Source organism: Budorcas taxicolor, chromosome 15 (genome assembly GCF_023091745.1).
Source record: "Budorcas taxicolor isolate Tak-1 chromosome 15, Takin1.1, whole genome shotgun sequence".
Classification (NCBI taxonomy): domain Eukaryota; kingdom Metazoa; phylum Chordata; class Mammalia; order Artiodactyla; family Bovidae; genus Budorcas; species Budorcas taxicolor.
Genome location: NC_068924.1, coordinates 52,879,938 through 52,990,625, shown reverse-complemented (window position 1 = coordinate 52,990,625; position 110,688 = coordinate 52,879,938). Strand labels below are relative to the sequence as shown.

Genomic DNA, 110,688 nt, shown 5'->3' with positions numbered 1-110,688 from the left:
TTTCCTCCATGTGCATTTTTAAGTTAATAAATAATTTAGGTTAATAAATGAATCAATGTCTCTCTTCCTCACAAACAAATAAGGATTTTGGAATACTTTAACTCTGATCATCCTCTCCCATCGTACATGTATCTTAGTTTCACACTGTTTTCATGTACCTCATATTAGTTCAAGCATGACCAGATCCACATGCTCAAATGACTAAAAAGCTAAACAGAGACCCCAGAGCAGTGGCTCAGACAAAATAAAGTGTATTTCCTACTCACATGACAGGGCAGAAGCAGGCAGGTGGCCCAAGGTTGCTGAGAGAGCTCAGTTCCAGGAGATCACCCAAGACAAGTTTCCTCTATTTTGCTCTCTATCCTCCCAGACCCAGGGCTAAATCCTGGCACCAGAACTTTCTTATCCTTTAATGCCCAGGTGATAATTTACATCTGCCATGCCCGCATTCTATGCTATGGGAAGGAGAAAGATGAAGTTAAACCCAAACAACTACCTTAAGGAAGTGGCCTGGATGTACACACAATTGCTCTTTGCTGTAGAGAATTCGGAAAATGTCTCTGGTTGGGTAAACAAGAGCCCAACTAAAACGTGGAGGTTTCTGCTACTAGAGGGAATATAAGGAGAGAATGAGTGCAGGGGGGATATTGCAGTTTTTCGCTGACATCATCAGAATCCTGCATCCTCTTCTGATTTTCTCTGTTTGCTTCAGCTTTAGGCAGGCAGCCTCCCCCAGTGATGGCAAAGATGGTCAGTAGCCTCATGGTCTCCCATGTAGCAACTCAGTGAAAAAGAGAGCAGCTCTTTATAGGTGATTTCAGCTAATGTCTAGAATTTCCTCCAGTTGGTCTAATATGGATCATGTGTCAGTCACTAAATAGTCCCTTTGGCCAGAATGATGCAGGGACTAGTAAACGGGTGTGCGTCACAGAGTCACCTCTGGAAGGTGGACTGAGTAAGGCTAACCCCACCCAAATCATATGGACTGAAATTAGAAAAGAGGCATATCCAAAGTCAACCAATGAGATGTTGTTATCATCAGAATTGATGCTAAACAATCCATGTAACAGATAACCATTAGACTTGATTAGCCCATTGGGCCATTAGATGGTTCAAGGAGATTGTACAATTGAACATATTTTAAAAATCTAAATGAATGAGTGTGGAAGGTGATACTGATGATGAAGATGCCTGAAGTGAAAAGTGAAAGTCGCTTAGTTGTGTCTGACTCTTTGCAACACCATGGACTGTAGCCCACCAGGCTCCTTTGTCCATGGAATTTTCCAGGCAAGAATACTGGAGTGGATTGCCATTCCCTTCTCCAGGGTATCTTCCCAACCCAGGGATCGAACCTGGGTCTCCTGCATTGCAGGCAAATTCTGTACCGTCTGAGTCACTAGGGAAGCCCCTTAAAGAAGTGGCCTGGAGCATTCTCATTAATGCTTACACCTTGACTAGGAGAGTTCCTGTTCAGCCATCATTAGTCATTCATTCAGTACCTTGTGAATGAACCTCTGTTATGCTGACCATACTATTTGCTAATTATTTATGTATGTCTCCCAGTCCTTTCATAATACACCCCTGTAATCGAGGGCTGCCCTAGAGCTAGAACCCATCTGTGTTCCATAGTGCCCAAGGCACAGAGTGGGCATCTAAATTAAGGAAGGGTAAATTCTCAATGACTCTTAATGACTTCCAACTCTGATTGCTAGTCCATCTTTTGTCTTTGGAAATTGTTATTGGAAAGACATAAACCAAATCCCAGGGAGTTCCAGAACTGGGGAGAGGAAGGGCAAGACCAGATTATTTTGTTTATAGAAAAGTATCTCCTAATAACTGGAAAACAGTGCCAGGCATCATTTTATTTGTGGAAATCAAATCAAGTTACCAATAGGCAAAGACCCACATAGGAGGAAGTTCAGCATTTAATTGACTAGTCAGAGCTGTCTTCTCATTGTGTTTGATTCTAAGGTTTAAAAAGAGCTATATTTTGAAATCAATTCCCAATCTAAACACATAAATGACTTTTCCCCCATAGATATCAATCCCCCCACCCCCAACTTAACTGATGCTGAAAACTCTGGCGTATTGGAGAGAAACAGAGCTATAGGCCAGTGAATGTAGCTAGGAGTCAGAAGTGGAAGACAGTGCAAGGAGATACCAAAAGGAGACACTTGGAAGAACAAGAAGTCTTACTGGAGAAGGTGTCCAAGAGGCTGGCCTGCTTGGGAAGCTCCACCTCTGGGTTTCCCTGGGTGGGTTCTGTGAATACAAATAGCTACCATTTATTGAACCATTGCTATATTCCAGATGTTGTGGCAAGGGTTTTTAGTGATTATCATTTTAATTCTCAGAGCAACCTTGTGAGTTGAGAACTGGCACCCTCATTCATGGATGAAACTAAAGGTCAGAAATTTGCAGTAATGTGCCCATGGCCATGAGCTAAGACATGCAAAAGCCAGGATTTGAATCCTCTGGGATTTGATTTGACTCTGAGCCCTTAACTATCTTCACAAAACCACTATGAGGTAGCTATAATTTCCTCCAGGTGAGGAGACGACAGTCTGGGATGACTCAACTTGTCCAAGTGACACAGGTAGTAAGCGTCTGAGCAAAAGCAGGAACATCTGACTCCAAAATTTTTCTGCCTCCCAGATAGAAGAAGAGCAAAGGCCAGGGGTCAGGAACATGGCAGAAAGCCACTGCATGTCAGGCCCTACCCTTTCCCAGGATAGTATCTGGCTGTTTCCCACCCACCCCAACCTCCCCACTGAGGCCCCTTTGGAGAATTTTCTTCTCACTTCATCTCTTCCTGTGTAGCCCCCTGGGCTGAACAGGGACTTGGTAGTTGTTGGGACGTTCTAAGACATCCCTCTCTGCAAAGGGTCCCCCGGAAAAAGAACAGCTAAGGTACCATCAGCCTGCAGTTTCCTGACTCCACATATGAGCAAAGCCTATGCATAAGACTGGCAAGTGCTTAGGTCAGAAGCCAGCCAAAGGGGTTCAAATCCAGGCCATAGAGTTTGGCCAATAACAGGAGCTCCTTTAAATATATATATATATTCTGGGACAGACATTTCACTAGGGGTTTCCTCCGTATTTTTAAAGTGAATCTCCCTCCTTCCCCCATGTTTAACCCTTATTTCACAAAAGAGGAGCCTGAGGCTCCCAGTACGGAGGCAACCAAAGTAAAGACTGCAAGTCATAAGGAGCCTGGGACTTGAACCCACCTAGGCCCCAGATTCTGTGGTTGCCTAGGAGCTGAAGAGGGAGGAGCTGGCAGATCAGAGGGAGGGGAAAGAGAGAAGGCGAGCTCCCAGCAGCGCTCGCTGACGACAGCAGGTGATTTTTTTTTTTTTCCTGCAGCGCTCTTTCTCTCAGCATCTTTCCTGGATTTTTCCCCCCTCCGCTGAACGGCAGAAAAGGGTGGGGCCGCTTCCCTGCAGCAGAGACGGCGGCGGCGGCGACGGCAGCGGCTGCAGCATCCTCGGGAGAGGCGGCGGCGGCAGCAGTGCTCGATCTCCTCGAATGGTGATCTCCTCCGAGCTGAGACTGGACGCCGGCGGGGAGAAGAGAGAGCTTTGTCCGCGACCCTGCGACCGCACTGCCCGGCCCTTCCTCTGCGCCATGGCTTAAGCCTGCAGCCACCTCGCCTCGCGTCGCCTCGCTTGGCCGGGGTCTGCGCGCCGCCGCAGCCGAAGGGAGGGGCGCGTCCCAGACGCCCTCGCCGGCGACCCGGGTCGCCGTGTCTCCCGCTGCGGTGCCCGCAGCAGAACGCGCTCCCGAGACCTGTGCGGCGGCTCCAGGAGGCGTTTATAGCAAGGTATCGAAGGACTTTACCGACTTTTATCTCAGTGTTAGCTCTGCCAGCCCGACATTCCCGGGTGCTCTCTGAGACAGGAGGGCGCGGTAGCTCAGGACACCAAGGAAAACAAGGTGGGAACCAGACTGGCCGGTCGAGGGGACTGAGGAAGATTAGGGACTTGCTTTAGAATCCAGCAAGAAGGAGGGCGAGTTCTGCAGCGAGCACCATGGCGTGGCCGTGCATCACGCGCGCCTGCTGCATCGCCCGCTTCTGGAACCAGCTAGACAAGGCGGATATCGCCGTGCCGCTGGTTTTCACCAAGTACTCGGAGGCCACCGAGCACCCGGGTGCCCCGCCGTCGCACCAGCAGCCGGCGCCCGCGCCCCCCTCGGCGCGCACGGTCGCCATAGAAACACAGCCGGCCCAGGGCGACGGGGATGCGGTTGCCCGGGCAACAGGGCCGGCGCCGGGGCCTAGCGGAGAAAGAGAGGCTGGGGCCTCCTCTGGCCGGAGCGGACCCGGCCCAACCTCTGGCTCCGGCTCCACCTCCAGCGCAGGTCCCGCGGACTCGGTGATGCGGCAGGACTACCGCGCCTGGAAGGTGCAGCGGCCCGAGCCGAGCTGCCGGCCGCGCAGCGAATACCAGCCTTCGGACGCGCCCTTTGAGCGCGAGACCCAGTACCAGAAGGACTTCCGCGCCTGGCCGCTGCCGCGCCGCGGGGACCACCCGTGGATCCCCAAGCCCGTGCAGATCGCCACTTCTTCCCAGGCGGCAGCGCCGGCGCTCCGTGCCCCCCAGCGCCGACCGCAGAGCCAGGAGCGCTGGCCTGTTCCGGCCGCCGAGGCCTCGGAGCAGGAGGCGGCCCCTGGAGGAGCAAGTGTCCTTGCGGCTGGAAAAGCGTCCGGCGCAGATGAGCGTGACACACGCAAGAAACCTGGGCCCGCCTGGATGGTGCGGCGCGCCGAGGTGTCGCAGAGCCAGGAGCGCTGGGTAGTGCAGGCCGCTGAAGCCCCGGAGCAGGAGGCGGCTCCTAGCGGAGCAGGCGTCCTTGCGGCTGGAAAAGCGTCCGGTGCAGATGAGCGCGACACTCGCAAGAAACCCGGGCCCGCCTGGATGGTGCGGCGCGCCGAGGTGCCTCAGAGCCAGGAGCACTGGCTGGGGCAGGCCGCTGAAGCCCCGGAGCAGGAGGCGGCTCCTAGCGGAACAGGTGTCCTTGCGGCCGGAAAAGCGTCCGGTGCAGATGAGCGCGACACTCGCAAGAAACCCGGGCCCGCCTGGATGGTGCGGCGCGCCGAGGTGTCGCAGAGCCAGGAGCGCTGGCTGGTGCAGGCCGCCGAGGCCCCGGAGCAGGAGGCGGTTTCTGGCGGAGCAGGTGTCCTTGCGGCTGGAAAAGCGTCCGGTGCAGATGAGCGCGACACTCGCAAGAAGCCCGGGCCGGCCTGGATGGTGCGGCGCGCCGAGGCGCTGGGGCAGGAGCAGACGCCGCTGCCCGCGGCCCAGGACCAGGTCCAGGCCACTGGCCCCGAGGCGGGCAGAGGGCGTGCGGTGGCCGACGCGCTCAACAGGCAAATCCGCGAGGAGGTGGCGAGTGCAGTGAGCAGCTCCTACAGGTGAGACGCGGTCCACAGCTCAGGCCTCGGGGCTGGTCATCCTTACCCTCTCATAGATTCTCCGCATCGCCGGCATTCCTGGCCTCCACCTCCCATTCCAGAACACACCCCCTCCTTCCCCCAACTCCTGGCCGACTGCTCTTAGACTCTTTTGTGAAAGCTTGCTACTAACCACTTCAGCCATCTTTTCCCCATCCCCGCCCCACCCCAAGTCCCTGCCTGCCCAACAGAAACCGTTGCAGTCTCTTCACAGGCTTTGCGTCCATTCTGCCCCACCCAAGCCACCGGCTTTATTAGCCTGGGTGCTGCCCTTTGCTGGCTCAGCTGACGCCAAAGAGTCTTGGTGCCTTCCTGCCGGGCAGATCCTCCCCCAAATAGAGTGATCTCTACCCCTTCCCCACCTCCCTAGCCTGGTTCAACCACCCCTTCCTTCTTCCCTTCTCCATCACAGTCCTTGGCAGACACCCAAGCACCACACCCTTTTCAAGATTCCCTGCCAGCCAGACGCTTATAGAGCACCCTCCTCCTCCAGTCCCCTAGGTTTTGAAGGCAGATTGCTTATGCTTCTATTTGTGACACACTGGGCAAGTTTCTTAACCCTTCTTGGCCTCGGGTTCTTATCTGTAAGATGTGATGGATAACAGATTCTTCTTTTAGATTGTCTGCTCATGTACTGATTTAATATTAAATACTCAACTTATTTTTGAGCACCTATTATATGCTGAACACTGTGCTAGACATTCTGAAGATTAAATGAGATGATTCAGAAGAATTATGCCTGGCACATGGTAGGTAATTAGTCCATCTTGGTTCCTTTCTGACCTTCTCATTATTTTGATTTCTATGTCCAAGACACTTCCAGCCTTCTCCCTTATTCCTTTCTTATTCATCAGATGTGGTTCTCATCCTGTGACCATCAAGAACCCCCTCTTCAGCACATTTAAATTCCCTTTAAATGAATGTCTTCAAACCCGAGCATATTCATTCACTCTCTTTCTTTCTAGAATTCTCCCTCTGCTGCAGCCTCAGCCCTTCCAGGCTGCTTTCTCACCGTTTCTCCCTGTAATATATATTTCTGAAGGCTTAGCTTTCAGTCCTGCCCTTATGCTTCTATCCAAAACAATTAGCTAACAGATTACTGTTGACTCTGAATACGTGGCATTGGGCTTGGGGTTTCCGGGGAAGTAGATGTTCCTGATGAGTGATTGAGCTAGAAGTGTGCAAAATGTGACTTATGGGGTCCTTCATGAATGCCACAGCCAGCGGCCTCCTTCCTGCAAAAGGGTGTGGATAGGAGGACTGCAGAGTTAGTGTCTTTTGCCAGGACCTTATATGTGGCCTCATCACACTGATGTCCCTCTCCAGTAAATATGACAGACAATCCCTCTTATGCTGAGGAGAGAACAGCATTGATAGACAAGGTCTTTTGTTAAGACTCCTCCCAGGTTTTGCCTCTGGAAAGCATTTCACAGTTAAAAGGGGCAGCTTATCAATTGGCCCCTATTCCTTTCTCTTGAATTCTACCTCCCACCTGGCATTTCTTTCTTCGTTTACCAGTATCATGATCATACTGGTCACCCAGGAGTACACCACTTCCTTTTAAAGCTCTGGGTCAGGGAAGGACACAGATCTTTTCCCTTGGCTCTAGCTAAGAGAAAGTGGAATGTTCACAAAATCTTTATGCTGTTACCAAGGAGGATCTAAAAGAAAAGAAAGGAAACGAATAAGCAAGGGGACTACAAAAGCAAAGTCAAGATACAGTTTTGTGACTCTGTCACAGCTTTCTTCTATAAGGCAAGAACCCTAAGGCTGGCCTAACATCAGTTTTCTGGACTGACCTCTTCATCAGCATACTCCCAATCTACCACCCTGAGGCAGGTGGAAACTTACCACCTACCAGACAGAACCAACCTCTCCTCACCTCAATACTGGAATAGGAAACAGAAACCCACTCCTGTACTCTTGCCTGGAAAGTTCCATGGACAGAGGAGCCTGGCAGGCTACAATCCATGGGATCGCAAAGAGTGGGACACGACTGAGCAACTGAGCATGAACGCCTCAATATAGTCAGTACCAATCAAGGGAGATCCAGACTCTCAAATTTCATTTGACGATCCTACTCAGTTTATGTTTCCAGGTTGGTAGGACTTGCTTTGTCCATCAGCGATTGGCCAGACAGTCAGGGTATAAACCACCCTTCATAGGATAGTGGGGGGAGGCTCAAGAGGAAAGGGATATTTGTATACTTACGCTGATTCATGTTGTTGTACAGAAGAAGCCAACTCAACATTGTAAAGCAATTATCCTCCAATTAAACATAAATTTTTTTTAAAAAACCACCCTTCAGACAATTCACTCCAAATATTTTGGGATGTACCTTTGTTCTGTATAGCCTCTTGCTCCTAGACAATACCTTAACTGTGCAGTAAGCTGTCATACTGCTAGGTAGAATTACAAACATCCTGCAAGTGATTGGACTGAATAGGGGAACTATACTCTTGCAGCTGTTAAGAATGATTTTTCATAGCTATCAGAATTTCATCAACCTGTCCAGAAAAATCTCTGCATACCTTAAAAAAATTTTTTTCTAATTTGAATCTTCTGTAAAATTTAATTATGCATATGACTTTGGGGTCAGTAGTTCCATTTTGCTGTGCAATCAGAAGGGTTTGAAAGCATTAAGAGAATAAGCGTTGCTAAGAGACATCAATTTCTCTAATGGACAATTTAAGTGCATGACAAATTTGATGTGAAATTTAATATTATTTTTGTTCCAGAAGAAAAATTAATAATAGGGAAATGCACTTTGGGTAAAAGCAGATATGAAGAAATAAGATAATTAATTAAATGTACAATAAAGAAAAAAATGCCTGGAAATTATAGGCTTATCTGTAAACTTGATTTTTTTCCCTCTTTATTCTCTCACATCCTTTTGCTTGCTAGGATTTCGAGTATCTCTTGAATTTAAGTATGCTGTGTGTCTTACATCACCTTAGAAGCCAAACTGGGCTCCATTTTACCAATAATTTGATTGACAAATCCATTTCTTCTGTCACTCTACATAAATAATGGTAGTTTATACCATGGTGACTGGTTCATCTTATGGACTTTACAAATGACATCAGTCATATAGCATCAGTGTGAGTAGTTTGCCTAACTAGAGAAAGGATACACAATCCATCAGCTTAATATATTGGTATGTAATATAAAATATATATTCATCCAGAGTCATATATTAATACATGCTATTTGGTTTTCCCCTGCAGTATACAATCAGTAGTTAACATCAAATGTCCTTTGATGCTATGGTTTTGAGAAATTGTCCCTGTTTGACAGTTCTAATTCATAGCTTATCCAGACTAGCCAGGTATTTTTGCATTCAAATGGTATCTGAGGTATCTTTAGAATTATTTGTAATCATGAAATTGATTTTCACTACATTCATATTACATAAATGATATTATAAAAATTGAGAAACATGTCTTTATTTTCATTTTAATGTTAAGGATGATCTCACTGGGCAGCTATCTGTGACTTTAGACCTAGCATTCTCAATCAGAAAATAGATAAGTCATAGGAGGGGATTAAAATTCCTCTCTCAGCCAACCCCATTGTTCCAGCCATTAGTTAAGAGTGATAGATGGGGTGGCAGGTGCTCCCCATAGAAATGTTAATAAGCAACTTTTCCTGGAAGAAATCAGCTGGAGCACCAGGAGGTAGAATTAATAAACCAGAGGCAAAATAGTACTTGAAAAATGAGAGGGGTAACAAGGAAATCAGAAAGAAAAGGAGTCTTTACTATCCCTACAGTTTTCCATAAATGTTAGAGAAAGGTCCATCTGACATGGCTATGCTATTCAGAACTGCCCTGGGCTTCCCAGGTGGCTCATTGGTAAAGAATCCGCCTGCAATTCAGGAGATGAAGGTTCCATCCCTGGGTCGGGAAGATCCCCTGCCGAAGAACACAGCAACCCACTCCAGTATTCTTGCCTGGGAAATCCCAGGGACAGAGGAGCCTCGTGGGCTACAGTCCATGGGGTCGTAAGAGAGTTGGACACAACTAAGCGACTAAGCAGCAACGACACAGAACTGCCCTATACCTACAGGCAACTGCCTATTTCTCTAGTATCTTCCTGACTGAATCCCAGCAACTCTTCAAGGCCAGTCTCAGATACTAGCTTTCAACAATGCCCTCCAGGTCCTGCCACAAGGGACTATTTTTTCTCTCATTGCCTTTTCCTATTCTGTGCATTTCTCATTGTCTGCTTGATTGGAGGATACTTTTGTCTCTATCTGCCTCCCCTACCAGACAGGAACACTTAAAGAGAAGGGCTATATTTTGTTCATCTCTGTATCTCTCACAGCTTAACATTGTGCCTAACTACCATATAGGTTTGTTGACTCTAGTGAACTTTTTAGAGTTTGGTGAAGAATTTATTCACTTACATATTGATTCATTTCACTCTGTTTCATTTAGCTGAATTAATTTTGGAAAATGACCACCAAGTCCCTGCTATGTATCAGACAGGAATCTCAGGACACCAAAAGGTGATAACCCTTATGTAAAGAAATTGTGTTTTCCTTAGTCAAAATAAAGTGGGATTCCTACTTGGTTAGCACTAGAAGAAATGTTCAAGTGGGGAAGAGCAGCAAACCTTACAGACCTGATTCTAGGTGTACCTTCAGCAGGACAGCTGTGGCCCTCGATCGGAGCTCTACAATGGAGTCATTAAGGTGAAGTCACTCAGTCTTGTCCGACTCTTTGCGACCCCACGGACTGTAGCCTACCAGGCTCTTCCATCCATGGGATTTTCCAGGCAAGAGTACTGGAGTGGGTTGCCATTTCCTTCTCCAGAGGATCTTCCCGACCCAGGAATCGAACCCAGATCTCCCACATTGTGGGCAGATGCTTTACCATCTGAGCCACCAGTCACCGGTGAACTATAAACGTGCTGTTGCAAGGTCTTCCCTGGCAGTCCAGCGGTTAAGACTCCGTGCTTCCACTGTAGGGGAAGCAGGGTGAGGGTTCGATCCCTGGTTGGCAACTAAGGTGCCTCATCCCCTGCAGCACAGCCAAAAAAAAAAAATGCTGTTACATAACTGCCTTGCCAGATATTCTGATTTAATGGGTCTGGGGTATGACCTGTGCATGTGAGTCTTTTAAAACTGCCCCCAGATAATTCTCATGTGCAATTCAGGTTATACCCTCTTCCCTTAAGGCAAAGTTTCTCAAAATTTCGTTCACAAGAGAATCATCTGGAGAGCTTCCTAAAATGCAGATTCCTGGCCTTAGCCTCAGACACGCTGATTCAGCAGGTTTAAAATGGAGCCTAAGAATCTATATTTTAACCAGCACTCTAGGTAATTTTTAAAATATTTACTTATTTGGCTGTGTGGGGTCTTAGCTACAGCATGCAGGATCTTCATTGCAGTGCACAGGCATGTAGGATTTTAATTCTCTGCCCAGGGATCGAACCCACTTCTCCTACATTCCAAGGTGGATTCTTAACCATTGGATCACCAGGGAAGTCCTGCACTCTAGGTAATTTTGATGCAAGTGAACTTCAGGCTTTACTTGGGAAAACACTGCTTGGGGAGATTTTCTGTCTTTAAGGTACTGTATTTTCCCATACACAAATATGGTATTTTTGCCATTTATTTGTCTTTTTGTCCTTCACTTACATTTTGTAATTTTCTCTGCAAAAGTCACACATGTACACACATACGGCTTCCCTGTTGGCTCAATAGTAAAGAATCCGCTTGCCAAGCAGTAAACTCAGATTTGATCCCTGGATCAGGAAGATCCCCTAGAGAAGGAAATGGCAACCCACTCCAGTATTCTTGCCTGGAAAATCCCATGGACAGAGGAGCCTGGCAGGCTACAGTCCATGGGGTCACAAAAAAGTCGAACACGACTTAGCAACTAGACAACATATACACATACAAAATAGTTTTTAAGTAATAACATATTTATGCATGGAATGTAGTAGGGATCTAATTTTCCTTTTCCCATATGGAAAGTCATTTATTTCAATACACTTCTTAAAAGTTCGTTTCTGCATTAATATCCCCACTGATATCTCTTTATCACATAGGTTGCATATGCTTGAGTATTTCTGAGATCTCTGTTCTATTCCATTCATCTGAGCTAATACCATACTATCATTTTTTTCTGAGCTATTTAAAATTAGCTTTCTTGCTTTCAACATATATCTTATTACATTTTCTAATTTGTTGTTGCTCATATGTATTAATTTTTATATGTTTATATTATATTCAGCAACTTTTTATCACTAATTTTGTTTTCAGATTCTCTTGGGCCATCTGTGGAGATAATGTATACTTTTAGTAAATGTCAATTTATCATCTTCATTCTGATATTCGTGCATTTTTGTGTGTATGTATATTGCTACATTGGTGGGGATATCCAGTATAATTCTGATGGTAGGTGATAACGGGCATCTTTGTCTGAGACAAATGGAAATGCTCCTAAAGTTTTTTCATTAAGTATGAGGTTTGCTCTGTGTCTTTAGGAGACAGCATTGTATCAGGCTAAGAAACTTGCCTTTATATTAATTTCTAGGGGTTTTAAAAACTATGGATTTGTATTGAATTTTATTAAATGACTTTTGGGGCCATCAACTGAGAAAATTATATGGTTTTCACTTTTAGTCTGTTTATAGATTTTTCTGATATTGAGCCATCTTTTCATTCCTAGGATAAATCTTACTTAGATAAAAATGTATTTTGTGATGCTGAATTCTTTAGCTACTTTTTATTTGAAATGTTTGCACATGTATTCATAGGTAAAATTATTCTAAAACTTTTTTCTTTTTTATATCACTCTGGTGTAATATTGGGATCATGGTTATAGCTATACAATTAGATAGGCAGATTTTCTCCTTTTCAGTTATTGGAACAATGCTTATAACAAGTGTTCCTCCTTAAATAGCTGATAAGAATCGCCTGTAAAGCTCTCTGTAATCACGTCTTTTTTAGTGAATAGACTATTTTTTTTACTACCAATTTGATTTATTCAGCTTTTGTATTTCTTCTTGAGCCAATTTTAGTAATTTATATTTTTCAAGGTAATGTGATCACTTTCTTTATAATTTTTAAATTTATTGACCTGAGTCCTCAGCGTTGTCTTATGGATTTTATATTCAACTCTACTTATCTGCAGTTAAATCCTCTTTCACACTTAATATTAATTGGTGCCTTCTCTCTTTTTTCATAATTGTTTTATTAAGGTTTGTTTACTTTTTTTCAGGGTCACATTTTGGTTTTGTAAATCATCTCCCTTTTTAGTAAGCTTTCCTCTTATTTTTACTATTTCTTTACTTTTTATGCTGTGAGAGGTCATACTAGGAACAGTTTTATATCCCTGGCTAAGGAGTTTGGATTTTCTTTTTTAAAGAAATGAGTCACTGAAAGAATCTAGGCTCAGGAACTACATGATAGTTGAATATGATTTAAAGTTTATAAATGTCCCACTGGCTGGTGACCTGGGGAGGTGAGAGAAAGGGTGGCAAGTAACAGGCTATTGGAATAATCCAGAGAGAATGATAAAGCCTGGACTGTGGCTTTGGGATCTGAAATTTAAAGCATAGTACATATAGTTACTGAAAAACAGGTCTCAGTGATCAGTTGAGATGCAAGGAAGAGGATAAATTCAAAATAAATTTTTCTGGTTTGCATTTTTCTGGTAACAGTCCTAGTCACTGGAACAGACTTTTACTTCTATGATGAATGTAGAGAAGAAAAAGTCAGGAGTGGAAGTTGAGCTTATTTTTAGTATCTAGAATTTGAATTGTCTATGAGATATCTGACAAAAAGTTTCAAGGGGCAGCTGAATAAATGGATCTGAAGTGTAGTGCAAGTTCAGGGCTGTGATTTGAAACATCCTGTGGAAATGATTAAAGACATGGAAGGAGGTGAAATCAACCCTAGAGACGAAGTAGAGAGAATTAGCCATCAGAGAATGGAGCCCTGAGGGATACATTCATTGAGGGTACTGACAGCAGAAGGAATAACCATGAAAAAGACAACCCATTGATCAGAAGGGAGGGAAGAGAAGTAGGAGAGAAATTAACCATGGAAACCACATTGGGCCCCTATCTCAGAAAAACCTTATGCCACCCTGGAAAATTTTACTGAGGTTTACTGTGTGCAAAGCATTTTTCTGGATCAGTGGTTGACCTTGCATAGTTAGATATAATGTTACTGAGACTAACCCACAAAGATGAGAGGAGAGGAGATAAGATACACACACTAATAGTTGGTTGCTCTCCTAGGGGGAAAAAAAAGGCATCTAATGCATCTGTGAGCTTTCAAAAAAGCAGTCAAGGCAGTGACAGTTCTAAATCTATAATCACAAAGAACCACTCGGTGTCCCAGATATAAAACTCAAATAATCCAAGTGTCCACTAAAGCTAGAGAGAGCCATCTCTGTGATCAATGCAGCTTTGGTTTTTCAGATTGTCAGCTGTAGACACATAGACAAGTGAGCTGCTAATTCTCTGCCAAATGAAGAAAACTGAAAATGGACCTTGACCAGCAAACTAAAAATTCTCTTGATGTTCACTAAAAATGCTCATTTTCACCATTAGAAATAATAATAATAGTTAATCAAGTGCCTCCCATGTGCCTGGCAGGCTGCTAGAAACTTTGGATGCATTTTCTGCTGTAATCTATGTAGCAGCTCTGCAGAAATGGTTCTGTTACTTCCCTGTTAGAGCTCAGGACCCCCAAGTCCTCTTGTGTATCTTTAAGTGATACAACTTGAAGGCACAGACTTTGTCCAACACTTTGTCTACACACAGCATGTCTACTGCACAGTCATATTAACTTGTATTGTCTCAAATCCTCTTCAGTCCAGCGAATATTGATTAGTGTCTTCTCTATATCTGGGTAATTCCTAGGAAGACAAAGTAGGCCTTGCTCTTGGAAGGCTTATGTTTGTTAGGCAGATACAGGTGTGCTGAAAAGTTATCAGCGCCCTAACAAAAGTCTATGGAGGGTTTGGTGGGGCACAGAGGAGACAGGGTTAAATCTACTTGATTTGAGGGTTATCAGGAAAGGGTTCAGTAGAGAAGCGACTGGTAAGCCGAATCTTCAGATGACTAGGCATTCAATGGGAAAGGGATCCATCTGAGTAAAAGTACAGAAGAGAAATTGTCAGCCAATAGAGCTTAGAGGTCTCATTGGATGAGAATAGAATGGTGAGAAATAGACCAGGTAGGCAAGCTGGACCAGCTCCTTTGTCCTATGAGCAAATGAAGAAGCAGGACTGGGTTTTGGACATTAGCAAAGGTGACTTTGGTAGCAGTGGGAAGGATGGATTGGAGGGAATTAGACCAGGAGCATAGAGTCCAGAAAGGAAGCTGGAGTCTAGGTAAGAGATGAAGAAGACCTCCAGCCAGGAAAGGCTGTAAACAAGCACTGATGGTACAGAAAAACCCGAGACAATGGCTAAGTGAAAGTCGACAGAAAGTTAAAGGGAAGAGTCTGGGATGTTTCCTTTGGATGCCTTGGATGTCTGGGGAAACAGTCGTGTACTCAGCTAGATAGCATAGTTTTGGATAAGTCAAATTTGAGATGTCTTTGGAAGGATTGCATGGAGGTATTCAATAGAAAACGAAAATGGAAACCCACACTGCTGGAAAGGGGTGTAAACTGCTACAGTCACCTTATAAAACTCTTAAGCATTATCTATTCAAATCAAACATATGTTTGCTGTATGACCCAGCAATTGCACAGTATGTACCTGACAGAAATAAGTGCAGAAGACTTGCTTGTACAAGAATGTGTATAGCAGCTTTTAAAATAATAGCTAAAAAGTAAAACTAACCCAAATGTCCATCCAGAATAGCATAGATACTTTGTGGTGTATTTTTACAATGGATTATCACCTGGCAGGATGAGATAGGTAGGCAGAATCATGGTCCCCTTCCGCCACCCCAAAATGTCTGCATCCTAATTCCTGGAACCTGTGAATATGTTACCCAAACATAACATAGTCCTTACAGCAAAAGGGACTTTGCAAATGTCATTAAGACTCTTGAGGTGGAATGAGTATCCTGGATTATCCAGACAAGCCCACTGTAATCACAGGGATTCTTCTAAGCGAAAGAAATCTCACACCAGAACTTGTCACTGTAATCACAGTACACGGTGATGCAGTGTGATAAAGATTGGCTGGCCATTGTTGGCTTTGAAGACAGAAAAGGGACATGCATCAAGGAATGTGCAGCCTTGCAGAAGCTGGAAAAGGCAAGGAAGTGGAATCTTCCTAGAGCCTTCAGAAGGAAACCATGCTTCTGCTGACAGCATGATTCTAGCCAGTGAGACCCATTTCTGACTTTTAACTACAGAACTATAAGATAATACATCCATGTGGTTTTAAGCCATTCAGTTTGTGGTAATTTGTTACAGCAGTATTAGGAAATTAATACACAGGGTTTCTCAATCTCAGCACTACTGACATTCTGGACTAGCTACTCCGTTGTTGTGGGGAGCTGTCCTGTGCACTGTAGGACGTTTGGCATATCCCTGGCAACTCCTTACCTTGCACATCTCTCTTTCTACTCCTTACTAGTAACATTCCACACCACGTTACTCAGCTCTGAGTTGTGCAGTCAAAAACCTTTCTAGACATTGCCAAAAGCCCTCTGTGTATGCCAGAATTGATTTTGGTGGAAAGCCACTTGAAAAGAAAATTACCACAATACTCAATAATATGGATAGATCTCAAAGACATAATGATGAGTGAAAGAAACCAGATAGAAGTGTACTTACTGAATGATTCCATTTGTATAAAATTACAAAGCAGGCAAAGGTAACTGAAGATGATGAATGCCAGAACAGTGACAGTCTCTGGGGGTGGGGTCGATAATTGGCCGAGATATTGGAAATGCTCTGTCTTGCTCTGGGTGGTGGTTGTATGGGTCCATACACGTGAACTAGGGTTTCTCTGGCAGCTCAGTGGTAACGAATCCACCTGCTATTGCAGGAGATGAGGGTTTGATCCCTGGGTCGGGAAGATCCCCTGAAGAAGGAAATGGCACCCCACTCCAGTGATCTTGACTGGGAAATTTCATGGACAGAGGAGCCTTGTAGGCAAGAGTTCATGGAGTCGCAAAAGAGTCAGATACTGAGCGACTAAACAACAACAACATGCATCTGAACCATTAAGATTTATGGACTTTCTTTATTTGCTTGTTATACCTCAATAAAAATAAGAAACAAATTATAAACTAAGTTTATGGAAATACAAATTTGATGCTCAGGAGAAAAGGCATAACAGAAAAGAACTATCTGGATATCAAGCTGTCAGTGAGGATCAAGCATGTGGGGGTCAGAGTGGGTAGGAAGAAAGGGGGTGAGAAGAAGAACGTGCTGCAGCCAGAGCCCAGCAACCCTGACAATCTCAGGGATGAGCAGAAGAGTCAGCCAAGGGAGGAGCGCACATATCTGCGTCATTCTCTTCTGAGACTGAGAGCATGGGGCCGCCATAGTCCTACCAAAGCTTATGCACACATTTATAGCATCGTAGTGTTCTTGTCCATCCTTCTGATCCCATCCCAGTCCATTGTCAGTGTGTATTTCTTTTCAAACTGAATGAAGAGGCTTTGTAGGAATGAGCCTGATATAATTCTTTCAGTGGGAAAATAGGGCCCAAGCCCCAAACCACAAAACCCATCCTGAGTGCCTTTCACTGTGTTGTTGCCTGTGGTCACTGTTTATTTCCTGCAGTGACTTCAAAAAGCTGGCCCATGTTGTGGAATATCTTAGAGTGGCCCTTAAGAATTGTTCCTCGTTAAACCATAGTAGTGGGAGAAAAACAGTCAGTGGCAGAAAGCAAAAAGAGCAGGTTGTTCAAGACATAACTGAGTCTCAACCTCATTTACTGAGCACACAATGCCTTACTGATTTAACATACCTTTTAATTTAGACTTTATCATGACCTTTTAAGGTAAACCTTTCTCTCTTAAAAGATGAAGGATAGAGTCAAGGCCGTCTAGGGGCTGAGGTCACTGACCGCCAGTCAGTAGCTGAGCTGGTTCAGGAGCCTCGCTCTCCTCATTCCAGCCTCCAGCTATATCTTTCTTGTGCAGCCTAAGCAGCCCTCTCCCTTGTTCCCACAGTTCGATACGCCATTCCTGGGAGGGCAGCTGTCTGTCCCCCAATTTCCACTCTCTTAAGCCCATACTCTCTTCCTTCACCATCTTCTGCAGTGGCAGAAGGACGAGTGGTTTCACTTCTCCTTGTCCTGGGCTCCCCATGGATGCTCTTCCCTTCCAGAGCAAGGTCTTAGCAGCTTAGCTTCTGATCAAGGCTTCCCAGGCTCTGATGTATCTGAAGCAGTCAGCACTTTTTCCCTCTGCTCCCTTCGTACACCTGATGCTTTTTCCTGCAGATTCTCAGTACTGGTTGAACATGAAAATCTCAGGAACCCCAGGGAGTGATATAGCCAGATCACCGGCTGAGCTGACCCTTGACAAGCTCCACACATAAACCGCTGCTGGATTTTGCTCACAATTTTCCATCCCATCCACCTTCCGTCTTCTTTCTAAATCCTTCTATCCTTCAGGGCTTTTAGTTCATGGTGAAAGAGGCTTATATTATAAAAGCAGGGAATTAGGTTGGATTTATTTGATCATAATATCATCATTATAATAATATAGTGGGCTTAATGTCATTTTTATTCCAAGTTCAATGCAGCATCTTAAGAACATGCAAGGGCTGGGGCTATGGACTATGAGGATTCAAGGTGCAAAGCACATGGAAATGGATGCCCACCGCCCCCACCCCTCTCCCCTCCACCGCCCTGTACAGGAGCTTGCTGTCTTAAGTGGAAGGCAACATGCATGCAAGGATCTAAAGTACCAGGCATGGCCTGCTGAGGTTTAATCAGGACCCGAGTTCTCAAGGGCTGCAGTTAGGGCTGGTTAATTCTGTTGGAAGATTCATGGAGGGATGATTGTATGAGTCCTGGGTGATTTCCTGGAGCCCTGTAAAGCAGCAATCCCCACCCTTTTTGGCACCAGGGACCAGCGTCATGGAAGATAATTTTTCTACAGACCAGGGAGCAGGGATGGTTTGAGGATGATTCAAGCTCATTACATTTATTGTGCACTTTATTTCTAATCTAACACTACTGCTGATCTGACAGGAGGTACCATGTGGCCCAGGACCTTGGGATCCCTGCTGTAAAGGATTTGGTGACCAGTAAAACTAGGGTTTGTATCATCTCTCTCTAACTAAAAATCGATGACCCTGAGAAACCCTTTATATTTCTCATCAATAAAGTGAAGTGAAAGTGTAAGTCACTCAGTCATGTTCGACTATTTGCAACTCCATGGACTATAGCCCCCCAGCCTTTCTGTCCATAGAACTCTCCAGGCAAGAATACTGGAGTGGGTAGCTATTCCCTTATCCAGGGAATCTTCCAGACCCAGGGATCGAACCCAGGTCTCTTGCATTGTGCGTAGATTCTTTACCATCTGAGCTACCAGGGAAACCATCAATAAAATGGAGATTAATTTTGCAGTAGTGACCTCACAGAGTCATGATGAAGGTGAAGGGAGATAATGCTTTTATGAGTGTATGCCCATCAGTAACTGTTGCCCACTTTTGTTGTTATCATTGAGAGAATGAAACAGAGCAGGTTACCAATAAGACTTTCATCAGTTCATTTATTTAACATCTACCACATCTGGTATCAGGCACTATGCTAGAACCTGGGGATATAGAAATAAATTGCACAGAATCTGTCCTACAAGGGTTCCCGGTCTGAAATGAAACATAATAAGAAAATTATAGTAGTGATAGTAAGTGCAATAATAGAAATAAGCAGAAGGCAAAACCACAAACACAGGACACTAATGAAACCAATTGCATGGACCACAGCCTTGTCTAACTCAATGAACCTATGAGCCACGCCATGTAGAGCCACCCAAGATGGACAGGTCATAGTGCAGAGCTCTGACAAAACATGGCCCACTAGAGAAGGGAATGGCAAGCCACTTCAGTATTCTTGCCTTAAGAACCCCGTGGACAGTGTGAAAAGGCAAAAAGACAGGACACTGAAAGATGAACTCCTCAGGTAGGCAGGTGCCCAGTGCGCTACTGGAGAAAAGTGGAGAAGTAAGAACTGACTCATTGGGAAAGACTCTGATGCTAGGAAAGATTGAAGGCAAGAGGAGAAGGGGAAGACAGAGGATGAGATGGTTGGATGGCATCACCGACTCAATGGACATAGGTTTGAGTAAACTCTGGGCATTGGTCATGGACAGGGAGGCCTGGCATGCTACAGTCCATGGGGTCGCAAAGAGTCAGACATGACTGTACTGATCTGAACTGAGAGGAAAGTGGGATCTGACTCAGTCTGAATTAGGGACCACTTCCTGAGCAAGTGGACCTGTGCAGTGTGTTAAGAGCAGAGTTAGTTCCACCAGGAAAGCAAAAAATAGGAACTAAGTAGTCCTCCCTAGAGGTTTTTCCCAATGAGATAAGAACAAAGAAGGCCTTTTAAGACTACAATACTTAATAGGAATTCCAGCTCCTCCCAGATATCTAGCTTTATTTGGAGATTTGCGTTCAAATCCTGCTTACCATTTATTAACTGTGTGTCTTTTGTCAAGTTACTTAACCTATCGTCTCTGATTTTGTTTCCCAGTTGGTGAAATAGAACCAATAATACCTATCTTGCAAGGTTTTCAAATGACTTAATGTTTCATGAAATCTGTGACTCTCTCACCTGTCATATTTACCATTGCCCTCCCAGAACCAAGCTTAGTGCATGGTTTTTGCTGCTGCTGCTGCTAAGTCGCTTCAGTTGTGTCCAACTCTGTGCAACCCCATAGACAGCAGCCCACCAGGCTCACCCATCCCTGGGATTCTCCAGGCAAGAACACTGGAGTGGGTTGCCATTTCCTTCTCCAATGCATGAAAGTGAAAAGTGAAAGTGCAGTCACTCAGTCGTGTCCAACTCTTAGTGACCCCATGGACTGCAGCCTACCAGGCTCCTCCATCCATGGGATTTTCCAGGTAAGAGTACTGGAGTGGGGTGCCATTGCCTTCTCCGACACTAAATAGATTTTAATTGAACAAATGCATGAATGATGTATGTTTGGCACTTAGCACAGTGCTTAGCCCATAGAAAGCACTAAATAAAGGGCAACTCTCCTCATCACTCTCAGTAGGTTTGAGAACCACTTGGCTAATATAAAGAGGTAGTTTTGCCCTTCTGTGTGCACACATTCTGAATTTCTGGGAACAGATCCATGAAATACTCAGATAAAAGATTTTCCGTGTTTGTAGTCTGATATGAAGAATCAAGGAAGACCTCAGGATGGAGGGTATCACCTAAGCTGAACTTTGAAGGCTCAGTCCGATTTCAGTAGAAACACACTGTCAGGTGGGCAGAGAGGTGACACACTGCAGGCAGAAGGGACAGCGGGAGAAGTGACAGCAGGAACAGGTGTAGCAAGGAGTGTATTTGGGGAACCACAGCTATTCAGATATGACAGATGTCCAAGTGTGAGGGATGACACGGCAGGTGGCAAGTCTGAAAAGCTCTTGACCAGTGATCAGCATCTGTTCTGTAGAGGGAAAAATAGTAAATATTTTAGACTTTGCTAGCCCTTATATACGGAGAAGGCAACGGCACCCCACTCCAGTACTCTTGCCTGGAAAATCCGATGGACGGAGGAGCCTGGTAGGCTGCAGTCCATGGGGTCGCTGAGAGTTGGACACAACTCAGTGACTTCACTTTGACTTTTCACTTTCATGCATTGGAGAAGGCAATGGCAACCCACTCCAGTGTTCTTGCCTGGAGATTCCCAGGGACGGCGGAGCCTGGTGGGCTGCCGTTTATGGGGTCGCACAGAGTCGGACATGACTAAAGCGACTTAGCAGCAGCAGCAGCAGCCCTTATATAACCAGAAATAATAAATTTCCAAAAAGTTTCATTGATGAAATTCAAAGTATAATGATAATAGGTCTACTAATGAGAAGACTGGATTCTTTAAGGGGATAACATTTGCTGAAAATGGATCCAAAATTAGTGCTCTTTTTCTTCATATTGATTGCAAACATGTATCTTCAGAAACCATTCCCAGCTCCTGGCCGAACAAAAGCAGCTTGAGGGCTGGATTTGATTCATGGATCATGGTTTGCCAATCTCTGATCTATATCACTGAGGACAGAACACTGCTACCAAGGTTCAGACTCTGAATTTAAGTAGCAAATCACCTCCTGAACAGACTGCCTGAGAATACTTGGTTTGACCATGCCTGATTTAGCACATCGTCTCTTCTTCCCAAGTGACATAGTCCCTCTCTTGTTTCCTTACAACTGAAAAGCAACAGGGCACTGATGTACGTGAGAGTCTCTTTGTCTTCATAGATAATGGGTAACCAGCCCATCTCTCATAGCAACAAGGATACAAGGTACAGGAGTCGCCACTGTGAAATATATCAGTCTCTGGCTGCTATGATCATCTGTTTGGAGTTCCCCAGGAGTGGAACGTGTGCTTGTTTTTTTGTTTTGAACAGCCAAGGAAAAAGTGGTGTTAAAAAGTGCATTGAGACTTAACCCACTTGCCTAGGACTCAGCACCTAAGTAAAGTATGGAAGAAATCTCTCATAAGAGTTTTATGTGACTCCTCAAAGAAGCCCCTGATCCAGCATCCCTCCAGAGTTAGCCTAAGACTGGCTGAAGACTTGGAGACTTGGTGATTCTAGCTGCTAATAATCTAATCTAATACCATTCTCTGGGGAGCCTTTGTAGCACATCCGAGTAGTCCCACCTCAAACAACATTTGTATGAAGGTGGTATTTTAAAAGCGCTACCTTAATCTCTATCTAGATGGAAGAATTTTGGTAGAGAGAATTATTTTATGAATGAGTAGATTCAGTTCATATTCAATTCATTCATTCAATTTAATTCACTTCCTATTTATCAAGTACTTCCTATGTATAAGACACTGAGCTTGCCTCTGGGGAAATGATTGTGAGGTCCCCAGTTCAGAACATCCTAATTTACTCATTGTCTGTTCCTACTTCAATAACAGGGAGATAGATGAGGAGGAAGAAGATGGTGATGATGATGATGGAAAAGGAGAAAAAGCAAAAGATCGTGCCTTGGCAGAAGCATGAATGCTTTTAACCAGAAAGGTGTTTTGGACTGGGGGCAAAAGGAGGGAGGCGAGCTCTGAGGAAACTAGTGAGGAATATAAGGGAAATTAATAGTCACTGAGAAGGCAATGGCAACCCACTCCAGTACTCTTGCCTGGAAAATCCCATGGATGGAGGAACCTGGGTGGCTGCAGTCCACGGGGTCGCACAGAGTCGGACACGACTAAAGTGACTTAGCAGCAGTAGCAATAGTCACTGATACTGATCTGGTGGCCACAGTGCAGTAGATCAACCAAATGTCTTGGCATCAGATAAAACTCAGTTCAAATTCCAGCCTTCCTGTTTACCATTTATGTAACCTTGGTGTCGTTATTTCAAGTCTAAGAACTTCAATTTCCTCCTCCAGAAAATGGGCAATATTATATATCATAGGTTGCGTGGATGTGGATGTGTTCTGTAAACCATTAGGTCTTGCAATTGTAGAATATTAATACTCAGAAAGAGCATGGAATCCAAATGCACAGAAGCCTAGAGGCCAGGAGTGCAGTCACTCAGGGATTCGGCTCTGCACTTGAGTCGCTGGACTAGTGCTATGAGCAAGACAGGTGCGATTCACCATGGGTAAGCAGTACAACAATAGATAACGGTGTTAAACATGCATTCCCCTAACTAATATTAAACACAGCTGTGAGGAATTCTAGGCAGGGGACGTACAAGGCACTAACAGCACTTAATGAGAGCTTACAGGCCTCACCTAGACCAGGAGTTGGAGCTGCCAGCTGAGGAAGCAGCATTTGAGCTGAGCCCGGAAGGATGAAGGTGAGCCTTGATGACTGCCTCCTGGGTGACCCTGAACAAGCCTCTCCTCCACTGACTTCATTCTCCTCACCTGTCACTAGAGGGCTGGCCCAGCTCCCCTCATCCCCCAAAGTCCTTCCCAGTGCTGAAGGACCAAACTCAAAGACCGCCGTGCATGATGCCAAAGCACCCTTGTCCTTGGCTTGCAATAGACAACCCCATGTAGAGGAGAGAGCATGACCGTGATGGGGAAACTCCGTGACATTGAAGAGGGAGCTTGTGGCCCGGGATTTGGTTTCATCCATTTGATACTGCTCTCATTCCCTTCTAAATAGCTGATGCCATCTTGTCTGAGAAATCTTCAAAGCACTTTTAATTTTTTTTCTTTTTTAGAACTTTAAAAAATACTCCACAAAGAATAGTATAACACCCATATTGCTGCTACCCAGAACTGTAAGAATTATTTTATTATATTTACTTTTATTCATTTTTGCATTAAAACGTCTTTTAGCCCACCTGGTCCAGACCCATTCTGCCCCTCCCTCCGACACCCAGGAGGTCACCACCATCAGCCTTGGTGTGCACACCTCTTTATTCATAAACTATGTAAGACATTGCTTAATTAATGTGTGTGTGTGTTTTCTTAAATGAACTCCAATGCTATGTATCATTTCGTGACTTTATTTTTTTCACTCAACATTATATATCTTGAAAGAAATACAAATATGTACATGTAAATATCCACTCATATACAGTTCCTTCTTCTTAACGGCTGTATAATCTGCCAGCAAATGAATATATCACATATTAGTATTTATCTTTATTTACATTTTGGTTTTCCTGAACTTTAATTATCACAAATAATGCTGCAATGAATCTTCTTGTATTTGTCTCTCTGTGAATATATTTAAGAGCTAAGTATGAAATGATTGGATCTTGGGTTATATGAACTTTACTAAATATTGGAAATTTGCTGAATAATTTTTATTTTAACTAATAGTGTATAAAAGTATCCCTTTTTCTTCTAATGTCAGAATTTAAAGTTTAAATTTTTGCCAGTTTCATAGTGTGGAAATGGTATGTTGTTTAATTCACATTTCCCTAATTTTCAGTGAAATTAAGATGCTTTTCGTGTTTTTATTGGCAATGTGCATTCCTCTCCTGTGGATTGTATATTCATTGTGGCTATTGTATTATGAGGAGGTTATCTTTTTTTCTGTTCATCTACATTGATTCTGATTATTAATCCTTCTTTTTCCTGTGGCTTGTCTTTTACCTTTATTTATAGTGTCTTTTGTCACACAGAAAATTTTTGTTTTAATGTATTTACTGTGTTTATTCCTTGCCTTTATGGTTTATGTTTTTACTCCTAATTGAAGAAATACTTCACTATCCCAAAGAGGGACAGATTATTTTATGTTTTCTCCTGACAGTTTCAAGGTTTATTTTTACATATTGAGGGCTGTGATATTTACACCAGGAATTAGTTTTCCTGTTTAGTGTGAGATAGGGACACATTTTCATGTTCTTCTCTGTAGAAGACCAGTGACCCAAATCCACTTGTTTGAAGGGTCATTTTCTCCCCAATTTAAAAAGTTCCCTCTATCTCATAGCAAGTTGCCTCATGGACTTATATTTTTGCTTAAGGCTTATTGTTTTCCTGAGTTTGAAGATGCATTGCTTCTTCAGTTCCATAAATTTCTTGACCTGTGTCTCTGAATAATGCTTCTCCCCATTTTCTCTGTTCTTTTCCCTGGAACTTACATACACTATTTCTTCTCATATATGGTCTTTGTCTTTGAAAATTCTTCATATTTTCATATATCTTATCTCCTTGTGCTTAATTCTGGATAATGTCCTCAATATGTCACTAATTTTAACGCATATGATTTTACTTCATTCCCTGAGTTTTTTGTTTCTATAGTATTTCATTTCTAGAAGTTCTATTTGATTTTTTCAAATATGCTGTTCTTTTTTTCATAGTCTTACTATGATTTTTTTTCCTTGTGTCTTTCAACATTTATTAAATAGTCTCTTTCAGGTCTTAATGTTATTTCAGGTTCTTAGGATACTAATCATTATGGCAAGCCATTTCTCACATGGTTTTAAAGTTTTTATTGTGGGTTGTAAAAGTGGCCCCCTAGAGCACTTATGCACAATTAGGGATTCCACCCCCACACTTAGGGTATTGATGGACTGTGACACCCCTACCTGGACCCTTAGCAGAAAGGGACTTCCTTGTTACTACTCTAGGTCAGCGACACCCTTACACAGCAGGGGTGCCTTTGTGGCCCTGTTCCATGCAGGAGTTTCAGTTTCTACTGCCTAGACTCCAGAGGCCGGGTCTCCCTACCATCAGAGCCAGTACTGGGATCCAAAGTCCCCCCTTGGCCTTAGTGGAGTCACTTCTCAGGCTTACTGCTCTGATGTGGAGGTGCCTTTGTTTTTGGCATCTGAGGTTTCTCATTTATTTCTTTTGGGCTCATCTCTCAATGTGGTGGCTCAGACGGTAAAGTGTCTGTCTACAATGCGGGAGACCCAGGTTCAAGCCCTGGGTTGGGAAGATCCCCTGGAGAAGTGGCAATCCACTCCAGTACTATTGCCTGGAAAATCCCATGGACAGAGAAGCCTGGTAGGCTACAGTCTATGGGGTTGCAAAGAGTCAGACATGACTGACCGACTTCACTTCACTCAATGTAAAAAGATTTTTATTATATTTTATTATAATTTATCCTGATTTCTATGTGTTTTAATGGGAAGAGCTTAGCTTACTCAACCAAATTTCCATTCTTGGATTTTTCTATGTAAAGATCATATTATTTGCTATTAATGACAATATTTTCTCTGCCTTTATAACTTCCCTCCCTCTAATTTATTCAGTTTTGTCTCAATTCACTGTCTTGGAATACCAGTACAACATTGCAAAGCTTCTCCATAGACTAGTATAGCAGGGAAGGAGGCAGAATATAGTGGCTCATTTTGGTATCTAGCAAACCTGGATGGAATTCAAGCTCTGTGACTTAATACTTCTGGTTTTGTGCAGATTGTTTACTTATTTAAACCTGGCTTTCTCATTTATAAACTGGGATAATAGTATTTACCTTGAAGAATTATTCTTAGAATTAAATTAGTTACTATGGGTAAACCACTTGGATTAGTCCCTGACCTATAATTCAATACAAGTATCATAAATATTAATTATCAGCATTAATGTTGGGTTGGCCAAAAAGTTCATTCAGGTTTTTCTATAATACTGCACAGAAAAAACCAAATGAACTTCTTGGCCAACCCAATAGTTGCTAGTATACATTATAACTAGTCTTCCCAAATTAATTGTAGAAGTTTGTTGTCTGAGGCTCAGAGAGGTTGAACACCTTTCCTAATGTCTCCTAGCTAATAACAGGAAGCATAAGTTATAGCCCTGAACAGGTCCTCTGAGACTGTATCTTCCCCTTCCTAGATCATGCTCCCCCTGACTGGAGCAGTAGTTTGCACGCTGTTGCAGAATCAGGTCCTGGGCAGAGAACTTGGCAGGCCATCAGTGGGAACCTGGAGGACAAAGGTCCTGGTACCTTGCTCAGCACTTCCAGAACAAACTTGGAGAAAATCTCAGGGCAAGGCAAGATTCTTGAGAGGGACCTCAAAGAAAGAAATAAGCTTATAGCCTTTCACCTCTAAGAATAAGAATTCCTGTTTTCCAGGGTGTTGAAAACATCATCTATAATATAGAGAACAAGAAGCCACATAGGAGAGAAGCTGCTTTGCAAATCGTCCATCTATGCATACACCTATTCATCCCTGGATGCCTAAAGCTAGATGACATGGGTTCTAATCCTAGCTCTGCTCCTTAACCTTAGCCATGCTTTTCGACTTCACTAAACCTCACATTCTTCATCTATAAAATGAAAATAAATCATAACAGCACCTACCTTATTGGGGTGGGGATCAAATGAGTTAATGCATGTAAAACACTTAGAGAAGCACCCGGCACATAACATATGCAGGAAATGTCAGCTTTTATTATCATTACTTGTTTCTGCATATAATCAAGGGCCTGCTCTGAGTTCCATCTCTGGGACCGCCGGGAAGGATATGTGAGACATGTGGAAACTGCTGTTGTTGCTTAGTCACTCGGTCATGTCCAACTCTTCGCCACCCCATGGACTGTAGCCCACCAGGTTCTCTGTCCATAGGCTTTCCCAGGCAAGAATACTGGAGTGAGTTGCCACTTCTTTCTCCAGGTGGGAATTGCTGTAGGTGTACAGAACTAGCTGGTTCTACCAACTGTGAATTTCAAGAAAGACATGATAGATGAAGTCAGATCTGCCTTCAACACCTACCAGTGTCCTCCTTTGTGCCAAGAACCTTGTTAATTAGCAGGGTTATAAGGTAGAAAGTTCTAGTCTCTGCTATCAAGAAGTCTGCATTCTGGATGAAGAAGAAACTATGTGTTTATAGATGACAGACTCATAGTTATTTTTTTAAAAAGGCAAGATTGGGCTGCTGTAAGAAAACAAAGGAGGAACATCTTCAGTGTTGTGCTGAAAAATGGTTAACAACCAGCTCCCGATATAGCTTATTGACAAAAAGGATGTGAACACACACTTGACAAATAATAAAATACATAATATTATTTACTGTAAGTTTCGAACACCTATAACTTCTGTATGACTTTATATTTCTAACACATCCACCATCAGTTTTTACAATTCCACCACCAGCAAAGTGATCACAAACCAGACTGACTATGTGCTTCATCACTATTTGACTCTGCAAAGATATTGATGTTAAGGCACACAAGTGTGGTTCTGACTAATGTCAGCCACTACCTTTGTTTTTATTAAAGAAGAGATTAAAAGGAAGCAATGAAGATGCAAAGATATGTCAGAACTTCACTCTTCAGTCAGTGCTGTGAGCTTCTTTGCTCAGATAATAGTTTTGAATGCTGGAAAAATATTTCCTCAATTTTTTGTGCTGTTCACAATGAAAAAGCCTCAGATATAGCACACTTTTAAGTTTAACCTGCTTTATAAACATTTACCCTATCACTTGCTTAAGTCTGAACAATCAGCAAAACAAGAAAGCACGTGCTGGTTTGTATTAATAGCATTTGCTGATTTCCATGGTGTCAACATCCCAGCACATCCCACCATGGCAACGACTGCCCACCTTACATCACCTCCTATATGGTGGTCAGGAGCACACCAGTATGTAACCTTTTCATCCAATGCATACAATAGATCTAAATCACTCCCAAAGCACAGATTACAGTAACATATGGTAAAATAGAAAGTGGTGTGTTTTAAGCATTCACTACCGTTATTTTTAATGTAACTTAATCAATGTTTGTATTATGTAGTTACATTTCTATAAATGCTGTGCTTAAAACAACTGGCTCAGAACATCCAGCAGCTGGCTCTCTCAAGGTAGTATGAGCTGGATGCAGCACATCACTGACCTTTGAAACAGACATGAAAATCAGAGAAAGCTTCTGAAGGACTGGTGTTAGAGCAGGGTTCTGAGGGTTGAGTAGAAGTCTACTGGGTAAGGTAGAGGGAGGCATCTCAGGCAGAGGGGACAGAGTGAGGGAAAATACATCCCCAGGCCTCTGAGGACCAGGGTGGGAAGTAGGAGAAGGCCAGAGAAGATGGGCAGAGTTTGTAATCTTGAAGGTTCTTGTGAACTCCTTATTCCCGAATTCTAGGGAACCATGGACGGATATTAAATAAGAAAGTGAGTGATTGGATTTGCATTCTCAAGAGACCTGTCTGGAAGCTGTGTGGTGAGAGGTTTGGAGAGGGCCAAGGCTGGAAGCGGAGCATGCCACGGTGCTGTGGTGCAGTCAGTAAGGTGCCAGGTTAGGGAGGTCACGTGGTGGGGGAAGTGCACCCAAACAGCATGAGCAAAGACTTGAGGCATGAGAAGCCAAGCACAGGAAGCAGGGATGGCATGGGAAGCCTGGGCATAGACGTCCTGCCGGAGAACAGCAGAGATGTGGCTGGACATCCGGGCCCTGCTAACACAGTAAAGGGGAGCCTTGTGCCAGTGGATGTGTTGGAGATAGTCCTGTGCTTGGACTGCACTGGCCGGAAGTGGGGTCAGTGTTCTGCATTCTCTCTGAACCATGCTACGGAATAATTGCTGAATCCTATGGCTTGAGATCTCCCTGGTGGCTCAGTTGGTAAAGAATCTGCCTGCAATGCAAGAGACCAGGGTTCAGTCTCTGAGTCAGGAAGATCCCCTGGAGAAGGAAATGACAAGCTACTCCAGTATTCTTGCCTGGGAAATCCCATAGACAAAGGAACCTGGCAAGCTGTAGTCCGTGGGGTCACAGACTGGGCTGTTGGCGGCTAAGTTCTGCATGAACCAGCCTCTGGGAGACTGACCGTTTAGGTTTTTGTTACTCAAAGTGTGTTCCAATGACCTGCAGCATCAGCTGCATCTGGGAGCTAATCAGAAATGCAGAATCTCAGGGACCACCTTTGGTATCCTGGGTCAGACTGCATTTTAACAGACTCCATGGGTACTCTAAAGTCTGGGCATCCCTGAGCTAGGACAGGCTTTCTCTCAAGTGGTCCAGACCAACTGCGTTGGAATCACCTGGCCCCCCGTGCAGAATCCTGGGTCCAATGTCAGATCTCCTGAATCTGCATTTTTAAGTTTGGACCCAGGAACTTGAAATTTCAGTATGCTTCTGAGATTATACATAGGAACATCAAGAATCACATTAATCACAAAAAGACTTGGTCCAAATAATCATGTTTGAATTGGGTCAGAAAAACTGAACTCAGACTGTTTAGGTAAGGTATTTCCTTCCTTTCGTATGTAAAGTGCTTCATAGGTCAATGGCTGGCAGATGGTTGGTACTCAATTAATGTTAGCATTGTTGCTGTAGCATTTGTGATATTTGAAATGTCGTGAGTTCTTTGTCAAGGCCAAAACTAAGCAGGATCTAGGGAAAAACGTTTCTGTGTGTATGCATGTGTGTGTGTGTGTGTGTGTGTGTGTGTGTTCAGTGTGTTGGGAGGAGGGGGAAAGGAGGCTGCAGAGTGCTAGGCAACTCCCATGTCCCCCAGCCTGTGCCTCACCCAGAGCCAGCGACCATCTGCTCTGAGCAGCCGCCTGTCTGAGAGTTGAGGGTATCCATGGGAACCAGGGTGGAGGTTGCCAGGAGGGCTTCGGGGCCACCAGCCAGAGGGGAGAGTGGAAATCAAGTGGAACCAGAAGTGGCAGACTCGTGCGTTCAGTGGAGTGGGAGGCATCAGCTGTGAGAGCAAGGGTGAGGCAAGAGCGCAGCCAGCCCAGCGTCTGGCCCCGGGAGGACAGCTCCAGACCGCAGTGTGACTCACACAGCTGCGCCCACAAGGATCTCTTGAGGCTGTTTAAATGGTAGCATTTCTCTCCCTCTCTCTTCCTCCCTCCCTCTTTCCTTCTCTCTCTCCCTCCTTACTTTAATAGGCTTTTTTTTTTTTAAGTACAACTTAGCAGAAAAGTTAAACATGAAATTTCTAATTACCTCATATCCCACCACTCAATAATTGGCTGCTTTAATTTTGGTGTGTGTTTGTCTTTTTCTCTATGCATATTTTTGTAAGGTTGAAATCATGCATTTTCAGTTCTGTATCCTGCTTTCTAAAAGGTTCTTTTGAGTCAGGCATTTAGCTTTGAGGGAAAAAAACCACTGGAATTGTAATGAAATGCCCCCCTCCCCTGCTTGCATCAATGATCTGCCTGGTTGAAAATGAATGGTTAAGGACAAAATGACAAACTGATCTGAAGTGGATATTCCTAAGTGATGGCTTATTGTGCCATCTGAGCCAGCGGTGTCCATTTCAGTCATTTCACCAGTTTTTGAATCGAGCATTTCTTGTGCATTTAAGCTACTTTGGTGAAGCCTAGGCATAACGAAAAGCAACTTCCAAAGGAAGAAGAGAAAGGAGATTGTTTTGCGGAGATATTTCTAGGAAGAGCACTGACACTGAATTGATGTATTGGATATAGAACGTGACATAGTGAGCAAGAACTGTATATCTAGATCACTTCTCCGGATTTTCCTGATACAGCCAAGCCCAATCATTCCTGTCACCCCAAGAGTACTTATGCCACACAGCAGGTGCAGCATCCTCGAGTGACCAGTCAAATTTGAGGAAAAGTGGCTCCACACACTGAAATGTGCAAAGTACTGGTGAGACCAAGATGCCATTTCAAACAGAGTGTTTCTCAGATTTGTTCATTGTTGACACCAACTCTTTTCTGATGGGTTCACTCAGTTGTGTGTGACCTAGAACAAAACACTCCACAGAGGTGGTAACAGAAGAGCTGTAATAAGGGCTACTGGTGATGAGTGAGGAAAGTGTGAGCAAATGGGACTCAATAAAGGGTACTCTAGGAGCCTCAAAATTTCCTGAGGCATTAAACTCCTTATTTTTTAAAAGAATTTATTTATTTACAGCTGTGCTGGGCCTTTGGTGCAGTGCGTGAGCTTCTCGTTGCAGTGGCTTCTCTTGTCGCGGAGCATGGGTTCTAGGCATGGGGGATTTCAGTAGCTGCAGCATGGGAGCTCAGTAGTTGCAGCGCACAGACTTAGTTGCCCCATGGCATTTGAGATCTTCCCAAACCAGGGATTGAACCCATGTCCCCTGCATTAGCAGGCAGTTTCTTTACCACTGGTCCACCAGGGAAGCCCCAAGTCCAGTTTTAGACAGGCCCGTCTAATGAGCACTGGACCAGAGCACTCTTCTCTCATCAAGCAGCCTTCAGCTCCATCTTCTTGTTTGGCCTGCTCACATATTTCACATCCTTTTCACAGGAATGCTCCCAGCTTAGTCTGTTTGAGACTCTATATAAATAGCTGAGCAAAACCAATACAATATTGTAAAGTAATTAACCTCCAATTAAATTGATATTTTTTGAAATAAATAAATAGCTGAGCTTATTTGATTGGATGCGCTTCTGCCTTTTAAATATTTCTGTCCTTTTACAAGTTTATTAATGAGTCAAAACTGTTTTCCTGGCAAACTGGAAAGCAGGAAATGTGTCTTTTTCAACTTAGTGTCAGTAAATACTGTCCTTGAATGACTGAGGGGAGCCTGTGATCCTGTTACCAAACCAGGTTCATTTTCCCCTGTGCTCAGCAAGTCAAAACACAGACGTCAAAGTTTGCTGCCAAGAGAGGGTTTATTCACAAGGAGGTCAAGGGAAGAGACAGAAGAAAAAGTCTCAGACCTGCCTCCCAAAGGCAAGTGGCTCAGGGTATTTAGAAGGTAAAGAATAAAGAAGCAAGGTGGTCTGAGGCTCAGGGAGCAGGGAAAAGTGATTAGGAAAAGGTGTGACAACTGTTGTTCTGCACACGAGAGACTGCACATTCAAAAGGGCACTGAATGGAGGGTGGACACTCACACATGCCCAGCTGAGTGGTCGGTGGTCCTATCCAGCCTTCATCAGCTCAGCTCGAAAAAGACACAGCCGACTCCATGTTCCTGGACAACAGCTCAGGCCAACATCACATTGTTTAGGCTAAGCGCTGCTTGGAGGACGTGCAGGTCTTAAAAGGACCTTGATTAATGAAGGCAGGCGAAGTAGATTTGACCCACAGTTTCAATAACTCAACCACCATATGACCATATGCTGTTTAGCTGCACACGTCTGCTTAAAAAAAAAAAAAAAAAACAGTTTCGGGGCAGCTTCAAATTTCACTCAAAATTCAAATCCCCCAAAGTGAACAAAGTCACAGATAGAAGGCTCCTTGATTAAATTTTTGAATCAATTCAACAAATATATTCAAACACCCATAGTGAACAAGACAGAGTTAAGCCAATAGCTGTTCAGAGAGAGACAGTTTGCCCTTAGGTTGCTTCTGGTTTACTCTGGGAGGCTGCTAGAAAGTATAGGCTTTATTATTATTCAGGTGTGATAAGCCAACACATCAGGAGAGGAGCGCCATTACACATCAGGAAAAGACAGTTTGTTCTCAAGAAGAGGGACAGGCTGCACAGGCACTGCAGGGCTCCTTAGGGGAGGCACCAGGGCTGGTCAAGAGGCAGAAGGAAAACCTTGGCAGAGGGCTTTGTTGCAGGTTTCACAGAAAGGAATGGGTGAGGCAGAATAAGCAGGCTGAGCAGGGTCAGGATTGACTAGTTTGAACAAGTCCAGTGGGCTCTGGGGCATAGAGGGTGTCCACAGTTGACTGGAGTGGTTAGAGCAGGAGGGTGGGGGCCAAGAATGAAAGCACAATAAAGGAGGTGATGGGGGTGGGCACTGGATTTGGATGGTTTGCATGTGAAAGGTCTGTTTGCTGTCTAGGAATGGCTAGCCCAGCAGTAGGGGTAGGAACAGTCTCCCCAAGGTCAGTAAAGCCCCAGAGGCCAAAACACCAGATTAAAACACATGCTTACTGCAGAGACGGCAGATGCCTATTCTAGCACTGTACAAGGAGAAAAACTGTAAGTAAAAAAGAAAAAAAGGAAGCACGCTTGGAGTATTAAGAGGGGAGGAAAGGATTATCTCAAGAATACTCGTCCTGACAGCGGCTAATGGAAGAAATGGCTTTTCAAATTCCCTGGCTGTCCAGTGGTTAGGCTCTGTACTTCCACTGCAGGGGGCATAGGTTTGGCCCCTGGTCCCTGGAGGGGTGGAGGGGAACTAGGGTCCCTCATGCCATGCGACATAGCCAAAAAAAAATAAAAAATGGCTTTTCAGCAAGACAGGGCAAAGGGAGGGAGCCCTAACTCCCCACTCACTGGCAAGTTGCCCACCTTGGGCAAATCACTTAAACCCTCTGACCAAAGTTTATTCTGTTTATATCTTGCGTATATGTGCATCTATTCAGTTTATATCAAAGTTATTATGCAGAACAAATGAATACCTCAGTGTTTCTCTCCCTGTGACAGTCCATAGATTTGTGTCAGAACCACACAGAAGGTCTGTTTAAAATGCAGCTTCCTGGGACCCAGAATCAAACTGTGAGGGTGGAGCCCAGGATCTGCATGTTATAAATCCACTCACTTCCACCCTAGCTGAACCTCAAGGACACTGAAGTTGGAGATCAGTCTAAGGAAAGTAAGCTAGGTGCATTCTAGAATCTACAGGGTAAAATACATACGTAAAGAGATTTTAGGTACTTATCCCAACCATTACCCTCACTAGCCTTCAGCATCTTCTACAGTCAGCTCTTAAAACAAGAAACGTGTTTGGGTGGTCTGCCTCACATAGCATCTGCTGAGCTCGGTATTAAACACAGGACAGCAGAGATGCCGCCCTGGCCCTGCCTCCTCTGCCCCGGCTGTCTGCAGCTAACTGCTGGGGGAGGCTGATGGTACAGATTCTCTGATGGCCTGAGGAAGGACACAGCCAAGGAGCCAAGTCCCCCTCAGATGGACAGTAGGTTCGACACACAACTTGGCCTCCAGCGTAGCTGTTTGGTCTTTCAAATTCCATGTTTACCCACAGAGTTTGTATTTTTAGCTCAGATTTTTAAAAATAAGATCTGACAGACTAACTGAGAGTGATTTGGGCACTTTTAAGGGAAAATATGTAAGAATTATGAATAATGCTGGGTCCTCTGGCCTTGCCTAACTGGGGTCTTGGCAACTGGCACTATAGGAACTGGTGGTGACTGGGAGAGGAAGACTTAGTGAGCAGTGTTGCCTGGCCTTGGCATTGCTGTGTTAATCCTCCTAGAAGGCCTCCGAGGTGTGTTTGCCCACCACATTGTTGCGTCTCCAATTCAGTGAGGCTCATGTAGATTTCACGGAAGGAAGGGATAAGGAGGGATTCCAGGCAGCTGTTGGATTTCAGGGGCCCCTTGCTTTCCCAGCCAGTCTGCCTCAAGAAGATGCTGGATCCCCGGTTCTTGCTATTGTTCAGTCGCTTAGTCGTGTACCACTCTTTCTGACCCCATGGACTGCTGCACGCCAGCCTTCTCTGTTCTTCACCATCTCCTGGAGTTTGCTCAAACTCATGTCTACTGAGTTGGTGATGCCATCCAACCATCTCATCCTCTGTCACCTCCTTCTCCTCCTGCCATCAGTCTTTCCCAGCATCAGGGTCTTTTGCGATGAGTCAGTGCTTTCCATCAGGTGGCCAAAGTATTGGAGCTTCAGCTTCAACATCAGTCCTTCCAATGAATATTCAGGGTTGATTTCCTTTAGGATTGACTGGTTTTGATCTCCTTGCTGTCTAGGGGACTCTCAAGAGTCTATTCCAGCACCACAGTTCAAAAGCATGAGTTCTTTGGCACTCAGCCTTCTTTATGGTCCAATTCTCACATCCGTATTTGACTTCTGGAAAAACCGTAGCTTTGACTATACAGACCTTTGTCGCCAAAGTGATGGCTCTACTTTTTAATACTCTGTCTAGGTTTGTCATAGCTGACTCCCAGGGCTGGGGCTAAAAGGCATGATTCTAACTAATTACTTTATAAAACCCTGGATGTAGCTCTTGGTTTATGAACTGAAAAACTTTCAGTTACTGCCTTTCCTAGAGACCATTCTTACTGAATCTCTGATGAAACAACCCAGACCCTGGCTGCTGCTTCTGTTCTGCATTTCCCTTGCACTCCCCTAGTAATCATGCAGTAATTATCATGTTGATAATTACCTCATTAGTAATTTGGTGTGAGAAAGCCCTGCGAAAGAATAATAAAAGGGGCGTCTCTATAGCAAAGAAATTACAAATGACAAATGCAGTTTTCACAGTCCTTGAAGCCTCACTAGAAGGAAAGGGAGAATTTTTTCCTGCATGATATTTTGAAAAGTGTTGGCATAACTCTTAATCAACACATGTCTAAGTTTTTCTTGTGGTCAGAAGAGCCCATTCCTAAGTGAGCCCCCTAAAAGTTCTAGAAACGAAGAGCAGCAACAACAATGATGAGCAGCCTCACATGCCCCTCTGCCCCTCATCCCGGCCATGGTAGTGGCAGGGGGAGGGGTGGAATGTGGGGGGAGGCCTCATAAAACTGGAAAAGACACGCCCAGTAAGGGAACTAGCATCCGGGTCATTGGTCCCCGGTGCCAGCACCTCAAAGTCCTTTTGCTGAAACCAGGTCAGAAGCCCCTGCAGGCCAAGCCTTTGTCCTGCCCAGACCTTCCCAGCCTGACTCTTGGCCTGGAGAATGGAGGAATGAGAAGGGGCTGCTCAGCACAGCTTCTCTGGCTCCCCACCGTCTGGCCATTGACTGCCGTACACCCCCTTGTTCTCTTCCCCCAGGACACAGACCACATGGGTCTTTGTGAATTTATTTTTACCGTTTTAGCCATGAAAACCATATGTTCCCCATCTTTGGTGCATTCTTAAGCATCAAGATGGAACTCATCACCTCTTTGACATTTCTGCCCCCTTTCCCATAAAGTGAAATAAGTTTTCTCCTGTATTTGCCTTTAGCACTGTTCACATAGATGCCATATAAGATGACTCATTCATTCAGCACCCATCTCCACTCAGAGCCTCATCTGCCTGGCCTGGGATGGGGACACAGCCACTGCAGCCCACTCACCTATGATCTCTCATGGAGACTGCTGACATAGCCTCTCCCCCGCCTCCCTGATTCCTCCTTGCATATGTAGTGTCTGTTCTTCGCCTCCTAAAATGACCACTGAATTGTGATGCTCAGCACCAGGTGAGGTCTTTTCAAATCCTGCAGTGGCTCCCAGCTCTCACAGAATGAAACCAGATCCCTCACTCACATGTACAAGGCCCACCTGATCTGCCTGTTCTTTCCTGCTCCTGTCTCCCATGGCCCCCTCCCTGCCATCTTACTCCAGTCCATGGACGCTGGCCTTGGTTCCTCATATCTCAGGACCCTGTCTGGAGTAATCACTCATTCACAACGGTCACTTCATCAGGTCTCTGCCAGGTGTCCCTTCATCGGAGACGCTGTCCTGGCACTTGCTAGCACAGCACACACAGACACAGGCACCTGTGACTCTCCGTCACTTTTATTAGTCTTGTTAGAACTCTCCACCATTTATTATACAACTGCTTATTGATCTATTGCCCATCTCCCTGCACCATAATATATGCCACGCTGTCCAAGGCAGCAGGGACTTGATCTGTTCTGGCCTCTGTTGTATCCCAATCTCCTGTCCACAGAATCTAGGTTAATAATACACATCAAATAAACGAATGAGTTAATTACTGAGCATCACTCAGCCATCCCTCAGTACTTACTGATGGAAAATCCTGTTTGCTCAGTGTATCTGCCAAAAGAGAGAGATTTAATTTCAAGTCATGGGAGGATTAACCTAAAGAACAATACCCAGGTGGATCTGTTGAAAGGATCATTTGCCTTCACACATCCTGTGGGATGGGGATTTATGAGCAAACGCCAGGGAACTTGGAGGACACAATGCGATGATTTCTAATGCCCTCTAAATGGTGACTCAAGTGAAATATTTCTGTAACCTACATTGCAACCTGTTTGTTAGCTTTTGTGCAAGTATTATTTCTTGTTTTTAACAGCATATATTAGCAACTTTAAAATGATCAGTCTATTCTGAAACTGTCACTACATTGCTAATCAGCTGTACTCCAATGTAAAATAAAAAGTTAAATAATAATAATAATCAGTCTATTCTGGTTCAAGGAAAAAAAAAGAAAAAACAACCTGGACTAGGAGTTGAGAGGCTTGAATGCTGGTTCCATCTCTGCCACTAGTTTGCATGTGACTCCATGGAGTTACTCTCCTTCTCACCACTTCATTTTCCCAATCTGTATAACTAATATATTGGGTTGAATCATCTCCACGATCTACCAGCTCTAAAATCCCCCCACATTTCCACAGTATTACCTCTCCTGGTAGGTTCTAGTTTCTTCTTTCCACCTTTTCCTGGTCCAGAAGATTTCTACTCGTTACCTGAAATTTTGTTATGTATACTCGTGAGGTCACTCTGTCTTTTTTGAATAACAGACGGTCAGAAAACAGTAGATTGTAGATTGGCAAAAAAAGCAGAAATGGTGGTAACCGAAGTATATTTATTCTGTGAGAAAAGAAGAAAGAAGAGGAATAAACATATTGACTTACATCTAAGAATTGGGGGAGAAGATCAAGTTCATGGAGCCGGCTTTACTTGTTACTGTCCGTTTTTGAGAGGCATTTCTTTACACACCTTTGCACAAAAAAATTCTGGCAAATTATAATCCCAGATGGTTGGATATGGAAAGACCCAGGAAAAAAACTTAAAGGAGACCTTGCCCACCTGACTTGGTACCCTTGGGCAAATGCCCAGAGATGGCGTAAGTGAGAACACGGAGAAGCCTGTCCAGTCTCTGTGTGCCACTTACTTGCTTTCTAGGTGACCTTGGGTAAAGTACCCCCTATACCTCATTTCCCTGAAGAATATAGTTAATAGAATTGAAGTGAGAATTAAATAAAAGGTTCAATGAGGTAAAGTAACTTGCCTTCAAGGTCGCAGAACTAATCTTTCAACCCCAAAGCTCTAGTAGGAAGTGGGTATAAAAGGAATCAAAAAGAGACTCATAATTTCAGAGTATCTGTTGATTAGCTGATTTAAAGTAAAAATGCCTATACGATTCCTGCAGAAGTAATTTCACCATTCCTAGACATTTACTCACTCACACACTTGGTGTCCATTGCAGCAAAATACGCCAGAAATGCCTCAGCAGGTAGTATTTACGGGATGGAATTGTATGATTCCATCTAAGTAGCATAATTGGATACTCAGTGCCTCTCTCCTGGGGTGGCAGAAATGATCACTTCTCATTGATCTCCTTTTAGATCTGACCTTGGTATTCCTTCCTGTCTCCCTCTAAATATATCAAAGCACCCATGATTTAAGTGTTTTCTCCTTCACTTGAGTTTCACTGCTCTCATGCTGAGGTTTGTGTTCAGAAGTAAGCCTGTGATCTTCTAGTCACCAGCCTTTTAATCTGCCTCTTTTTTGCCCCTTTTCATGTTTGAGTTTTCTCAGCTGAGAGAGCCACCCGACTGCTAACCATTGTCAGAGTTGTGAAAGTGCATCTGTGCTGTGTCCTGACAGCCCTGTGCTAAATGTTCCCGTCTGGGGGAGGGGCAGGAAAGGGGGTTAGCAAAGGGCAAAGGCAGGTAAGAAAATACTGTTGCTGAATTCCGTTAAATCATCACACTATGAGAACAAGGTAGATTGTATTACCACTGTTTTACAGATGAGGAAACTGAGGCTTAGAAAAGGCAGGTGTCTTTCTTGGGTACACAGCTAATGAATGGCATGTTTGGGATTCAGATCCAGGCTCTTTCTGATAGGCCAGGCCTTGCTATTGTTGAGAATGAATGGAGATTGTGTAAGAGTGACCGAAAATACCTGGATATGGTCTACAAGCCTATAACAATTAACTTTCCACCCAAGTGCAACCCTCTTTGAGGTCATTCAGGTTATACTTAAACTAGTCATACTGGCTCCAGCATGTGCCTTGAGCCTGGGCTGTGTGAGGCCCTTCCCAGACACTGTTTCTTTACTCATTACTTGCCATCCATACAATCATGGTAACTTTCAAGTGATGTTTCTCAGATTGAAAACTGTACTAGACCTACTGTGTTAGAATACCGTTGACCAGCTCTGTATTAGATCTCTGACCAACTGTATCCGAATCACCCCAAGGAGCCTGGTAAAATACAGATTCCAAGACTTTACCCCAAGGAAAGAAGCAGTGGAATTTTCACTAATAACAGATTCGCTGGTGATGTTTGCCAGTCAAATTTGGAGGACAGCTGTTCTTGAAAGGTGATAAATTCTCTTAATTAATGCAACACTGAAAATCACCACCTTTTTTGAAGACTTTCTAAGCTAAGCATTTTGTATTAGAAGTGCATTTATGGATTCTTCCAGTGAACAGGGAATGAGTTTAGAAAAGGAGGAAGCTGGAACTCAGTACAGGCTGAATCAAGTGAATATTTCTGGGCAGCCAGAGGAATTTGAGGGAATTTATTTTTAGGAGTGATTGTAGGTCACAACTATAAAAATTCAAGTTCTGGTATAAATAGTTGGGAAAGTGGCCTCCGTTCTGGACTTCTGTAATATTCTATGATATAGCAAGTAGCCTCTCCCATGTTTAAGTAAAATATTTATAATAAGTTTTATCAGATAAGACACAAAATTATAGAAACAGATTTGTTTCCTCAATATCCATTTTTAAGTTAAAAAAAGTTTTCATAGAGCTGTAATAGTATATGTAGGCTTCCCTGGTGGCTCTGCTGCTGCTAAGTCACTTCAGTCGTGTCCGACTCTGCGCGACCCCATAGACGGCAGCCCACCAGGCTCCCCCGTCCCTGGGATTCTCCCGGCAAGAACACTGGAGTGGGTTGCCATTTCCTTCTCCAATGCATGCAAGTGAAAGGTGAAAGTGAAGTCGTTCAGTCGTATCCAACTCTTAGCGACCCCATGGACTGCAGCCTTCCAGGCTCCTCCATCCATAGGATTTTCCAGGCAAGAGTACTGGAGTGGGGTGCCATTGCCTTCTCCACCTGGTGGCTCAGCGGTAAAGAATCCACCTGCCCCTGCCAATGCAGGAGAGCCGGGTTTGATGCCCGGGTCGGGAAGATCCCCTGGAGAAGGAAATGGCAATCCACTCCAGTATTCTTGCCTGGGAAATCCCATGAACAGAGGAGACTGGCAGGGCTACAGTCCACTGAGTTGCAAAAGAGTCAGACATTGCTTAGCAACTAAATAGCAACAATATTAATATTATATGTACAATGTTATATGTTCCAGGTGTACAATGTAGTGAGACTGGATTTTTAAAGACTACACTCCATTCATAGTTATTGTAAATTATTGGCTGTATCCCTTGTGCTGTACAGTATAAGCTTGTAGCTTCCTTCCATTATACATAGTAGCTTGTGCCTTTTAATCCTCTGCCCCAGTTTGGCCCCTCCCTCCTCCCTCTCCCCACTAGTTTTTCCTCTGTATCTCAGTATCCTTTAATGAATATCAATTCTGTGCTAAGTGCAATGGGTTTCCCAAAAATAAATCAATACATACACTAGTGAATTCTACCAAATACTCAAGAAGAATTAATACCAATCCTCCACAAACTCATCCACAAAATAGCAGAGGAAGGAGCACTTCACAACTCATTCTATAAAGCCAGTGTTCCCTGCTACCAACATCAGGTAAAGGCATGAGATTCACTGAGGAAGGTGGGAGGTGTGAGCCCGAGTCACCTGCTCGTCCTCTGACTCTGGCAAGCGGATTTCAGGGAGCAGATGAGACAGACATCAGTTGCAATGAAGACAATGACGGCGACTGCTGGTGATTATTATCACAGCCGAGTGTGCACACATGCACAGAGACAGAGACCGGAATCCAGCCCTGTGTTTCTGTCAAGCATCTTTCTAAGCTAGATCCTGGTCTTTCCCTTTCTCTAGAAAGCTCCTTTCTGTGGATAATTATAATGTATTAACAGAAGATATTAAAATAAAATGTTTATCTTATGAGCAAGAATCAGAATTCTTGCTCCTGTGTCAGCCAGACTTACTCTCCCTGACATCTCTTCTCCCCGCTCAGCCGTCACTCCCCTGCTACCCCCTCCTGCCCTGTAATTAGAGCTTGCTCTATAGAACACCAGCACACCCCTGCCAGTAAGAGCTAAGCCTTGTTTCCCAACTTGATTTCAGATCCAGATCCAGGCTCTTTCGTTGTTTCATTTAGTTATGGCTCCTGCCGCTTGTGGTAGTCCTTTGACTGTCAGTCAAGCGACGGCATCTTCAGAATGAACAGTTTCCTTTCCAATCCCTTTGACTCCCTTTGAGTCACTTAGTATTTGGACCAACACCTTTTTACAATTTTTTTTAAATGTTGTATTGGGCTATAGCTGATTGACAAGGTTGTGATAGTTTCAGGTGAACAGAGAAGGGGCTTAGCCATACATATACATGTATCCATTCTCCTCCAAACTCCCCTCCCATCCAGGCTGCCACATAACAATGAGCAGAGTTCCATGTGCTATCCAGCATGGACCAAAGCCTTTTATCCTTTGTAGTGAAGTCCTTATTGAGTGAGAGCAAAATTAATGGAGAATAAATGTACTGGTGATTGAGAACGTCAAAGAAGCACCCATCCCAATTTTCCTCTGCTCAGTTTGATCTGACAGCATCTGGATACAGGAGAAAGATCCCGGTGTGGAGTCCCTGTGAGTCTGAGTCACTCTGCCAGCTCTGTGACTTTGGACTTTTCTTTTCTGAGCCTCACGTTCTAATGTGTGAAATAGGAAATAGTAACTTCTATCTTGAAGGATTGGTTTGAGATTCAACTAGATCAAGTATGTGAATCAACTATGAAAGCTTCCAGCACACGGTAGGTTTTCGCTAATTGTAACTTGTAAGATAGGACAGAATAGTAAGATGATTTTATTTTTGCCTCCACTATCTCTTTAAATTTTTTCTGTGAGATGTTTTTCCCCTACCCTGCCACAAAATTCTGGGCAAGTTCCATCACTTGTACAGCAGATTTCAGTGAATGAAAAGCCCTCCAGTCAATAAGTCCAGTCCCACATTGTAGTCAAATATCATCTATTTCAAGTTAAGACTTTTCCCCTCCTGCAGCTCTGCCTGCTGCAGAACAAAGGTCTGTGTTGGAGCTTGTATCCCCACTCTGCCCTGCCTGTCCTCTTCCCCTCCTGCAGCATTTACCCTGCTGGGGGTCAGTATTCAGGGAGTAAGAGCCAAGAGACAGAACCAGGAGAGTGCTAGTCTGGACAGGCACGGTCGTGGTGATCGGTGCTCTCTGGACCAGCAGGTGTCAGGGGTGGACTCTCCTGTGGGCACTGTGTGGGGTTCCCTTGAGGCCCCCACTTATCACGACAGATCTCAGCCTAGAAGTCGCTTGATAGATTACCTCCAGCAACTCCTCTTATTGCCATCCAAGGTCACAGTACTTAACACCCTCAGCTCCTGTTTCCTCATCTGTGAAATGAGAATGATAACGGTGCGATCTTCGTAAGTCCTCCACGAGGCTTAAAGGAGAGCATGCACAGAATGGACTCAACAGCCCCTGGCACCGAGAAGTTTCTCTGTAAAGTGAGCCACCTTCACTGCGATCACCATCATGGTGATTAATCTCTAAGCAAATCGGTCTCCAAGTGGGAAGATCACTCGTTTTCATTTTCTTTTTGTTGCCAATCCTTCCTCCTCTTACTGCTTGGCCAGAGCTCACGCACACACACACTGATGCATATGAACACACAGGGGGCATACGGCCATGGCTGCTTGCAGAGAGTAGTTGCTATTTGGGGGTGTCTCAGTCCCTGACCCCTTTTGATGTTGGCTCTCACGCAACAGCACGCTAGGTGCCCTCTCCCCCACCACCCCTAATTCATGTATCTCTTACACTGTCCCTCACAGCACCCTAATTGAGTGGTGGGCCATGTCAAGCCATCTGCTGCTGGATTATCAACCATCTTTCTCCCAGAGTCCCTGAGACTGTGCTAATGGCCCCAGAGTTTCCTGAAGCAGAAAGACATTCTTATCCCATTGTTAGGAAATCACGCGCAGGAGCTTCTGTGTTAAATGATTATAAGCCTGAAAATGGTTTTAGAATCTCATGCAGTGATGCTCTTCATACTTTTCCTTCTGCTTTTTGTTGTTCCTTTTTAGGTTCTGCATGGTCTGGTTTCACTCCAAAAAAAAAAAAGAAAAGAATAGTAATGCATCTCTCCAATCACCTGTCACAGTGAGACTGTCCATCATCCTCTAAGAACAGTTAGAGCCCTGCTCTGGTCTCCCCTGTGTTTGTCGATTACAGCACCTCCCACACCACAGGTCTCAAGGCTGCCTATCTTTCTCCTCTGCCCTCACAGACAGGGAGTGCCTTAGCCTCTCTCCCTGGTGCCTGGCGCCCAGGCTCTCTGAGGCCTTAGACAGTCACTTCACTCTTCTGAGCTTCCTGTCCTCACCCTTAAAATGGAAAGGAATCATGTCCATCTGGAAAGGTAGTGCTGAGGATTAAATGATTAAATAATGAGTGCAAAGCACCTGGCACAGCACAGGCCCTCAACGGAGGAAAACCATCTTATAACTGCTGCAGGTACTCAGTGTGGAAGTCAATGGTTTGTTAGCAGAGCTGACACTAAATTTGTGATTCTATCATCATTTACTAAAACATACGTGAGTGTGCAGTCTTCAGTCTCTCCATCTCCCCCATCTCTAATTGGCCCCAAGTCACCCAAGCAAAGTACCTCGCGACCACATCATCACATCACCCCCTGCTCGGAAGTCTCGAGTGTCTTCTGCCGCCTCTCCCTTGTTGCTCCACCGCGCTGTATATGAGCCTCTGAGAGTCTCAGCGTGGCTGTCCAGGGCTGCTCCTCTGTGATTCTTCTGCAGTCGGGTTCACCTGACAAGCCTCTTCTGAATGTCTGCTCTGTGCCTGGCCCTGGACTTGCTCTGGGAACACAGCCCCTTCCCTCAAGAACCTCCAATGAGAGAAAGATGCCAGCTTGTCAGGAGACAAAGACAGCAGAGAGGATGTGCTATGGGGCTGAGGTGGGGATTTACGTGAGAGTGGGACTTCCCAGGTGATACTGGTGGTAAAGAACCTACCTGCCAATGCAGAAGACATAAGAGGTGCAGGTTCGATCCCCAGGTCAGGAAGATCCCCTGGAGGAGGGCATGGCAACCCACTCCAGTGTTCTTGCCTGGAGAATCCCATGGACAGAGGAGCCGGTGGGCTACAGTCCATGGGGTTACAAAGAGTCGGATATGACTTAGCACGCGCATAGCACCTGTTTTTGTGAAACACATGGCTCACTGTTGGCCCAACACATTCCTTCTCTTCTCTCCCCCTCAGTCACCCCTGTGATGACCTGCCCAGTGTGTTAGATGAAGAAGGCAGGTCACTGATCTGAAAGAAGTTACCTATGAAATATTAATTGCTTCCCCCGAAGGGCTTTGTTTGCCCAGCTGAAAGCTCATGACCTTCCCAGCTAGAACCTGCCATTCCAAGCTGCTTCTGGGGATGTTTCTGAGATAGCTCCAAGTACGGGCTGTGTTCCTGAGTTTATGGATGGGATCTTCTTCCTCTCAACAGCCCTGGAGAGCTCAAAGAGGGAAAGAAATTCCCATGCTGCTTCCAAAAATGTCAGTGCCTCCCCTTCTCTATAAACCCCCACTCACCTTCTGAATCCCCTCAGATTCCTTGGGGTGGGAGGCCTCCAACTCTGGAGCACTGGCCCTCCTCAGGCCCTGCCATTCGCCTGTGCTTTCCAGTATTGGTGGGGCTCCTGCCCTAAGAAAGTTCCTGTAAGTCAAGTTCATACTTCATGCTACTCGTTGAGACTGCACAGGTGCCTGTTGAACAAAAGAGCTAGCAGAGGTTCAGAGGCGTGAAACAGGACTCGAAATATTGTTTGGGTGCCTGCTGTGTGTGATGTGCTGGGTTCAATCCTGTTTGCTCAATCGAGATGAGGCCAGGGGTCAGGCAGGATCTAGTCACAGCCCAACATTTGCCTGCGTCAGAAACACAGACCTTTTCCTAACAGCCCCTGTGTTATACAGGCTCATGTCTAACCTCATTAGGGGCCTGTATTTGAATTGCATCTTGACATAGCAGTTTTTCCAGCCAAAAAAAGGGGAAGAATAATATATCCCAGGTAAGGACAGGCATGTACAACACACAAAGTAATGGGAGTGTTTCAGGTTTCACAGGGCAGCCTGTGGGGTTGAAACGTGGAATTGCACAGACCTGGGCTCAGATCTGGCTCTGCCGGACAGACGTAGCCCAGGTAAGTTCTTGCCCCAGTCTTGGACTTGGGGGACCTCCAGCCATAAAGACTACACAGAAGGTTGAAAAGTGAACAAGTCAATTCCTCCCACGCTGGAATAGAGAGCAAGAAAGACAGACGCAGTGCAGCCCTAGATTTTCTCCATCCCCCTAGCAACCGGCCTCTAAAGGCGTTGGCCACAGCAAATCATTGTTATGCTGGCCTCTGACCCAGGCAAGCGACACACTCTACACGGTGGCTTCAGGAAGAGATTCTGGACCCCATTTTTGAAGAAGCCCCTCCAGACTGTGTGGCCTGAACATGGGCTCACGTTCTCTCAGCCTCTGATGCCTCTGAGGATGGTCTCTTGCTTCCTCAGACATGCAGGTTGCTGAAAGACTTCCTGGAAGTAAACTTACAACATAAAGAGAAAGAATGGTATTGAAGCCATACAAGGTTAGTCTGCCTGAGTAAACGAAGTCCTTTATTCACTCATCAGACCACCCACCCATTTCCTGCCAGGCTGCCCTCTCACTGCTGCATCTCAGGGCTCCTCTGACCTCAGATGGGTGGAGCGTGGGCAGTCGAAGGGAGAATTTAAGTGGCATCATTTCCAATGAATCATTAGCAGCAAGAAACGAACGCATTAAATGCACAAAAAAAATGGCATCATGGGGATCATCTGTTTAATACTGTTATGCTCAATATCATTTAATAATTTCTGGAGCCATGCTCCACTGTCAGACTAAGAATGTATTCCTGTTTCCAAACAGAGCAATGATCTGCAGCCTTCACACATGATGATAACCAAGTGTGTTATGATACATGAAAAAAAAAGTTTCTTGTCCAGTTATTTCTTTAAGGCAAGCTCCTAGAAATGGAATTGTGAGATCAAAGGATTGCAATTTTAAAGCTTCATTCACTTCATTCACTAAATTCACAAATTCAGCAAATATGCAGTGATCACATGTGATGTTCCAGACCCTCTGCTGGGCCCTGGGATTACAGAGAAGCCCTGTTGTGCTGGACAAGGCTACAGTTTCCCCACATCCTTGCCAATAGTGGGTACTGTGACACTCTGTCTGTTTTGGCAGTCTATGTAAAAATAGTAATATATTCCCAATGGCTCAGGATTTAAAGAAAAATAAATACATAAATGTACAAAGGCAAAGTTATAAATATTTATATGATTTTGACATAGAGGACTTTTAAAGCATAACCTCAAGAGTAAAAGGATAAAGGAAAAAATTTATAGATTAGGCCCTGTGCAAATTTAAAGCTTATGTATGGATGTAACCACAAGCGAGGAAGCCACACTGACTCTTGTCCTTTCTCAGGCCTTATGTATACAGCTTTCCAGTGATGCTCAGGAGACTGCTGTAGAACACTGGGGTCTCTCATGGACTCATCCAAACACCCTGAGGCCCCAAGCAGGAGGGCTCTAGTCCCAACAGGAGGCCATGGCAGGCCACTGGGATTTGCATAGACATAGATAGAGCCTTAGAGATGTAGGCAAAAGACAAACTGGGGAACACAGTGGCAGAGAAATATTATGTCATATTTTTATTTCTAACACTTACAGAGATTCTTACCAATTAATGGGAAAAAGGAAAATGGACAACTACATGTTACTTTTACAATCAAAAAAGTAAAGACAAGGGACCTCCCTGGCTGTCCAATGGTTAAGACGCCATGCTTCCACTGCAGGGTCACATGTGCAACCCCTGATCAGGGAACTAAGATCCCACATGCTGTGCAACCAAAACAGCAACAAAAAAATCAAAGATGAGAGTACATGACTACTTGTTCAGCAGCACTGGTTGAGGGCATGATGAAAGGTTCCAGCCTCCAAACCAAGCACCTGGGTCACAGAAAGGGCTTAGAAGTCCCCATCGTCCTCCCAAGCCTCCCAGATGGTCTTGGAAACAACCAAGAGCCCGCTGTGAGCAATCAGATACAGAAGCTGGCACAGAGAAGTCCCAGGGCACCAAAGGAGGCAGGAATCAGCTCTGCAAGATGAGCGGGGATGTGAAGAAAGAGGATGATCCAGCTGGATGTTTTAACAGCTTTATTGAAGTATGGTTTACATGACAAATAATTTACCCCGTTTAAGAGTCCAGTTTGATGAGATTTAATGAGTTTATGCATTAGGGCAAGCAAACAGTGTTAGAATATCATCAGCCCTCCTGCTAGCCAACCATTGATCTTTCTGTTTCTACAGTTTGTCTTTTCTAGTAATTTTATACAAACAAAATCAAACAATGCATTGTGTCTCCTGTCTGGCCATTTCATTTAGCATGATATTTTTTGAGATTTCATTCATATTGGTTCATTCCTTATTGTTGCTGAGTATTGTTCCCTGGTGTGGATTTACCATTTTCTTTATTCATTTATTAGTTGTTCAATATTTATGTGGGTTGTTTCCAGCTTTTTTGGCTCCCATGAGTAATACTGTTATTAACACTTCTGTGTCTGTTGTTTGCAGTGTATTTCTCTTTGGAACTTAGAATTGCTAGGCCATATGCTGTGTGGCTTCCCTGGTGGCTCAGCGGTCAAGAACCTGCTTGCAAGGCAGGAGCCACAGGAGATATAGGTTTGATCCCTAGGTCAGGAGGATAACACGGAGGAAGCTATGGCAACCCACTCCAGTATTCTTGCCTGGGAAATCCCATGGACAGAGGAGCCTGGCAGGCTACGTCCCATAGGGTTGCAAAGAGATGGACACGACTAAAGTGAATGAGCACAATGGTGTGTGGCTAACTTAAAAACAAATTTTTTCCAAAATAGCTGTACCATTTTACATTCTCATCAGCAATGTATGAAAGATCCAGTTGCTCCTCATTCTTGCCAAAATTTAATGTTGTCAGTGATCTTTATTTTAGCCAGTGTGTAGTGGCTTTTCACTGTGGCTTTAATTTGTATTTCTCTACAAATTGTGGTGTTGAACAAATTTTCATGTACTTATTTGCCATTTGTATGTCTTCTTTAGTAAAGTGTCTATCAGTAGGTTTCCCATTTTAAAATTGGGTTGTCTGTCTTTTTACTATTAAGTTTTAAGAGATCTTTATATATTCTAGATACAGATTTTTTTAATCAGATACATGTTTGCAATATTTTCTCTCAGACTCTGATTTGTCTTTTGAAGAGTAAAAATGTTTAATTTTGATGAACTGCATTTATCATTTTTATATTTTATTGTTTTTTGGTTTTTGTATCATATCTAAGAAATCTTGGTCTACTCCAAAGTCACAAGATTTTCTTCCATGTTTACTTTATGAAGTTGTATCATTTTAGAGTTTACCTTTAGTTTAGGTCTGTGGCATCCTAGAAACTGATCTAGAATTTCATCTAGCTCCATTTTAATTAATTTTTGTATGTAGTATAAGGCAATGACTGAGGTTAATTTTCTTTCCATATGGACACCCAGTTTTCCTGGAACCATTTATCTTCTCCTCCATTGATTTATCTTAGCACCTTTGTCAAAAACAAATTTATGAATAGTAGTATGATGATAAATGTTTAACAACTAACTCCCTGGGGAAAAGAAAGGGCTTAATTTGTAGTACTGGCCAATTTCCTAGTGTGAATACATTCACATAGCTAATGTCAAGCTACCAAAAATTTAAGTCAGGTCACCAAATTTCTGAAAATTTGATCGTCAGCTCTGTAAGTTAAGATAGGTCAACTTCAACACATTACTGTATACAAAGATCAATTTCTGAACTCTATTTTGTTCATGGATCTATGTGTCCATCTTTATGCCAGAAGCACACTTGATTACTGTTGCTTCATACTAAGTTTTAAAATAAGGAAATAGCAATACTCACTTTGTTTCTCTTTCTCAAAAATTTATATAAATTCTAGGTCTCCAGTATTTTTACATCAATTTTAAAATCAGATTGTCATTTTCCACAAAAAGTCTTGCTGGGATCTTAATAAGATTTGCTTTGAATTTATAGATCAATTTCTAGAATGCCATCTTAGCCATATTGAATCTTCCAATTTAAGAATGTTGTGTAGGTCTTCGTTTGTTTAGGTCTTCAATTTCTCTCGGCAATATTATGTAGTGTTCAGTGTTCAGGCATTGCACTTCTTTTGTTGAATTTGTTCCAGAGTATTTTATTCTTTCTGATGTTGCTGCGGATGAAGTTTTAAAATTTTTTATTTTCTTATGTCTGTGACGAGTCTGTAGGAAGTAGTTAATTTTTGTATATTGAGTGTGTATCCAGTAACCCTGCTACACTCATTCATTTGTTCTGGAACTTTTTCTGGTTTTCTGGGGATTTTCTAAATGCAAGTTAATGTTATGTGCAAATAGTGATAGTTTTACTTCTTTTCTAATCTGTATGCCTTTAATTTCTTTATCTTTTTTATTATTCTGGCTATTGACTCCACTGTAATGTTGAATAAAAATAATGGCAGTGGACAGCCTTATCTTACTCTAGATCTTAGGGGGAAAGCATTAAGTCTTTCACCGTTGAGTACGATGGTAGTTGTAGTGTGTCTGTAGATGTCCTTTATTAGGCTGAGGAAATTTCCTTCTAGTCCTAGTTTACCGAGTTTTTTAATCATGAAAAGGTGTTAGATTTTGTCTAGTGTTTTCTCTGTATCTATTAAAAATGATCGTATGATTTCTGTTCTTTATTCTATGAAAATGCGTATTACATAATTTTTTTTTGTATGTTAAACCAAACTTGCATTCCTGGGATAAATCTCGCTTGTTAATGCTGCTTTAACTTTTTTTTATATATTACTGGGTTTGATTTGATAATCTTTTGTTAAGGTTTTAATATCTATATTCAAGAGTAATGTTAGCCTGTAGTTTTCTTATAATGTGTTTCACTGGGTTGGTATCAGGGTAATACCTGATTTCACCCATCTTAAAATGAGTTGGGAAGTGTTCTCTCTTCCTCTATTTTTAAAAAAGATTGTTAGGATGGGTATTTATTTTTTCCTTAATGTTTGATAGAATTCAACAATGTGAATTTTAATTCTAATGTTTGATAGAAAAATCATCAGGCATTTGGATTTTCTTTGTGGAAAGATTTAAAATTACCAATTCAGTTTCTTTACTTGAAATACATTTATTTAGATTTACTATTTCTTTTTGAGTCAGTTTTTGTGATTTGCATCTTTCTCAGAACTTGTCCATTCCATCTATATTGTCAAGTTTATTGACATAAAGTTGTCCTTAGTATTTCCTTATAATGGAGCTATACTTTAAAGAGTAAATAGCATAGATCTCAAAAAGTCATAAAATGATATCTTCAGCATCAGCTTTATTTATTTAAAAAGATTTACAAATCCCTCCTATACACAAAACAAAGAATGAGGAAACATATTTATTAGGCACTTCAGTAGGTATATCGTACAATGTGTATCAACTACTTTTTATAGATCATCTCATGGGAATGTTCTCCCAGAATTCTAGGTTTACCCAGAAGGAGGCAGCACTCTTTCCCCCGCTTTGGGTCAACTCTAAGGGTTCCCATTTCCTGTCCTAGGAACCATCTTTCTGCTAGGAATAGACATGGGTCCTTGGGGACACAACCATCCAGAAGAGAGCAGCCTCAACCGGACAACTGTGATCTTGCAGCACAACTACCCCTGCATTTCTGCAACCAATGAATCAGGATAATAATGCAAACATGGGACTGAGGGATCGAGGAGGGAGTTAACTGTGATTTTCTCACAGCCTCTCATCTAGCTCTTATTCTTTTTTGCATGAGGCGTATTTGTGTGTGTACTTACCTTCACCACCAAGCTTTCTCACTCTGCCAACTGTAAGTTTCTAATTTTGCACCCTTTTTCTTCCCTACAGTTCCTAGCATAGATACTGCAATCTGAATTTGTATAGAAACAAATGTTTGACTCCTAGTTCGAGCAGTTTTCACTTTTATCTATCTGTATTCTAAATTATGGGCTTCCCTGGTAGCTCAGCGGTAAGGAATCCACCTGCCAATGCAGGAGACGCGGGCTTGATCCCTGGGTTGGGAGGATCCCCTGGAGAAGGAAATGGCAACCCATTCTAGTATTCTTGCCTGGGAAATTTCTGTGGGGAGAGAAGACTGGCGGTCTACAGTCCATGGGATTGCAAGAGAGTCAGACAGGACTTAGCGACTGAACAACTCGTGATTATATACAGTTCATGCACGTGTCTTTCTCTATGTGAGGCACTGTTTCCCAGGCGCACAGGGGCCTGTGAGCCCCACTCAGCCCATGACAGACCGAGATGGCAGTGACCTGCAGAATGAGCCATTTACCTATCGAGGGGACGCACGTCCCGACACTTGTCTTTGCCAACTGATGTCCATGACAGATATTTCCATGTAAGAGAAAGGAGGATTCTTTTCCTTTCATTCTTTGTTCACATTAGATTAGCTTCCAACTTTACATACTGACAATTTATTTTTTGCCCAGTGTGTGCTTTCCTTGCTTTAGAAAGCCATCGTACACAGTGTTGCACATGCATACCAGATCTTAATGGGTAAGAAGAGCAGTCTTAAATGATTAGAATGTTGGCATTCTCCATAAGAGTCCCTTTTCTTCCTTTCACACAAAAGAAATGGAAAGATGCATGAAGCACATATACCTGCATAGATCATGACACTCCTCTCTTGACCCAGACATCTCTGACTGGAAGAAGCAACCATCCACTCCCCTCTGGAAGAAGAGAACTTCTAAGCCTCCTGCCACCCTCTAGGCTCAGGGATGTTCATTTCTTTTTATCTACAAATCCTGCGTTCTTTAACCAACTCCTGACAATAGCTTGGCAACTGACATCACTCTCTGCCTCTGTCAGAGTTCAAGAAGGAGCCCGCTTCCCTTCTAGAACACTTTAATATAACAAGCGTAGCCGTGATTTTTGAACGAAGACAGTGTTTCCATGACAACACAAATCACTGATGCGCATCCACAAGAAGATTTGAAACCATTAAGATTGTAAAGTGTGGTTTTCTTTCCTCATAAAGCAGTCGAGGAATGTTGTTGAGAATTCCGTTGTCAAGAGAATGGAGAAAGAATTCTCTTTCCCAAGGACTTAGGACACATAATAAATAAATCTGAGCTTATGGGCAGAGAAGTAGAATTTATATCTGATTGTAGTTGGCAATAATCTATTATTCTGCCTTCACTTCTGCTAAGAAGTGGTTTATACCGATTAATGCATGTAGATATTCTTCGCAGCTATAAAACTGTCCTTCTATAATTCTCTTCCATTGTTTCTTGTAAACGTCAGGCTTTTCCACATGAGAAACGAAGGGCTAGCCTCTATTCTCTTCTTGTACAATGTCTCCGCAAGGCCAGATCCTCCCTGCATTCCCCAGACGCCTTCCCTCCCCCTTCCTCATTTGGGACCTGGCTTCATCAATCACCCAGCTCCCGCCTGTCTTCCATCTCTCCCTCTGTAATTGCTCTTTCAATATCTCCCCTTGAATCACTGCAGGAAAATGTGCTTAAGTGGGACAAGGCCTAAAGAAGTGAACATCTGCTTATAGTGGATCCTCAGTATTGGAGATTCAATTAATCAGGCATTCGTTGAATGCCACTTTGTTTGAGTTTAACATGAAATGCATTCAGAATGAATCATTTGAAACAAAACGAAATCGCCACTGGGAGCTTCTGTCCACATTTTGTGCATTTCGGGCACTGGAACGTTGACTGCAGTGGTCAGAAGAAAACAATAGCCTTGACGGATGTTTGATGTCTGTGTAATTGTTTAGACCTCCCCACTGACTGCAAGGTCAGTGAGGCAGAAGCAGCATCTGGCTTTCACACTGTGTTTCCAGCTCCGTGACTGGAATGGAGAAGACGTGCCATCATTTTTCTTGAACACGTGACTGTCTAATGAAAACCAAATACATTAATATATAATTATCCACCATAGATTTGGTAATTCTGATGTTCAGGCCTTCTACAACTAAGGCATTCTCATATAAACCCTCATCAACCCTGTGAAACAGGCCCTGTCCAAGAGTTTCCAGATGAGCTCACTAAGCTGCAGAGCAGATGAGAGACTGATGGAGAGTGCCGAGATGGCACCCCAGTTTATTTAATTCTAGAGCCTGCACTCTTGCCACGGAACCACCATCTCTGTTCTCCTCTGGTTTCTGCGCTTGTTCCCACCTCCCTGACCTCCCTACCTGTGCTTCCCTGAGCCCTGCATGTGCTGTGTGCACTGAGGCATCATTTTCTCCCGCGAGTGCCTGAGTTTCTTTATTTCTGCTTGTGACCATGCCCCGAGGCACGTCATTTCTTAACCAACTTTGCTGCATCGGAGGCTTTCCTACCTCTAGTGAAGGCTGCAAAATGTTCTCCTTCAGGTTCTCACAACCCAAGCAATGCAGGAACCCTGGGTTCGATCCCTGGGTTGGGAAGAGCCCCTGGAGAAGGGACTGGCAACCCACTCCAGTATTCTTGCCTGGAGAATTCCATGGACAGAGGAGTCTACAGTCCATAGGGTCACCAAGAGTTGGACATGACTGAACGACTGATACTAACACTGATACTAACTAAGAGTGTGGAGGAATTTGTGGACATACTGTGAGAAGTGGTATAGAGGCCATGAGATGCTTGTGTAGCAACTTTATCTCCCCTCCCTAGCGGGGGCAACCCAGGGACTTCGTGTTCAGCTGTTCACAGGGGTGAGATGGGGGTGGCATTCTGAATCCCTTTCCAGGGCACAGTGAGGGTTACACACAGATGGGGAGACAGTCCTGACGTTCAGCAGAGGCACAGTCTGGGAGGGAAGGAAGATGTCTCCACAGGGAGCCTAGGACAAGCTGGAGCACAGTGAGCGCTACCAAGAGGTGAAGGTCAGAGGAGGCAGGCTGGATTCGGCAGTGAACCTGGGAACTCCCTAGAGGGGAGCACACTGGAGCCTGGCACGGAAGGTCATGCGGTGCTTCAGCGACTGGAGGTGTGGAGGGAATAGTGTGCCAGGAAGGGGAACAGCATGGCAGAAGAGCACAGTCTGTGTCTGGGGATATGGGGCCATGGCGTCCTCCCAGGCACAGGGTCCCTATGAGGACTGCATAGGACAGCGCAGTCTAAGGGCATTACAAGGTGCCTGGCATGCAGAAAACGCTCACTCAGTGATGGAGCAGATGAAGATAAAGGAAGCTGGAAGGGTCACCTCAGCCACATCATAGGGCCCTGCATATCATCCTGAGAAATCATGACGTGTGGCAGTCAGAAGGGCCCTCAGCTGGGAACTTGGTCCTTCAGGACCCTGGGGACAGCTAAGGTGTTTCCAGAGGGGAGCAGTGTGCCCACAGCTGAGCTGGAGTCAGGTTTACCCTGCAGCATGTCTCATGTGGGTCAGAATGAGGAGACAGGGACCAGGATGCCGATGCTAGGTCCAGGGAGAGAGAAGAGGTGCTGAGGGCCCAGATGAGGTGGGCAGAGGGGCTGGACAGAAGAAGGTGAAGGTAGGGTGTCTGGTGACCCCTTTAAAAACTTCACCTGGTTCAGTTCAGTTCCGTTCATTTCAGTCGCTCAGTCGTGTCCAACTCTTTGTGACCCCATGAATCGCAGCATGCCAGGCCTCCCTGTCCATCACCAACTCCCAGAGTTCACTCAGACTCGCATCCATCGAGTCAGTGATGCCATCCAGCCATCTCATCGTTAGCACGATCTAAAAGCCCTGCTTCAGCAGCCACTCTGGACATGACCGGGCTGGGATTTAAAGGTCATGAGGGAGCAAGTCAGGAAAATCTTGTCCACTGAGTCCCCCTGAGACAGCACACATCCCTGGCTAGAGCCTGGGGACCAGCCAAGGCTTTCTCCATAGGTTTTCCTAGCACATGGAGCCATCAGCAGAGTCCTTTAAGGAGTCCTTAAGCCCAGATCTGAACACAGAAGTGGAGCCACTTCTCTGTGCAGCTGACCCACCACAGAGACATCACAGTCCCAAACCCTCTCTGCCCCTTCAAGGATTATTAGCACATCAGGCATGCACTGACCCTCCTGTAATGGGGTCCATCTGGGGGTCTGCTATGGCAGGCACAGGGGGCCCTTGGCAACGCGGTTGGATCATCCTGTCCCCGTGACTTCCTTAATCCTGATACAGGAAACACTGTGGATGAGGAACAACTCCAGGAGGCCAGGGCAGCAGCCTGCAGATGGGGGGGAACGCCCTCCAAGTTTACCCAGAGCCTTGCTGCAGTGCGCACCAGATGGCCTGAAGAGCAGTGCTCTCTTGTGTTTACTGCCAGGAGCTAGAAGTGGGTTACACACCCATCCCCAAGTGCAGGGAAGCAGACACAAGAAGGCCTTTGAGTCAGGCAGACTGCGGTCCAGTAACTGCCTCACCGCACACCAGCTTCTACTGACTTGGCGTTCCTTCCCTTTGTTGTGTGCTCAGTTCCTCATATTCGGCATGGGGTGAATAACAGTGACTGCTCAGGGTGTTCACAAGCTAAAGCAGGATTAGATGCTTAAAGGGCTCAGCCTTCTAACAAGTAGGTGTTGGGCAAGTGTTTGTTAAGCCTTCTCCTTACCTGCCTTGAGTCTCGGCTGCTCCCGCTGCCCCCAGTCAGCCCCTTTCCTATCAGGGCACTCAGCAGGGTGCTGGGTGCCTCCCATCCATCTAGGGAGGATGGAGTCTATGCAAGCTGGGTGACTTCACATGTTCACCCTAGGAAGGGAAACTTCCCAACAAGGACTTAAGACCTGCAGTTCATGGGTTTTAGGGGAGGTGGTTTAAGCAATAATCTGCCTGCAATGCGGGAGACCCAGGTTCATTCCCTGGGTTGGGAAGATCCCCTGGGGAAGGAAATGGCAACCTACTCCAGTATTCTTGCCTGGAAAATCCGACGGACAGAGGATCCTGGCAGGATACAATCCATGGGATCACAAAGTCCGACACAACCGAGCAACTAACGCTTTAAGTAATAATAGAAGCCCTACATATAAGCAGCCTTCACAAGTCTCTGCAGTAGAACAGAACACTTGATTTTCTTTGATCCTCCAAATACTTCTTGGATGTTTTGCTGTGCTTTGCAGGGCAGCAGGGAAACACAGGTAACAGAGCTTGGTACCTGGTACAAAGGGCCTCTGGTGAGGGCAGGAGCCACGCTGGTGAGGCCATCATCATTTCAGCATGATGGACACTAGATCGAAGTCTCCGATGTTCTCTTGTCTCCAAGGAGCAAGCACTGCCCCATTTGGGTGGACAGGAGGGGCTCAGAGGAGGGCCAGGAGCTGACCAGAAAGGAACTCCACTAACAGCTGTTTCTAGTAAATGCCTACTGAATGCCAAACCCTTCAGTCTTAATGAAGAATATAGGAAAGACATGGAGTATGGCTCTGAATGATGGCCCAGGGTGAGGGAAGGGCCCTGGCAGGGAGGTGGGGACTGGGGTCCTCACGCAGCCAGACCGCTAACCTGCAGTCTGCCATAGGAAAAGGTAAAGAATATGGCTCTACAGCCATGCAAATGGGACCGGACTTGAAGGAGAGTTCTGTTCTGAGTTTTCTCTTAAGTATCTTATCTCCCAAGAGAGACAAATAGAATCATGAAAGAATTAAAGCATCATGAGAGTCAGACAGTACAGTAGAGGGCCCAGGAGCCAAGAACTGGGAGACTTTGGACTGAGAAATCCAGGAGGGGGTTCCCGGAAGAGGAGAGCCCTGAACTGGGCCTTGAAGAATAAAACTGGGACGGTCCACAAGGAGGTGATACTATCAGTGGAGGAATAGGAACCATGAGTCAGCTCACTCAGCAGTGTTCAGTGGCTCCCCAGGCCTCGAACAAGCATCCTGATGTGGCATTCCAGGCTCTGGAGCCTGCTCCCAGCTCCTGCCCACTCAATCACCTTGCCGTCCCTCCAAGAGCCCCAGCCGCCCACTCCCTGAGCGTGTCACCTGCCCTCTGAACCTGTCCCACACACCTCACTGCTGCCCGATTCCCCCCACCCACTTCTCCATCCGCATCTTTCAGTGCCCCTTCCCCACCTGACCCCTTAGAACAGAGCATCTTTTCCCCTCTCTCCTTCTGGACTCTGTCCCATTTGCTTCATTCTGATTTTTCTTGGGATCCCACATGGACAAACCCTGACTCACTAACTGTAGAGACCTCTACCTTGGCTTCCTCCTCTCTGTGGGCCGCGTGCCAAGTCATGGCTGGAGTCTGGCAAATGCCAAACGAATGACTGAATGAACACGCGGGAATCTAGCTGCACAGAAAGGGGAATTGATGTTGACAGGGGACCATGAAACTCACGGCCAGAGACACTAGATGTGACTGACCTGGGAGTGTGGCCCACACTGCTCTGGGTGGAGCATCTGAGGGCCAGAGGAGCACAGGTATTCTCTGTCCAGTCTGCATCATATAAAGCCTCCAGGGCGTTGCAGACAGCAGGCCCAACCCTACCCAGGCAGGGGCCTCGGGCACACTGCAGCTCCAGCACATTCTCCAAGTACAGTGGGAAGGAGGTGGGCTGTGGGGCCCAACTGACCTGGCCTGAGAATCAACTCTGCTGTTTGCCAGCTGTGTGGCCTTATGCAAGCCACTTAACCTCTCTGAGCCTTGGTGACCCTCTTTCATAAAAGGAAAAATAATACTACCTCCTTTCAAAGTCATTGTAAGGATTATAGAAAATATACAAAAACAATCTTCCAGCTTATAAGAGGTAACAAATGAATGGTACGTAATTCTTTTTTTATGACATATGATTAGTTATTCCATGTGGCTGGGGAAGGCTTTGTGAAGCATTCGAAGAAAGTTCTAGGTAATAAAATTTGGGTTTAAACCTAACAGCCTGTCGTAACTGTGGTGAACTTATTATGAGACTCATTAACACATCCCACATAGAGATGATGCACCGAAGTTGTTCAAGACCAGGGTTACTGAGCTGTCCGCTCAAGGACACGTCCCATTGATAATGCTCACAGTGAGACCTTTGCCAGCCACTGCAGAGAGAAAGCTGTGAAGCCCGGCCTAGGAGAGATGACCCAGAAACAGTGCATAGGGCCGGTGTATACCTACCTCAACCCTCATTCTGTAGCAAGCAGGCAGAGATGGGAGCAGAGAACCCAGGTTTCTGCCATCATATTTCAGGAGCCAGGTTCTTATTGCTTTGGCTACTGGGAGACCTGGGCCAAGTATCAGGGCTTTGGAACTGAGGGTGGAAGGAAGGAGGGAGGGCCTGGCACCTGAGGCAGGTAATAGTGATCAGAGACCCAGCTACAACCCGAGCCAGAGCTGGGCCTGTTGTGGAGGCAGAATGGCTCAGAAGTCAGGTTGTGGTAATGGGTTGAGTCTACAGAGGTGTAGGGAAGAGGAGTGGAGAAGGAAATGGCAACCCACTCCAGTGTTCTTGCCTGGAGAATCCCAGGGACGGGGGAGCCTGGTAGGCTGCCGTCTATGGGGTCGCACAGAGTTGGACACGACTGAAGCGACTTAGCAGCAGTAGCAGCTGCAGGGAAGAGGAGAGAACCAAAAAGCTCTCTAGAAGCTAAGTAGGTGTTGTCGTTAACAGAATCAGGAGGGTCTCAACCCTCCTCCTAAATCCCCTCTCTTCCAAGGTTCCCTGGCTCATAGGTAATATCTCCTCATCCCATCCCACAAACCCCCAAATCTCTCTCTGAGCCTGGCCTCCCCCAGCTCAATGGAGTTCAAGTCCTGCCCATCCCCTCGGCGCTGTGTTCCGAGCCTATCCCCCACCTTCCCAATTCAGGCCTCTGCTTTCCTCCCAGCTCCCTGCACAGCTCTCTTGGCCTCCAGCCCCACCCCTCCACTCTGTCCCCATTCACACCGCTTCCAAAGTTCTCTTCCCCAAAAGGAATCTGGCCACATTCACCTTGAACTCGTTTGGCATCTCCCTGTTACAGTCCAGACCATCCCCTCGGCCAGACTGGCAGGAACTTCATGACCTACCAGCCTCTCATGTCCCCACCAGGTTTCAGCCCTGTCACCTCAGCTTCCCACGCATCCCCCTGGGGGGCTGCGCCTCTTTGTGTGCTCCTCATCCTACCTGGAACCCACCCCTTCTCTTGGTCAGCTCCCACCAACCTCTGTGATGCCCTCCAGAACCTGTCCTTCAATTCCCAACCTGGCCCAGGAGCTCCTCCCCTGTGCTCCCAGACCCTTCTCCTACACGAAGCCTCCCTTATTGTCCTCCCATCCCTCCCACTCCCACGCCTTGAGCTCAGCATCCTAAGCAGACCTAAGCACTCAGTACATGTTTAATGAATGAATGAATGAATGGTGGGTGAGTGAGTGAGAAGGAGCAGCGAGGGAATCCAAGAAGAAAAGATGACTTGGCAGGGGAGACAGAATGATTTGCTTTGAGGGACACTGAGTTTGAGTTGGTGGGGGCATCTAGGTGGAGGTCCCAGCTGCACTGGAAAGGTGAGCCTGAAGCTTGGGGAAGGTCTCTTAAGAAACTGTAGTCTCTCTGTTCACACGTGAGCCTGTGCCCCTCGGGAGCTCAAATGACCAGCTCAGTGTTGCCAAACCAGCTGTATCAACTCAGAGAGCCTCAGAGCCTGAAGGATACTATAAAGAAATCATCTGGTCAGCCTTTTTTTTCAGACAAATGAGGAAACTAAGACTCAGGGAGGGGAGAAACCTGCTCCGCAGCTACCTAGAGGTAGAGTGAGGGATAGAATTCGTGTGTCTCCATCGCAGTCTGAGCACTCTCTCTACTGTCCCCTGGGGCCTCTTGTTGGTGGCACTCATGTCTGAGCCCCGAAGGAGGGAGTTACCATGAGGATGAGAGAGGGCACTGGAGAACCTAACTCGACAGATAGTCGTACACTGGCTCTTCCTCTCCCCCAGCTTCTCACACCCCCAGATGAAGGGAAACCTGATAAAAACCTCAGAGCCACAGAGCTTAGGCACTCGATGTCTTGCACTCAACAAACAGGACAGACCCGGTGGCCTCCATCAGCAGTGATATTAATTTCACCCTGATTTGAACATTGTCACCATCTCCTCTCCAGTCCTGTAACAGATCAGAAACCAGGAGAGAGAGTGCTGTGAGCAAGCAGCCTGACACACTGACCGTAAAAAGCAGCAGATGGGGATCACTGGGGGTAAGAACCAACAGCCATTTACACCAATCCCACCAAGATTCTCCTGTACATCATATATCCTAACACAAGTCCTCATGGTGACATCCAGCTGTGTTCCGTACATTTCACTTATGATAGGCATTTAGACATTTCATAAGGATTTTCATCTAAAGTGATTGAGATTGTTAAGTTTCAGACAGCACACAAAAATCAAGCCCTCTGCTATCACAGGGAGGAATAAACTTTAAGGATTCAGGTTTACAAAATGTCTTCATCACAACAAAGGAAGGAACAGAACTGGCATTTTTTGTTTGGCCACAACCTACTGGGTACACCGTCCATGTAACAGTCACAACTCTCTCACCTCACACACAGCAGCATTGGGTCGTATATGCTGAACTCATAAGTTACTGAAGATTGAGTCTTCAGCCTCATTTTCAGTTCAGTTCAGTCACTCAGTCATGTTGAACTCTTTGCCACCCCATGGACTGCAGCACACCAGGCTTCCCTGTCCATTACCAACTCCTGGAGCTTGCTCAAACTCATGTCCATCAAGTTTGGACACCGTCCAACCCTCTCATCCTCTGTTATCCCCTTCTCCTCCTGCCTTCAATCTTTCCCAGCATCAGGGGCTTTTCCAGTGAGTCAGTTCTTCATATCAGGTGGCCAAAGTATTGAAGTGTCAGCTTCAACATCAGTCTTTCCAATGAATATTCAGGACTGATTTCCTTTAGGATGGACTGGCTGGATCTCCTTGCAGTCCAAGAGACTCTCAAGAGTCTCCTCCAACACCACAGTTAAAAAGCATCAATTCTCCGACACTCAGCTCTCTTTACGGTCCAACTCTCACATCCGTACATGACCACTGGAAAAACCATAGCCTTGACTAGACGGGCCTTTGCTGGCTGATTTTACTATGCTGCCTAGGTTTGTCACAGCTTTTCTTCCAAGGAGCAAGTATCTTTTAACTTCATGGCTGCAGTCACCATCTGCAGTGATTTTGGAGCCCCCCAAAATAAAGTCTGACACTGTTTCCACTGTTTCCCCATCTATTTGCCATGAAGTGATGGGACCGGATGCCATGATCTTAGCTTTTTATCTTTTTTTTTTCTCAGCCTCATTTTAGATAGTGTGAAAAGGAGGCCCAAAGATTAGAACTGCTTGTCCATGATCACGCAGTGGGAGCTGGGAGCCTGCACACTTTCTCTGAGGTACTACTGCTGTTGCCACAATCTACCTTGACTGGGCCAGAAAGAACGCTTACATTTATGCCAGAGGAGAGAGAGTTCACTCTTCGGCCACACGTCAGTCAGAACGACAGGCACTAACAGAGAGCTTGCTGTGCTTGCAGCTCTGAGAGAAGGCCCTGCTGCTAGGTAGAGGATGTATCGAATCACTTAGCTTTTCTTTGATTTGCAGGAATGAATTCAGAGCATGGACGGACATCAAGCCTGTGAAACCCATAAAAGCGAAGCCTCAGTACAAGCCCCCAGATGATAAGATGGCTCATGAGACCAGCTACAGTGCCCAGTTCAAAGGGGAGGCCAATAAGCCAACCCCAGCTGACAATAAGGTCATTGATCGCAGAAGAATACGCAGCCTCTACAGCGAGCCATTCAAGGAACCTCCAAAGGTGAGACAGATCTTCTGGGGACCCATCAGCAGTCTGACATGGGAGGGGTTAATGGTAGCAGAGATGGGGGCGGGGCTACTGCCAACTCTGGTCCTTAACCTTCTAAAGTCCCTTCTTTCCGTCTTAGCATATAGAGACAGAGTGGCTTCTTACCGTGAAAGTGAAAGTTGCTCAGTCGTATCCGACTCTTTGCAACCCCATGTACTATACAGTCCATGGGATTCTCCAGGCCAGAATACTGAAGTGGGTAGCTGTTCCCTTCTCCAGGGGATCTTCCCAACCCAGGGATCAAACCCAGGTCTCCCACATTGCAGGCGGATTCTTTACCAGCTGAGCCACAAGGGAAGCCCAACCTTTGCTAAATCAAAAGGAAATTTCTAAAGGAACATTACCTAAAACAGGGATTCCCAGGTGGGTCAGTGGTAAATTCAGGAGACTGCCAATTCAGGAGATTCAAGAGACGAGGGTTTGATGCCTGGGCTGGGAAGATCCCCGGGAATAGGAAATGGCAACGCACTCCAGTATCCTTGCCTGGAGAGTCCCATGGACAGAGGAGCCTGCTGGGCTACAGTCCATGGGATCATAAAGAGTAGGACACACCTGAGCGGCTGAGCACACATTACCTAAAATGAAAACAGCTTAAAAACTGTTAGATTTCCAGAGAACTAGCTTCTGATTTTGAGAAACTCAGAAAGAAATGGTAGAAAATCTCACCTGGGCCCTAAACCCCCTTGTTTTAAAATAACTGTGCTTTTGCCCCTGAAGGGCTAGCCCAGACATGGGGGCATCCTCGCCTGACTTCTTTCCCACCCAGCCCCTGCCTCATCCTCTGCTCCAATCACTGGACACTTTCTCACCTCCCGAGTCCCTGAAAATCACCTGCTCTTTCTTATCCTTTCCCTCCATCCAGCAGCAATCCTTAGTCTGTCAGAACACACCTGTCACATCAGCTGCAAGAAGTGTTCCAAGTAATCTGTTACTATGATGAACAGTTTGTGAATGATTTTCGTTTCTAAGTAAGATACAGTGGATTCAGGTGTTTTCCTATGAAGACAATTTTTGTTGTTGTTGTTCAGTGACTAAGTCATGTCTGAGTCTTTGTGACCCCATGGTCTATAGCACACCAAGCTTTCCTGTCCATCACCATCTCCCAGAGTTTTGCTCAATCTCATGTCCATTGAGTCGGTGATGCCATCCAACAATGCTTTGCCTTATTTGTATCCCTATGTGCAATCACGAGAGGGGAAAAGCCTGTTGGATTCTGCTGTTGAGGCCAGAATCACACATGCCGTAACTTATTATATGATATCAAGCCACATGGAATCATGAAAATATCAGCTCTCCTTTCTATAATAGCAGAAAAAGTCTGAGAACCTATGTAGCCTTTGCTCTGCTTTGACCTAAAGTCTTGCAGTCCAGCGGAGTTTCCTCTTTGGTCCAGGACCACTGGTTTACAGGTAAGGGAATTACCCAACCCAGTCTGCCTGGACTATTCCAGTTATAACATTAATGGTTCCATAGTCCATGAAAGCCCTCAGGCCTAGGCAAGCCAGGATGATCTTATTTATAGGTTGACAGTGACTGAGAGCCCCTGAACCTCACTGAGTGGATGACCCAGCTGGTGAGGCCCCACATCATCTCTGTCCCCCTTCTACAGATGAAGTGGGACTGAGATGTAGGGTTGGCTCTGGACAAAAGATTCGAGTGGAGGAAAGAGGGAAGATTGGGGAAAGGAAATCCAGAGATGGGTGGGAGGAGGGTAACATATTGGGGGACCATATCCAGTGGCCCAGAATTCTTGAGAAAGAGAAGCCACAGCCATCTTCTAGGAATCGGAGGGAAGAACTAGCAGAGAAAGCTTGGGGAGAGTGAAGTGGGCTTGAACGGCAGCTCTGGAGAAGACCATCTGGGGAGCCAGCCAGGGAGAAGGAGGGGACGCTGAAGGCCTCACTGGGCGAGACTGCCCGCCCAAGCCTCTCGGTGAGGACGTCCTTTCCCCGGAGCTCGGAAACAGGGAAGATCAGCTGCTGCTGTGAATGAAAGACCAGAATCCTGATGTCTTCCATCAACAAAGGTTGATTTCTTATTACCAGGTGTCCACCGTGGGTGGGCTGCAGCTCTCCACGTCCACACCCCTTCAGGCTGAAACTCAGGGTGAGGAGCAGCCTCTCTGCGGCAGAGGAAAGGAGTAGGTTGGGCAGCGTGGGCCGACTACCTGGCCTTTTGTCTGGAGGGGGAGTCCTCACCTCTGCTCACATTTCATTGACTAAAGCCACTCCCGTGCCTGCCTGAGTTGAGCAGGATGGTGAGGTACAATCTTCCCACGGGGAGGGGCAGCAGGCCAGAAATACAGTCCAGAGCCTTGCGGGGGAATGGGGGCCAGAGCTGGCATCAGAAGCCAGAGTGGCTAGAAAGTGGGCAGCTAGAACGGGGGACCAGGGGCTCCAAGTGAGAGATGCCAGGTGACCAGGCATCAGCAAAGGGGCTTTACATGCCATGCTTCTCAGAGTCCTGCGCTTTCATTAAAGTTATCTTTTCACTAAGCACATCTCTCTAAATTCTCCCTCCAAATCCCGCCCCTTCTGTGTTTCTGTTTGCGGTCTGTCTGTCTCTCCGTGCAGGTGGAGAAACCTAGTCTCCAGAGTTCCAAACCAAAAAAGACCTCAGTGAGCCATAAGCCCCCGAGGAAGGCCAGAGACAAGCAGGGGGCGTCGGGCCGGGCATCCAAGAAGAAGAGCGCGGAGGGTGCGCGCCCCGCCCCGCCCACCGCCGACAAGGAGCAGAGCGCGGAGATGAACAATAAGCTGGCTGAGGCTAAAGAGTAATGCACTGCGCTTCTCTTTCTTCTTCTCTTCCCTTTTTTTTTCCTTTCACTAATCAACAAAAAAGGCCACAAAATTGATTAGAGGCTTCCCGTCTGCATGGGTCCTGAGTGTTCTAGGAGCTCCTTGGTTTCTCTGAGCAGGGGGATCCTATTTCAGAGACCAGGTGACCTGCCTCCTGTCCAGATCTAGACAGGGCCACGCCACGGGGCCCCTGGACCCGTCAGCGGCTGACTTGCAGGGCAGTGCCTCCCTCCGGGCAGGGGCAGGCACGCCTGGTGAGGCAGGCGGAGGACACCGGAGGAACTGCCCTTGTACTTCGACATGAATGTGGGGCATCCTCCTCCTGTTCCACCCCAGCATCTGCGCCGGTGATCAATTTTGAACTTAGGTAAAAGGTGTTCTTCTCCAAAATTCGCAGTTATCATGTGCTATAGAAGCCTGACCTGGGCTTCAGCAATTGACAAGATTTGTGGAAATATTTTAAAAAAAAAAAATTTTTTTTTTGGCCTTAATCTCAATAAAATGAGTTGTGTTTGTTAAGTAATTTTTTCATAGACTCTTTTGCTTGAAACAGATAACTACGTTTAGTTTCCTACCAGTGGGCTTTAAACTCTATGCTGAGTAAGAGATGTGCCAATGATGACCAAAACGACGCCAGGGCAAAATAGTTAGGTGTCATAGGTACCCTCCAGACATCATAGGAAGGTGACAGAAATGAGACTGTTTTCCTGTTAACCCCCAACCTATCCAGTGCTGCTGATTTTGCAAAGTGACTGGTTAAAGGGACTGGAGGAAGGAAGTTCAAGGTGTAACGATAGTGTGTTTAGAATGTGGCTTCTTGCTTCTGAGAAACACATAGCAGGAAGCAGACATAGCGGCTACTGTGTCAGTGGTTACTGTCCCTGCCTGGACTGTTCTTGCCCTGTTTCTCGGAGAGGACGGAACGTGCTGAACTTCAGGTTCTGGGAGATTTCTGTGACTTAGCCTAAGACAAGGAGTGTTCCCTGCTCGGTAATTAGCAAGCTTTTTTTTTTTTTGTTTTAACCTCATTCCTGAAGAAAAGCAGCTCTCCCTGTATTGTGTGTCTTGCGTCTGTGTGGCCAAAGCAGCCAGGGGTGGCAGTGCCACCCCAGCTGTGCTTGAGTTGTGTTGTGGGCATTAGTCAGGGAGTCGTGGAAAGACACCATATACCTACCGGAACAATTACATTTGCAAACCCCACGGCGTGTCCGTTCCTTGGTACCCTTTATTTCTCATGTATGCAGGGTGCTTCCTGTCACCAGCATTCTGAAATTGCTGGGGCCTCTTCAGGAGTACTTTTGTTTTGTCCTGAAAGCGATGAAGAGTGAAATCCTCACAGTTCCCTACCTCAGAAGTCCCTTTAGGTCCTTCAGGTTGGGGGAAATAGAGCCTCCACAAGCTCTCTCATATTCTGACTGTTCAAGTAGCAAAATCCCCATTTGCACCATTTTATTTGTCCCCTTTGGGCTTATTAATATGTCTCTTGTAAATTAACTGAGCCTTCACTATGCAGGCCCTATTTCCTAAGAGGACAGGACCTGCAGAAACAAAGCCCTGGGCCAGGCAGGCCTTTCTGCCGTCTTCCGAAAGGCAGTTCCAGAGAAGGAACTGTGAGGATGAAGAACTGAGGAAGGTAGACGATGTAAGTGTCAGTGTTTGTGAATCACAGATTTGGATGCCTCGATGGAAGGGGCTAGAGTAGATCTGAGTACTGATTCAGGTGTTTGCTAGCTGGTCTAAACAATGTCAGAGAGCTCCATCAACAGGACCTTAACTTTGTCCAGGAAATTTGCCAACCTACGTTCGTTCTCTTGAGATATCTGATATTCATCAAACCTGTTGATGTTAGCCACAGTTTGAATTTCTCCATAGAATAGTCATCTGGTTTTCTTTGCAGATCAAGTAAACCAAACTTTACATCACACAAGGGACCACTCCCTCAACATTCGATTGTTCAAGGCCTGTGTGCCTGACCGGGAGCTGGCCATGATGGGCAGTGTGTATAAATCTGGCTCCACCACAGCACCACCAGGGTGCATAGGGCTTATCCCTGTGTCTCTTCCAAGTTTGTGTTGTCCAAACTGTAGTGCCTCCTGCCCCCTTGCAGCCCCAGGCACCGAGCTTCCTCCCTGCCCCACCTGAGGCTTTCCGGGACCTGTAGGGTGTCTCTTCACGTCTTCAGTCTGCCCATCTCTTTAGCCTCCTGCTGAGAAAATCTGTTGGTAGTTCACTTTGACTCTTGAATGTGTCACTTCACTGGCAAGAAACCTTTGATTTCTGCTGTTTACAAATAAAACTCAGTCGGTCTTGCTCTGCACCCCAAACATGCTGACTGAAACTGATTTCAGCCTTACAAGCAGTGTTTCTGTCTCACCTTTCTGAAGGCGGCCAAGCTTCAAATGCCTGTTCGGCCCATTTTTGTACACTTCCCTATGGTTCCCTGAACCCCTCTGACGAAAGAGTGAGGACTGGAGCCTCCCCCGCATCTGCTTCACTCGCCCGCAAACCCGAACCCTTGCAGCTGTGCGTCGGGTCCTTAATGCTGTCCCTTTTCCGCTGGTGCTCCCATGATGCCTTTGCTCTCAAGGCAGACCGGAAGCATCTAATTACGATTTTGTGGCCTGGGTTTTGTTGCGTACCACAGATTGTCTATGTATGTGTAGCGCACACCTTTCTTTGGTGCTATTTCATTCCTGCTGTTAGTAAGAAAATGACAAAAATATTCATGTATAGCCAATTGATTGTGCCGTGCTTGTGGTCTGTGCTTGCTAAGAAACAAACAAACAAACAGTTTTTCCAATTATAAATAAATGCTAAAGACGAACACCACTTTCTTGATCTTATTTCCTTGGTAAGGCCCAGCTGAGTAGGTGAAGGAACCACCTTTGGCCATTTGAGCTGCTCTCCCCGAGAGGAGCTGTGCCCTGCAGTTTCTCTGGGGGTCCTCCATAACACAGCTTGACTCTTTTAGATACTTGCCTCTCAGATACTAATTGCAAGCAGTCAGAGCTAAGTGTTGGGAAAGGCGACGCTGGACCAGGAGACCCAGTGGCCAACAAGGTAGTGTAACGATTTGATATCCTGTTGCTGGGGGTGAGCGGCCAGCACGGCCTTTCCAGCTGGGAGGCTGGCCCCTGACCCCCACCCTCTTCCTATCATCAACCTGCAGGACTCTGTTCTGGTTTTTCTCCTCCCAAGGGATGGCAGAGATGCCTTCCCATGCTCATTTAATCTGGTCATTGTGGAGGCTCCACCCCTTGGGGGCTAGCTCACTGTGTGGATTATGGGGTGACGGCCTTGGCGTGTACCTAACGTGGGAGTGTGGAAACTGCCATAAGAGAACCCGAACAAGGCAACAACAGACCGGGTAGTGGGGAGCTCAGATGGAGGTCAGGATTCTTCCCACCAGGAATGGAGAATCAGAAAGCTTCATGATGAGTGGGGGGAGCTTGGAGAGTGGGTGGGATGTGGGTGTGTGGGGCATGCAGGGGCTGGCCTACAGGCAGGAGAGCAGAAGCATGGGCACCCCAGAACCAGGGCCAAAGGGTGCCCACCTTGATATCCTTCTGCTGAAACGGGAGATGAAAGATTCTGTACTTCGGGATCCCACTTCCTTTTTCCAGTACGCGTTGATTGAATACCTATCAGTGGTGGGCATTGTGCCCTGAGCAGAGAACCAGGATGGCTGAGACCCCCACCTCCAATCACAGTGAGACACGAAGAAGGAATCTGTTCTAGCAGATTCCGTGTGTCAGTGGATGGGCAGGTGGTGACCAAGTGAACAGAGCCAGGGCTGGCCAGAAGCAGAGGTGTGGGGGCCCCACACCAGGCGAGCTCAGTCCTGGGGAGTGGTTCATTCGGGGAGGGTCAGGGCAGTGTTGCATCCTGATGCCATGGCGGGGGGTGGGGTCACTAACCAGGGTCTCCATCCACACCCCCAGCTAGTACCCCACCTGTGCATGCTCCTATCATTACGCTGCTCACCCTCACCCTCACACAGCACCAGCCACAAGTCCTCCGTTGCCCTAGGCTCGGAGCTCTAGGTTGGAACTCATTCTGTTGCTGGTTCTCAAAATCTGGACTTTGGGGAGGAGCTGTGGTCAGAATAATCAAGGGTCACATATATGAAAAAATAAAAAAGCATTATATATTTGTTTTCCAGATGAACAGAAAACATTCCACCCACCTGCCTGCTTTTGTATGAGGCAGAAATGCAAAATACTGTTTAATAATAAAACACATAAAAGTATACAATTTAAGTCTCTTTTGATCAGTTAAGAATTTTTTTTATCAAAACTAGTGCTTGAGAGAGGTGAAAAGGCAGAAGAGGCAGAAACAGAAGCAGAGAGAGAAGACAACACGCTGAGATTAACCCAGGAGAAGGCGAGATCTCTCGGAATCAGAGAATGGGCAAGGGTGGGCAGTGGAGGAGCAGGAAGGTGGGCACCACTCAGTGGTCAGGCTCACCCAGAGCCTTGGCCTCACTTCCACTGTGCTCTCTGATGCTTCCCAAGCCCAGGAGGCAAATCCTCACCCATTACTATCACCACCTCTCTGAAACAGCAAAGTTAAAACCAGCCTCTGATTTTGAAATAGGTTCCCAATGCTATTAATACATTAGTTGTAAGTGTAGTTTAATCCTTCCTTAGAGTTTGTGTGTTCTTAGTGAAGTTCTTCCCTCCTTGTTTGTCCACTATGGTTTAAAAATGCACAGCCTGCTTCCTGGAGACTCACAGGGACTGTCCAGTCTTCTTTAACAAAGGCTGTGAACCCCCTCTGTCTGTCATGGTGCTTTCAAGGCTCTCTCCCTGCTAAAATGCCTTAGGGCAGTTTACATTTTCAGGACCTCAGATATAGAATGTTTCTTTCTGGAAATGGGCCATGGACTATCTACAGTTAAGGGGAGACCCTACCACAGTCCCAGCTGAGAACAGCAGGGCAGGAACAGCGGTGGGCTTGTTGGTGGTGAGAGCCGAGCTGAGACAGGAGAGGCAGCAGTTCCCTCCTCGGCCTCCCCTCACGCAGAACCGGGCACGTGATCCAAAGCTCTCCATCCCACTGCCATTAATGCATCAATCCTCATGACACTAGACCGTCCTAGAGTAGCTCTAATACCAGAATTGCCTTCATCACGTATTTGCTTCCTCAGCATGTGAATACAGGTTAACAGTGGCAGTGCCCTTAGCCCTTTACCAGATTCATGGATGGAAGTCGGTGCCAGGTAGGCAAGTCTGTGACATACACTAAACTCCCTGAGCTTTGGTGTCCTGCTCTGAAAATGGGGACACTAATACCCACCTCAGGTGAGAGGAGTGAGGATGAAATGACTTGATGGCTCTAGGGAACCCATAGTGAGCACTACGTAGAGCTCATTTCAGGCCCCTCCACCTTCCCTGTACAGTACTGGAGAGGTCTGTGATCTTCATCTCTTCATCTTTCTGATAATTAATCTCTGACAATATATGAAGTGGACTGAGGCAAACACTGATTAAGAACACTTTTGTAGAACTCCAGCTACTGAATTACTTTGAGTCCACAAACCTAAACAGTAGCATTCTAAGAATTTATATTTACTGATTGCTTACAAAGCATTCCCTTCTGTGTGATCCCACTGACCTTTCCTGATGTAGTGAGGCAGGCATTTCCACCAGGTAACACAGGACCAGGCAGCTCAGAGGGAAGGGTGTCTGCCTGCGCCGCAGCCTGGACTGCATCTCCCCTCCCAAGGTGGGGCGGGCAGCCTGAAGGGAGACAGGGTTCAGATAAGGTGGATTCCTAACTAAGTTATGTCCTCCCTCCCTCGAGGGGCCCCATCTGTTCCGGCATCTGCAGGCTCACCTAGGATCCCCTTTAAATCTTGGGAACTAGATACAAATGAGGGGAAGTAAGAGTTGGGTGAGGTCTTCACACACAACTGGCTCAAACATCCTGAATGAACTGACCAATTGTCTCTGCTAAATATATAGGTATTCTCCTTGGGGTGCTAGAATAACTGACCAGGTGACTAAAATGCATGGTTACTGAATACAGAATGTTCCGACAGTTTTCATTCGTAAAAAATACACTTGGTACCGGAGATACCAAGATAAAACTGGTGTCCAAACCTGACAATGGAGGGCTTTGCTCAGAGACCATCACCTCATGCTTTTTATTTCAGTGGAACTGAGCTTAACTCTGTGTCCGTTGTCCTCATATAAGTAGCCCTCAGTCGCTGGTTGATTTGGTATTGTCTATATCTATCTCAATCCAAACATCTTATCTGGGGCCAAGGGAGCTTCAGATACTGAGATACACAAATTGCTGTCACTGGTACTGGTTTAAGCTGCCAGAGGGATCTATAGGACATGCAATTCTGACCATGTCACATCCTGCTTTAAACCATCTGTGGGCTCCTCTCGGCCTGCAGAAGCTTGTGTCTGCTCAGCGCACCATGCTGCTTCTCACCTCCATGCTTTACCCACGCCGCCCCACCTGCCCAGACTGCCCTTCTCCTGCTTCTCCACCCGGCTAACTCATCCTTCAAGACTCCGCTCAGGGGACAGCTCCAGGAAGCCTTTCCCGCACCTCCCAGGCTGGGTAAGATGCTCCCTGTGTGTTCTTCATCATGGAACTTAGCACATGTACTGTGTCTGCTCATATCTGTGTACGTGTCCCCCACAAGAGTGTGCTCCCGTGGGGCAAGGACCCAATCCTTCTGCTCATCTTTGTAGTCCTGGCTTCCGGCCCATTGTCTCCTGCAGATAATGTCTTCTAAAGTGCTTGTTTAATGAAGAGTGAGTGAATGAATGAACGATGATATTCACCGTCTACCTCCATATCCACCGCCATGCCTCCACAAGGCTTTATTCTGCCTAGTAACTGGCTCTGCTCACATGACAGGGGTGGTTTTGAGAAAGGTCATGGCAGCAGGAGAGCACAGAGGTGTCAATAGCTGGTTTTAAAAAGGCCAGACTCCAGGTCAGCCCCCCTGTACTTTATATGGATGCTTTTCCTAAACAGTCCTGGCTTTATAAACATAGATTTGGGGTTAGAGGGTAATCTTAAGAGGCTGGCTGAGCCCAACCCTTGCCCAGTGCAGAGCTCCTAATTCTGAGATGGCAGGGGCATCCCTCGAGGGGCATGTCTTAGACGTAAGGGCTGGGAATTAGAGCCGACGTGCTCAGTTGCTTCAGTCATGTCCGACTCTTCGCGACCCCATGGACTACTGCCTGTCAGGCTCCTCTGTCCATGGAATACTGGGGTGGGTTGCCATTTCCTTCTCCAAACACCAACAGTCCTGGTTCTAAATCCAAGCTCTATTAGTTACTAGCTGTGTGACCTTCGTTGAGTTTGTTACTTTCTTTGAGCCTCAAAGAGGATAACAAGCATACAGGTATCCATCACCACCCAGATCTATGTGACTCCCAAGATTCAGAAAGTAGGAATTTGGCCAGCAAGGGATATAGTGTGATCCCAATCTGTTTGGTTCCAGTGTGGTATAGCTGGTGGTAACAGAAAATCGTGTTTGTGATTCAGAGGACTATTATGAGAGGGCCTCATGGGGTTGCATGCAAAGGCCTCTGTGAACTTTCAGAAGGCCTCTGGAACACCCTTGTCATAGTTGATTTTTGGGGTAGCTTGCTGGCCACCACTTTCCATTACCACCTTTCACCCCAACAGAGTGGTGGTAGCTGGGGCGACACACGGCAAATCCACTCTTTCTGCCACGCAACCGCTCGAGGTGAAGCTCTTGCAGCACTGGCTGTTGCTGCCCTCTGCCCTCCCCAACCGTTCCCCGGCCCCTCCTCCCTGAGCACCCTATCAATCAATCGCCTGGCACAAACTCCATTTCTGCAATTACATGGCCATTTTCACTGATTCACTCTGGACACACCAAACCAATTTTTGATCAGTGGCTCAAGAGCCCATCCTCTGCTTTAGATGGGATAGGGAGAAAGACAAAGATGGATTTGCAAGTCCCCAGCTAGACAAGAACTGAGCCATTACATCTGGCTGCCTTAGTCTAGCACTTCACATTTTTAAAAGGGTCTTTAGCAGGATTATCAGATTCATGATAGCTCATTAAGACAGTCAACTATGCTCTTGACTTAGCCTTCCTGGTGTTAAGACAACCAAAGAAGCTTTTAAAGTATCTACTATACAACTGGGAATTTATTTAGTTCTTAGCAGGTTATATCTAGAAAAGGTATTTAACAGTAAAAAGGAAAAAGTGGGGACTGCCCTGGAGGTCCAGTAATTAAGACTCCAAAATTCCACTGCAGGGGTCATGGGTTTGATCCCTGGTCAGGGAACTAAGATCCCAGATGCCACACACAGAGTGGCTAAGTTAAAAAAAGAGAGAGAAAAAGAAGGAAAGGAAGGAAGGAGGGAAGGAAAGAAGGGAGGAAGAAAGAAAGGAAATAAAAAAAGAAACAGGGATACATCTGTCTACAGAGGACTTGGTTAGTGTTAGTTGGTGTTATTCACTCGGCCATGTCCAACTCTTTGTGACCCCATGGTCTATAGCCTGCCAGGCTCCTCTGTCCATGGGATTCTCCAGGCAAGAATACTGGAGTAGATTGCCATTTCCTTCCCCAGGGGATCTTCCTAACCCAGGGATCGAACCCAGGTCTCCTGCATTGCAGGTGGATTCTTTACCATCTGAGCCACCAGGGAAGCCATCAGGAGATCTGGGAGTGGTGGAGAAAAATCCAAACTAGGAAACTGCTCCAGCTGTCTAGTGCCACTTTGTAAAAGGCAGAGGTGGCACAACCTAGGGGAAGAGAAGGAGCATGTGTTTGACCTTTACACACTTGTTCCCATTTAATCCTCACAATAGGGCTAGAGAGTCTGTTGTAGACACCATCCCCATTCATAGATTTTAAAAAAAAAATGAGACTCAGTGATTAGATAACAAAGTCACACAACTTGTACATGGTGAGCCAGGATTTGGAGCCAGGTTTGGGTGACTGAAACCCATTCCTTGTCCAGCACTTGGGACCATCTCTAGGATTCCTACTGTAAAGAATTCCTGCAAGAGCAGTCTCCTCCTCATCCTGTCCCTTCCTTGCTCCAAAGACTTCAGTGCTCAAATCATCTTTGGAAAATGAGTCAGATGAGGGTCACAGATGCTGAGTTTGCTCAGACAGTTACTACCCACTACCCACCCCTCCACCCCCTCAGCTCCCGCCCAGAATTAAGCCCTGTGGTGGCAGCCTTTTTTTTTAGCCATGGTCCTAGTTGCTCTTCCTGTGCTGATAAGCCACAAATAGATGGACTCTGTGTAGCCCCAGGCTGATCGACTGACTGGCAGCCATACAGGTAGGGCTTACAGGTGTGGGTGCAGATGGGCATTCTTAGACCAGGATGTACAAGCTTTCTGAGACTATCTTCTTTGCCAGGGTCTGCTGAACACCAGGAGGTAAATTAAGGAAGTCTTTGTGCAGTAGATGCAGGAAGGGCCGAGGCAAAGGGGAGCTGGATGTTGGAGTCCCAGAGGGGCAACTCTCAGGAGATGCAGTTGGGAGCTCGGAGCTGGGGACCTGTAGAATCCAGTGGCTGTAGCCTTCTGGGCCATGCAGAACCAATCAGAGTTATGTCAAGCCAGACCTAGTTCAGACATCTGCAGACAGATTTGGGATCTCTGGGGTTGAAGTCACATCCCTAAGGGATATTGTTGCAGAAAGGAAAGAGCTTGACAGCAAGTCTGTCATCCTCAGTTAAGGTCTTGGCATTAACAGGCTCACTATGTGACTTTCTGGAGCCCTGCTTCTGCCTTTGGGAAACGGGGACACAAGTGAACCCCATCTGCCTGGGTGATGGGCTGCTGTGAGAATACAATATGCCACCTTGAATATGAAGTCCTCTTAGAAAACCATGAAAGGAGGTTGCAGTTTGGGAGGACAAAAAAGGTGCTAAGCAGTTAAAAATAGGGAAGCCTGTGTGTGTCATGTAAATACAGTTGTTAGAATTTTATCTTGTGTGAGTTTGTTTGTTTTTTAAGCTTCCCATCTGGGGTGGTGTCCTCTTGTGGTGCTAGCCCGATGCTATGGCACTCTCGCTCTCTGTCAGCAGTTTGTCACTTAGGAGGCATTTATTAAATGTTGTGGAAGGATTGTTTAGTCACTCAGTCGTGTCCGATTCTTTGCAACCCTATGGACTGTAGCCCGCCAGGCTCCTCTGTCCATGGAATTCTCCAGGCAAGAATACTGGAGTGGATTGTCATTCCCTTCTCCAGGGGATCTTCCCAGCCCAAGGACCAAACTTGGGTCTTCTGCACTGCAGGTGGATTCTTTACCACTGAGCTGTCAGGGAAGCCCTATGGAAGGATGGAGGGAGTAAAAAGGAGGGGAGGGCGGGGGATGGGGAAGGAGGGAAAGAGAGAGGAAAGAGAAGGAAGCAGATGTGGTCTCTGCCCTAAAGAGCCCCCTTCTGGAGAGGCAGCTTCAAAACTGTTGACAGCTGACCTGATGGGGGCTGCTGTGTCCAGGCGAGGGCGTGGGAACAGGGCAGGGACGTGGGGACACAGGAGAAGGGGTATTTGACCCCTGATAGTAGAGGGTCCGGGTGATTTCACTAGGGAAGTGACCCTGAAACTGAACCATTAGTTGCTGAGGAGGGTGGTGCTGTGCCTGAGAGATGGCAGCAAGGGGCTGTATCCAGGGAGGTACAGGTGCTGGGGCAAAGGAGGGGTGTGCTGTCTGGAGAGCTAACAGGGGCATCCCTTTCAGTTCTGGGGTCACACTTTCCACAGAAGGGAGCCAACCAAGATGTGTAGTGAGGAGAGCAGTCGGAACAGTGAGGGCTCCGGGCCGCGGTGGGGCCCATGTTGCCCGGAGAAGTCAGGGATATGGACACGATTGCTCTCCTTTCAACTACCCTCACGTATCAGTCAACAGGGCATTCTCTGGAAGGATTACCCCAGAGCACAGGATCCCGAGCAGGGCAGGGATGGGAGGGAGTGGAGCTGACAGAAATCTAGGCTTCTGCCCAGGGTCCTGGCTACAGGGCGTGGGCTGCCTCATGCAGGGGTGTGCCCGACCCCCCAGACCTGAGCAGCTCAGGCAGCAGCTGGGGCCTGCTGCTGGGGAGACAGCGGCCCAAGTTCAGGAGACCCCATGACCCTCCAATCTGCCCTTCCAGCCCAGGCACCTTCAGATCGGTTCTGCAGAGTTGGGCTTTCTGGGACCAGGGAGTGAGGACTTGCCCAGCACAGTGATGTCTTTGCACTGAAGGAACTTAGGCCTCTCTGGTTGGAGAGACACAGGCAGATGAAGGCTTGGGGCCAAGGCTGGTGGTCCTGGTGTGCTGGGAGCTTTACAGGGTTTGTGGTGTGGTCCCCACAGGGGGGGGGCTCCCGCCTCCCTCATGCCCGCCTGTGCCCCCCAGCACACGGCCTAACCCAGAGCACAGGCACGGCAAACTTGGTCCAATGAATGGATAAAAGAGAAAAAACATCAAATATTGATAGAATGAAGAGAAACAGCTCTACGCCAGCTACCCAGTACTCCCACAGAAATCTGCCAGGTACTAGGAGCCAGACACTAGATACTCATGATGCACGAGCTGGCGGGGAGAGGCAGGTCATTACCAAACACCATGATAATTGCAAAATAGAGGCCATGGAGCCTCATGGGAGACAGGGGCGGGGCAAGAGCTCTTGTTTTGAGAAAGCCTTGTCTCCCGCAATTCTTTATAAGAATAACAAGCCTTTCAAAGGCAGTTTCCTTGACACTCTCCCTCGGGTAGCTGCACCTCTTATAATGTGTTGGGAGATCTGTCTGTGTCTGGGAAACGTGCGTGTCTGTACAGGGCCCTTGGAGGCAGACAGAAGGAGACAAAGCTGTGAAATCGCCTGGCCCACTGCCCCCCTCCTCCTCCTGCAGGGCCCGTGAGGCACAGACAACCTGGCCCCTCTCAGCCTCTCCTGCCCAGCCTTGCTTCAAGTGAGTTTGCTCCATCCCTTCCACCCACCCAGTGAATTTTGAGAGGCCTCTGTTGAGTCCTGGACCTGCTATTTCTTAGCTGTGTGGCTATGGGGAGTTGCTTACCTACTCTGGGTCTGGTTCCCTGTCTGTAGAATAAGACATTGGATCAGATCACCAAGCTCCTTTTGGAACTAATGTTTATGAAATATCTCCTGTATTCCAGGGGTCATGCCATGACTGTTCCCATAAATGAAGGGAGAATTCTCCCATTTTATAGATTAATAAACTGAAGCTGGCAGCCTGGATGTCCATGCTGACATCCGCGGCTAGGATGGACTTGAGTCAGCCTTTGAACCCAGCTCTTCTGGCCTCAAGTCCCGTCAGTGTACTTTCTCCTCCAGCAGGCTGCTCTTTACTGAACAAGAAATAATCTAGGTTTAAAATACCCAGTACCTACACTGACATATGAGTTTCCTTCTTTCTTAAAGCTTTTCCAAGCTGAGGAAGCAGGGGTTTCAAGGACAGGGTCCACAGGCCCCTGATTTCTGAACAAGGCCCTACGCCAGGAGCACGGCCTCAACTGGGGCCCGCTGTGGTGGTGCATCAGCAGTCAATCTGGGAAGTAAAAAAATCACAGGTGAATTATGAGATTAGAATTGTGTGCAAAAGCAAGAATCAGTGGGAGGGAAGAAAGCTTTTTCTCCAGATAGTCTCAGGCAGGGCTTAATAATCCTACTACCAGACTCTAATAAAGCTTGGCTTCAAGGTCAGTGTGTGTATACCCACGAGGCATTGCCTGTCACCATGGAAACAGGAAAACAGGCAGAAAATTAAGTTTTTAAGACTTTGGTTTTCTCATATAACCTAGGAATATTACATTTTGCAAATAAGACAGAGCCTGGCACAGAAAAGCCTCTTATTTATTCATTGATTGGACAAGTCAGAGATTTCCCTGAGTCAGGTACTGTTTTAGCTACAATGATTTACAAAATGGACATGGTCTTGCCCTTTGAACACTTCAGTCTAGAAGGAGAAACATTAATGGAAAAGAATGCAAGCAATTATCTGTGATAATGGATAGGAAAGAAAATATCAGGGACCAAGAGAGCCTGTACAGTGGCCTGGTCACATCTGCTTCCCTTGAGGATGAGTCGGATTAGCAAGGAAGAGGGAGCAAGAGAATGTCCCAGAAGGAGACAGTAACATGTGCAAAGTTGTGAATGAAAGGAGCAGGGCATGCTGAGAGGCTAGGGCACAGATGGCTGGAAGGCTATGGAAGCAGGCTGGTCAGCGAGGGAGGGCAGTGGAACAGGGTAAAACTTCTTTATTCTCAGTGCAAGGAGAAGACTTGAAGATGTCTCGCCAGGAGGAAAGACTTCCTTTGAGTTTTTTTTTCTTTTTTTTGGCTGCACCGGGTCTTAGCTGCAGCATGTGGGACCTTTAGTTGCAGCATGTGGGATCTTTAGTTGCAGCATGTAGGATCTAGTTCCCTGACCAGAGATTGAACCCTGCACCCTGCATTGACAGTACAGAGTCTTAGCCACTGGGCCACCAGGGAAGTCCCAAGGATTTGCTCTTTTTTTTTATTTCTGTATGAAGACTATGTTGGAGGAGAGACCAGAGATACTGGTTAGTGGGCTGTGACAGTGGTCCACAGAGACGACGGCACAGCTTGGGGGGAAGGTAGGGAGGGAAAGAAATGTGAGTATTTAGGAAGTACATGTTAGGAGCCAGAAAAGACGGTTCCTCATGGAATGAGTGAAGGCTTTGAGGGAGCAGACGGTATTTAGGATGACTTGGAATTTCTGGCTAGGGCCATGGGATAGATGATGAACCAGGTTTCAGCAACAGTAATTTGTGATTCTGTTTGACCTCTTTTGTTCCAGGTACTGTGCAGGGCACTGGGGCTGCAGGCCAGGTGGATGGTCCCTGCCTTCAGGGAGCACACAGCCAAATGGGGCAGGGGGGAAACTTGACATGCAATCAGCTTATCTATGAATGCAGGGAGAGACTGTAAAATGGTGATCCAGGAAGACCTTGTGAGGAGGTGGATCCGAGCTGAGCCATCAGGGACAGACAGGGGAAAGTGGGTGAAAGAGGGCAATTCAGGCAGCAGAAACAAAGAAACAAACATTGAAAGTATGTCAAGCAGCAAGGGTGGCCAGAGGACAGTGTAAGAGGGTGAGGCTGCAAGGCTGTCCACCACCTTCCTGCCTTCCTCCAGGGCTGCCAGAGGCTCCAGTGAGCTAAAATAATGCACCTGTGAGCGTCTGGTAAACTCTTACACAGTTACTGTGGTTATGGACTTACTTATGTGAGGCACCAAAGTGAAAGTGAAAGTTCCTCAGTCATGTCCAACTATATGTGACCCCATGGACTGTAGCCTGCCAGGCTCCTCTGTCCATGGAATTCTCCAGGCCAGAATACTGGAGTGGGTAGCTGTTCCCTTCTCTAGAGGATCTTCGCAACCCAGGGATCAAACCCAGGTCTCCTACATCACAGGTGGGTTCTTTACCGTCTGAGCCACCAGAGAAGCCCATAAGGCACCAAAGCTCTCTACAAATGTCACCAGTTATGATTTCAGATCCAAACAGGATCATCTGATCGTCTGTCAAAATGCTCTCTGGCATTTGTATTGTCATCCAGTTTACAGATGAGGAAACTGAGGTCTGTTGTGGTCGAGTAATTGCCCAAGAATAAGCAGCACAGAAGCCAAGGAAAAGCCAGCAGGTCACTCTAGTTTCTGAGAGAGTATACAGGCTGGGAGGTGGGAGCAGCCTGTCCTGTGTGCTGTCTTGAGAAGATGTGCAGCTGGCTCAAGGCACCAGACACAGACTCAGTTGTGCAGGCTGGACCAGGCCCCTAGGCAGCTGGCCTGTGGGCTGAACATGGCCCTTCACCACTCACCAACCACACACTGGCTTCCACCCTGGGTGTGCGGCTCTGTCTCATTCACACAGAGGGCACTGTGAGTGGCGGGGCATTTTACAGATGGGGAGACTGGCAGGCCACCACGGAACCAAGTGATGGCCAGTCAATGTCAATGAGAGTTTTATGTTGCACTCGAGGGTGGTTTTGTTCACAGGAAGACCAACCAAGACTGCTTTGGTTTTAAAAAGAAATGTTTAATTTATAAAAGTAACAAACTTAAAAATCTAGTAAAATGGAACAAACCCTTTTAAGGAGCATTTTATAACTTAATTCAATTCCCCTAACTTTTTAAAATTATTAGCAATTTTTTAAAAAACTAAGCTTAAAAATATGTTTACTATAATTTGTAATAAAAGTTCATCATTATTTATAAAATTTATAAAATTGTCTTATATCTTTCAACTTAAAACTACAACTCTAAATTAATTATTCTATTACACATTTTATACTGGAATCACAAAACTAGTCTAAATATAATATTCCAAATATTTATTATAATAATGTATATTATTATTTAGATATAATATGCAAATTATTTCAAACAGCATCAATACTTTCAAACTAAATCTACACAGATATTTTTCCTAAATTTAATACCCCCAAAGGTAATGTTATTTAATTTATCATTTCTAATCTAATTCTAAATCTTTCCATGATTAAAGACACTTACTAAGGAAACAAATTTACTAACCAAATCAATATAGAGGTGTATATAAGAGCAATTTTGGGGTTAGCTCACAGCTGGCTGAGAATGTCCATTAAGCACACAAATGAGGCAAGTCATGGGAACCAGTGCCACAGACATCCAGGGAAAGGTACTTTGCACTCCATGCTGTGGGTCTGGCCCTCTTTTAAATCTCCATGCCAGCAGAGGACACTGGCCCCATATCCTGCCAGTGGGATAGGTTTTGCAACCCAAGCCCCAAGATCAAGTTAAGCCATAGTCACCTCTTTTGTCCCATGTCTCAGCTTTATCACCCCGTTTGGATGACTCCATCCAGGTAGTTCACTTCCAGATAGGATTACCTAATCAATTTCCTGCTGGATTCTACTCTGAATTAGGTTTTTATTTTTCCTCTCTGGCCAATCACCAAGTATTAGAGGTATTTTAATGCCATTCTTAGATTTTGCATGCTTCTCGTAGCCTTGCTCCCTCCATAAACACTAAGGTCCTACTAACGGTAGCCAGCTGTGTCCATGTGACCAAGGCAGTTGTGCTCTGTGTCGTTCTGAACTAGGGAGCCACCCCGGCCCCTCTCTTCCACTGTGATGCTCAGAGACATCCAGAGGGACCGGATGGACAAGCTGCCTGTGGCACTCTGTACTCTGTTTAGAAATGTCAGTTCCTAGGAGGTTCAAGATGCTAAATATGGTAAGAAGCTTCTGGACTGGGATGACATGTCAGAATAAAAATAGTCCAAATATATGTAACTTTACATCTAAGTAGACAGAAAAATAATAGCAATATTACATAGAACACAGTACAAGGTGCTGTATGTACATAATTTCTAATCATCATAAATTTCTGAGTAAATATCATTTTACCCAATGAAATAGATGACACACTTGAGGCCCAGAGAGACAATACCAGAATGAGCTAAGAAAGTGTACAACTAGAAGTCTTACAGGACCCACTTTAAATGACAGGAACTGTTCCAATGCTGAAGTGGGTTCAAGTGTAAAGACTTGATTGGCCCAGGGAGAGTAAAGGGGGCCAGAATGGGGACAGAGCGAGGGGAGCAGGGCCTCTTCACTGTCTGAATGGGGAGTCCCAGCCAGTCACCACCAAATATGCTGCAGGTGACAATGGGGTGCATGGTCTATACGAGAATTTAAAGCTATAATAAAACTGATTAAAAGCTGGTCTGCTTTTCACTGTCACTCCAGGCAGCTGTTCTAAACAATGTGATAAAATACTTTTTACCCTTTTAGGGGAAGTGGGGAAGAGAGACCTTCCCACTGCCCTCTTTCTCTCATGTGTGCCTTGGGACCTCTTGCCCCTCCCCACTGAGCACTTAACAAGGGGGTCAGGGAAAGGGAGAAGTCTGGGAAGCCCTGAGAACAGAAGCACTCTAGCCTGTAGGGTCACCTGAGTGGAGAGCAAAGATGGGCCCCCAGGATGGACCCCACCTATTCTGGAGAAAGGAAGAGAGGCCTGGGGGGAGCGTGGGGTGGACAGGCTGCTAGGATGCCCAACTGGACGACTCTGAGTCCCAGTACAGTACTGCCACTGTCACCTGGGGGCCGCCCTCCATGCCACCTGCAGGTTATAATCAATTGGCAAACACACTGAATGACCAGTTCCAAAGCCTGCCCTTCACCCTACCCCATATTCTGTACTAAGGGTCTGGAGATCAGATCCTCCTCCTGACTCCCCAGCAAGAGCTGCCCTGCCCAGGCTCCACTGGGCAAGACTTAACAGGCAATCTGTGCTCTGCCCTGTCCCTGGTCTAAGTGCTGGCCCTCACAGTGACAACCTCTCTCTCCTCTGCAGGAGCCAGGTCGAACCCACCAGGGAGTCACCTAAGAATCAAGATCCTGTAGCCACAGAGCCAGACAAGGATCAAGGTCCAGTGGGCCCGGGGCCTCTGAAAGATCAAGGTCCTGGGATCCAAGAGCCTTCAAAGGGTCAAGGCCCTGCAGTCCCAGAGCCTCTGAAGGATCAAGCTCCTGTGGTCCCAGGGCCTCTGAAGGATCTAGGTCCCATAGTCCCTGCATCAATTAAGGATCAAGATCACACGGTCCCTGAGCCTTTAAAGAAAGAAGGTTCTGTGATCCCAGCACCAGTCAAGGACCAAGATTCCTTGGCCCCCATGCCTGTAAAGAATCAAAGTCCTATGGTTCCAGCAAGAGTTGAAGATGAAGGTTCCATGGTACCAGAGCTTCTGAAGGATCAAGGCCCCACGGCCTCTGCACCTGTCAAGGACCAAGGTCCCATGGTCCCAGCACCTGTCAAGTACCAAGGCCCTGTGGCCCCTGAGCCTGTGGATCAAGGCCCTGTGGTCCCAGAACCTGTCAAGGACCAAGGCCCCATGGTTCCTGAGCCTGTGGATCAAGGCCCCCTGGTCCCAGCACCTGTCAAGGACCAAGGCCCCACGATCCCTGAGCCTGTGGATCAAGGCCCCCTGGTCCCAGCACCTGTCAAAGACCAAGGCCCCACGATCCCTGAGCCTGTGGATCAAGGCCCCCTGGTCCCAGCACCTGTCAAGGACCAAGGCCCCACGATCCCTGAGCCTGTGGATCAAGGCCCCCTGGTCCCAGCACCTGTCAAGGACCAAGGCCCCATGATCCCTGAGCCTGTGGATCAAGGCCCCCTGGTCCCAGCACCTGTCAAGGACCAAGGCCCCATGATCCCTGAGCCTGTGGATCAAGGCCCCATGGTCCCAGCACCTGTCAAAGACCAAGGCCCCATGGTCCTATCACCTGTCAAGGACAAAGGTCCTATGGTCCCAGAGCAACTGAAGGATCCAAGTGCCATGGTCATAGAACCTGTGAAGAAGGAAGGTTCTGTGCTCTCTGAATCTGTAGAGAAACAAGGGTTAGTCGTCCCACAGCCAGTCAAAGATCAAGGGAGAGGGGTCTCAGAACTTCTGAAGGATCATGATTTTGTGATTGCAGCGCCTGTCAAGGATCAAGGCCCTGTGGTCCTGGAGCCTATCAAGAGTCAAGTTCCTATAATCCCGGTGCCTCTGAAAGATCAAGATCCTCAGGTGCCACCACCAGCAAAGGACCAAGGTCCTGTGGTTCCTAAGCCTCTGAAGACTCAAGGTCTCAAGAGCCCTCAGCTGCCCACAGTCTCACCACCACCTCCAGTCATGATCCCAACTGTTCCCCATGCAGAATATGTCGATGGTTCCCCTTGACGCTCACCCCTTGACATACCAAAGAAGTAGCTGGAGGTGAAAGTGCTCCCTCCCAGGGGCAGCGAAGACACTTATTTAATCTGCATGAAACATGTATTGTATAGTCTTGCTGGAATCTAATAAAACTGGTCCCTCTGGCTCACCAGTGTCTCTCTGGATTCGAGTGTGTGTGTGTGTGTGTGTGTGTGTGTGTGTGTACCATGCATACAGGAGTGCGGGCATGCAGGGCTCTGCATGTATTCATTTGGGCCATCTGAGAAATCCCCAGCTCATGAGACGGGAGTGGGTGGGAGATGCTAGGATCCTGATGACCAGACCCCATTGTGAGGGTGCAGGCAGGACATACTTGTCTTTCCCCTTCACTGTCACACTCCGACCACATTTCACTTGTGACACCACAGGTAGGGGGTAGGACTTCTGCACATCAGGCAGTTATCTACCACTAGCTGGGGATCCTATATTTAACGCAATTCTGACACTATCTACCTAGAGACAGCATTAGCTCCCACAGGTTAAGAGCTTCATCCAACAAGACTGCCTCCTTGTCTCCCCAGCTTCAGACGCCCATTGCAAGTCCCGGGCTATCCCTTGTACTTCTAACTGACTTGCTTTAATCAGGGGTCCCACAACTCCCTGCTTGGATTCACTAATTTGCTAGAATGCCTCACAGAACTCAGGGAAACATTTATGTTTCCTGGTTTATCCTAAAAGGATAAGTAACACACCAAGGTGGAAAAAAGAATAATGTATAGAGGAAGGGACACGCAGCCTCCATGCCTTGGCCAGGCACACCACCCTCCCAGTACCTCCAGCAACCTGGAAGATCTTCGAACCTCAAACTTTGGGGATTTTTATGACAACTTTATCATGTTGGCATAATCGAACAGTAATTCCGTCTCCAGCCCCTCTCCCCTTCCCAGCAGATGGAAGGCGGGGCCGAAAATTCCAAGCTTCTAATTGTGACTTTGTGTTTCTGGTGACCAGCTTCCATCCCAAAGCTATCCAGGAGACCACCAAGAGTCTCCTCATTAAAACAAAAGACATTCCTGGACATACCTGGTGGTCCAGTAGTTGGGAATCTGCCTGACAAAACAGGGGATGTAGGTTCAATCCCTGGTTTGGGAAAATTCCACATGCTGGGGACAACTAAGCCTGTACACTGCAACTTCTGAGCCCATGCTCTAGAGCCCACGCTCCGCAACAAGAAAAGCCACTGCAACGAGAAACCCACACACCACAACCAGAGAACAGCCCTCACTTGCCACAACTGGAGAAAGCCCCTGCACAACAATGAGGACCCAGTGCCATCAATAAGTTTTTTAAATTTTAAATAAAACAAAAGACACGCCTATCACCGAGGAAATTCCAAGAGTTTTAAGAGCTCTGTGCTAGAAACCTGGGGCAAAGACCAACACCTATATTTTCTATTATTTCACAGGTCAAGTTCCATGAAAGCCTAGGTACCAAACAGATATCAAACCATAGCATGCTGAGCCCTAGATTATTCAGAGCAGAAGCCTACAGAGGAAAATGGGAGCAGGGGCCCAGCTGGCCCAGGTTAATTCTGGATGACAACTGTTTGCCAAGGGTCCTGAAGGTGATCCAGAGGTCATGCTTCTTGAGAAAACTGGGCCTCCAATCAGAAGAGTCCCAGGACACTCATGAAGCAGGACCTAGCGTCTGCTAGTCCTCAGTCAGTATCCAGGACAGCTCAGCCAGGACTTCTCAAACAGTGCCTGAAATCCCCCACTCATTCACGCATGCAGTTTGACTTGTCCTTAGCACCCACTTTGTGCCTCGCTCCGTGCCGGGCATGAGGTCACAGAGGTAAAGAAGCCCCACTTCAGACAATAAAAGCTGGTGTCAGATGAAGCCCTAGGCCAACTAAAGCCCCGACTTTGAGAGGAGAGTGAAGAAAAAATGTCTAGCCGGGGCAGTCAGGAAAGCTTCTCAGAGAAAGTAGCCATGAAGCACAGACAGCAGAGGTAGGAAAGGGTATCATGGATGTGGCCAGGGTGGGGGTAGGCGGGCAGGGTAAGCCCCCTCTGGAAGTCCTTGAATGAAAGAAACCTGATTTGCATGAGCGATTGACCAAGAAGTGTAGCAGGCCTCTGGGGTAGACAACTGAGAGCAGGCAGGGGTGACCAGGTTTCTGAAGCCCAGGATGTCGGGGGGGAAGTCGGGTGGAGGGGAAGCAGTCCTGTAGGCTGTGAATGTATCACTGGGAAAAAGGCTGGAGGGCTGCTGAAGGCTAAAGCCCAGCCTTGCCCATAGATTCTTCCTGCTGGAATCCCACTGGTGTAAGTCACAGTAGCCTCCCCTTTAAAACCCAAAGCCCTGGGACTTCCCTGGTGGTCAGGCGGTTAAGAATCTGCTTTCCAATGCCGGGGATATGGGTTTGACCCCTGGTCAGGGAACTAAGATCCCACATGGCACTTAAGCAGTGCCTTCTAGAGCCTGCATGCCACAATGAAAGATCCTGCCTGCCGCAACAAAGACCTGATGCAGCCAAATAAATGAGTATTTTTAAAATAAATAAAAAGGAACCAAAGTCCTCAGGGGCCTGGGACCCTTGGGGAAGCAGCAACTGTTGCCCCCACCAAAGCTGGCTCCCAAGGAACACTCCTACCCCTTTAAGACTTTTGAGACCCATTATGGTCATTAACCCCTTTAAAGGTCTCTTCTTTTTTTTTCTTTTTGGTTGCATCCTGCAGCTTGTGGGATCTTAGTTTCATGATCCAACCCATGCCCCCATGCATTGAGTCTTAACCATGGGACCACCAGGGAAATCCCAAAGGACTCTTATTTAAAGGGCTCTTTTTAAAGGAGTGCAGGTTGGTTCTTACAGAGAAGTCACAGGAAATACTGATGATTTCCAAATGGTCCAGTTTTCTAAGCAACTGACCCCAAGCCTGTCTCCTCACTCTATTCCCAACAGCACCAGGGTTTTCTGCTCCCACTAGCCACTTCTATGGAGAAGGCGATGGCACCCCACTCCAGTCCTCTTGCCTGTAAAATCCCATGGATGGAGGACCCTGGTGGGCTGGAGTCCATGGGGTCGCTAAGAGTCAGACACAACTGAGCGACTTCACTTTCACTTTTCACTTTCATGCATTGGAGAAGGAAATGGCAACCCACTCCAGTATTCTTGCCTGGAGAGTCCCAGGGATGGGGGAACCTCGTGGGCTGCCGTCTATGGGGTGGCATAGAGTTGGACACGACTGAAGCGACTTAGCAGCAGAAGCAGCAGCCACTTCTATAAACACACACACACATACACACCGATTATGAGGATTCTTCCTGGCCCATCACAAGTTTGCTGCTATATGAATTTTAATAGGGCCCTGCAGATAAGACAAGGCCACACTGAGGCTAAAGCAGTATTGTGTATGGTTACCACCCCTCCTCGTTTCAGCTCTCCCTTTGACCCACACACCCAGTCCCAAGTCACACACATTTCCGTGGCCCAGGCAGATGGTGCTATCTCTGAGTGGGCAACATCTCACCCAGGGAAAATGTCCAGAAAGCCATAGGCTACCAGGGCTTCCCCTCTGAAGTGAGAGCTGCCTGGAAACAAGGTCTGGGAGTCAGCCTCCCATGGCCCCCGCTAAGCTTCCTCAGGGACAGTGTCAGAAGGAACGAGAAGTGGACCCAGCCTGGGGCTCTGGTGACTTGTTAAAGGTAGGAAGAGAAAGGCACAAAGGAAGCTGAGGAAGTGTTCGTCCAAAGCTGTATGGAGAAATCAGGGCCTGTGGTGCCAAGAGTGATTCAATACGGAGAATGAGGCCCAGCGTCAAAAGCTGAGGGAGAGAGTGCAGCTCAGTGGAAAAGGGGAGGGAGGGAAGCTGTGGGATTTGGCAGCTTCCACTTAGGAGCAAGTCGCCCTCCAGTCCAGCGCCAGCCACCGGTTTCCTCATCTGTAGAATGGTCCTGATGATAAGAGGAAATCCCGAGGCCGAAAACCTCCAGCCCAGGGTTGGGCTGCAGGCCGCCGCCTCACCGGCATCACGCCCAGCTCTCCACTGCACTGGAAGAATGCCTAGTGAGAGAGGTTGTCGGCTCAAGGCCCCCGTTCTGGGCTGGGGCAGGGAGAGGCGGGACATTAACTAGATGCTCAGCCCTTCTCAGATGCAGACTTCATCCTTGACCTCGTTCTTCCAGGGGCAGCCATTTCCCAACCCCGCCCCTGCACGCATCGTCCCCACCCTCTTCGCTGCCTGGCGAATCCAGACTAAGGACCCGGACTGGCCGCAGCCAGCAACCCCGCCCGCACAGACGCGGCTGCCTAAGAGAGGGCGGCGCCCCTGCTTTGGAAGCCTGCAGGGATCCGCGACTCGGAGCCCCAAGATGCTCAGTCTCCGCCCAAGAGCCTCGAATCTGGCTCCAGGCTCCGAATCTGGGGATCGGACGTGGCCCCAAGGCTGTAAACCCTAAGCTTGCACCGCCAGCCCCGGTTCCAGTTGCCAGAGCTTCGGGGCGCGGGGTCTGGCCCTTGGGAAGACAAGGACGGGGAGAAGGCTGGCTAGAGAAGCCTGGGGCCCGCAGAGGCGCGCTACCAGAAGGCGGGTCCCGGGGCCCTTTAGGAGCTGGGCTGAGGCCTCGCTGGAGCCCCTGGTGGCTGATCTGAGGAAAGACAGATTTAGCTCCTCTCGCGCTGTGATACCCGCCCTTAACACCTGGGGGTGCGAGGGCGGGTACCGTCGGGGCACAATTTTGGCATTTTCAGGTAGCAAGGAGACGGCGCTTGCGGATTCGGGGCAGATCACAGGGCCAAGTCCTGCTGCAGCAGCACCTTCCGCAGTCTTTGTCGCGGCGAGAATGGACATCTAGAGGAAGGGGATGGGGAATGCACCCCAGTCTCAGTCCAAAACGTGGGGGGGAAATTGCATCCATTTCCAGCCTCTGCTTACAGTCTGCCACTAAGACCTATGCCCTCTGCCAGCTAAATAAATAATGAATCTGCCCTCTTTTTTCTATCTCTATGGCCACCTCCTCTTACCTCACACATATCACAGTTTGTAAATCTGTATGTGAATTACCTGATGGCACTCAGGATGTAAGAAAGGAGGAGTTTTCTTATTTTGACAAATCAAATTAAATCCAGTTGAAGCTCCTCCTCTCCCTGCCAGGGTAGGCAGGAACTCTAATTAATCTTAGTCACTTTCCTGAAGCCTCCCCCTGTCCCTAGGTCCAAGAGGCTTATGCCTCTTGGAAGACACATGATGGTTGTCATGATGGCTGCCCCAGTCCAGCTAGAGGGGCGCTGGAGGCCTCATGCCCCCTGAGCCATGCTTGGCTGGGGAGCTCCCTAAGCCTGCCCAGGTTGTGACATTCCTGCCACCACCCACATCCCTCAGAGGCCCCATAATCCAGACCCCCAGCTCCCCGCCCTTTCTAAACACTCCTGTTCCCAAGTCAGGCCATTGTCAAAACCTACATTTTACCCCCTCTCCATCTAGGCTCATGCATTTAACATCCTCCATGGACTTAGAACTAATTCCTGAGGGGCAAGGGCTGCACCATTGTATATTCTCACTTGCAACATATGAACATTCCAGTTTCTCCACATTCTTGTCAACACTTGTTATTGTCAATCTTTTTAATTATAACAGTGATTTCTTTGCCTATTCCAGAATCTTCCAATCTTTTACACCCAATAGATATGTAATAACTGTGTGTTGAGCAGATGAATAGGAAAACAGGAAACGGCAGGTTTAAGCAGGAGGATGAGCTCAGTCTGGTACATGTTGAGTGGGACATGCTTTTGAGACAAGGAGAGAGGTATCTAGGAGACTTCTGGATATTGTAGTCTCAGTCTGGAACAGGAGTCTGAGATGAAGGCAGAGATGGGGATCTATTAAAATGTGGGCTTCGCTAGCCCTGGGAAGTTATGTGAGGCCATGAGAAGGGCTGCATTTACTCAGGGAGAGTGTGGAAAGTGAGAGAAAGGTCCAAGACAGAGTTTGGGGAAGCACCAACATCTCAAGGGTAGGAGAGGAAGCAGGCTCTGAGCAGAGCATGCCACAGAGCAGCAGCAAGGTCAGAGGAGAACTGGAAAAGATTCACCTTGGAGAAAGCATCAAGGAAGTACAAGTCAACAGGATCAGAGACATGAGTGCTTCCCTATGAGACAGATTACTAAAAACATGCATTGAACAAAATGGGTAAACTGTCAATACAGTTGAAATTGAAACTGTCGATACTATTGAAGTTTTGTGATGGGTACTTAGAAGTTCATTACACTATCCTCTCAACTTTCATGCACATTTGAAATTGTCCATATTTCCAAAGTGACTTTTTAAAGTATCCATTGGGCTAACAATAAGGAGATTACTGGTGAACTTGGCAATTGCATAGTCTCTGGAGGGAGGAGAAACCCAATTCCAATAACAGAGGATTTTCTCGTACCTGACTCGGGACTCACCAATATTCCAGTAAGCAATCACTGGGCACAAACACCCAAGTATTCTTGAGAAAAGAGAAGATTGTGTGTGACAGTCATTAATTTTTCATAGGTGTTGGTACCTCCACACAGGGAATTTTTCTCAGCAGGCCCAGCAGCCAGCCAGGAGCTCTTCCTCAAAAGGGGGAAAATTGTTTACCAAGGAGTGCCTGGCTTTGCTCCCGACTCCTAGACACTCCATTGCGGTTCTTTTCTCAGGGTTTGCCACAGGCTGACTTCATCCCCATCTGCTGCAAACACATGAATCACTTTGCATCCGCTGAGTCATCAAGGCTACGAGAAAGAGCTGCCTGCCCTTCAGCCTGGACACCTGGAAGCCTTCTTTTGCTCTAGGCTCCACTTGAAGCTGGCAGCCTTACTGGCTTCTCTGTAAATGAATCAGAGCAGCACTCCAAAATATGACATACATTGCCACCAGAATACATGGAAACCCAGCAAGTATGCTTCTTTCTTACTACTACTAGGAAGCAGAAAGCACAGCAGGTTCCTTTTACTTTGCAGGATGTGATAATGTTACATGTTAACTTTACTGGGCCACTGGGTGCCAGATATTTAGTCAAACATTATTCCAGGTGTGTTTGTAAAGAATGAGATTAACATTAGACTTATAGATGGAATAAAGCAGATTGCCCTTCCCAGTATGGGTGGATCTCATCTAATCTGTTGAAATAGAACAAAGGACTGAGTAAGGCTGCATTTGCTCTCTGCCTGGCTATCTTCAAGCTGGGACATCGGTCTTCTCCTACCTTCAGACTGGAACTAACCACCTCTCCTGCTTTTCAGGCCTTCAAACTTGAACTGAAACTATACCACTGGAACTCCTAGCTCTCCAGCTTACATCACAGGACTTCTCAGCTTCAATAATCCAGTGAGCCAATTCCTTATAATACATCTCTTTGTATCTCTCTATCTCTATATATACATATCTATAGCTGTGTCTTCTATTCATTTTGTTTCTCTGAAGAACCCCAGGGAGTATCTCTTTCCTGGCATGATCCAGAGCACTGAACACCCAGAAACTTCACTCAGGTGGCAGGCCCCTATGTTCTTATGGGATTCATCTCCCATTATCAGCACATTTTTTAAAGTATCTGCTACTTTTAAGTCTCTGAATCCTAGGAACATGATGTCATCAATGTAATAGACATTCTGTGTCTGTGTTATGGAAGGATGATCAGGTTACATTGTAACAGAGAATCAGAGACTTAGGGAGTTTCAAGACAAGATGAGAAAGCTGTATTGCTGCCCCTGCCAAGAAAAATAAAGCTGCTTCTGGTATTTTCTATAGAGGAAGTTTAAAAAAAAATTCTTTTTCAGATAAATAGTTTCATATTAAGTGACAAAAAAAATGTATATTTGCTCCCATAAGAAGACTACACCCATTCATTCTTTAAAAAAAGACTGCACCTAGAATGGGAGCTGCTGGAATCATTATTTGGAATCACCTGAGTAAGTTTATGGTAATTCCCTGTTCATCCTCCAAGACATGCCTTCTGCACAGACTGAAGAAGTAAATTAAGCGAGATGCAATAGAAAGTAGCTTGCATCTCTCAAGTCTTTGATGAGGGCACAAATTTCTGTAATTTTCCTGGATTTGCACCATTAATTTGGGTTATTGATCAGTAAGAAGAAAAAGTTCGAGAAGCTTCCACTTGGCCCTTTCTACCATAGTGGCCCTTATCCACAGTCTACAGGGGCATGTATGCTGTAGATTTCAATTATACTCCCTGAAACTAAAGATGCAATTGCAGGATGAGTCCAGGCACCATGCCTGGACTGAAGTCAGACTCTGGTTGTCGCCTGACGCTTGTGAACCTCTACACAGTGGTGTTCTGTGTTCTCAGGAATTAGCATTAGATAGACTCAAGTCCTGCTAATCCTGAAAAGCCCGTGTGTTTTCCTTTCACAGAGCACAGTTCTCTGGCAAATGGTCTAGGACCCTTTGTGGAAGGTAGGCTAAAAGGAAGATTTACAGTATGTATCTGGGGTTCTATTGAAGGGCTCACTCTGAAGGGTACTGGCCTCTCTTCCTTTCAAGGGACTTTGGGTGAGGGACCAAAGTTCTCTTTCATAATGGGTCAGATCAGGTTTTTGCTAGCAGGACTGGAGGGTTTTATTTGTGGTTTTGCTTTGTTGTTTCTGTTACACAGATTACGGAGGATTTAGAAGCTGCCTGTCTATTCCCTTTGGTCTTATTTGGCCCTTAAATGATTGGTCTTTGCTAAAGACATCTGTGGGTTAGATCTTTCTGAGTATCACTTGGCATCTTCTGTCCCAGGTGGCCAAGTGCTGCTGTGTGTGCTCTGCTCCCCTGGGATCCCATCATTTCCACTAAAATTATAGAGTGACAGTGTCTTTCACTAGCATCCTTAGCCTGCAGAGAAAAGTACTACATCAGGTTCAGAGATGCTCCCCTCACTGACGTGTTTTTCCGTGCCTTGGTGAAGGGAATTTCCTCCAGGCTGTCTAAGAGGAAGTTGGGACTGTGGAACTTGGCTTGGGGGGGTATGTGAGTAGATCACACAGGGTAAATCCACATCAACATTGCTTCCTCCCTTAGCACTGGATTCCTTCCTCTATATTAAAGCAAAGAATTCTGGCATTTCAATATCAAGCATAGACCTCAGCTGAATCCAGGTTTCTCTCAACCAACTAAGGAAATAATGAAAACCACTCGTAGGTGCTCTAACTAGCACACTGACTCTGGAATCGGCGGTAAACATACTCACACGGATAGTCCAGCCCAGCGAAAATTATGCTCCTCCGTCCAAGGACTAGCACCCACAGACAACATCCCCACAAACATTATCCAGACTTTTGGGTGATATATTAATAAATTAGCCAAACCTTGCAATTCTTCTGATGTGGATGCTTCTTCCTCCCTGATCTGACTCTGGAGCTAGTCCCCTGAGGCAGGAGAGCATCTAAATCCAGTTATGGGACTAGAGACAATGGGGCTGGGACATGAAGAGGGTTGGCTGCCCCTTGGGGAGTAGATTGAAATCATGCCCATGATATTTTGCAGCTCCTTTCATCCATGGGTAGAGTCTCTTCCTCACGCCTTGAATCCTGGCTGGCTTGGTGACTTGCTTTGACCAACAGAATGAGATGGAAGCAACATGATTGAAGCTGCAGAGCTCAGGCCTCAGAGGCTTAGCTCCTGCCTTCATCATCTGAGAATCCTGAGGCCACCACTGTGCCAGGAAGAAGATGGAGATGCAGGACCACATGAGAGAGAAGCTCAGTGCCCGGGCATTCCAGCTAAGCCCAGCGTCTAGTGGATGCAGTCACCGAAGCCAACCCAGACCAGACCAGTGGAATAAGCCCCCAGCCAACCCACAGAACTGTGAAAAAGAACGAATTGTCATTTTAAGCCACTACGTGTGGAGTGGTTTGTTTCTCTACAATAAACGACTAAAACACTTTGCAGGATAACTTCCAAGACAAGGTCATTTCAAGGTCTTCAGGGAAGGCAGCTTGTGCTGCATGGGGATTTAGTGGAGCTAGGGGTGTTCTAAATCATTCAAATCCTCCCATATGGCCTCTAATTCCCACCCTGAGATCAGTGCCCTAAATTTCACCCGAGATCTAGCAGTGACGTGATTGCAACTGACAAACTGACAATGTAATTTGTTGACTGCAGCATCAAAGTCCCGTCTTGGTTAAGTTATATAACATAGCTTAGCACTCCCCTCCTGTTCTCGGGCCTCTTCTCCCTTCCCCTGCTGAGTTTGTCATCTCTGGCTTATACCAAGACTAGGTTAATGGAGAAATGACATGGGAAGAAAAAAAAAGAAAAGTCTGACCACTTCTCAGTAGGTGTATTTGAAGTGTCAAAACACTTGCTAATTCTTGCTGAAACAGCGGGTGGGTTAGCTTGTGCCTAACCACGTGGACTGTATGCTCCCCTTAGAAATGAGACACTGGAGGTAGGCATGTGGAGGAGCTGAGAAGACATGTCCATGACAGAGAGGAAGGAAGAAAAGCGACAGCAAGTGGTAGTGAAGGTCCAAATACCGCCCCCTGCCAAGAGCATCTGGAGGGAATGTTTGGTGTGTGCTGCCCAGAGATGCTTCCATAAGACCCTGGGAGCGCAGAGATGGCCAGACTTCTGACAGGGCCCAGGGAGGGTCTCCAGGGAGTCAGTAACCTTTGAGACAGGCTTTGAAGGATGAGTAGGGCATCCATGGGCAGAGGTGAGGGAGGCATGATGCCAGCAGAAGAGGCTGCAGGAGCGAAAGGAGAGGGAGGGAGTCCAGGGGAGGCATAAGTCAAGCTCTGGGGAGAGGAGGGAAATTGGAGGAGTGGGAGAGGCAAAACCAGCTGATCTGCTCCTGCAAACACATTAACTGAAAAAGTGAAAAAGAATAAACCATTCACTGACCTCAGGGCCTCCCCATCAGCCTCTCCTTCCAGCCTCTCTGAGCAGTTCAGCCCAGAGCCTGGCGGCCAGACCTTCCTCCATCTCACCACTCCCCTGCCCCCCCGCCCCAGGCCTCTCACTGTGTCCCAAGCTCCCACGGCCCTCCCAGTGGCCACATCTCTGTTCATGCCGGGCCTCTTTTCCAGAATGCCTCTTCCTCCCTTTCCTACCCACCTCTAGCACTCTTCTTCCAGGGAGTCTCCACTGACCGCTTCAGCTCAGCCTGATCCCCAGGTTGTATGGCATAATAGAAATAATCAGGCTTCAGGGGACTTCCTTGGTGGTCCAGGGGTAAAGAATCTGCCTTCCAAAGTGGGGGACGTGGGTTTGATCCCTGGTCGGGGAACTAAGATCCCACATGCCGCAGGGCAACTAAGCCTGTATGCTACAACTAGAAAGAAGCTCTTGAGCTGCACCTAAAGATCTTGCATGCCCAACTAAGACCCAATGTAGCCAAATAAATACATGATCTTGAGTTACTTGCCGTCTCTTTTTAATAGTTAGTATTTTTCAGCTACATATTGCCAAAGTATCATGGGTTACTGGGCAAATTCATTCTCATTTCATTATCACCACAACTCTATGAGGTATGTACTGTTATCATTCCCATCTTATTAGTGAGGAAACTGAAACTCACAGAAGTTAAGAAACTGGTCCAAGGTCACACAGCTAGGAGTGGCAGAGCTGGGTTTCCAGCCTGGTCTGCCAGGCTCCAATGTCTCTGCCACTAAGCACCAAAGGACCCACTGAATCACTTCCTCTGAATGAGCATTTATTAGGCACCTCCTATGTGCCAAGGGTATACTGGGTCTGGAGATGTGGCAGGGCACAGGCAGACAAGGGCCCACTTTCAAAGAGGTTTTAGCTGGAATCTGTTTCCTCCTCCATAAGATGCAGGATAATGAGCCCCAGGTGCATAAACTGGAGTAAAGATTATATAGGATCCCATTGGTTACTGACTCCCTCCTATAAACCAGAGGACCTCATGTGTATTGACCCCCTCTCTCCTCCACAGCCAGCAGACCTGCACTCCCATACTTGCCAGGATCTGTCACTGACCTGCTAGGTGGCCTTGGGCAGGTCACGTTATTCTCTAAGCCCCAGTTTTCTCATCTATAACTTGGGGCTACCAAGTTAGTAGTAATAGCCACCCCTGAGGGAGGCTCTAAGAATTAAATGAGATTATACACAGCATTGCTGGGCACACAGTTGGTGATCAACAGAAAGTTAATCCCCATCTCTTCACACTTGCACTCACACCCAGGACCCACACAGTGAAGCAGGGTCATCGTTTCTCTGAGACTTAACAAGCATCGTGGTGGAAATAGCAGAGAGGTCCCTTCAATGGCCTCAAGGTGGCAAGAAAGCTCCACACAGGACTGTGATGGGCCATCAGGGGCACTGACAAGGCTGGTCCAACCCTGATCTATCTACCCACCTCCGCCACCTGCCCTGCCATCCCTCACTGTGAAGGGGGAGCACAGACCTCTCACCACCCTCCCACCTGTGCCCAGACGGAGGCAGGTGGCCTCAGGGCCCCCTTGGTGTCATCTGGGCAGCCCCACACTCAGCCCTGGCTTCCTTCACTGTCCCATGCCCACCTGCTAGGGGCGCTGTTGCAGGCTGAGCTTTGGGTCCAGAAGTCCTGAGTTCTAGTCCAGTCTCCCCATCTCTGAGCTATACCTGTGGGATTAGGAAGACTTCCCACCTAATTGGGCTATTATGGGGATTAAGTGGGATAACGTATAGAGACTGTGAGGTTATACACCTTTATTATTAAAATCTGGCCAGTTCCTTTCCAACCCTTCCCATGTGGCATGGAGAAAGAACTCTTAATTGACTAGGAACATTTCCCAGCTCAGCCCCCCTGGCTGGGGAACCTCAGGTAAATCACTTAATGTCTCTCAGCCTTGGTTATCTCATCTGTAAAATGGGAATAATCCCTACCTAGCCAAGGTGTCAGGAGACTGGGACAAAATATATATATTAAGTGACTGACATGGTGTTTGGCACATAGTAGTCGGACACGACTGAAGCAACTTAGCAGCAGCAGCAGAAGCAAAATACAGAGGTAGGATCAGCTGGTATTATTAAAATCACTATTCTGATCAAGAAATGCCTACTTACCCTTCAAGGCCTACTTACCCCATGTCACTTCCTCTTGGGATCTCCCCATAGCAGTCATGGCTTCTTCCTCTGGATTCCCAAAGCCCTGGCACCCTTCTAACACAGATCTTCCACTTACTAACACATGTTTTCAGTGTCTTATGTGTGTGTGTGAGGCACTGAATTTGGGTGCAGGAGGTAAATAAGATGAACAAGACATGGTCCATATTCCCACGGAGCTTCCATTCTAGTAGTGGGGACAGACCGTAAATGTGTCAATAGGTAGAAAATTTAGGAGCAGAGTCAGTAAAACAAGAAAACAAAGTTAAGTAACATAGACTTTAGTTTCTTGGGCTCCAAAATCACTGCAGATGGTGACTGCAGCCATGAAATTAAAAGATGCTTGCTCCTTGGGAGAAAAGCTATGACAAATCTAGACAGCATATTAACAAGCAGAGACATTAATTTACCAATAAAGGTCCATCTAGTCAAGGCTATGGTTTTTCCAGTGGTCATGTATGGATGTGAGAGTTGGACCCTAAAGAAGCCTGAGCGCCAAAGAATTGATGCTTTTGAACTGTGGTGTTGAAGACTCTTGAGAGCCCCTTGGACTGCAAGGAGATCCAACCAGTCCATCCTAAAGGAAATTAATCCTGAATATTCATCGGAGGGACTGATGCTGAGGCTGAGGCTCCAATACTTTGGCCATCTGATGCAAAGAACTGACTCATTTGAAAAGACCCTGATGCTGGGAAAGATTGAAGGCAGGAGAAGGGGATAACAGAGGACAAGATAGTTGGATGGCATCACCGACTCAATGGACGAGTCTGAGCAAGCTCCAGGAGATGGTGAAGGACAGGGAAGCCTGGTGTGCTACAATCCATAGGGTCACAAAGAGTTGGACACGACTGAGTGATTGAACGACTAAAAATCGAAGCTGCTTATATAGTGAGTTTACGGAATGCTTTGTGGAGTAGACATTTAGGCTGATTTCTGGATGACCAAAAAAAAAAAAAAGCAGTCTTGCAAAGATCTAGAAGAATCATTTTCCAGAAAGAACTAGTGCAAAGGCCCTGACTCAGGAGAATAAGCGTGGCATGTCTGGAACACCGTGAGTACCGAGCGTGCTTGTCACTGTCTCTACCTCTCCACTTCTAGGTGAAACCTTTTGAGGGCAGAGATCTAATTTACTGAGTCCACAACATAGAACAGCCCTGGAGCTCTGAACAGCCATGGCATTATGGTAATAATGAGAATGAATCGGCTGGCCCTTCTGCAGCCCATTCACTTCTTGGAGGACTCTACCTAGGTTGCCCAGTCAGGCAGGGACTTCCTTTTGAGACCAACACCACCCAGGGCAGAGCTGTTGGCAAAAGGAAGCGGGAGAGGTGCCCAAAGTCACACAGCCAGCAAGCAGCAGAGATGGGTCATGAACCCAGTTTCCTCTGTTCCTCTGCCTCGCTGGCCACTCCTCTTCTGTCCTGTGCAATCCACTTGCCCTCTCTTCCCTGAGCTGTGAGGTCAGGAGCCCCAAGCCTCAGAAGAGGTAACCATTGTGTATCAGGACTCTCCTCGGCTCCTGCTCCAAACCGAAGTACAGAGCAAGGACCCTACAAGCTCCTTCTTCACAAAGTCCTGCCCAGTCAGGGAGCCTGAGCTTGTGCCCTCCGGCCCTGGATGTGGATGAGGTCAGATGGAAAGGAAGGCCTCGGGGCTGAAGACTGGGATCCTGAAGGCAGCAGGACAGCAAAGCCCTGGGCTCCAGGACCAGCGCTGTCATTCTGGCCCTGCAGCCTCCACCTCTCCAGGGCAGCCAGAGCCACAATTCCCAGAGTCAGCACACAGTGGGCCTGCCACACAGTATTATCTCGTTATCTGCCAGGATTTGGGGGCCTGACAAGGACTATTAGCAGCAAACAGGGCTTAACAGAAGGAGCCCTTGTCCCCAGGGAAGAATGACATGGTAACCTCCGATCCAGTCACCTTCCATGATCCAACAAAATTTCACTGGAAAAGTTTTATTGAAAAAAAAAATTGTACAAATAAGTTCTTGGTTTGACAGCAACAAAGGCTCATTTCCCCACTTTCCTCCCCATTTTTGAAAATCTATAAAAGGAAAAAAACAATGTTCATCCCCATGATGCCTGACCGGAGTCTGCCCAAACCCACCCCCCTCCATGAGCTATTTCTTAACCCCCTCTCTGGGGTCAGACTCACTGTAGGAGTACCTGTCCCAGGGGCTGCAGCACCTAGTTTTATAGATGAGGGAAGTTGGGAGAAGATTGGGAGGGGGCTGAGGTGGTGGTCATGTCAGGAAGAGGGCCCCCATTCCATGAGGGCTTGGCTGAACCCCCAGCTCGATTCCATCTCACAGATGAGAAAGCACTGGGCTATAAATATGAACACTGATTGAGGCAGGCTGGATCCCAGGACTGAGAGCGGGGCTCGACGACTGCCGCCCAGCACCCATGGGACACGGGGTCTCGGCTCAGCATCATGACACCTGGGGGACCGTGTCCAAGCTGAGTGAATCCAGGCCGGGAAGGGCTGCTCAGACACACAGGAAGCCCTGTTTTCCCACCCCCCACCCCACAGACTATCCAAGGTCGGTACCTCAGCTCCCCCACCCCCGTAGCACCCATGTGTCTCAGGAGCCTCCCTCTGCCCCCTGCCATCCCACACCCACCCTGGGGCCCTACAACTCGTCTCGCATCTTGTCACCCTTGGGCCGGACTAGGCGCCCGATGAACAGCAGAGAGCCACTCTGGGTGTCTCGAACCAGGAAAATGAAGGGGTGGTCGGCGTAGAAGAGCTTGGGGCTGCGCAGCTCCTCACGCCCGTAGATGTCCTGGTCGAAGGGATTGCCGTCCGTGTCCCACTCGAAGGCAGTGGCGTGAAACACGCTGGCCAGGTACAGGTCCTTCTTGCCCGACATGCGAGACAGGTCTGCCTTGTTCTTGTCGATGGCCTCGGTCAGACCCAGCCCAGCCAAGTGTTTCTGTAGAACCAGGTGGATGATGGTGAAACCATGGTAGGCAAAGTTCCTAGCCCCTTACCCTCCACCCACACCACCCACTGTCTCTCCTCTTCTCTGAGCAGAAGTCACCATTCCCTGGCCACCTTCTGTGTGCCAGACATGGTGTGGAAACTGCAAACCACTTTCCTAATTCATGAGAGCCCTGCAAGAGCTTCCAATCACCACTTCACAGATGAAGAAACCAAGACTCAGGGGGAAAAGGCAGAATATATGCCTGGACCCGCTGAGCAGTCTTGACCTGTGGTATGAGTAGTAGACAGCCAGCATCGGCCTTCCCTGGGGGCTTATATGAAATGCACGTTTTCTGCTCCAGCCCAGAGCCTCTGAATCACAGTGTCTGTAGGTAGACCAGGAACCCTTCGTAACCAACGCTCCAGGTAATTCTTGACACACTCATGTTCGAGAAAGACTGACCTAAGGACAGCTCTGACCACATCACTCTGGGGCTTAAAATCTTTCCAGAGTGATATGAAGGCTGGGATTTGCTTCAAGATAATCTGATGGGTGTGATAGTTGATGTTGAGTGATGGATACATGAGGGTTCCTTAATCTATTTTTAATATAGTTAATGTATTTCCATAGTATCTCAAAAGTTAAAACACACACACACACACACACACTCTCTTTCTCTCTCTCTTCTCTCTCTCTTTCCAAGGCTCTGCACAGCCCCTGGAAGCCAAGGACAAGCTCTTTCCTAGGAACTGTGCTTGCATCACAGTTTCACCCCCTAGCATGTACCACTCTGCTCTCCATGCAACAGCTTCCCTGAAACTGCCTCCTCAATAGCATCTTTGTGTCTACCCTGTCTCTGTAAGGCCCTTTAGACACCACGTCTTCTGGGGAGCCTTCCCAGCCCCACAAGACTGGAGCCACGCAGCCCTGACCTCGCTCTATCAGTGTGTGGTCCTGTCGTCTCTCCCACCTGGTTCAGTGCTCCCTCAAGGCAGGGCCCATGTTTGGGGCTCACCCTGCTCTCAGTGCAGAAGAGGCGGTGGTAAAGAACTGTCGGCTGAGTGAACAGCTGCCCTCAGGGCCCAGCTTCTGGAGGACAGTGCACCTCCCCAGCATGGCCAAACCGGCCTGATACCTAGGGGCCTGAGAGTCCAGGTGTCCCGAGAGAGGCATTCGAGGCCCAGCTATTCCGGTCCCCATGACTTTGCACAAATTACCACTTGGAATTTTCCACCTCAATCTACTGTAGGGTGGTAGACAGTGTGTCCACCCAGGGTGCCAGGAAAACACGGGAGAAAGAAGACGAGTCAGGTGATGGCAACTGCAGAACGGGCTGGGGGAGTGTCAGAACAAGCCCAGGAGGGAGACGGGTGTGGCTTCTCTCTGGAAACCTCATGCTGTCTACCGCACAGACCACACAAGTTCTACCAGTCTCCAGCTTGGAGTCTAAGCCCCATCTCATCTTAAGCTTTCTCCTCCACACTCCCTCAGCAGCAAGTCTGAATCAATTCTGCAGGCAAGGGATCGCCTACAGAACCGTTTCTGGAACCTAAGGGAGGAATGAGATGAAAGTTTTCCTTTTTGAACAGAGAAAAAAAAAAACTCTCTCCCGATTGACAAAAAGGCCACCCTGAGTCTCCACCTGAGAACTGCAGCCCCAGCACTTACTATCCAGGGTAACCTGAGCAAGTCACTGCTTCTCTCTGAGCTGCTGCCCACCACCCAGGGTGGTCATGAGGGGGAAACGATGCTTAGCAGGTTGGTTAAGTTTCCAACCAAGTGACTCAGAGCTGAAAGCTATTATTAGTCTTACTAGTGCATGGGGAACAATCCTCCAGCTTGAATAGTGGAGGCATACCCTAGAGACATTGCGGGTTTGGTTCCAGACCACCACAATGAAGTGAATATTGCATTAAGTGAGTCACACAAATTTTTTGCTTTCCCGATGCATATAAACGTTATGTTTGCACTATAGTCTATCAAGTCTGCAACAGCATTATCCCTTAAAACAACGTATGTACCTTAATTAAAAATATTTTATTGCTAAAAAGGCTAACCATCATCTGAGTCTTTAGGGAGCTGTAATCTTTTGCTGGTGGAAGGCTTGAAATATTGAGAGAATTACCAAAATGGGACCCAGAGACATGAAATGAGCCAACGCTGTTGGAAAAGTGGAGCCAGACTTGCTTGATGTAGAGTTGCCATAAATCTTCAAAAATTAGTAAAAAAAAAAAAAAAAAAAACTGCAATAAAGAAAAGCACGATAAAATGAGGTATGCCTACACCTTGTGCTGAGAGGCAGCACAGCGTAAGATTAAGGACATGGCTTGGTGCTAAATGTCTGAGTTAGTGACTGTATGACTCTGGATAAGTTATTCAACTTTTCTGAGCCTCAGTTTCCTCATCTGTAAGATAAGGCTGATAGTCCTGCCTAATATGGTGTTGAGGATTAAGAATTTAATACATGCAGAGTGCTTAGGAAGTGTGCCTGGCACACAGCAGGTGCTCAATTATACTTAAGTATTGATGTTGTCACCATCTTCCCAAAGGCAGGGACCCATGCTCCCCTCCCTCAGCACAGCCCAGTACTGCCTGGACACCCAGAGGGGCTCAGGACAGACCCGCTGAGCTGATGACAGACCACCCCCCTGCCCAACTCTAAGCCCTGCAGGCCCGAGTTGGGCCTTCCCTCACCTGCAGGTCGTGGGTCACCTCCACGACTCCCTTGGGCAGGGAGATGGCCACAGCCTTCTTCTGCATCTTGCCCATCCAGACCTTCAGCTGCTCTTTGGTCAGCAGCTTTTCCAGGCGCTCAAGGGGCTCCACGTGGTGGGGCATGATGATGATGAGGCTGGACAGCTTGTGCGCCAGCGGCATCTCCACCATCTGCAGCTTCTCCTTCTCGTCGTCATAGTAGTTGTAGAGACCTGGGAGAAAAGCCGAAAGGGTACTGGGCACGCTGTGGGGCGAGGGCGGGCCAGGCCCTCAGCACCCTCGGGCCCTCACATTGCCCACCCGCCCGGCCCACCCTACTCTGCAAGGCACCTACCTGTCCGGTGCATCATGGTGACACCCACGGTATAGGAACGGGTCACCATGAAGCCTCGGTTGTCCACCATCTTGTGGTGGAATCTCTCGTCCCAGTGCGCTGTAGCAGGAAGTAGAGCACAAGATCAGAAACAGACGCGCTGCTCCCCTTACTCTGTAAACACATTCTCCCAACTGAGCATCCCGGATGATTCACCCCTGCCACAGGCCTTCGTTCCAGTCTTTGAGGTTCAGCTGCAGCCCACCTCCTCGCTGAGCACCCAGTCCCCTCGAGTACATGCTCCTGCTTTCGGAATGGGGACATGCTGCCTGAAGACAGGGCTCTCTACACATAGTCAGGGCCTGGCAGTTTCCACATGACAGGAAATATCTCCAAATGGAGGACCCTCAGTCCAGCCACTGCCATGTCCGCCTCTGCCCTGACCCCTGCCAGGCATTTGGGCAACACGTGCTGAGCTGAACTCCCCACAGCCCCTGCCAGCTGAGGTTTGTGCCCCAAGATTGCCTTTAATTCTTGTCTGCAAGCCCTGTCCCTGTGACCAAAAAACATGACCCCCAAAACCTTGCATTTGTGACAGTGGCCTGAGTCCTGACCAAAGTCACATCCAGACCCATGTTCAAATTCAGTCTCAGTCACCAACTGGCTGCAAAACCTTTCACCGCTCCTATCTTGGTCCCCTCATTTGTCAAACAGGGGCACCTCATCCTCATAGCAGCCTGTAAGAGCAACAGTGCTATCCATATAGGTACTCAGAAGTACACATTAAGCCCGAATCAAATCTTCAATTCAAGGTGCACTTGGACATGAGTCTGGGTTCTCTCCTCCTAGCTCAGCCTGTTTTATCACCTATGAAATAGAGTAACAACTCCTACCCTCAAAGTTGCTTTGAGCATTAGGCATGATCACAGGTGTGGAGCCAGCTCATTACTGAGGCAGAAATGATAACTGAACTTAATTCCAAGACAATCAACAGCACTCTGATATGATGCAACACATCCTGTGGAGTCCTTCGGCTGGGCTTGTACCTGTGTCCCATTCCTTTAGACACAACGCTGTGCTGTGCCATGCTGAGTCGCTCAGTCGTGTCTGACTCTGCGACCCCATGGAATGTAGCCTGCCAGGCTCCTGTGTCCACCAGGATTCTCCAGACAGGAATACTGGAGTGGGTTCCCATGCCCTCCTCCAGGGGATCTTCCTGACCCAGGGATCGAATCCAGGTCTCTCGCATTGTTCTTTACCATATGAACCACCAGAAAAGCCCAAGAATACTGGAATGGGTAGCCTATCCCTTCTCCAGGGGATCTTCCTGACCCAGTAATCCAAGAGAGGTCTCCTGAATTGAAGGCAAATTCTTTACCAGCTGGGCTACCAGGGAAGCCCCAGACACGACACTACACCTCCCTAAACCTAGTTTGTCATATATAAGGAGTTCAATAACTGCCTCCCTCCATGTCCACGGGTTGCTGTTAATGAGGACTGGTGCTTGGCACAGAAATACTGATTGATCGGACTTGCCGGGGGCGGGGCCTCAGGGAGAGGAGACCCCGCCCCACCCTGCCCCGCCCCACTGGACTCACGCTTGAAGAACATGGCATTGACTAGCAGCGCGCCATCGGTGCGCTCCACGTCCTTGGTGACCTCGGGCAGCTTGCCGTCGGTGGTCTGCGCCGCCCACTCGTTGATGGACTGCAGGGCGCTCCGCTTGTCGCGGAAGTTGATCTTGGAGTGCTCACAATTGTAGTGCTGTTTGCTGCTACGCACGAAGTCCTCTGCGAAGCTCACGGAGCTGGGCCCATACAGGCGGCTGCCCAGCTTCCAGGTGACGTTGCGCGCCGTGCTGTTGCTGAGCGAGCGCAGCAGCTCGCCCAGGCCCGCGTGCACCTCATCGTCGCGCAGCTGCTCGGCGCTCAGCACCGCCTTGGCCTGCGACGCCGTGGCCGCCTTGCCGCCCAGCGACACTAGCCCCAGGGACGAGGCCACCACCACGGGTGACAGCAGGATGTTCTCCACCGCCTGGTCCTTGGCCATGGCCTGGTATAGGCTGAAGGCCAGGCCGGCGCTGCGCTCAGCCAGCGTGGCCGCCTTGGGGCTCAGCTTCTCTGCGGTGCCCGGAGCTGCTGCAGCCGCGGGTTTCTTCACCTCAGCGGCCAGGGCCCTGGCCAGGAGGCAGATGGTGCTGATGAGCAAGAGGGCACGCATGGCTGGGAGGTGGGTTGTGAGCACCGAGGAGGACCTATGAGGGTGGCAGAGAGAGGGCACTCCTGAAGCCCCAGTTGTTCTTCCCCTGCACCCATCCCCACCCTTCTGGCTGCCTCGGAGTCCCCTGGAGACGGGAGTGGGAGAGTCCAGAGCTCTGGGGAGCCCAGACCTAACTCCAGGTTGCCCAAACTGGGGCTCTCCATCTGCCAGATCTCAGAGGCCTTCTTTGACTCCTCATCTAAAGCAAGCAAATAGCCCCCTCAGCCGTATTTATTTCTTACACTGAACTTAACATTTACCCTCATGTGTCTGTTACATATTGTTTCCATCACAGACCTGGAAGTCTGTGTCCTCCAGGAGGGCAGGACACACAGCCCATCTGGCCCCCCTTTATAGTCCCCTGTGCCCAGCATGCAACAGGCCTCAGCTATTCCTGAATGAACAGAAACCAGGGCCACTTGGCCAAACCCAGGCTCTTCAGTTTGCTGAAGGTTAGCTCAGATCTCTTACAACCCTGGGACCCTTTTCCAGTGGGTGGGGTAAAGTGGGAGACGAGCTGAGGGTCTGCATGAAACTCAGGGGCCTGGACAGAGGATGCCATGTGGGTGGAGGTGCAGTGTTCCTCCCCCATGCCTTCCCTTCTGCACTGGGATGTTAATGAGTCACCGGTAGGTTCACTGATTAAATGAGAGAGAACCCAGATGCTCTACTCTGCTGCCCCAAAGGGTGACCTTGAGTCTGAAAATGTGCAAGTGTGTGTGTGGCCACCCCTCACTCAGGCTCGGGCTCCCATTTTCCAAGTTGTAAGGGTCTTGGTCTCCATGCCCAGGCCTCTGTCTTGGCAGGACGTGCCTGCCCACCACCCCTCGAGCAGATGGGAAATCCCCAGGACAAAAGCAGGAGGGGGATAGGAGGTGGGGTAGGTTTCCTGAGAGGAAGGATATTCAGGGACAGGGCACGTTACAGCTCAAAGGAACACTGACACCCGCTCCCATTCACCAGAGGCTGGTGGCCAGCTGTGTATTCAGTCTCCCAGGAAGCAAGGGCCACTCAGATTCCATTCTGCCCTCCCATTCCCATCTGGCAGAAATCGCCGCACATGCCCACCTACACTGTGGCTTCAGGACTGCCATCCTCAAACCACAGCTGTCGCAGGGTCCCCTATGACAAGCCCCTCGCCCCTCTCTGGGGCCTCCCATTAGGACAGTCTCTCCACATTGACTTATTTCCACACTCGCCCCACTTTGAGATCATTTCCGCCTCTCCTTCGGACAGCACAAAGGAAGACGAGATGATAGGGCAAAGAAAAGGGCTGGAAGGAACTGTGGTAGAAGCTGGGATCCCACTGCGCTGGCACATCCCAACTCGTGGTCCTCAAGGTGGGAAACTCAGAATCCTGGTGAACGACCCTCAGTATTTGGGAAGGAGGGAAGGCCACCAAGACCCACAACTGCCTGGGAGAAGGTACCAAAGAGAACTGTAGCCTAAAGTAGGGATTGCATAGGTAAGATAGTTTTACCCTATAGAATAGCTCTGGGCCCAGGTCACCTTCCTCCCACCAGGCCTAGAGCCTCAGAGGCAGAGGGCCTATATAATTATTGTACAAACAAGGACACTTGGACACTTAAGAGAGTAAAATGGTAATCAGTTCAGTTCAGTTCAGTCGCTCAGTCGTGTCTGATTCTTTGCGACCCCATGAACCGCAGCACACCAGGCCTCCCTGTCCATCACCAACTCCCGGAGTTCACTCAAACTCATGTCCATCAAGTCGGTGGGAATACTACTAATTATTATGCCAGGACAACAGGCATATGGTCATCCTATTCAAAGGCCGCCTTTAGTCCAAACAGCGGATGCCAGAGCTTGGACCTCTGCAGAGGTCACCAGCATCCCCCGGAGAGATAATCTAGGAGCCCAGTTCACAGTCCTGCCACGTGGCAGGCACTATCTTGACAGCCCCCACCCCCAGCCAACCAGAACCTCAAAGGGCTGGGAGGGGCTTTTCAAGAAAGCTCCAAATGACTAGTTTGGGATTCCTCAGGCAGCCACATAGCTGCGCTCCTGTTCCTACTGCCGGCTCCGGGTGACGTGGCAGGCTGGAAACTGAATTATCTCCACCCGCCTGCAGAGGGGGGCTTCCAGCCTGGGAAGCCGGAGGCCTGGGTTCAGGTCCCAGGGCGTGGGGTGCCACGGAGCCTTTCTGGCCCTAGTTTCGAGACCACAACATCAGACTTTGCAGGGAGATGTGCGGCGAGGGTGAAGGGCTGTTAACCCAGTGTCAGGAACGGAAGAAGGCAAGTCACTGCAAGCAAGCCAGCCTTCCACAGCCCAGCCCCTGTTGCCACAGAGAAATCCCAGCCCTGAGGCCAAGGTTAGATGATTTATGGTCCCACAAAGAAAAATACACAATCACAGAACCAAGGCCTGTGCCCACAGCTAGCCAGAAGGAGACTGGATTCCAGGCTTTTTAAGTAGATGAAAGGGAAGCAGATTGGCAGAGGGGTGGGAGCACCAGAAAGGGTCTCAAACACTTGAGGAGGTCTAAAGTACCTTGAAACTGCCTCAGGGGGAGGTCAAGGCCTGCCTTTTTCATTCTGAAAGAAAGCAAAAGAGTGAGGAGGATGGGGTAGGGCAGAACTGGGTGGTGGTGAGGACAGGCCTGGAAGGCCCAGCCCCGCTAAGGGACCCCCATCTATTCTGCCCCTGGCAGAAGGCAGACACAACCAGCTCTAGATCTGGGGGAACTCGGACGTCATCCACTTCACTGCATAGCAGGAGAAACTGAGGCCAGAGAGGGGCAGGGAGCCACCTCCATCGTCAAGGATCAGTGGGGGTCAAGGATCAGTGGGGGTCGGGCTTCCTAGCACAGGGCTCCCTCCTCCCAGAAGCTCCCACAGAGCCCCTTCAGAGGGCTGGATTCAGTGTCCGGTTACAGCCAGTTTTTTAAAAAAACATTTCTGCTGGGAATCCCAGTGCCCAGAGACAAAAGGAGGGGACCAGGAGGCCTCAGGAAGGGGGGATGGGCAGATGAACTGTCTGAGGGCAGGAGGGTGTGGTCCCAGCCAGAGACTTCCAGAGAACCAAAGCCCCCAGATTTTCCTGCAGCCTCCATCCGGGCCCTGCAGACCAGAGGGACCAGCCGGAAACCCTGGAAGAGGCGGGGCCAGGCTTTCTGGCCATGCTGGAAGCCGGTTTCATTCTTCTCCCTCCACTCCAGTCACCTCAGGAATGTCCCTAAGCTGGGGGCAGGGAACCCCGGCCTTTGAAGTAACCTTAACGCTGCAGTGACTCCAGGAACCAGGTGGCGGCGGACAGAATTAGAGCGGGTGACCAAAAGCATTCTAGGGAGCCCCCTCCATCCCTGTCCGTCCTCCCTTCTCTAGGGGGATGCAGACCTGGTCACCTCCTCAGCCTCTTTTTGGAGGGAGGTTGGGGAGACTGGTGCTAGCCAAGTCCCTCTTTTAGTTGCCATCACCTAGGCATACAGGCTGCTGATCAGAAATGGAGTCGCGGTGGGTGACTCCTCCCAAACCGTGGGGACCCCGAAAGCCAAGACAGGCTCCAGGAAAAGTCAAGGTTATTTCACCTCCTCTCCCCACTACCCTTCCTCAGGAGGCTCAGATACCCCCCATCAAGCCTGTGAGGAGGCTGGTCCACTGGCCCTTGGGCCTCAACCCACAACTGGAGGCACAGGGACATGCAAAGCCAGCCTGGCCTCCCTGTTCTTGCGGGAAGGAAATGCAGACCCGGATCCTCCCTCCTTGATCCTGCAGAGAGAGGAGCCTCAGCATCGTGGCCCCCAGCCCGCCTGTTCCCTCCTGGCCACCACCACTGCTGCCCCACACTTCTGGGGAACCCTGCACTTTCTCCGGGCCCTGGGAGTGTCCCGACTGCCCATCCCGGCTCCATCGCGGCGGTGGCCCTCAGGCTCTCTCCGCCGTCACCATCTAGTCTCCATCTCCAACTCTCCAGCTGCCCCCAAAAGTGCTGGGACTCCAGTCTGCGGGCTTAGTCTGTGGCTCTGGTTGGCCCCTAAACCCTCGCCCGGGCCGCTCTCCCCTCTCATTCCCTTGAGTCCCCCTAAAAAACTCCCCCTGCTCCCCGCCGCTCCCCCCGGCCACCCCCGCCCCTCACCTGGCCGGGCTGGGCTGGCGCCGGGACTGCAGTCACAGTGCCACACTGGAGCCGCGAACGGATTCCACTCTCCGCCGCGCCCCCGCGCTCCAGATCTATATATGGCGTTCCCCCACCCCACCTCCCGCCCGTCCCGAGAAACTTCTGGAAAGTTGGAAAAGCTTCCGGAGGGCGCCCCTGCCTCGCCAAAAAAAGCCAGAGACCTCCCCCAAACCACCCCGGCTTCCGCCCCCTCCTTCTGCAGGCAGTCAGCCGGCCCCTGGGTCCTACTGCCCTGCTTATCGGACGCGATCGCAGCGCCCAGGAGCTCCGTGCTGGGCGCCCCGGGGCCCGCACGACTGCGGAGGGGGCGGGCATCCTTCGACTCAGTTGAGACTCTTGAGTTCGGACCGCTTAGATGAAGGGGACACGGGGCTCCCTAGTGAGAGTTCCGACCGCTTAGACACAGGGCTTCAGGGTCCTCCTCTCTGGAGAGGAGCCGCCACATCCCAAGGCTCTTGGCACAAGCCGGCTTATCCCTGATCTCACACCTTCCAGCTCCCCTATCCCGACAGCGGATCTGCCTTCAGGAGGATCCACTCCCCCATTCTCGAACTGAAATTGGGCCCCCCTGCCAGCCCCCTCCTCTCCTTTCTCTCAGGGGAGGTGGTCAGAGGTTGGGAGGCAGCACCCTTCTCCATCTTCAGTTTATCCTGAACACCTTGGAGCTCAACCTCAGGGACCACCTTAACAGGAAGAGTGGCAGCCAGTTCCTGTACCTGGCCTTACCCCAGGAAGGTTTTGGAGACACCTGGGGAACACCAGGCAGTCTGGCTGGGGCTGAAAGGGTGCACGGGGAGAATACCCGGGCTGACCTTTAAGTAATATGCTGTGTGACCCTAAGGAAGTTACTTTCCTTTCTGGGCCTCAGTTCCTTTGTGAAATGTCATTCCTTGCCTCCTTTCCTTGCCTGTCTCTGTCTCTCTCTCCTTGGTCATCCCTACCCCCTCCCTATCTGAGTCCCCTCCCACAGGTCTCTATCAGCTCCTCTCGCCTACCCTCCCACAACTGATAGCCTCTGGAGCTCTGAGCTAAGCTGGGGTAT

At 47.4% G+C, this 110,688-nt stretch overlaps 2 protein-coding genes across 3 annotated transcripts; one reads left to right on the top strand and one right to left on the bottom strand.

The window, feature by feature from the left end:
- Positions 1-4,031: 4,031 nt before the first annotated feature.
- Positions 4,032-84,241, top strand: MAP6 (microtubule associated protein 6). Its single transcript, XM_052653320.1, has 6 exons — positions 4,032-4,937; positions 5,103-5,416; positions 62,482-62,695; positions 65,317-65,516; positions 82,873-83,309; positions 83,373-84,241. The coding sequence occupies exons 1-6, from the start codon at positions 4,032-4,034 to the stop codon at positions 84,239-84,241; spliced, it is 2,940 nt and encodes a 979-aa protein (XP_052509280.1).
- A 15,634-nt stretch (positions 84,242-99,875) lies between these two features.
- Positions 99,876-109,742, bottom strand: SERPINH1 (serpin family H member 1). 2 transcript variants are annotated; one of them, XM_052652807.1, is made up of 6 exons: positions 109,605-109,684; positions 108,021-108,064; positions 104,849-105,504; positions 103,272-103,370; positions 102,917-103,149; positions 99,876-100,231 (listed from the first exon to the last, which is right to left on the bottom strand). In XM_052652807.1, the coding sequence occupies exons 3-6, from the start codon at positions 105,468-105,470 to the stop codon at positions 99,929-99,931; spliced, it is 1,257 nt and encodes a 418-aa protein (XP_052508767.1). In that variant the 5' UTR covers positions 105,471-105,504; positions 108,021-108,064; positions 109,605-109,684; the 3' UTR covers positions 99,876-99,928. The 2 variants fall into 2 exon arrangements, with proteins under 2 accessions (XP_052508767.1, XP_052508768.1); XM_052652808.1 differs by lacking the exon at positions 108,021-108,064 and having other exon boundaries at positions 109,605-109,742.
- Between the last annotated feature and the right edge of the window lie 946 nt (positions 109,743-110,688).

Coding starts and splice junctions, on each gene's coding strand:
- MAP6 (XM_052653320.1), top strand. CDS start 4,032: ATGGCGTGGCCGTGCATCACGCGCGCCTGCTGCATCGCCCGCTTCTGG. Junction 4,938..5,102: donor GGATGGTGCGGCGCGCCGAG/GTGCCTCAGAGC, acceptor CGGCGCGCCGAG/GTGTCGCAGAGCCAGGAGCG. Junction 83,310..83,372: donor TGCACCTGTCAAGGACCAAG/GTCCCATGGTCC, acceptor CTGTGGATCAAG/GCCCTGTGGTCCCAGAACCT.
- SERPINH1 (XM_052652808.1), bottom strand. CDS start 105,470: ATGCGTGCCCTCTTGCTCATCAGCACCATCTGCCTCCTGGCCAGGGCC. Junction 103,371..104,848: donor CAATGCCATGTTCTTCAAGC/GTGAGTCCAGTG, acceptor TTCCTGCTACAG/CGCACTGGGACGAGAGATTC. Junction 100,232..102,916: donor AGGTGACCCACGACCTGCAG/GTGAGGGAAGGC, acceptor CTGGTTCTACAG/AAACACTTGGCTGGGCTGGG.